Source organism: Drosophila sechellia, chromosome X (assembly GCF_004382195.2).
Source record: "Drosophila sechellia strain sech25 chromosome X, ASM438219v1, whole genome shotgun sequence".
Taxonomy (NCBI): Eukaryota; Metazoa; Arthropoda; class Insecta; order Diptera; family Drosophilidae; genus Drosophila; species Drosophila sechellia.
This window is the reverse complement of record NC_045954.1, coordinates 17,381,501-17,525,679: the sequence shown is the minus strand read 5'-3', so window position 1 is coordinate 17,525,679 and position 144,179 is coordinate 17,381,501. Positions and strand designations below refer to the sequence as shown.

Here is a 144,179-nt window from a genome sequence, read left to right as displayed (position 1 = left end):
ATAAAAAACAAACGCAGGTCGGCAAGCCAGCTGCCGAAGTCGATTCCAGATGCCCAGCGAAAGGAGATGAGATGCCCGTCTTCATTAATAACTCGTGCATTGATCATTAATTTCCCCGCGTTTCATTAATCGTCGCCCAGCAGTCGCACCACTGTGCCATGTTCTTGGCCAAAGAAGTCAAGAGTTAAGGCCAACAGTTAAGGCCAGTAGCAGTCGATGGTACAAAATGCAATTGGACGGTGGCGGAGGGCAAGAGCTGATCCCGCCCAGAGATTGCGCTCAATTAATGGCGGGGAAATTATGAAAAAGATTTTCTAAACATACCTAAAATCTATTTTGTCGAAATTCGCCAAAAATTGATGCAGATGATTAGTACTGACAATAGACAATCTATGATAAAAAATACGAACTAAGTTAACTAATTAACTATTCAAAATCGTTACTTCCTCTATTTTTACCGAAGTTGTGAAAAAAAAACTTCTAATTAACAATACAAAAATCTCTCAATATAAATGTTTTTGAAGAATAGTTTGTTAGAACACCCAAATCCCTTTCATCCTTAGCTCAATTAAAAACAGCAGTGGAAAATTCATGTCACCCCTGGATTTGCATTCGCAACCTATCAAAACCCAATTAGCGGTCGACATGGCCGATTCTGATTGTATTTTGCAGCCGCATAATTGCATGAGGCCCCACTCAAAGGTGGTCTATGTAGGGGGAATGGGTGCTGTGGGTATTGGAGCCATATCCACCGAAGTCCGGAGGAGGCCCCGCATATTCCGTGGATATTCCTTTATGCAAATGGCCAGCGCCATCGTCTCCGGTGCCGACAGTAACGGTGCTGAACATGCAAACTACCAGCCGTGAAAAATCTCGTTTTCAAATATTTTACACAGCATTTTTTGTGTCTGCCTAAACATGGACCAGTCCTCCACCACATACCCATCCTTGTCGTCCTTCTACCCAAAATCGGGCCTATGTAGCCAGCAGCACGTGTTTGTTATGGGATGAAAAGGAGGATGAGTGGGGGCTCCAGGGTATCCAGTCGGTCACAAGCCACTAAACAGCGCCCAACCAATGCCAACTGCCAATTCCCCATGGGCAAAACCATTTGAAAATTTCGTTTAGCGTCGCCAGGACAAACAAGGAAAATAACAAAACGGCAAACACAAAAAAAAAGGAAAATAAAACGAAATCAAAGCGAAATCGAAACAGGATAAATAAATGTGCACATTTCCGCTTGGCGCGCATATCCTGTCCACGCTTCCTCAACTCATCCCATCCTCCCCCGATGCGCTATCTTTTATATATATTATTGATCTGCCGCGCATAAAAAGCCCATTTAAAAGCGGCAAAAAGAGGGAAACACCCAAAAATAAAAAGAGCCAGCACGAAAATGAAACGGAATCGCCCAACCCCCCAAATGTCCTCGAAAAATAGAGCAGGATTGTGTAGAAAAACTGTCATCGGCGAGACTTGAAATTGTAAAATTGGCCATTTTAGCTTTTTGGTTACGCTGGGCAATGGCTGGTGTTTTTCTTTTTTTTTTGTCGTTTTTGCAGAAGGCAGGGGGATGTCCTGGCATATCCTGCCGATTGGCTAGACAATTTTTGGGAGGCACAAGGATAAGGGAAAGGGGACTCTCTCTCTATAACAGAATTTGACTGCATTGAAGCAGAACGTAGCCGCTGAGCGGCTGGAAAAAATCGTTGGCAAATGAACGAATCGAAGGAGTCGCTTGTTGGCGATACCCTGTAAAAAGAAAAGGAAATGGGAAGATATAGACTTAAGTAAGGTATTTTATTAGTAATCAAAGAAAATACAATATATAAAAGAATGGTGTAAAGGTGTATTTACGATTTTAAAGATTGTTTTTATTGTGCCATAGCATTTTTAATCATAGTTACAAATATGTGATACTATTAATAGATAAGTGATGTAAACAAAACAATATTAATAAGAAATAAAATTGCGTACTAGTAAAGCTTTATGATTAATGTTACCAATATTAAATATTTAATACCATTCCTGGTATCTAAAATTCGTTTTAGCCTCATTGACCCCCAGCAAAGCACCAATTTAGACAAATTCACGAGCCGTTGCACTTTTAAAAACCGTTTGCTCATTGCCATTTTCGTTTTAATTTCACGTACAATTTTCCCTTTTTTCCAACAGTTTTCCCCCCACTATTTTCCCACAGCATCTTTAATGCCTTTTTTTTCGCTGGATTTTCTTTTTACAGCATTTTAGTCTCTTTTATTCCTCGTCGATTTCCATTAAAATTCAATTGATGTGCCACACAGATATAGGTTGTGGAAAATTCGGGGGAAGTTGGATCGGAAGTGCCCAGTCAACTATTCCTGTGTGTGTGTGTGAGTTTGCATTGCTTGTGATTTATCGAACATTAGAGTAACATTCAAAATAAAATCTCTGGTTAAGTGCTTGGCAAAGCATAGAGAGTCGGGCATTTTGGCAGCAATTCGTGTGGGATTTTGTCAATTTCCAAAAAGAGGGTGGCGAAAGCACGTCGAAACTTTGTCACAGTAGCAAACAGAGAGAGAAATGCCTTTTCAAACATATTATAGAATATTTTAAAGATATTGAAATCCTTTTACTTATAAAAGCCTGTAGATATTTACTTTGTTTTTCAACAACTGCTCGCCTTTGGTTTGTATGATTCAACATAGATGTTGAAAAAGACAAACCAGATACCGATGCACTGTCAAGTTAATAGAATACTTTCTTTCTATTGGAGTTTCTATATTTTGGTTTTGTGTTCTAATAATACAGTCGCAAATTATGTTTCTACTTCTTTCTGTGCTCACATGTGATCACAAAGTCTCCCAGAAAACGGAACTGTAGTTGAGCGCGACTTTATAAAGCCATTAATATGCGATTAACCCATGCTCCGCATCTTTACTATATATGCCCTGTGATATTTCCGATCCGCGGGTTATTACACGATTTCCGCTTTCTGGCTGCCGTCGCCCCGAAATTAAAACAAAAGTCGAACCTAAACGGAAGTCATTTTCGGGCCGTGTATAATGAAATCATTTTTTTCGTAAGTAGTGTAACACGATAATTTCCAAACTAATTTGCTTTCGAAATGGAAAAAACGAAAAATAATACAAAAATCAGATGAAACGGGAAGGGGAAGCGTTTTCGTTTGCGTTGCCAGCATCTGCATCACAATGGGAATTAAGGTAGCGCACAAACTAATTAAAGCAGATAAAGAGTCGCATTAAAACAATAGATAAAATAAGACTAGGGGTGCATGCATAATTGAGTCTGGGTTTCAGTTTGAGTAGAGTTGACTGGAGTCTCGGTTTGGAATCGTCCAACTCAATTAGATTCATGCACCACCCCCAGCCGCCAACCCCTTTTTATATTCCTCCTTTGTCTCTCTCGAACGCCCGACGCTTTTCACAAATTAATTGGCAAACTCTACAGATACAGATACTTTTTGTATCTGTATCTGCCGCTTATAATTACAGCTCGGCGAGCAACAAATACAACAATGGGCATTTGTGAAATTGTCACTGTTTAGCATATTTGGTCACGAAAAGCTTTTGGCTCCGGTTTTTGTATTCTTTATGAGGCATAACAATTTATGCGTTGGACCGATTTTTAGTTGCCACTTTTCGGGGTTGATTCGTATGTGTGGCCGATCTGCAGACACCACTTGTTTCATATAGTCTCTCATAGACCAACAAAGCTAACAGAAATTAAATGGAAATTTCAACATGGATTTCCGCTTCTGATCATGACATTAAAATCGCCAATCCTTTGTGCGTGTTCAGTCTCATGGGCCAATTTTCGAAATAACAAAATAACCACCGACCAAAAGCGACGTAATCACTTCGGGCGTAATTATGCGCGGCACACATGGCGTATGCGTAATAATATATGGTCTGCCCAATGGATTACAAAAATGGTTGCAAACTACTTCTGCAAATGGTTATTTTGGTAAGTAATTACAGATCCGGCATTAGCTAAAGTCTTCTGAAGAATTTAGTAATGATTTTTTGAAGGCAACAAAAGGCAAGGCAAGTTATATTGCTTGCATCTTAAATTCATAATTAAAACAGGATCGCTAATAACTTGATCACCCAAGAATTTGGAGCACATGGCATAGGGAAGCTTTAGAAATGTTTAAGATACTCGCCCCATAACTTTCTACAAAGCCGGTTGTGCGAAGGTTAGATCCCACAAGTACTGACCTAATGAATGCCAACTATTATTTATTTGGAAGACTCACTCACTTGCCAATTAGCATAGGAATTCACTATCTGCTCGTTTCTTCTGTGCTCTGACGGCAGTAATTAGGCAAGAAAATTTGCGCTGAGATTTGTGCCAGTTTCTGACCCTAATCTTGCCCAGCAAACTGGATGTGATGCGATGGGTTGGGTGCATTTTCCACTCTTTTCATTTTACCATTTTTCCATTTTCCATTGCAATTAAGTGTCGCATGCGAGAAGCGTTGGAGGCGTTGGCATCGTGGCCATAACTATGCACATAATAACCCAATTTGGCGGGGCCCCTTCGGGCCCTGACTTTCGCTGGGATCTGGGATCGGTTGGGATTCCATGGGAAAATCTGTTGCAATTAGCTGCTCGCTTTACAAACAAGAAGTTGGCCAGTTGAATGGCAAAACACGCAGCGAAAACAATTTCTAAACGCGCTCAAAACGACTTAATTATGAGTGAGAAATATGCGCGGCGAGCAACTGCCAGATACACAGTACGTGCATCTGTATCTGTCGCAAATGCATCCACATCCCCATACCCATACTCATACTCATAGCACTACCCATACCCATACCCGTCTTAATTGCACCCACTCAATCAAAGCGGGCCAACTTCATTAGACATTTGCGGTAAAAAGCTTCGGAAAAAATGGAAAAAATACATTATAAAAACGAACAACTTATAACAAAAACCTACAAACCGAGTTCACACGATGTGATGAACCCGATGAATAATTAGCAGGGCCCAAGTAGATCTACGTGTATATACACTGATATCGGGCATAGTTATAGCGCCAACAGTGACTCGCCATTAATCACTGCGATCACGGGAGATGGCTGTGAAAACTGTGACTGGGAAAGTTCTACGGGGCTTAAAAACATCGAATCCTTGAGGTTTTGATTTGGGATGCTTGTTCAAAAAATCATAATAAGTAGTGTAGTCAAATGTTAATACTACTACTCTTTTCACACATTTCTCCCCCTGAAACTTGTGCATTTTTCAAGCTGTTCTGCGCTTTTTTGGCCGCCCTATTGAATTTCATATTCGGAATTTTCGTTCTCCACTTTTCGTACATTCGTGAAACCATAGAAATATGTGTATTTCGTATGAGAAATTAGTAAGCAATGTAAATAACTGTTAGTAGATACTTAAGTGTTGCTTCTCTGGACAGGGGAAATTAAAGAAAGCCAATTAGAGATGAACAAAAGTCTCGCCTTGTGAATATCGTATCGAAAAGCGCGTTTAGAAATTGTTTTCGATAATCTTATATTTACTATATGTCATATTATATCATATGAAACTATACTTTAGCTTAATACTATTTTATTAATCTGCGTTTAAGTAATTCATTTTTTGTTTTCTTTAGTCTTAAGCTACATATTTGATGTACTTGTATGCATTTTGCAGCTTTCATAAAAATAATGCTTCTTTTTGAAACATGCACATCTCTAAAGCGGCAAGAGAGGGCTCAAAGTTTTACCGCATGCCCATGGTATTCGTATTGGTGTTGGTAGGGCTACCTCTCACAGATACGCACACACACTGACGCAGAACATCGCTTGCGGTCAACCGCCACACTTCACCTCTAACCCCTCGCCCCAATCGACCCCTCCCCGTCCTCATGCCAGCGACAACTTCTCTTGGACTTTGTTAAACCTTAAAATTAGTTTATGTATTTAGTTACCAATTTAGTGAGGATCAGGGTCGAAATGGAGGGAAAGCGGGACCGGGGGCTAACTGGCCACTGTCCGAGCGTTGATGTCGATGATGTGTGCGGTTTTTGTGGTGACGACAACACTGAGCTTTGCAAACGAGGGTTTTCAAAGAAGCGTACTTATAGAGGGGGTAGTGCAAAATATCAAACCCTAAGAGGGGGACCACTCCGGACCATTTGTCGGCTTATCATCATAACTTGGTCGAGAGAGCTACTGGATAAAGGTTTTATTTATTGTGTAATTATAAATAAATAAATGCATTATTTTATTTTTGGGTTGATATAAAACCATAAAAACTAGGTAGCTCCCATATGTGTTTTTTTTAGCTATATTAAAAATCTTTAACACACATTTAAATATTTAAGTAATAGAGTAAGATAGGCATCGTATCTGCGAGTATTTTCAGATTGAGATCATCAACCTTACACTGAGTAGCTTATTAGTATGGCCGATATATCGAGCATATGCGCTATTGTGAGGCATTGATTGCAGCCACTTGGCAGCAATCTAGATACGTTCACCCCTTGGCTGGATATTGCTCAATTGGCGCATTGATTGACGGACAATACCTCGGGTGATCGGGTTTCCAAGCTGAATATCCATGGTGAATCCGAATCCGAATCGGAATCCGAGTACGAACCACCCTCAACCTGTTCCTCAACCACCCGCAGACGTGTCAGAAGATAGTCATCGGGTGTCGTTCAAAATGTATCTGCCAGATACAATAACTCGCAGTTAGTTACAAATTTTCGTTTCACATTTTTTTGCGCCCCACTGTTAAAAATAATTGATATAACCATAGTAATATTTTAAATTTTCATATTTATATTTAAAGTATAGATAATAGCATTACTCATCTTTTAGAGTTTTATATGCAATCAATTTTAAATGTAATAAAATCGAAATTTTTATAAAAAAAAATGTAAATTTTTTGCATATTTGCATATTTTGAAATAAATACGCATAAATTTCATGCTATTTTTTTCACCTTTCCATTTTTTCTTGAGTTTTGTTAATTTCTTCTTTGGTATTAAATTGTGCGGTTTTGCGGTGGTGCCGGACTTAAGTACCACGCATTTCTACAACATTTTCCACTTGACAAAGCCGAAGAAGGAGAGCAAAAGGAGCTGGCCAAGAACCTGGCCAAGAAGATGAAGCCACAAAAGCGAAGACGCTGGGCCATAAAACGGCAACAACTTCAACTATTATGGCCAGTGGTCAAGCATTTAGACGTGGCCGAAAAGGAGACGTCGCCAGTTGAAATTTCAAACCGCTGGAGCGCGGCTAAATGTGTTGAAAGCCGAAAGCCGAGCGATTCTTTGATTGATGATTGCAGCTCGGGGATGCAAAAAAGGAGAACAAAAAATACGAAAATACAAAATAAAAATACGAGTAAATACACAAATGAAATGCGGGGAAAAAATGAAATGAAATGAAATTGCCGGGCAGGTGAGAGATGAGCTCAGAGGATGGCCTCGTGATTAAGCGCCAAATGTATTCAAAAGATTGTAATTAAGGCCACAAAAGCTGGAGATCTGCACGGCCAGATAGCCGCTTGTTAACAATCGGGTGCTGAATCGGGGATATATATCCAGCCATATATACAACATCCATCTGCCGCTGACTCACGATGACGCACAATTGAATAATAATTTTTCAATGGTTTTGTCGCATGCAAAAATGCGAATTAGCAACGCCATAGAAGCCCAGCCGTATTTGTATCTGTATCAGTTTGTATCTGCATCTCGGCACTACATTGTATCTAAATCTAAAAGCCGCGCTTGGGTGGCATCCACCAAAATTATAAACTGTTTTTTATGACTTTCCCCACCGAAAGAGCTTAACAACTTCATCAGTCTGTTCGTAACGAATTGAACTGGATCGAATCGAGTGATTCGAATAAAAAGCGCTGGAAAGTAGTGCTGCTACATTAAGATTGTTTCACAAAAAATTTAGTTCCTTAAAAAGCTTAAGTCAAGCAAATATAATAGAGTCTGTCTTAATGTTGATTACAGGATTTGCCGTTTTATTAGTATTTATGCATGGTATATCGATAAACTCTTTATATGTTGAACGTATATAGCACATAATTGATTTTCTGAACAATGAAGTGCATTCGAAATTCGATTACTCGATATGATTCAGGCTTTATTCGACTCTCTGCTGTGAGTATTTATTCTTTATTCTTTATAGATTCATATTCATTTGCTGGAGTCGGCGTTTCATTTGGTTTTTGTTGTAGTCCAGCAAAGTTTACGTTTTCAGTTTTATGCGTCCTCTGTAATTTATGCAAAATCATTGGTCGATCGATCAATAGCCACCGCTTACCGTGCCAAAAAAAGAAATATATCTACACAAATCAAAAACAACGAAAAATCGGAGCCAAAAATCACCAGAGAAAATTAAAACCGAAGGCCGCACAGGTGCGAGCAGGAAGCGAGTTTGGGATGTTTTTTTTGTATCGGGGGAGTGGGCCTAGTGCCGTCCATTTAATTGGATTATAAGCCAAATCCTGTCACCGTTGTAGGCCCCCCTACCAATGAAACTAATGGCAATCGAATTAGTCAAGGAGCTAAGCGACTTTCCCCCCTCCCATTTTTGCCGCACTCGTATTATTTTTCGGTTTTTACACATTTTCCAACGCAATCGCTCTCGCTCCCGCTCGCCGCCCCTTCTCTTTCCATTTTCCTTGTGCCCTCTCTTTCTATTTCCGGACGGCGTCAGGGTGGCGCCTGCGCAAAGTCAGTTTCGGCCTTTGAAGAAGTGGGCGTGCCTGATGACTTAAAAGGTTTTTAAATGGGCGCCCTGGCATCGCCGGACTACTGAACAACACAAACCTCGGACCTCGTACTCCTCCTTCTTACCTTTTACTTTTTACTTTGCCGACAGCAACGCCTTGAGCCGCTCAGGTTCATTGATCCGTTCCCCCTACCCCTCTCTCTATGAGCCAGAATACCCCTGGGATGCGGATTTTGGACGTGTTAAACGGTTTTGCGATCTGTAGGTGGAATATGATCGAAGCAGGTCAAAGCTAAAAACCCTTCCACAAAATATAATAAACTATAGAATAAGTTTATCGGCTTTACCCTAATTATTAATTGTTGGGTTTGGGTTATTGGGTTTTAAAAGTATTATACATTTTCCTCGTTATATTTGATCATATTATATAGAATTCAAGCTGTATAAAACAAACTCAACTCATTGTATTTTATTAAATTATTTAATATTATATCTAGAACAGGTGCCTTGAACCTGCCCAATTTTCGCCCAGTGTAGCCAAAGTCGATGACTTTACGAAAAAGGCAGAAAGCATTTATAAACTGATTAATTATGTAAAGAGGCTCCCTGTCTTGAGCAAAATATTTCAAAGTTTTCTATTGTCTCGTTTTCCATAAATGCATATGTATTCGAGTATATCCAGCATTTCAGCTCGATTTCGGCCTGCTGGCGATTTCAAAGTCAAACGTCAAGATGCCTGAAGTCACGTCACGTTTTTCGAATTCTAGACATACATTTATTTATTTTTTATATATTGGAGGACAATGGTGGCCATTTGAGCGGTCGATCGGCGGCTATTATAAAATCGTTAATAAACGCTTGTCAATTTCCAGTAAAGTGTACAAAAAAACGTTTATAATCATTAATAATAGCAATTTCATAATTTCGTATAGAAATCCAAAGTTCCCCCGCGCCCAATATCCAATGTCCCTCCGTTTTGGAAGGGCCCTTCGGGCGATAGAGACAGATCTCGACTCATTTTGGGTCTTTTCGGTCGTTTCGGATTTCGTCTTTGAGTGCGTCAAACAGTAGCTAACCATTTTTAAAAGCTCATTTAAATATATCAGGCGCAGAAGGCAGAAATGTGCATGGAAAGGCAGATGTATAAATAACCAGGCAACAGATAATCACAGACTGTCTTCATAATATTTAAAGAGAAATTAAGATGGGATTTTTTAATGATTTTTGGAAGATTTCAATATGTTCTGATTGTTAGGAGCACAAATTTTCTAAAATGTTCTTCCTATATCAAATGAATAGTGACTAAGAACAATCCTTGGAGGCGTTTAAATGGATCTAATGCGACTTTAATTATTGATTTATGTTTTTAAAAGTGATCTGCCTTTTTAAAAGTTTGCATGGGAACGGATATAATTTTAGTTTAGTTTTTTTTTACAGCAGAGTTGTATTTTCCTGCCCTGAAATGCAACCTTTACCGTATATTTTCTGCATAACAAAATGTGTAATAAATAAGCCGAAGACGACACTTAACTGAAAACGCAGTGACGCATTGCGAAAACAATGAAAACGAGGGCCTAAGCTGCTTATTTAGCAAATTGCTTGGGATTGTCCCCGCTCAAAATGTCTACATTAGGGACATTCGCATTCGCATTCCGCCAACAGAAAGCGGGCGAAAAAAGGGGGAAAATCGGAGATGGAGTCTAAATTGTCCAGTTTAGGCATCAAAATTGCGCATTGCGTGCAATAAATGCCGGCAGAATGCGTGTGCGTAACTAAACGCATAATGTCAATGCACCGATTTCTACCCCTCCATTATGCACCACATCACATTACATGGTATCATATCATATCATATCGCCCAGAATGGACTTATAGACCCCTCGTAAAGCGCCCGGGAAATGTACGGTTTCGCATTCTTTTTAGCAAATTGCCAGTTTCCGTTTCGCTCTCGCAGGGTATAGAAAATAGTAGAAAAACACATATAAAAAATAAAAGAGCAATAGATCGGACTGCAAAAATTCACTGGAAAAATGCCTAAACATTTTCCAAAGTGCTGCAATTTCTGGGCACAGTGAAGCGTGGCAATGCACCCACCCACGGCATTGTGGTCGGTGGAACACTGTGCGTAGCAAATTATATGGTGATCGGAATGGGACAACTGACATACATTCAGAGTCGAAAGCCAGAGAATTCTGCGGTTTTCATCAGCGCAGGTGTCTATGGGAAGTCGGAGTGTAACTGTTAAATTCGCTGTGGTTTTCAGAGGACGATCTAGTAATTGCAACTCGTGGAAATAGTTCAACAACTTCATTAGTCTAGAAAATCCATAACAAAACGTTTGACATCGTATGTTGAACATCCCAGTTTGAAGAGGAATTTGTTATTTACATTATTAATTCACTGAGGTGGTGAAACATAACCCACCCAGAATCAAACAGCTGGCGGAACCTCATTATCTAAGATCTGTCTTATCCAAAATCACCAATCATTCGAGGGTCATTTGTGTAACTGCTGTTCTGTTTGATCTCTAAATGATCGATTATCGGCAAACTAGATTTCACACATTCCAGCTTACCATTTAGGCTAATGAACCGTTCCGCTACCAGAACCACAATCCCCAACTCATCATCATCTGATCTTTCGCTGATCTCTGCCCACTTTTGGCGATTGGACATTGTGCTGGACATATGCCCATGTCGGCTGCTGTCTCGCCGTCCACAAACGACTGCGTCATCGTCGTCATCATCGCAGTGGCCAAAATCCAGTGCGTCATTGTCGGTAGCAACTACCGATCTTGCCCCCGAATTCGATTCCCGATTCCCCATTTCGAGATTCCCCCATACCATCCATCCCACGAAAGCAACCTCCGGTAGGCGCACAATTTTCGCGCCTGATCAAAAGACAGCCGATCCTCGAGAGAAAGATCATCTATATGGTCGGTCGGTGGGGGCGCGGGGTCGATTATGAACAAAAATAAACAAAATCGCACGGCGTAGATCAAAGTGATCTCTCCACTTTGGTCAAGCTTCAATCTGTTCGCGGGCCGATTGGGGGCGTGGCATGACGGGATAAATGCACAGTTTGCCGCATTTTAATTTCCTCGATTTACACTTGGAGAAATTTAAGACCATATATTTATATTAATCAATGGGGGTGTGCATTTTAAGCATTATCAAAAAGGAGTATTGCTATTGTATTGTTTTCAAAGCTATCTGTTTTCAATAAAAATTTTTTTAAAGTACTTCAACTTGCTTTTCTAGTTGTGGTTTAACTATCTTTATAATAAAAATATAGGAAATAATACACAATCCTTTTTTGAAGTGTACTTACTCACCTCTGGTTGTAGTTCATTTTCCAACCATACACGCAGAGCGGTAAAGTCCATGCGGAAGCAGAGGCAGTAGCCCCCGAATCTGAATCTGAATCCAAATCCGAATTCGAGCTTGAAGATGGGGCTGGAAGAAGAGTGGCTTTGGATCTGAAGTGGGTCGAAACCACTTAACACAAATTACGCAGCAAAATGTCGAGACGAATTGAAACGTTTGTTCAATCGACGTTCCTATCAATGAAAACTCTCGGTTCATTCATGAAAAAGGCGATCAATGAAATGGCAAAATACCCGAACGCGACTATTAGACACATCCACAAAGTCAACAGATCGCTGGGGAACAATATATTCTAATGACAAGCGCCTGATCCCTGATCTCGAACCCTTGTAACAGATTAACGACACGTCTTGATATATATGTATATATATATATATACACACGTATAAATATACACGTATAAATAAATATCTTCGATAATTATAACACCTCGTTAGTTTCTTTTTTGTTGGAACATTTACCCATTGATGGATCTCTTCTGGTGAACTTCAAAAACCTTGCCGTAATGATGCGGATTGTTAATTGCGCCGAGCTTTTATTCGGCTGCCTATTATAAAGGTGCGAAAAGCGAACGATCGCCAATTCAATGGGAAGATAGATGGGCTGGTTGAGATGGAATGTCGAAAGGATCGAACCACAGTAATCAGCTGGCCAATCAATTGGCTGATTAACTTTCTTGTCAAGGAAAACTTTAGGAGGCGATCCCATGACTCACCACTTGGAATGAGCGTATTTGTATAAATGGTGTTAAAATCTTGTAGTGCAGATTATTAAATAAATGGAAATAAACCACTTAAGCTATTTCGAAAGGCATATAAATCTTGGAAACATTTGACAAGTGAATGCGTCAAAAAAATGTATAAAGTTATGTAAGTTTGTTCTCCCTTTCTGAAGAAATTATAAAATTTCTTTAGTTAAACATTTGTGACAGCTTGAATGCATGACAAGAGCTTCAGCTACTGGACACAGATCGATCTATCAAATCTTCTCAAATTGTTACCCATATTTAAATTATTTGTGATCAATGAACCCCCCGAAAAACGGAATAGTTATGGGGATACCGACACGCACAAAAAACAAGAGGGAAATACCAGTAGCCAGCACATTTAGCCATTAAGAAATAAATGTAAGCGAGAGAAAATGAGCCAGTGGCCAAAAGTGGTAACTATTTTTCGAAAGATTTTGCATAAATTTCCAGCCAGAGAAATCACAGAGTGAGAAAGAGGAACGAAGACGAAGACGTTTTCACAAACCAATAATCAGCGTGCCGCAGAATTGTCTACGAAAAAAAAAAGGAAAGCCCCAAAGATTTAATGAAGTTTAGCACGATCACTTCCCCCAAACAGATACTGGGCTGATCTTCGCCCTAATTGGATGCATTTGCCCCGATCCCATCCGATGCGATGCGATGCTATCTGCCAGATAAATGCTCAAAAACTGTGGAATAATGAGATAAACGCGAAAAATTAGCGATCGCAATGCCGAAGATCCAAGATTCAAGATCGAGGAATCGATGTGGGATTGAAATCGGTTCTGTTTTTCAGCTTCGTTTTCAGCTTTTAATCCAATCACAATCACGCAGCTGCATTTACTCACCAAAAGTCGTTAGCCTAATTATATAGTGTTTCGATCGCCTCGACTCGTTTCGTTTCGTTTGCATACTATATCTCGCAATTGTTATTGTAATTGGCCATGATGGCTGCCAAAGCTTGCCGTCTCTTTCTCCAGTAGCTACTGCGGTACACAGAGTACATTCCCGTCTCTTTCTGTAATGGAAGCCTTGTGTTTGAGCCACACATCATTTGGCCAACTCCTCTCGTAAACGAAAACGTTTTAAGGCTTTTCATAAGCAATCTTTGCGCCAGTTTTTAATGAAGTTTTTTTTTCTTCTTTTTTTTGCCTTTCCTGACTCTTTGTTCTTCATTTTGTTTGTTCACCTCCCAGAAAAATGGGTGGATTTCGATTTTTTTTAGTTGGGGATCTAAAGGGGTCTTAAGAGCGCCTATCACTTAAGTGGCCAACGTTTCCGGATTACAGGCCATTCGAAATGTCATGGGAATCACCCAGGCGAACCGTTGTCGCAGTTTCTCGTTTATGTATTCCACTAAAACTAAAAGTACTTAACAATGGTTATTACAAAAGTGTTAGAACATATATTTGATTTGATGAAAGCGAATTATTTTATTATCTGATATATTTGCTACCAAAAATACCCAAATAATAAGAAGGTAATCCTTCCTTTTAGTGATCTTTAGTAGCGTAAAAACCACACAATGGTCCCATTCTAAAGGTTTTCAAGATATTTTCCCCTTCAAATTACATCTCCTCACTCCTCTCTTACCACCCATTCATCATCGATTAACAGCTCTTATGAATGAAAAAGAAAGGTATTTTTGGAATGGGGGGCTGTGCTGGGGAACCATTACATCTATTTTCAGTTAATTTGGTTCTCTCCCTCACAGCTCCCCAATAAACTAGCCCATAAATAATTGAACTCGAACGGAAAAGAGTTGGCGTAATTACGCTACAGGCTCTAGGTCTTTTGTCTTTTGCCTTTTCCTCAAGATAGACACTGAAAAATATTAGTTACTTAATATGAGTTTCAAAATTTCAAAATACTTAAAAATATGTTTACCTTCTTTTAAATATGTTAAATATGTAAATTTGTATCAAATCGTTAAAAGAATTCTAGGAATAATATTATTGGCTATGATAGGAAATATAAAAGCTACTGTTAGGTTTCATAAAATATGTTGTACTAAAAAATATATAAGAAAAATTTGATTTAGATAATTGCGACATTCAAGTTGGCTTTTTTTCAAACTGAAACGAATTTATTTTGTTTTCAGTGTGGGATATACATTACCCGCTGAACTCTTTGTGGTTAGCCATTGTCTTGGCCCAAAGTGGAGCCAGCTTTTGTGGCGCGTTTAATGCGTTTTAAATGGTTTCAAAATTTGATATAATTATAATTACGCTACTACCGCGAACGGTCGAAAAAAAATAGACAAATAAATGAGTAAAAACCGAGAAGCGTTGTACCACAGACCGCAAAACGCGTCTAACAAGCTCCGGTGGCAATTACGGAGCGAATCAAAACGCCGGACCCTGAGATCTCTGAAAAGGCAGTTAATGCAACAATCGTAACCCCTTTTTGTTGCTCTTAATTAATTGCGAACAAATGAGGAGGGAAGATGTCGTTCTTGCTGCCGCTGACTTCCACTTCCACTCGAGTGCCCAGCGATTGGTTTTATGCGTTTTTTATGCAAATGCAGGTCCTGCCAGGATCATTAGCATGCTCTTTCGGTACTAATTCGATTCTGCGACTCAAAAGTCAGAGCACGAAAAAATGCATAAAAATTAAATGATAAATTATCCACTCCCCCAGTCACTCAGCCAGCCGGCCAATGTCAAATGTAAATGATTATTATAATTGCAATTGTATCTCCGCATCTGAATCCGTATCTGTATCTGTATCTGACGGACTTAACCATGCGTGAAATTTATTTAAATTCACTTTTAAGTGTGCACAAGTTGGAACTGTGTATAAATATTAAAATAGATTTATCACACGACCACTATCTTAACAAAGAATAAAAAAAGCAATCATTTCACATCGAAAGCAATTTTATTTGGAATTACTAATGCAAATAAATTGTTACAGAAGGGGGGTTGCTGACTATCTGACTTCTGATTTTACCTATGTATATATATAATTTTATGATGTGATAGTATTCTTGAAACAATGTTTATTCAATTAAATAGTGCGAATTCCGTGATGTCTGTTTGTAATCTGAGATGTAAGATCTTAGAATATTATAATCTTTTTGATTTCCATATTTGGTTATTGATTTCAGGATAGAATCAACAATTTGGTGGGCATTATATGTTCTCCTTAGTAAATGTATGTATTTTTATATATAAATGTCTCATATAGGACTTGATCGATGGCCACAATATTGCGTCTTTTGTTGCGGACGACCGTCCGCACTTCCTGCCCCATGAAGTGCCATTCAAAATGCGATTATGACAATTACAGTGTGCCTGAGTGTGTGTGGGAGTGTGTTTAGTGTGGCCAGGTAATTGCGTTGAACGTGCTGACAGAACGAGCGACACGAAAGCGAAGAGTCGAGAATCAGTGACAGGAAACGTGGAACTTGGCTGAACGATGATGATGATGATGACAGCGCTTTGTTGACAAAACAGCTCGAAAACAGTTAAATGCATTTTAGTTCATATTTTAACAGTTGGTTAAGTTCTGTTTAATGATTTAAATAATTGCAGGCAGCTGACGACGCACGCAAGCCGCATGATCGGGGGAAAATTCCGCGCGGAGGGCGGTAAAAGCGGGAAAATTTTGAGGGGAACTGACGTTTTCCCAGTGACCAGGAACCGAAATTCGCGCGACAGGAACAATTAAACGAGCAGCCGACCATGACACCCCACCCCAATTGTTCGGTTGTTCAGCTCTATATCCACATATATGTATATGTATTCTACAGATATGTTAATGCCTTGGGTAGGGAAATTGTCTCATTTATCAGGCGCGCAGGCGCACAAAATAAACGAATCCGGATTGAAACGAAATTGTTCTCGCACTCGACAAACGAAATTTAAATATTTTAATCGGTTTGTTTAGTAGCGGCACAAAAAATACATTAATGCAATTAAAAATGAGTCAGCGGAAAGGGCATTTAATGCGAAGAACAAATGCTCTAAGAATTTTATAAGGTCTCATAACATGTTTAATTTTTTTAATAAAATTAAGCTATTTTGTTTTAACTATATACTTCATAATACTTACAATTAAACAATTTATTCCTTGTATTATTATTAAGAAAAGCCTTAAATACCATTTAAGAGTAAGAATACATATGCCCTGCTAGTTTTCAAGATCAGACAATTACCTCACCTTGCTGATTAGATCACCGCACTGTGGTTTTTTATGCGTTTTTTTTGGCAGAAATTCGAAATGATGACCTATCTTCACCAAATTTGGTTTGTGTTACTCTTTTCTTCCCCCAAGATGATTCACAAAGTTTCAAGTGATTTGGTCAGCTTTCATATATCTGCCATATAAACGATCTGGCCGATATGCCATAAAAATATTTAGCTTACCAAAAAAAAAAAATTTTGTATCTATATTTAATTATATTATATTAGCATCATATTTAGCATCAAAAATATCTGAATTAAAATCATTCACATTCATTAAATGCGTTGACTTTGCTCCGCAAATCGGGCAACATTGGCAAGAGTTACATCCTGTTAATATGTTTAAGACTTTACCATCTATTAGTGCCATTTGACCGACATATTTTACAAATATTTTAATGTTGTTTATTTTATGCAAATATATGTGCAGATTACGAATCTGGGTATCCAAGTTTTCTTTTTCTGCTAATATAAGCTCTCGAGTTTCCTTAATAAATTCAATTTTTAAAGGACGACAAAACCGTATAGATTGTGGCGATCTGTTGATCCAAATTATTTTTTTTTCATTATCTACTAATTTTAATGGCACTAGCCTTTTCATAAACTAGTTTTGGACGACCAACTTTGTTTGCAGTTTTCCAATCAGCGATTATACTAATACTAGATGCCAGCCATTTGAAGTGTTTTTTCTTCAACCTGTTCAACGATCTATTGCAACCTGGCAAATATTTCCTTATGTAATCAAAGGACTTAACTTTTTTATTTATCAATGAAATACAACATTCATTTAAATTATTCTGACCAATTTTAACCACAAATGTTGCAAAATTATTTGCCGCCAATTTTGTCTTACGCATGCTATCGACAATCACCTGTCTTTGAGAGGTGGACAATAAGCCAGTGTTGCATAAAAAAGTAAAAATCGACTTTTTTTTATCTAATTAGACTATTCTAAATATAAAGAAACTATAAATTTTTTTATTCCGTAAAAAATTTTTTTTGACTTTCTGCCAAAAAAAACACATAAAAAACCAGTGTGCACCGGGGGGAAAGCCCAGTTACCCGTGGGTTTTTGGCAAATCCCGAGTGGTCTGCACTGGGAAAATGGTATACAAGCTATACATACGAGGTGGGGTTACGAGAAGCGGACTTGGCCGGGGAGAATGAGCCCGATAAGCATCGCTTCCGGTCTGGCGTTGGTGTTGCTCTTGTCCCGAACTCGAGCACAGTTTAAAAAGCCAACTAAAAGTGGCCCGCGGTTAGTCGGCTGTATCAAATGGGGTCTGTGGCACCTCCGACCCCGCCGAAAAGGGAACAGGGCCATAAAAATGCGTCGTCTATCCATCTCGCTGGCTAGATAGACACGATCCTCCCCCGATTGTAGAGCGCGATACTAATTTTTGGTACCTACACTTAATTTACCTCGGGCCAACCGACTAGACGACAACACACAACCCCGCTTAGGAAATGAAAATCTGTAAATTTGTTTTTATTGTCATTATAATTTGTAGTGCTGTGGTGCTGTGGATCTAGTTGGCTGATAGCGTTTAGCACCTGACATTTTTAGTGGCAATTATCGGGGGCCACTGAGCGAAGTCAACGAACTGCTGCCACCGAGTGGGAGACAAAATGCCTAACTGTTCTGTTCTCTATCTGCCATTTATGCTCGTTAGAGGAGCATTAAAAGGCACACACACAAAAAGCCACAAAACCCAAACGGCCCAACAAAAATCATAGAAAATCAGAAAATCAGCTGCGAACGTCATGTTGCATGTTGTCATGAGTCATAAAGCAGAGTTGCATGTCCGCGGGCAACAGCAACATCTACATCCACGGCTGCAAGTCTCCAAAGAGCCGGGCTTAAAACTAAATTAGAAATTTAAAAACAGAAACGAACGAACAAAAAAATAGTAATGGTAAATATAAGCACATAAAAGGCGGAAGTGGAGCACTTTTTGTGGATTGTTTTGTGGGTCGCAATAAATTGGGAATGTTAACATATACTCTACACTCGAATTTTATAACTATATTTTGGATAAGTCAACTTATTTGTTTTTAACAATATATGTAGCTGACTGCTTAGCTTCAAGTATTATTGTAAAATAAATCATATGTCATATATACAAATGCAGTGCATTTTGAGTGCGATTTATGCCACTCAATCCCAAACCCAAGCTCCACTGCACTTGGCTTCCCATTTATGAGTCCGAATGCATTCCTGCCGATGCACCCACCACCCACTTTAAGCACCACCTGCCACCCACCGAGTAGACCCCTCCACCACTCCCCCTTCACCATTCGATCCTTTTTCCTTTTCTGTTTCGAGGCCAACTATTATATTTTGTGTAGCGTTTTTTACGACCACGATTACGTTTACGATTACATAAGAATATAATATCGCAATTAATCGCATTTAACACAAAAGTGTTCGGACCGTCCAAGGTGGTATGCAATTCCCCGGCCACCCCCTCTACTCCACCTTGTCACGCCTCCCCGCCGCCCCCTTTGGCATGGCATGCGTGTTGTTGCTGTTTGCGGCTGGCGCAATCTCGACACGACATACAACAATTAAAAACTTTTTTAATCGCTCCGTTTTTTCTTGAATTTAATTTGATGGTCTGCGCTGAACTCCCTTTTTGTACCTCCCCCATTTTCGGATTTCATTGGCATGCGATTTTGGATTAGCGTTACGAATTCCAAGTCCCAATTCCAGTTTTTCTTTTGCCATTGGAAATGAAGTACTTCTTGTTTTCTTCCTAACCTACAGTTGTACTACCTGAGTGAGAGCTCGAAAAGAGTTGGAATTTCCAGTCAAACCGCAACAATGATCCCCAATTCCATCCATTAAGTCACATTACGATTTAAACCCATTTGAACCCAACCAAAAGGCATACAACTAATTTCCGAACGAATAAAAACTTTTCAACGCACTTCAAGTGGCCACATAAAACACCTCGCATCACATCACTTTCCACACCTGGCCAAGACCACGCCCACGATTCGGGCTGGGATTACGGCCAAGTATCTCCAGCCATCATCATCCAAACCACCTAGGCCATCGCAGCCATCTCAGCCATCTGAAGCTCCGAAATTGTATTTTATTTGGTGTTTAGATTAAAAGATTTATGGCTACAAATTATGGTACTTTGCTCCGGCGATAACATTTCCGTTCGCGGGGCGAGTCGCAGGCCTACTTAAACTCGACTCAATTTCTTAAGGCCAGCAATAAAAAATTAACAATTAATCTTGAATGAAAAATCTAACGGCCCTTAAGTTCAGAGAGAGAGAGAGATCTCTATACTCTATTCGTTTGCCTATCTCGTTTGCCGCGGGTTATCCTTGATTTTCAGTCCCTATTTAAAAGGCTTGAAAAACAATTGAGTGGCCATTATTAAAGCGAGAAGCGAGCGGCTCATAAAACTGAGAAATTTATTCTCACACCCAATTTGAGCCCAGGCAGCAGATAACAGCCCCCTCTCTTTCAATTCGAATATACCCCCCTTGTTCTCTTGCCCCACCACTTGAGGCTCATTAACGTGCCACGGATTCAAGACTGCAAAACACACACCTTAATTTGTCATTAATTTGCATACAACCAAGGAGCCGGGACCCACCCCCCAAAAAATGGAAATGGACCGAAGACGGGCTGTACACTGGGCGAAAAGTTATGGGGCACGATCGAATCTTACATTAAATAGAAAACGTACACTTGAAAATGCGGGTTACTTATTTGCAAGATACATATAAATCCTCACTATTCCTGTCATGGTGTGGTTAGATTGTACATACTTATATACCGCATTAAAATTTCTCCCAGTGAACGATTCACCCTCGCACTATTGAAACACTCAAAATAAAAGAATAGTCCGATCCGAGTGAATAAAATCGAGAATGGAAGAAGATTAGATTAAATGCAATGCTCGGCCGAAGCTCGGGTCTAGTGTGAACATAACTCTTAAACCAAATTACTATAAATCATTCGAAAATTCCACTTTTCACCTTCTCTGCGATGGACCTCCCATCTGGGCAGCGAACCAAGCAGCCCAACAACAACGGCCTAAAATTTAAATAATGCGGTAATAATAGACGCGCTTCAGTTGGTGTAATGACCGACTTGGACTGGGACTGGGACTTCAACTTTTCGGGTCTTGACTTTTCTCTACCGGGGGTAACACTTGTTCGCTGGGTCCGGGAACATCGCCATAAATTAGTCGGCCAGTTCGGTTCTGAGCTAACAAATGCCTCTCCTTTAGTTAGCCGAATTTTCCAAGCGTTTTCCGGTCCAGCGATTTGGCCTAGCTAATTAATCACACTGACCAAGTACGCATTATTAGATGATGAACAGCCATATATATTTTATATGCATATTAGGCTGAGGGGCTTATCTAAACGGAACCATGTCCTACGAGATCGGAGAGATATGGTAAATTGGGGTTCGGGGAGAGAGATCTTGTTCGTTCTTAGTGACCTTTTGAAGCCTTTAATAATATATTTTATATAATCTCAAACTTTGATGTGGTTATTTTTAATGTATATTATCAAAGATTCCTTGCTATTTGTTATATATCTCTCTCTAACTTCACCTATTCCGCCGTTTATGTTTAGGTACAAGTACTTTTTCGCCAGAAGACGGCGCAAATCTTCTGCTTTGCCTTTGGAACCACGTCCTCGCCAGGCTTTTAAGCTAACAAGACGTGAAAATGTCGCCGGATCGGCTGACTGAGCACCGACAACAAAGCAGGCGAAAAGCGGAGCATTGTTAAGCATTTTCCAGGCTGCGATGTCTGCGCATGCGCAGCTCCGACGACTTCCGCTCGGAAAGTTCGACTCCAACTGGGACCTAAAGCTGAGACTTAAGACGGGAAATTTATGCAGTTTTAAGTAAATTTGTTAAATGCGCGCTTTAATGCTTCGTTAACGCTTCGTAAACTTTTCACAAAAAAAAAATACCCAGACTAAGCTAAAACACAGAGCGAAACAACAGCAAAGTGACGAACAAAATAACTTGAGATCGCAGATCGGAGTGGAGAACTCCAGGGGCAGTTCGCTAGAACAGTGCGGCATTAAAGTCAACCACCTGTAATGAACTGACGCCACCGCAATTTAATTCACTCTCCGCTCGGCCTCCAACTGGAACTTGCAATGGGAATCCGAGTGGAGCGATGGAGATGGAGGTGGATGTGGTGGCCACGGGACGGGGCGGGTCGTGATCCGGAATCCCAGAGGAAGCCCATGACCATGGACTCTGGCAGCGATGCAAAACTGCGCAGCACCTCCGGGCAAAGCACTGGAAAAAGTAAGGGATTCTTAGGGGTAAATAATATACATATAACAGTTGGAAAACTGGAAATATGTACAAATGCAAGGGAAAGTAGAGTTCTATGAATTTTATTAGCTTGACTATTCATATATGTATAAAATATATTTGTCTAAGATAGTCTCAAATATTTGTGGTTCGTCTTTTTTTGCCCAGTGCAGCCCCAGTCTTCGCTCTTTTATCCCATTCTTCGCTCCTCGATCCTCCTTCTATCCGCGCTAATGAGCGTCGAATGCTTCTTGGACTAGCTCATAATTAGTCATAGTCATACTTAGTAGCAGCTGAGGCGGCCTTGCCGGCTACAAATCAGCTGGCGATGGTCACGTAACACTGTCCATTTCCAAGCGATTCAAAAAATATATGAAATTCCGATACCAATTCACTTCATTATATTTTATTAACTGCCTAAATAAATTAACGCATACTATATGTGATTTTTAAGGGCATTAAATATACGTCTAGTGGTTTATTTCTTTAGGTAGAATTTCCCTGGGCTATCATAATCAGAACTAACTAGCCAATATAACTATCATATTTTGTTTTCCAAATGTTCATAACCTTAGATTTAGGGTGGTTAATATAATTAACAACTATCGCAGCTATCGATCGTGCTGCCATCCCTGACTTAAAGCGAAGCTGCTGCGGTTGCAGATCTCCTTTGAAATTTAATCTATTGTAACTAATTAAGCTGGGAGTGGGAGAATGAGGTCGGGGTGGCGGGAAAAGAGCAGGAAAAGCGCTTAATTTGCAGTTTATTTTCAAGCTTGCGGTTTTCGCATCACTCGCTGAAATGTATTTACATATCGCTGCATTCAGTTGCTCCGCTTTGGGAATTGTTTGCATAACATTTTACACCAGCTTGCCTCCATGGGAGATGGAGAGTCATAATTATGCCTAATCTATAAATGGCAAAGGCAACTGTACTTTGATAAAATGATAAAAGACGGTAATCATAAGATACAATTGATCGATTTTAAAGATGCTTAACTTTCCAGAAAATGTTTTATAATTGATCATAATACTTTCAAATAACGCCACCTCCTTTATATATTTTATCGTTGGCAACTTATCGATTAATTACCGCTGCCGTGCTGGCCAATCGATTTTATCGATCGCATTAATTGAGGACTGGCATTAACACGCTAACACATTTTGTGTGCCCAATCTGACGATCATCGATCGCTTGATCACCTGATCACCCGTTCATGATCGCCTGCATCTCTCCTTAAGCCGCCTGATTGCAATTTATCCCTGCCAAGCCCCCCTCAACGATTTCGCTTCCATATGCCCGACAAATGGCGAACTTTTAGGCTGGCTGTCAATATTCGTTAAGCTCGTCCGCCGGCTAAAGTGTCAAGCCTGACAACAGCCGGGACATTTGCTTAATGATCTTATCCAGAAGTCGTGAAAATTGCGCCGAGATTGCCAGTGCCGATGCGCTAAATGAGTTGTGCACGGCGGGATAATAAGATGTAAGTTTGGGAACTGGTAATCTTATATAGTACTTACGCATAATTTTCGTTTCGAGAATTTCAATGTCTTGATAGGGTTGTTAGGTACTTGGAATGGAGTTACGGTGTATTTTAGGAATCTATTTAAAGGTATAATTCGCTGAATGTCTCTTTATTAAGAACTCACAAAAATTCCGAACAGTGGACCCACTTCGGTTAAGAATCCGCATTGCCATACATAAATCATCAATACGCAAATCAATTTGACATTTTCTCTCTTTTTCAATTAACAGCATTATGTTTTTGCTAAAGTTGGCTTAGTCCCGATGAATTTCGAATCTCGAATCCGGGGACGTGGGGCCTGGACACTCGCAGTCTTCGGGATCAGGCCCCAAAAGTGCTTAATAAACTTGTTGCCAAAGCCACACGGCAACGGTGAGCGACAGAAATTATAAATCGTTTCTGACATTTCAATTGACAGACACCAATGAGCGAGTTAATTTTCCAGCACCACAGTTCCAGCCTCACATCTCCAAAGCCAAAAGTAAATAATCCATTGCGTTACAGTGCCTACAAAAATTATTGCTCGTGCGTCAAGTTATAATTTTTTCATATTTTATTCGATTAAATTAGTTCACATATATATATTATTATATTTTTAATAGATCAGATATTTAATATATAAAACTAATCTAAATTTTTGATATTCTTAAATTTCCTCTGAGTAACTTGTTCTTCTGGTGTGATAAACCTGCAGTACCAGCCACCGTTTATGGAGCCAAAGAGTCACTCAACGTCGATCGCCTATTCTCATTCCCGCACCGATCCGACCCCTTCCCTGCAGAAATCTATACCCCTACCCAATCGACACTGTGGCTACTGTGTTAGCTGTCGCTCAAACTGGCGATCAAATGTGGCGTGATCACGGGCAGAGCAAAATCCAAAATGTGATTAATTTCTTGCATATTAGAAATCATTTTTCAATTACCAAGACGACGGGCTACTTATGATTTTCTGACAACTTATCAAATTAAAACGACAAAAATTAAAAGTGATATCAATGAAGAGATCAGACCAGACCAGACCAAGCCAGACCAGAAGTAGCACCAACAAAACCCGAAAAACAGTTGGGAGAAAGCCAGAAGAAAGGCCTGAAAAAGCGCAGAGGTGATGTGTACGGCGAACCGATGAATGAACGTGTGTAAGTCCCGTAGTCAATGGAGAAAATGAAAACCCATAAATATATGTACACATATGTGTATATGTATGCGGATGTATAACCAATATATCGAACTCTCGTCCGGTCAAGCGACGGGGCTAGCATACCGCTCTTGCAAACACACATCAACGATCCGGGGCCCTTAAGACGCAACGCATCGCGATCTTTAAGCTGCTTAGGGGATTAGTGTTTTCAGACATTTGACACGTTAACGTTACGAAGGGAACGGTGGAGGTAGACGAAGGGGCGGAGAGGCGGCAGGGGCAGGGACAGTGGTCTATATAAATAAACATTTGAGTGAGGTAAACTTGCCCCACTAAATACTCGCCACTGCAGAGGAAGTGCGTTCCATGGGTGAACAGACCGAAAAAAAAAACAGATGCTAAAACTGAGGCGGGGAATACCCTTTTCGTTTAAGATCCCTTGCACCTATCACAAGCTTACCAAACCTGTTATGATCGCCTAAAGCAGTATCATATACTGATATTCAAAGTTTAATATCTATAGTTTTAAAAACAAGAGAGTTATGAATAAGGTATCTATGAGGTGGGTAAAAGACTCTTGGTTTTTAGTCCTACCAATTCTGAGTAGGAATCAAATAGAGTTCTAGCCTATATCGTTTCATTCATTTGAATGTAATTAGGGCAAAAAAGTTTATAACAGCTGATGAATGTTACAAAATGTACAGAATATTAGTCATATTGCTTGCTTACAATAGGTGCATCTACCCATTTTGCAGCTCCTCGTTGGCCATTCGCTTTCATTTGCATTTAAGCGCAAGTATCTTTACCTGTCCAGGATTCCCCTTCCCCACCACGTCAAAGAGCGGGAAACGTTTAAGACACCTTTTTGGTTACGCATCGCTGCGCTGCGATCGCTGCAGTCGCCAGGTGCTGCTGCAGCAGCAGATAAAAATGAAGAAAAAACCCAGCACTTCCTTATCTTAATCATGGCAAATTTAATTTAAACTCAATACGCAATTTACGCAAAAAGCATTTTAGATAAAGGACGAAAAACCAAAGCGAAACGGGCAACAAAGAGCGGGTAAAGTGAGCAGCCGAGCGGCTTATTGTTGCCCTTTTCCTTGCCATTTGTTTCTCCTGCTGCTGCACATGCGCAGCGCACGGAAAAGTTGACAAATGCCAAAATGCAAGCGGATTGTGTGTGACACTTCTGAAAAGCGGCTAAAAAGGCGAAATGCCCGGCGAGAGGGGGTTAAAAGGGTTACGTTTGCACGGGGGGTTAGGGTTAAGGTTCTGAGGTGCGTCCCATCGCATCTCCCGATGCATTCAATCGTTCAAATTGTTTTGCGCTAAAACTCACGTGACGAGTGCAACAACGAGGACGCTGGGAAAGGTTTGCGATATCTTACACTTAGAAAAACAAGGTGACACGACTTCATCGCACCGCAGAATAAGCAACTATTATATTTCGACTAATAAATACACCATCTAAAACATGCTATATTGTAGTCCCCTGGTGGGCTTCGTCACTATGTGATACTGTACTGTATTTATTTGTATACAAATTGTATTTAAAATAGCTTAATTATATCTGTGTGGTATAACCCGATCTTGCAATCAAAATGTTGTTCATTTGAACAAAATGTTCATTGCTCTCTTGAAAAGAGCATGAATTTTCTCTCAGTGTTCGGGCTGCTTCTGCTGCTTTTGCGCCGCTCTTCATTTTATCAGATTTCTTAAGTGCAAAGCGAACTTGTTGGCTTTTTGTCGTCTTTAATGTTGAGTCCGAGGTTTAAATGTGACACTCGTGACTCTTGATGGGATTGCCAAAGACAGAGTAGAGCGGAGAAAGAGACGGCCTGCTGGCTGGGAAAGAGACAGGTACAGGGGGCTGCGACTTTCGTGGGAATGGCGGATTAATTTGCACACTTAATTATTTTCAAACTCATAAACTAGAGCGACCGGCGGACACTGGAGCGTTCGACAAATGAATAGAGCCGTAAAAAGTTATGCTCGAAAATTGAAAAACCATGTTAATCCACGCAAAGGCAACAACAACATTTATTTTGATTGCTGATTGAGACAAATGAAACGTTCTATAAACAGACAAATAACGAGGCCCCAACAACTTTGGCCACACGCCGCCGACAACTAAAAACAAAAAAAAAAAAAGTAAGTGGGGGAAAAAACTAAAAGCGACACCGAAGCCTTGTCAAAATGCATAAAAATTCAAATCAGAATCGGGCGAAAGAGAGGGGGCGATCCAAAGGGAAAGAGACAGTAGACGGGGCAAGATCAAAAGCGGGATCACAGGGAGTGGGCTGGGTTTGGGTTTGGGTTCGGAATCGGAATCGGATCGTATTTGGGATCGCTACGATCGCTACGAAAACTGTGAGATTTAATGCTTATTTGCGCAGAGTCAAAACAGATTTCGTTGCGCCCATAATCATGACATAAAAAAGCAGAACAAAAACGATTTTCAATTCGATTTCAATGCGCACAGCAATTTAATTAAAGTTTTTCGATCACCCTTCCTTGCCCCGCAAAGTTATCGCTGCCTTCAAATATGTATGTATAGTTTTACCCACGAGTCTTGGTCGTTTGTCGGCGCTGTGCTCAGAGTCATTAAATCGGACATGCGATTAATATTATATCATTCTTAGTGACTTTAAATGCGTTCGCCTTGGCAGTGGGATTTAATTCGCATATGTACACCACATACGCAATGTGGGAAAGTCCTTCTGAAAGATAATGTAAGCCCCAAATAATATTAGCTAAAAGTTGGTAGAGTTGCTATTAATTTCGAATGACTTAAACTTAGTAGGACTGCACTATGTTTTGCAATTTCCCCATTGCCATTGGAAAAGAAAGACAATGTGCTGCGACCTTGATTTCTATCCCATAATGCAGGCACTCTCCCCCCTGGGACGACCCAATCAATTTGCAATTCGATGCGGTGATCGCTGTATTAACCCCACCAGAACCCCTCCGAATATTGTTAGTCGTGTGGGGAACACAAATTTCCAATATAATTTGCAATTTATGTATTGTATTGCGAATGCATTTCATTTCCCTTGATTACCCATCGCGGGGGGGGGTGCGAATGTAGGCGGAGGGGGTAGTTTGAGTGGGCCACACACACGCGACAACGACCTGCACTGAGACAAAATAATGGTATTGTAACGCATATGTCTCTCATGGTTAAAGTTAAAACTTCAAAAGGCATGTGCACAGTTCGTACAAGTGAAAAATGCAATGAATATCATTAATCAATAATAGTATCTATCAGTTATTTAATTATTCATAGATTAAACAATTCACAACAATTTAACAAATTATTTAGGTATTTAAACTATTTAGGTATTCAGTTAGCTAACTAATTATAAATCATTAAGAATAGCAATAGTATTTAGGCAATGACCAATTCCTTAGTAAACTGTGTTATGTCTTGGTTATTCCAGAACTACCTATCCATTTTCCAAAACATTTTCTCCCTGTGTTGTTCAGTCGGCAAACTATACAAATATGTATATATTTTTTCATATCTCGCTGGCCGCCGTGTGCAATTAAAACTAGGGATTGGGTGAGAATGAGTTGGCCGAGGAGATGGAAGCGAGCAAAACAAAAGGAAATGTTTAAACAAATTATTTCGAATTAAACCGCAGGTATTTATTAATGTTTTGTGCTTGGCCGAGCGTGTCTCTGTCTGCAGCGCTCAGTCTAAGTGCATTTTGCGAGCGATTGCGAGCGTTTGCAATTTTACAATTTTACAATTAACAGCAAGTGAGTGGCGATGACGGTGGGCACGGGAGCAGTGGGGTGTGGGTGGGTTGTGGCGAGGGGCGAGGGGGCTAAGCGGTGGGTACAAAGCGGCGTATGCGTAATTTGTAATCGCTGCCAGCTGCTCTCGTGCCTCAGTGCCTGCAAAAACGTTTCAATTTCGAATTCGCGGAAGTTTTCTTTGCCTTTTGGCAGCACTGCTTTACTTTTCGGTTCCTATTTATATGGGTTTTTTGAGTTGTTTTTTTTTTGTTTTTGTTTTATTTATCGTTTCGGAGTTTTTCGGTTTTTGCGGGCAGTTTAATAACTGCATCTTAATTGGCCCCGCAATTCCGTGAGGCATGCAACCCGGTTGGGGCAATTAAAAGCACCCGCGGGCCTTATGCAATCGATTTTGGGGTACAGTCGCACCTCGTGCTTGACAAACTGACAAATCCCCGCCGACGGCCCACTTACCCACTTGGCCATTCGAGTGCTAAATTTGCTAACCGATCCAATCTGATCCGATACGATACGATACCATACTATACCACCAACTGACGCAAAGTCGCTTTAGTCGCTTTAGCCGCAATCGCCGGGCGGATTAAGTATTAAATCACCGCTAAATGGCCATGCGATAATTTCTGGGTCCGTCATAATCCCATAAACGAGAAATGGTGGCAGGATCGATGCATCGCAATTTGACTACAGTCCGATGTAAACAAAACCTGAAATTGCACACTTATTTAATGGAATTGCTTTCCTAAATCACTTTTTATTTGCTCTTAAAATAAACATTTTTCAAATACGGCGTTCAAGAACCTTTTGTTTTTTGACGGAAACTCAACTCAATACTTTTTAAAGACAATTTAATTGTTATCAACAATATTTTAGCGGATTTAGGAAAAAAAAATTGTTTGGGTAAATTTTTTAATTTTTTTTCTAAATTTGTAAATAAAAGAATTCCTCTTTTCAAATACAGTGTTATTCACGAGCCTAACTAGAAATAGTATTCAATATTTAAAACATTTTCGTTTTTTAACTTTTGCCAAAAAACGGATTGGTTTTTGACCGAAATTCGAAAAACCGGGTTTTGTCAAAATTTCAATATTTTTGTATGGTAATTTTAATCATAACTTGGTTAAAAATTATTACAAAAGTGAAAAAATAAATGTTTTTAGCAGCTAATTACCAATGCTAACGTTTCCTATCACTTTTTGAAGGAACTAAGAAAATTAATTTTTGCGTCAATTTTTGCCTTTTATGTAAGGGTCAAAAAATGGTCAAAAAATAGAATTCCCATTTGTGGAGACAGTTCGATTGGGAATTTAAATACGAGCACAACGAGATATGGCATTCCAAATTCAGACAATTATTCTTTAAGTTGTGGGCAAACAACTGATTATTTGATGACCGAAATTCGGTTTCTCGCAAAATTCGATTTTTGCAAACAGATTTTTTTTATAACTGGCTAAAAATTGTCATTTAGATGAGAGAATAGCTGTTTTGAGCTGCTATTTACCAGTGCTAACGATCCCATTCAGTTTTTGAAGGATTCAGGGAAATTAATTTTTGCATAAATTTTCGCATTTTTTGTAACATAACATCGTCAAAATTGGCAAAAAATGGTCAAAAAATAGAATTCCATTTGTGGATACAGTTCGATTGGGAATTTAAATACGAGCTCAACAAGGTATGACATTCTATATTTGGACCAATATTTTTAAAGTTTTGGACAAAACACGGATTATTTTATGATGCAAATTCGAAACAATGGCTCCGACCTTAAATTTTAATATTAATTAAAAAAACATTAAATTTCTTCAACTGTGATATGCGAATTCAGTTGTAGGCTTTAATATGTCACCATATAAGCTCTCATTATACAAATTGTCAATCGCAATTTAAGCAGCTAAAAACGGCAATCGTTGACCTCCGCCCAGTTGTCCATTCAAAAGGCCGATCCCAAACTAACCCAGATTTCAATTTCGCGCAGACCAAAAGCAAACAGAGAGGACAAAGCGATATATATATAGATATAAATATAGATATACGCGTATATTTTAACAATAATCGAGGCAATTATTTAACACATTTTGTAACCAATTGTCGAGTGGAGATGACAGACAAGACAAAGTCGTGAGATGGTGAATGAAACCAACATGCTTATGGAGGTTTTTTCGGGGGAATGATGGAGGTAAGGCAATAAGCGCGGCTAAACAACCAACAAAAAACATGAAGAAAAGGTCTATGTAACTGTCATAATTAAAGTAATTTGGTAGAAAATTTTTAGCCAATTAACCAAAAAACCAAGCAGAAAATACGACAAGAAAAAAGTTTGGATGTCTGACAGTCCAAAGGGGGCGCAGATTAAAAGGGGCAGCGATGCTGCTTAATTTAATACTATAAAATGCCATCATATTGAGACGATGACGAGGGCAAAAATTTAAAAATAAACTTCCAACGATCAAAAAAGCAAGAGAAACACGTGAAGTAAGTGTAATAAAAGCCAGTTTTCACTTGGAGTATTGTAACGCACTTTAGACAACGCGGTTAACTAGCGATGGCAAATAGTGCACGACAACTTTATTGAAAACTAAAAATATTATTTATTGTATTTCATCATATTTATATACGGAGTAATTGCAGTAACCACTCTGTAAGATATCTGTGCTGAAATGACAGCTGTGAAATTCAAACGAGACCCGGCGGCGGCAATCCCAAAAACCGCAAAAGTTTTGACGCTTAATCAAATCGGCAAAGCGTTAATAATCCGATGTGTCGAAGGTGCCAGTCAAGTGTCACCAGGAATTCTGTCAGAACCAATCGAATCATCATCATGGTTGAGTATTCCTGGTGATGGGCTTAAAAGCACGCCGCAAAACTCGCAGGGAATACGCTAGAACCTAACTCGAGTGGTGGATTAGCATAGGCTACAAATGTATATTTCGCTTGAATGATAAATTACTAAAATAATTACACCTTACATAAAACAGATGAAACGACAAAAGTTTCCTATATATCGACGGTAATTCTTGAGATATACCCACAAAACTTGTCCAATACTTTGGCTTCAACGCGTGGGACTTCCAACGCGGTGTGAATACGAAATATTTGTAACACTGTTGCCTCACCCCCGAAAATTTCTCTTTCCAAACCGAAGCCATTCAATTCAATTCAAATCCATTTCATTCATACGGTGCCCCGATTTTGCTGCCTCATTGTTGTTGCCTGACACAGCTGTGACCTTAGGCTGGTTTAAAAAAAAAAAAGTTGGAAAAAATAGAAAACTGGGGGAAAAAACTAGAAAAAAACCAAAACCACGTAGTAACAATCAGAGACAAAACTCTGATTTCGATTCCGTTTGGTCAGTGCTAATTATGTGCGGGGAGAGCGAGTGAGAGGGCGAGTTCAAGAGAGAGAACGAGAGAACTCATAGAGGTGCCATAAAAATCTGTCAAAACTCACCACACCGACCAGACGACTAACTGCGCAGCCGTGGTGAGTGGTAACCCGAGCCTCCCTTTAAACTCCGCCTTTTATTTTCTAATTGATTTAAAGTGTGTTAACTTCCGCTGTCGATAATTTTGGTCCAGCCAGTCGGTCGGGCCTCTCTGTCGCACCTCGGCAGAGCCCGTTGCCCCGCACATATGGCCATCTCTCTCGCTTCTTTCGCACCAATAAACAGCGACATCAGAAGAGTGCCAAAAAACGTACAGAAGAACAAATTTAAATAAATACGATGGGAAGGGGTTGGGTGAAGAGCAGCAGAGAAAGAACTTGGCAAATTGTTAATTAATCTTCGTGGACCCGGGCACATGCCATCTCGCTCCCTCCCCTGCCGACTGCGCTGCCGGCGTCGACGTCAAGCAGGATGTTAAGTAAAAAGCATTTTAAAAGTTATTTTATGGCATTTAATGCAGTTTTGGATACAGAAAAACTGTGCGTTTAGATACTTTGACTCAAAGTTTGCCACTCCTGTTCTGCCACCCCCTCTTCATCTCTTACGCTTCCTGACCCGCCACACCCCCTTGCCCACCAACCGACCCCTTGTGCGAAAATGGCGAACGTAACGGAAACGCTTTTATACAATTAGATGGCAAGTACGTGGCATGTGGCAAGTACTGGAAATGAGCAAAAAAGGACCAAAGTACTCGGGGGTTGAGCTTAGTTTGCCACTCGAAAGAAAAGCACACATGACGCCAATTCTTCGGATCGAGAATCGCCCAAAAATTGTCAAGGTTGGCTAGGGCCTTTTATGAAGGTCTTGAATAAGTAGAGTATAACTCTATAAGTCTGCTAACTAAAAAACTGATACTTTACACAATGTTTTATGGAGCTCATACCTACATGTTTCTTAAGTTTCACGAAAATCTATAGTGATTCAAGGGATATTTAGCCCATTTGGTAAGGAATTATAAATGAACATGATATAATTTCAATAAAAACAAAAAAAGATGGTTTTTTTACGCTGACTTACGTTTTGTTTGTTTATTTTTTTTATGGCATAGTCGCATCAGTTGCATTCATCGGGAAAATCCTTCGAAAGTAGAGGGCTTTCCATTAACGAACATCGTACGAACTGCGATTTCCATGTACCACATACATTGTTGACTGCCAAATGTTTCATGTTAACATGGCCAGTGCAATAATAATGAAAAAATCGATAGCGGCGAATAGTTTTATATAAACACACAACGTAACACAACACAGCACACAAAATTGCTTACAAAATCAACAAACAAGGCGGCCGATGTTGGCGATGGCCATGCAAAATGACCCATTACCATTAATTAGTTGCATTTAAACAGCGCCAGCAACAACAACAAAAACAGCTAATGAAATGACTGCCGTCGATTAAAAACGATAAGCAAACACCGTACAGCAACAAAGTTGTTGCAATGGCCAGTGACAATTTAAGTGCAATTAATTTTTGCGGCCATGCAACAAGGTGGGCGGCAACGGAGGGAGGGGGCGTGGCCGTCGAGGGTCTACTGTCACTCTATTTCTATTACATTTTTGCAATACTCTTGACAGGGCACTTTCAACAAACTAGGAACAATAAAAACATCCTATATATTGTAAAAATGCACAAGATGATAAAGTGTCTAAATATTGTTACCTATTCAAAAAGATAAATATTATAATTTTAAGTTATGTTAGCGTATTAAGATCTTCTTATAAGCAATACTTAATATTTCCAATGCAACTTCTGCTTGACCACGGTAATTTTTTAAAGGGGAGATTTTTGGGGGCAAATAAATATTATGACGGTATTATTAAATATGATTTGCTGTCACGCCATCTCGCACACGTAATGCTGATTATTTTTTAATTAATTTTTCTACTTTAATGCTTTAATAATTCCATTTTCACTTTGCACCCCGCTACTATTTTGTTTTCCAGCTTTGTTTCGCTTTGCAGATCAACACAGTACAGAATATCCATCGATTTGGTAGGAAGAATAGAAAGTTTAGTAAGTTTAATTGCAGGTACGGAAATATCATCCTCTAAAGATTTTTAAATTATAAAAAATATATTTGAATCTAACCAAATATTGGAAAAGGAATTCACATAATAGAACTAAGGGAGTTCTATCACCAAGATTTGTAGTCTCCATTCAATTAAAATTAGAGACTCAATTTATGAATATATGTATAATAAATATACTCAGACGTTTCACACATAGTTCATCCATGTTAACCAGTAACCAGCTGGGAAGGTGGAAATCTGACCATAAGGATATGCTCTTCAAGCTCTGTTACGTGTAACTGTAATTAAACGAGTCAGCGATACATGATTTTAACGCCTGTCGCGCAGCCCCAGGAAAAAAAGGACGACGGACTTGGAAAAGCCAAACAAATAACACCTGAAAAAAGGAGCCAGTAAGTTCTGAAGGGGTGAGCTGTTGGCTATGGCCGTTCCGGATCCCCCAACTCCCTTTTGTCCACCGCCCCTGCTGCCGAACAAGTTCACATTACCAACGATCCAGGACCGCTGAGTGCGCTAAGCGGCTTTTAAGGACATGTCGCTGTGTTTATCTAGTCACAAGGACAATGACGCCACAAAAATGCCTCAGGTGCACTGAAAAAATGGTATAGGGAAATAAGAAACAATTCAACTAATTGTTTAAAATTTGAGGTCTTAACTCAGTTATTCAAAAATAATCGAGAAATTTAAAATGAACACCATGAATATATTTCAATAAATAATAAAACAACCATTGGGTTAATAAATAATACATTGAAATCCTATTAAGGGCAAACATGGCACAATAGGTAAAATCAAACATTGTTTTCTAAAGCTAATACGTATTTATATTTCATGGCAATTAAATATAAATATTTAAATAAATAAACAGAAAATCTCTAGCATTTTGCTAAGTGTCAGTCGCACAACATGTGCAGTTCTTGTGTGTGTGTGTGCTGGCGAGTCCTGCCTGTCATGTCCTGGCCAGTTTTGTTTTCATTTGCGGCCAACATAAGTGACCAATTTTATGTGTCATTAAAATTGGACGCGCTACCTTCGCCTACCTTCGCTTGCCTCTCGTTTGCTTCTGCTGCACTTTGTTTAATGAACACGCCAACAAAAACAGCTCTGGAAACAGGACCGCTCCCCCTGCCACTCCCCACCCCTCCCCTTCGACACGATGGCTACTTTCTATGCTCGCTGGCTTGCATAATTAAATTACACCTGTCCCAGTGGCCGCTTGTCCTTTATCCTTTGTCCTGGCTGTACAAGCGTTGCTCTCTTTTTGGCTTATTGAGTGTCCCAGAGTTCTAGACGCTACACTGTGAAAAAAAGCTTTCCTAGATTCCTTAAATATAAATTAAAGATTTCTTAGTACATAATTCTTAGTCATAATCATAATAATATATAATATTCCCAAAAATTGTTGAAAAATGGGAAAAATTACCCAATATGTATATATCCGTTTAAAATGGAATTAAATACAATTAAGAATTAATTTTCTTCCGTGTATTACCTTGTTCCTGCCACCGCTTAAAAGTTCATTAACGCGCCTGCGAAGCCCAGCTACCGGAAATGTCCGAACTCAGAGCCAAAAGAGTCTATTCCGATCCGATTCGACTAAACGAGTCCAGCCCAGGCCCACCAGAGCAGTGCGTTTTGGACTTGGTGTGTTGATAATTAGCCTGGCCAACGGGCACAAAGGAGGGAATTTACAGTAGCACTGCCACATCGAGACATAGAAGCCCGAGGCGCCCCACAGTGTCCGTTTCTCGGGTATTTCATTCATGGAAACTCACGTCAAATGCCGGCTGAACCAAAACTCTCCGGGGTTAATCAGAAGTTCAGATACGCTATCTTGAAAGAAACGAAAACTGGTGAAATGTATCGGGTTTCCAGCTGACTTTGATCTTGAGAAAGTATGATATAAGAAAGGTATCTGGTTACCAAAATCAAACCCCTATTGCGGTGCCTTTATGACGAGTTCTGAGGGAACTGTTATGCTGGTGAACTTTGAAAGTGTGTGAAGGTTCCATAAATGCGAAGTTATAGGTTAGTTCCACCTATGAACTTTCTATGATGGATAGTATCTTGTTTTTATAGTGACAAACTACCAACGTAGTGCTTTCCATCTCTGAACTTCTCTATATCCAAACAATTTCCTATTCTCTTATGCCGCATCCGTTCTCAAGTTAAGGTATCACTAAATAAAAGTGTTACGGTTCGATTTGATTTCGTTTCGTATAATATTACTGCTGGACCGTCTTTCAATTTAAAACCAATTTCGGAGATAGGGAGACCGATACCTAAACGCCGATCATTAAAGGATCATTAGGGCTCATAATCTGATTATAATGCGCTCAGTTTGACTCTGTTTTAGTTGATCTTTGTTTTTTTGTGATTTTTTTTTTATTTTGGCTTAGCATTTTATTAAGAAACTTTTACCTGAGAGTTTTTTATGGTCTTGGCGGTGCACAATTAATGGAGCACATCCCGTTGGCCAGTCTCCAGTTCCACATCCAATTCCACACCCGTCTATCGTATGGGATTGCGTGTCAGCGACAAATCTTGGGTCTTTCGTCTGTCTGCTGGGGTCATGTGAATCCGGGGAGCTAATGGTGCCGGAAATAGAATTATGAATACGTTGGCGTGCGTAATTTATGCCATTGGAAATGCTTTCCACCACGATCCCCAGTTCGAACCTCTTGCCTCTGGCCAGGGCTTTTAGATTTATCTATGGCCTAGCACTAAATAAACCACAGGATGGATCTCTGATCTCTCCTGGCTTGTTGCTTTTTGTCTTTTCCTCTCCTCAAATTTTTTTTTTTTTTGGTTTCTGCAGTCTCAGCGTGTGCGTATAATTTACACTTGAGCTAAAATATTGATACTTGAAAAGCAATTTAGATAAGGCCCGCAGCGAGCAGACTGGAAATTCCGCTTCACACCTACCAAAAAACAAAAAAAAAAAAAAAAACAAGGAAAAAACAGGAGAAGAAGGTGTGAAAGGTATGCAGGATGGACATTAAGTGCCGGGCCCACAATGCACTGGCAGCTGTCACCAGGCACCAGAAAAATACAGAAAACTACGTGTGCATATATGAAGGTAATGGTATAGGTATAGGTGTAGGGATGGGTATGGGCAGGAAGAACTGGCGACGACCTTCGCTCGAGGACCTCGTTAGAAGTGCTACCAGCTGTCAGCGGACTTATAGGCCAACTCACACCTCAACGCCCCAAACGCTCCGCTTAATGAGTGAGCGATAACATCAAAAGGCCAGACAAGATTTGTCCGAGACATGTGTATATATAGTATATAGTATATAGCATGGCCTTGCCTTACAAGTGCCGGATGTCCAGCCGTGCAATTAACGTTCATATATTTTCGAATTAACATTTGATCATCGCAAGTCAAGGCGTTGCCGGTATCATTAGCAAGTTGTTCTCGACCACCTTCATCCCTATTTAACGCCATTTTTAGCTGGCCAAACAGGAAACTGATCCTATCAGTCGAATTAAGGCGGCTTTCGGTCTCATTCGGTCAAGTCAGCTGTTTATAATAATTTTAACAGAAAAAACAGCCGTTTGCCCAAAGAAAAAGAAGTAAGAGTAGTGTAAATGAACACACGTTTCAAAATGTGTGTTTGAAATCTGTTTTACTGTCAAACATATTGAATAAACTGAAACTTCAAGTAATTACTGCCTAAAAGCGTTACTCAACAATGGCCCTCTCCGCGATTGCTTCGATTCCATCCTTGATTACCTTCGCAGCACTTTTGAGTGGACTAATGCAAAAGTTACAAAACACAAACTTGACCATGCTTAAGAACAAAGTTGTCGTGAGGAAATTTCCAGCTAATTTTCCACAGCTAGCATAAGAACAACTTGGCCACGGGCACACAAAAAAATAAAAATAAAGTGAAAAAGAGGCGAGAAAAAATGCAAAATGTTTTTAATGCGAACACTTTTAGCACTAATGGTGCCGGAATATTTAATTTGAGGACGCCAAAAGCGGAGCGACGATGGAGATGAAGGGCCCGAAAAGCGAATTCACATTAAGGACCAACCACCCGCCGCAGAGCATGTCAAATGTGAAGCCACCCCCACGGCGCACCACCCACTTTTCACCCACTTTCCACCCACTCCAACCACCAGAACCCCCTCGGAGCTTTTGAGCTGGAGATGTAAATTTGTTAATTTGGCACCGATGACAACCAACCCAAAACAGCCCAAAGCCGGCAGTCACCACCACGTACCAGTCGAGATGGGTGGTGCAGTGGGTGGTGAGTGGGTGGAGAGTGGGTGGTAGGTGGGCGTGAGCTGGTAACATGGTAACATGGTAACGGTAACAGCAACAGGCATCCCCCGCCCACCCCGCATTTGGGTGGGTGTTGTTCAGGTTTCAAGGACCTGCTCCAAAATGGGTATGTTGTTTATAGTATTTATACTGAAAAATGCTCTTCGACGTATTGAAAAATATTTATGAAAATTCACTTTATTGGTTTAAGCTTAGAATTTTATAACATTCGCTCGAAGAATAATCCCCTGTTCATTACAATAAGTTACAATTTAAATAAAAACGCTAGCCAATGTTTATCGCATTATAAAACGTCCAATTGATTGGCATTCCCATTTTGGGATAAAAAACCTTTGACAGTTATTACTATTACAATTATTACTTCATTCTTGAACTATAAATCACCCTAAGGGGTATCGATGTGTCTTCTTCCCTTAAGATTCCTTGTTTTTTTGGCATCTTCTTTTTTCCACGCCTGTTGGTGTTGCGAGTTAAAATTGTTTTAATGTCGAGCGAACGAGAGAGAGGCAAAAATTTATGCAAATTGCGCTCTTTTTGCATATTTAAAAAGCGAATACACGAGCACTTTGCCAAAGTAATTTGTTACATAATGGTGGGCAGAAGAGCCAGGAGTCCGGAGACGGGAGACGGAAGCACCACCAGCGCAACCCGGGACCACAGAGAAGCTGCAGCATCCCGGCATCCAGCGATATCATTCCCACGTTGGGCGCCATTTTTGTTAAAAAGTTTAATTTGGCATAAGTGCGCGCCATTTTGGAGCATTTTCTTCAAATTTTTTGGGGTCATTTTTCGACGAAAATGGGGCACCTACAAAATAGTGAGCACGAAAGGGGATGCAAATTATGCAAATGCCGTTTGGCTTTTAAAATATGTTAATTTTAGTCGCACTCGTTGCTCTTCTTTTTAGCAAATGAGTGGAAGGCCTAAAAGGGACATGTTCATATCATAATCCATTCGTTGGTCTGGGTACCAAGTTTAAGTGTTAAAATCATCAAATTGTTTTTTCTTATGAGATCCAAGACTGCCAAATATACCTGGCATTAATGCGTAAAGTGCACATCTTCTAATGGGTAATTTTTGCCTTGGTATACAATTATTTATTCTTTATTTTATTTCATTTTTATAATTTTCATCTATTTCATGCATATATTATTCTAGTATCTTTTGAAAGTACATTGAAATTGACAAACAATTTGACCTCTCTCCTACTTTCATGTGTGCCTCATGAGCATAAATCATTTCCGTTGACTGAATGCAGATTACATAAGTCGCCTCATTGTTGGTCAACCAATTTCAATGAAACCCGCATTTTGAGTTCGCCATAAAAAGCGATTACAGCTCACTTTCGAAATGCAGCCAACACCTAAGCAGATCCAGTATATAGTATACGAGTATATGAAGGGGATATAGCTTTGGGGTGGGGAAGTGCCATAAATCGCCAGACACGCCCCACACATCCCCCAGATGTCTGGAGGAGAGAGAGAGCGAGACGGCGACAGCACTCAATATCACCATTAAGAGCTGGCTAACAAAACCGGCAACAAAAAAATACTTGTCAACCTCTAACGATAATTGAGTCATAAACTTTATCTAATGACAATTTATGCCATTCAAAACAATGCATTGAAATGGAAATAAATTTTATTCGTGCGACGTTAAATCATAATTTCGAAAAACAATGCCATAAAATAAGAAAAAGAGAGACCCCGGTCTCATTAGCACGCTTAACTGGTAACTGGCAACAGGTAACCCCTACAGATGCCAGATCCCAGATCCTTCTTCAAGCGTAAAAGGCCGAGAGACGCGCACTAATTAACTAAAAAATTTCAATTAAAATGTCTTTTGTTCGTGTGATTTTCGCCGTTTGGCCATTAGTTCATAGCCGTGGCCAACCGGAAACTTTTGTCACCCGAAAAGTGGAAACCTGCCAGCTAATGAATGCACACAGGTCCGCCGGTTCGGTTTGGACATTTCCCCCATTTTAGTTTCATTTCCATACCATTTTTCAATCCCAATTCCACGATCTATGCACTCATTTCATTTTGGCTCGGTGTTCCCCTGTTTATTTGTTAATTTTCGGTTGTTGTCTTTATGAAAATTTCTTCATTAGCGCATAAATTAGGTTTAATTACATTTTAGTTGGCTTTATTAAAAATCACATGGCTGTGGAAGAGATCGTTGTGTCGAAAGGAAATGTCCCATAATGAGTCCCCAAATATATTTTATTATGTTTAGAATTAGCAGAAGCAGTCTAAAAGATTTATACGGTGGAATAAGATATATAGTATGACACATTATCTTGAACTACATTTTACATAAAAAAAATGAAATATTTTATAATTACCTGTATATTTTGATGATCTATTAACGTATTTATATTATACCTGATTTGTCGCCCAATCTCGATTTTCTAAGCCTTTTCCACTTACCCTGCCTTTCATTAATCACGTACCATTAACCATCAAGTCGGGCCAATTGATTGTCAAGTGCTCAGCGAAAAAAGAAAGAGAGAACAATTATATTTATTTACTTTTATCGTTGCGTATTTATCTTAATTACTTTTGGTCTATTGAGTGATCCGCGTCCTGCGTGTTGTACAATTCAATTTGATTCGACGAGCAGCTGAAATAAAGACAATAACAGGGAAAAAGGGGGAAAACATGCGACAACAAACCAAAAACATAAAGAGTCAACGACAACGGCGACAGAGACAATTCAATCAATTTTAGCCATATCGCCTATCGATATCCTTTTTAATGATACGAGTGGAGCGGAGTGACCAAACCTTTTTCCATATCATCCCAGTGCCTTACCTTTTGCCTTAGAGGGGCCAAGGTCTGGGCCATATCATCGACCTCATCTCAATTTACCTTCGGCTTTTCGGAGCGCTAGTGCCGAGTATGCCATCAAATAGGGCGAGGGCTGATGGAAAATGGTGTCGTTTTGATTCACCGCAAAACAAAATAATTCATCAATCATGCACACTTGACCGAATCACCAAGCGGGCAATCCAGCGGACGGACAGAGGAGCGGACGGACGACGTGTCCGGTTGTTTGGAGCTGGAAGTGGATTCCAATTTGACCATGGCACAGTGGGCTGGCGAATTCGATTACCAATCGAAAACTGCTTTTTAAGTACGACGTCCTCCGCGCTTCTCACTTTTGAATACCTTTCAATAAAACGGGCCTATCTATGCGCTTCTCAAAATGCTAACTTTGAAAAAGGTCCTAATGTGTGTAATAAACGGGTGCTTTTTAAAACTTCATTTTTGGGTTTCACCGGTTGGTTAAGTGCCATCCCACTGTCCGGTCCACGCCCATGCCAATGCCTAAACCTAAGCATTCTCATACCTGGCACACTCACTCGAATTAATGTGTGACCCTGCTGTTACCCCTTCCAACTGACCCGCCCGTTTTCTCTGGACCACGTTAGTGCCTTTTTGAACGGCGTTAGATTGCCGTCGCCGCAGTTGACAGCGTCGCATCCTTTTTGGCCGTAATTGATAGTCTACCGTGTGACAAATTATCATCAATCAATTTGAGCGTTACGTGGGCCGCCTTTGAATGCCACGCCCACGTTAATTTTATTTTAGTACATAGTTAACAGCATAATTATGTGGGAAACAGTATATGCTTTTAGTCACTACACTGAATCATAAGTACAACTTATTAAAATAGCACAACATTATATCGCAGTGGGCAATGGCCAGCATGGTAACGAAGCGCACTAAAAGGCTATGCAAAGGCTACTGTATGTAAACGAAAAAATAGAAATGTTGTGATGGACCCATAACACCTAGTGGCATTAACCCAAGGTAAATCCGTTTTGCGACCATCTAGCGATCTTTTGAGGGAAACCCCTGTGGAGTGGCTTGTCTCAACTATTTCTTCAGATTTATCGATCGCCAATCAACGGCTTTCGCACGCTTAACGACTGAATAATTTTAAGCAATTTAGCAGGGGATTCAGTGAAGTGAAGGGTCGCAGGGTGAGGTGTTCAGAGTGAATGGTGAGCAAATTGACAAACCTTCAAAATGTAATCAATGCGAGATGCGTAAAACGAAACCGACACCATACCAATAACCCATACCATACAGTACCATACCTGCTGAGACTCTGCGATCGGGTGGATATATTGAATGAATCGGGTATGTGGAGCAGGCCACTTTTGACCAAGTTAAGTGCTCATTAATGCGTAACACGGAGATTGGCTTCAAAAGCCATGCACCGAATGCCTTTTAATTGTTATTAAATTACCTTTTGCCAGAGCGAGTTCACATGCCTGGACTGACTGGACTGGAGTGAAGTGAATGTGAGGACCACACGGGAGTCACTCAATCGAATACACCCCACTCTACACTGGGAAAATAAATGTCTAAGTAATTTTTGGAACTTGCGGTGCTCAACTTGTAGATCAGACACTTCATAACATAAGTACCAACTTGAAAAAAATCAAATTAAAATTGTGTGGTAATCTTTAAAATAAAACAAATATATCATTGAAATGGTTTAATTTATATATTCTCGAAAATGGAGGTGAACTTTATGTACTAGAGGATCCTTTAATTTTCCACAGTGCCTCCTATCCGCGTATGTGTGCACAAATGATATTTAGCGATCTATTGTTGCGACGGGCTTTCGCCAAAGAAGACGATGATTTTGCATATTGTCGGGGGTTAGTGGCAAGTTCAATCAACTATAATGCGAAACCCAAGCCCGAGGCCCAGAATCCCAAGCCGAGAAGCCCGCGGCCATTTCGCCAGCTACTGATGGAGTAAAAAATAAAAATAAACCAAGCGAATACATATATCGGAAAGTTAGGGTTACGTCCACTTGTAATGGGTTAAAAATCGAAATCGAAAACCCAAATTATTGACACTTGAGGAGAGAAGGTCAACGCCTGTCTTCAACTCTTTTTCGTGCCCGAGCTACCGAAAAGTGTTCGTTAATGAAACTTAATTGATTCAATTCATTATTCATTAACCACGGCCCCCAGACAGCCAGAGGATGTGTTTACCCCTCTCTCTCTCTCTCTCTCTATCTAGCGCAGTAGCCCCGTCTCTTTCACCGTTTTCCATCCAGAGGGCGGGCATTACTTCCGGTTGGCGTTAAGGGTTAAGCCCTTCAGATGACGCAGCTTGAAACAATTTTAAGATTATCCAGACTCCTCTGAGACTTTCACTTAATGTTGGGGAAAAATGGGGGAGTAGTTGGGAAATAATCATCGATTCAAATGGAGAATCCGAGAAGCGGGCTGTTGGTCTCGGGTTACTAAGTCGTAAACTACAAACTATTCATATATCATCTTCCTAAAAGGCCAAATATTAAATAATGGTTAATATTACAAAAAGCCACTTCATAAACACCCTTTAAAAAGAAAAAAATGTTGTACAATAATTCTGATATTTAGAATATAATAACTTTATTTTTAAGAACCTAACTAATTTTATTGGTTTTAACTCCACTTAATAATTACATGACCTACTTAGAGACCAGAGGTGCTCAATCTCCCATAGATAGTGTATTCAATTATGCATTTTTGATTTAAAATGTGCGCAGGCGCAGCTCGAAGAATGGAAAAGTGACAAATTTATGGATCGGCTTGGGCTTTCCACCTCTCTTTTTTTATTTTTTTGTTTTGACAATGAAAACTCTTCTCCTCCACTTTGATGTGCCAGCGATTGGCTTACCCACTCGAAAATAGGTGTTAGTCGAGGAGCGGGCATTGTTTGTGGTTGTTAAATTTATGTTTGGCTCTTAGCTAAATTCAAATTCTATCGCTCAATTATGTTGAGATAAAAGGAAATTGCTGCGACATTAACACTTTCTTAATCTGATGTTCTGAATTTATGTGCGGCCATGGAATTTTGAGGCGGCGTCTGGTCTCGTACCGCCGAAAAATCAGGAGGGAAACAGGGGAAAAGCAGAGCTCGGATGAATCTCAAGACCCGGCGACTTGTTCGATGTCGCTGCATTAATGCCACGCGCACACTAAGCGGGCCAAAGTCAAAGAAAATCAGAGGACCACGCTCTGTGTGTTGTGTGTGCTTGGGCTGTTTATTTTAAAATTTATTACCAAAATTATCGACTAAACGATGCAAGCAAAAACAATCGATAAAAGTGAATTCTTCGCTTGGGACCCCGAAAAAGGCGAGGATGGGGGAAAAACCTTTTAATTTGCTTGTAACAAAAATTTGTTATCTCCTAAACTGTGCCATAAAAAACGAGAACGAAAAAGGCCGCGGCCGCAGTGCCGAACCCAGATCCATTTTAATATATCACACACAGGGACAGGGAGGCTGAAAACCAAAAAAATAAAGCGAACAAAAATGAAGAAAACTGAGTCCGAACTGAAAACTGGACGAGGCCATGGGCCACCAGACACTTAGTCTGGAATTGGGTTCGGTTTTCAGGCCTCAGCTCTTCGGTGGTTTTGGGCTCTTGGGTTTTGGGCCTGGCTTTTCGTTTCAGGCTCTTAAAAGGTGTTGATGTTTAAGTTTAACATTGTTTCTCGTTATCGTTATAGTTTAGTGGCATCGACAACAAAAGCGGTCCAAATAAAACCGAACAAACCAAAGGCCTAAAAAAAACACACACACATCCAGCTAACACCGAAAAGTAACCGAACTTGGCTAATTGATGCAACTTTTATGACGGGCGGCTCCAGTGTTTCGGATTGGGATTGGGATTCGGATTCGGGATGGTATTTTTAGCTCACACGTTTACAACCCGCCGATAAGCATCAGCAATGCTTCAGATAACAGCAACAACGACTGGGACACACTATATACACATATAGCTACGTGTATGTATGTGTGGATGTGGATATACATATGTGCACTCGTATATAGTCCCCGGATCTCTGGACCGTGTGTTTGTATCTGGAGCAATCGCGTACAACTTTTACATTATGCACTTTTGAATACATCTTGTGCAGATAAGGCTCAAGTTCTGGACCTGGAGCTAAAGTCGCTGTGACTCACGGGGTATCGCTGGGGCATGTCCATTTGTTGCCCATAATTGAGTAGAATATGAATATTACCTTCAAATTGGACTATTCAAAATGTGGTGTATATAATATTCTTCTCTATTAATATTTTATATAAATATTGATGCTTTAAGAATCGATGTTATTGCAACTATTAACATTTAGAGTTATCCCAATTGAATTCAGTTCCTGTATATATTTTCAAGGCGCCTTATGATTTTATGATGGGTATTCAGTCGACCCGAAGTCATGGGTCGTCCAGTTCCTGGGGTTCCTGGGTTCTCGTCTCCGCTAAAATATATTCATCACCGAGGAACTGATAGGAGGGCAGAGCTTTAATGAATGGCCACATGGAGAGTCCAGTTCCGCACCTGAGTCGAGATGAAATGAGTTGAGCTGAGTCGAAGGTAGGTAGGTGTGCTAATTGATGTGCCATCTCCCCATCGCCATCTGCATCTGCTCGAGGAAAGAGTGTTGGGGACGGAGAAGGTGGAAGATGGAGATGGAGATCGTCGTTTGAGGATGGTGGATGGAGGACTGATGACGGAGGACTGCAGCCTGAGGACGAAGGAGGACTTTGGCGCACGTCATTCTGGTGGACGCGTGGGCTTATCGCGGTCCAAACTTTTCGGGGCGTCATAAAGTTGCACGTTGTCAAGAGCCCGAGAGTCGGGAGAGCGTTGCCTTCGCTTTTTGAGCCTCTTTGAGCCATGTTAATGCATCAATCTGGCCAGGAAGAAAGGCAGAGAGGCCAGGAACTATTTGATTTATGTAGATGCCTGTAACCGAGGTTGAATGTGAGCTGAGGAATGCTGGATGTGTAACAAAGAGAGTGCCAGACATCGAAGGGGGAAAGGGGAAGTTTGTTTAAAGGAATATCAATCGCATTTGTTTGCTACATTAAAACAAAGGGTCCCATACTTTCAATTCCATTCAACATAGAAGAGAAATCGTTTAATTCAGACAGTTTTTTTATGTTTCTCAACGTTTAGTATGTCTGTGTCCATTGTTGTTCTAAACTAAAATCAAATATTTATAAGAGCTGTAACCCGGCTAAATATAAAATTGAATCAAACAAATCATCCCACTCTACGAATAAAAAACCCTAAACTTGGCTTATAATCCAACTGCAGATACCAAAAAAACGAAGCCATTCAAAAGTCGCTTAGTATATAGTATATGTTACCATGACAAAGAAGAAATCGTAAGAAAAATTGATTCGAACAATGCGCACACGAAATCTATAACCATAACCATATAAAATAACCGACAGACATGAGCACACAAAATATTTATGCAGCGAATACCGTACGAATGGCGAATATCGAATAATGAGATTCGAAAATAAATAATTTAGCACTTATCTTTAAGCAAAATGTTAACTTAATTAGATAATTACTTTAATGTCATTTTAAACAAAAACAAATGCGCTGTCGTCGCACTCCGTTTCGATATTCCAAAATCCGAGATTGGATCGGGGCATTAACGCACACACTCACCGTTTTTTGACTGAATGAACGCTGGAACAAAAGGAAGTGGAGGGGACAAGGAGGAGGAGATGGAACTGAATCGAATCGAATCGAATCGCATTCGAATCGAGTTGAAAACAAAACGTGTCGCCATCATCATCATCGCCGTCGTCGTCGTCGCCGTTGTCTCCCCGAAACTTAATTAATGCACAATCTTTTATATTGTTGGAAATTGACTTAAATTATTTATTAGCGAATAAAATTAAAAACTTAACGCCATAAAAGTGTTAAAACCACTTAGCAAGCCATTTGCCAAAGCCACATCACATCCCCCTGCTGGGCATCCGAATCCCCACAACCACAACCACATCCAAATCCACATCCAATTCCGATTCCGATTCCACATCCACAATGCCCCCGAGTCGAGGGCAAAATCATTTATATGCGTAAAGCCTTTGTCAGAAATCGCTTCATTTGACAAAAATAAAACCCAAATAGAATTGACAGTGCGTGCCGTTGGCATAAGGACTCCATTTTTTTGAGTAGAAATCTCAAACCAAACCATTCCTTGTATTTGTATATCATCTTCTAAATACTGAGATATATCACTTGATAATAATACAAGTTTTCGCCACTAAGTTATCTGCCGTGTACTGTAATGGTACAAGATCATATTGTTACCAGAGTGTGTTTTTAAAAATAACTTCTAATAACTGAACATAAAAATATAAAAACCAAAAATTAATTTTTCCTAAACAGTGCCCATTCTAAACTATAGCTCAAACCTTGAGTGCATCAAATTCTTTCCAATGTCTATTAAGATAGTCCTGTCTTTATTGCCACGTAACGCACTGTCCATCTATTAGTACGTGCTGCTTTAGAAGTCTTCGATTTGAAGCGCAACTTGGCTGTGTTTTAATAAATTAACCCTCGAGAGCAGTTCGGATCTTCGGATCTTTGGATCTGCGATATTGGGCCACTTGACAAGTCAGCGCCCGACTGCTTCACCTTTAACGTTTTGCGTTTTGATTTTGTCATTTTTCTTGTTGATATGCCTGCGATTAGCATAAAAAAGCAGTTAACAATTTGTACAACATTTATCTAGTTTTTCATTTAGCTCTCTCGCCCCGCTCAATCGCGTATGGATTTTAAGTGGTCTTTTGTATAATGTGTAGGATATGAATGGCAGACCGTATATGTCTCTGTCTCCAAAGTCTGGGGTCTGGTCATGGGGCCAAGTTGGCTTTTTGGCCCGGATTAAGCCTGGTTCATTCATGCTTTGCAGGTGGAGAGGTGGAATGTGCCGCTGACGGCCATAAACTTTCATTATTAAGACCGTTTTTGATCGCAACCGACTACGGGAACTTGACTTGTGCCCAAGGTTCGGTCTTGGAACTTGGTATGTGCATAGTGTTGACGAAAGGGAGAGCGAGCGCTTAATAGGGCTTAAGTGGTGCAAATTAGAAATTGGCTCATAATAGATCGAGTTTGCAGAGATCGGAGACAGTGGGGCTCAATACGCACTTAAACTTAACTTACTTACCACCTTAAGCACCGCGAAATGAATATGTTTTAAGACGAATTCCGCCACACAACCGAAAAATGCTCATATGAAACATTAATTGTCATCGTCTGCTTGTAATCAAATACGGGAATTGCTCCACAAGCATCGTTCTGAAATTCATTTGGTAATTCGAAACGCTTACAAAGTTACGGGAGGCACAGTGGGAATTCTTTGCGGCAAATGAAAAGTACATCAAAATAGTAATCAAAAGTAATTTGCAACAGCAACAGCAAACAGAAATGGGCGACAGGCGGCCACTTGAGTCCTTTTTTGAACAGGGGTCCTGAACACACCATATACCATACCATACCATAGCGTAGAGACCGTATGCCACAGAACGACGGGGTGCTCGTCCTTCCAATTCCACTTCCACTTGGTTTACCGCGCGCATCAACACCCTCGGCTAATTGATGACAAATTATTATGAGCTGCCGCCTCGCACCCAAAGCCAATTTTGATGAATGGAAATGGAAATGAAAATGGAAATGGATGTGCATGGGGAAATCGACAGGCAAATGGAAATGGAAAATGAAAAGTCCGTATGCCAACTGACGCGCCTGACAACTGTCAAATTAGCAAATGAGCAAAGCGAGCTGCCTCACAACAATGGCAAATTAAGGCCAGGAATTACCATTTTGCATACATACAATACAAAGCCAAGGACGAACAAAGGACAAGCGGGGGTTGATCGAGGGGTTCTCGAGTGCCAACAACGGTAATTCAGGGGGATTAGGGGGCACTTTTGTTCGATTTGGCAACGAAATCCACTTAACTCAAGCTGACACCCAGTTGCTTTACTACGCATTTGTATGTTAATTGAAATTAAATTTATCAGAGAATTAACAAGTAAAGTTTATTTATTTATTTATTATGATAGATAGAATAGTTTATAAAACTAGACTAACTTAAATAGTATAGCATTGGCTACGGGGCCTACATAGCTTTACAATGCTATTATATCTTAATTTAGTTAATATATAATTTGCTAACTAATTGCTGGCTTGCTACAAATAAAGTTATTATTAATGTACGTAGTTCTTTTGTTTAAAATATATAGATGCATTTCTTATACGACTTCAGACTGGTCAATTCCTTTTAATAACAAAATGGTTCATTAAATACTTCTTGCCATATTTTTTTCTATAAACTTTTAAACATTTTTTAAACATACCGATAAATACATTATATTTAAAACTAATTTGTGAAATCCCATCTATTATACAAACAAAATTGAGAATTAAAATAACATGAAAGGCTCTGCACCGTTTTCCATTCGCCCCTTCCCGCCGATCGATCAACCCTCGGCGGTCCTTTTCGCCTTTGGCCTTCTGCGTGCCGACTTATTGGGCCTGCTGTTGCCTTTTCTGTTGTAGTTGTGTTGTATTTTTATTCCTGGGCCTTGACTTGGCACAATTGTATCCGTAAATTGGCTCAACTCGAGTCGAAGTCGAAGCCGTAATTGGATACCGATGTGGCAACTGTTTGCTTTCCGCGGCCTTTGTTTTCCGCACAGCTTGAGGTCCATTCAGGACTCTTTTTGACCGACTGACTGAGTGAATGACAGGCGGCAGGACTTGCTTTTAGTTTTGTGCACCATTTACCATTTACGATTTACGATTTACGATTTACATGACCGCGGGCGCAGTTTAGTCACACTTCAGTTGCCCCCCAAAAAAGTAGTGAAAGCCAAATACAAAAGTAGGTACTCGCATTCTTTTTTGGCCACGTGCCGCACTCTCGACCTGGCCAAACAAAAGCTTGACTTTTGGCGCCTTTGGAGCGTGTATTACCCAATATACACACACATATCCTGGGACCACACACAAGCTCGGCTAACGGCACTTGGCCACAAAAAAGTGCACAGCACACAATATCGAAGCTCCGGAAAAGTATCGGCTTACTGCCATATCACATCGCCACGTATGGGATCGCCTTTTCAGCCATCATCATCGCATCATCATCATCGTCGCCGCCGCTCGGCTGTGAGAACCTTTTGACATTGGCGTGTGCCCCACGAAGGCGAGGGAATCAAGTTTTGGTTTTGGATACCCTATTGAGGGGTATGTTAAGCCGGGGATTGCAGAGATGATAATCCAATCGTAAGAGACCTTATTTATATGGACAAACTGAGAAGTTAATGCTTTATACAACCTCAACTTGAGTTCGAAAGACAAATGATTTTCATGGAAGTGGATTTTCATGAAGTATGTATGTTATCTTTAGGCAAATGATTTTCCAGGATAGCCACCTGGTTTGGCTGATCCTGGATCTAGGCTTCGTGAATTTCATGCACAGACTGATGATTGCCTTTTGCAGTTTGCACAGTTAGAATTGATTGAAAAACCGAAAACCGAAAACCGCAAATGCAATTGCAGAGCGAATTGCAAATCGAACGCATGCAAATTGGGCCGGCGGCTTCAGTTGGCATCGGTTTTTCAGTGGCAGGTTCAAAACCAGTAGCCGCCAGTGGGTCCATGTTCGTATTTGAGGTCCAGATTCCAGATGCCCCGTCCATTCGAAGAACTTTTAGAGCAACTACAGAGGGCAGTGCGGCAGATTGGCAGCGTTTAACTGGCGGCGACGACCGACAAATCGATTTTTCTGATCCCTGGCGCCACATAGCCCATTCACAGTAATTTAAAGGCATCGGGATCCGCTGGAGGAATATATATTCTCGTATCTCGGCATTGACATAACCTTGCATCGCCTGACTTGCCCCTTTGACCAAACATAAATCTCCGTTGACTTCCTGACCTCCGCCATCTAATTCGATAAACACACGCATTTAAACGCACAAATTTATTGATAACGGAAGCTCCCAAAATCTCATTCCCTTCAACCCCCTGGTGACTCCATGTGGGTACATGCAGAGAAATACTTGGTATACTATTTTTCTTACAGGGTTACAGAGCCTAAAACTATATAAATTGTAAAATAGGATGGAACACAAATAATATTATACGTTTTAAAATATGTTAATGATATTCAATGACAGCGTGTGCTTAAGGTAACAGATAAACTATTTTACTTTACTTTTTAATTATATTACAAGTTTAAAAATATTAAAATAAGATTTTATCAAATCGAATAACACAATAATGATAATAAGGAATCAAATGCTTGATTTATTTAATAATTTAATTGTTTGTATATTTTTTAGCTGACTGTGGGCATTACGTACCATTTTCTCATCGATTCGATGTTCGCTTTGTGCACAACAAATCGCCTGTGTAATAAAGCAGCATCGCCTGCTCCATCCTGAATCCCAACATCCTGGCATCCTCACATCCTGACATCATCCTGGCATCCTGTGACAAATTAGCCTCACAAAGAAGTCGTTGGAGAATGGCATGGGATAAAAAGCGGGCGAACTTAAGGCGCATCCTGGCCAGAAAGTTGTCAATTAACTGGGGAAGAATGGGGTGGTGCAGAGTGGGTGATTGGGTGGTTCAGTGGTGCGGTGGCAAGGACGACGGCAAACGCATTGCAATTGCTTCCGGTGCGAAAGCACTTTGTTAGCTCGGATGCACAAAAGACACAAATTTGCCAAACTCGCCTGAATGCGACAAATGGCATTGCACAATGGAGGCAATCGTGGAAAAGAGTGATAAAATCAAACAGAGTCATTTAAATTCATGATATTCCGATATCCTCTTGATATTGTATCGACTACATTAGCCCTAAATATAAAAAAATACCCAACGAATTGGATAAGCACTTAAATTAATGTTATTGTGATTTCCACAACTATATTGTTGTGAGGAAATGGGGCGAAAATCTGAGAGCCATAAAAACGTAATTTTTGCCATACATAAACATTTATAATTTTCAATCTTCTAATATTATTCTAATCTAATAGTTCACCACCGAATATACTATAGTTAGTTTACTAGCCCATAAGGCTTTATTTTAATATTTTATAATGCTATAACAAAACCCAAATATACCCCTATTAGTTACCCCAAGTGATACTATCAATAGCGAATTTTCAACCGAGTCAACTTTATTTGCGGGATTAGCTTGGGAAAGTTTGGAGCCGCTTTGTTTGCCCAATCAACTGTGAGATGACAACAAAAATATGCAAATAACCACCACCATTAGATTGTGTACATAGGTATAGCCTCCCACTGGCCCAAAAGTCCTGGCCCCGCGTTCCCAGTGAATACTTTCGCACGGTCTGACGATTTGACGGGCCACTCATAAATTTATAAGTACTCGCACTCGAACTCGAACTCGTATCGTCGCTCTCGGGGCACTCATAAAATTTTTAAATCGATGCGAAAAAACCAAATTGTATTCAAACCGCAGCGGCGTATAATCAATTTGTTACAGAGGCGTTATGCAGACGTTTCTACGCACAAATCCAAAACACGAAATCAAAAAAATACCCCATCGACACTTGACTTGGATGACGACGCAGCCACTTCACGCAGAGTTCCAAAGTCGAAATTGATGCCAGTTTGCTTGAGAATCCGGATCCGCATCCGGATCAGTATCCGGATGAGGATGAGGGCTCAGCTTCGGACTTGGGAAGGAGCAGGGATACTTGGCCAGGGGTTGTGTGTGTGCCACTCGAAGGCAGCGCAAATTGAATTCGCTTAGCCACAACCCCATAAATTAAAACATTAACCAAGGCGGCGCTGTGCAGAAATTGAAATTGTCATAAAAGTAGCGAAAATGGCAAGCGGCATGTAAACAGCCAAAACAAACAGCAACGGGGTAGGTCCTTGCACCAGCTAGAGATAGCAGTTTGATCGGACTATCAAGGATATCGGTTGATTTGGGTTTTTTAAATTTAATGGGTTATGCAAATATATAGAACATGCTAAGAGGTAGCTTGTAGATTTACAATTGTTAATTAAAAAGGCTAGATTGTTTTCTGTAATATGAAACTTGGCACTTAATTATTTTCTCCAATAGCTTGTAAACATATTTTCAACATTTATTAAAAACTTAATAAATATATTCATTTTGTAGCTAGTCATATTTGTTCCCTTGCCATGTATAACCAAAAAGTGAACTATCCATGAACTCGAAAAAATCTAGTAAAACAAACTCCTTAACCCACTTAGTCAGCAGTTAACCCAAGAGCGCCGCACGTTGCCATCTCTATGGTGCTGATTTCCATGCAGGGTGGAAATCCCTTCCGTTCCCGGCAAGTCAATTAGAAACGTTTCGACACTCGAGCGGCGAGCGGCGTCTTTGCGGAATCGGAAGCGCAATTGCGATTGGCGATGGGGTGGGGCTCACTTCTTGGCAGGATGAGGACCAGGACCCTTGGCAAATGTTAACAATTTCTAAGTGAGCAGTTTAGTGGCCGCTTCCCAGGCCAAAATGCAACAGTTCCTCGAGTGGCCCTATCGAGTTGCGATTTGCGCTCGAACCCTTGAGATTTCGACTGCGACTTTGCGGCTTGTGTGTCAGCTCGCATTAGGCTCAGGATCGCAGAAAGGTCCTTCAGCCGTCGACAAGTCCTTCAGTCCTGTGCAAGACAAAGGCCAGTTCTGGATTGCTCTTTTTTTTCTTCGCTTTATTATTACTACACACAATAGACGTCTTAGGACTAGGCACAAAAAAAAGTTGTAAAAAAAATACTATATTGTTTGGAAAAAAATCGTGTTGCTTATGTTGTTGATCTGCTGCGTATGTACAAAAATCATTTACAAAAATGTACAAAATTGCATCTATAGCTAGGTTTAATTAAATATAGAAAAAAAAGATTTATATATAGGTTTGTTCACAATTACTGAGGGTTTATTCTTCGAAACAGATGAACATGGGGAGTGTCTAATACTGTTACTTTTTGGGTAATTCTATGTTAATCTTTTCGTGGAATTTATACAAATTTTATTTAGTTTACCACAAACATATTTTCAAATACATTTTTAGTGGCAGTACAGACATGATTTTTAATGTTTTTTAGCAAGCAAGTCTTATCTACAGCTGTGTCAAAAATAGTGGTAACTATAGTGGAACTTTTCACAAGTAATGAATTTATGATTGGTCGTTAAAACTCCTGCTGACATTTTGAAATGTTTGACATAATATCTAAAAAGGTTTGCAATTCTTGGGAATCCACATATATATATTTTAAAACCTTTATATTCAACGCAGCTGTATATGTTTAAAAATCGTATCTATGTCTATGTGTATTTAAATTTTATGTTGCACTTTAAAATTAAAAAAAAATGTGTTCCAAATTTTATCGAAAAGATGTTCACCATATTTCATAGTTCTCAAATATACACCACCCACTTGCTTATTTCTTTAGACATTTTTGTGAGATCGAACTATGAGGAGGGATGAATTCTCCCGGAGATTCTCAGACCTCCAGGGCCAGTTCCTCCTCATCATCCTCGTCCCGCTCTCGTTCCCTTTCGCGCTCCCGCTCGATGTCTCGCTCCTCGTCCCGCTCCCTGTCCTCCTCCTCGTTGATGCGCTCCCGATGCGGCGGGCTACCCGGATTTAGGGGCGGACTGGGCGTGATCAGGCGCTGGCGACTGCTGCTGCTGGTCCGCTCGCAGTCTGCTTCGCTATTGGCGCTCTGGCTGGTCGCTGGGGAGCGGGACGCTGCTGGCGGCTGTTGCTGCTGCTGTTGGGCACCGGCTGATGCGGCCGCTGCCGCTGCAGCGGCATAGTAGCCGCTGAGCATGGGTGCTGCGCCAGGTGGCGGGGGAGCGGGCATGCCCGGTAGCGCCATACCCGGCGGTATACTTGATGGATACATGCGGTAGGAAGTGGGGAGCGAGGGCTTTTGCATGGCTGCTGCAGCGGCTGCCTGGCGGTAATAGATATCGATCGCGGAGGGCGTGGCCCCGTGGGGCGATTGGGCAGCAGCGGCGGCCGCGTATGGCCAGGCGCTCAAATAGGGCGTGGCACCGCCGTACAGCCGCTGAAAGGCCGCATAGTTGCCCGCCTCGGCCAGCAGTTCCAAGCCAACCGCTGTTTGACGCTTCCATTTGGTTCTGCAATTGAAACAAAAAAAGAGATCTAAATTAAACATTTAAAATATTATATAATTCTTCAATTAATCTTGATGAACATGAACTAGAATTTATTTAGTAAAATATCATTTCCTAAATCTGTAAAGGCCCATTTATTTTTTAAACATTTTCTGAAAACGAATTCAATATGCAGTGAAACCCATCGAGTCCTCATCTTCACCTCGTCCTCTCGATTAATCATGGCATAGTAATGCCTAGTCATTCGAGGCCTCTTAACCCAAAATATCCCGCCGTGCGGCCTGGAGGATTCCGCCCCGACTGTTTATATTTCGCACTTAATTGTTTTGTCATTAATCTTGTGCCAGCCCACTAAAAAAAAAAGGAAATTGGAAATACAGCTAGTCGAAAACTGAAAACCGAAAACTCAGGCCTAATTGGCAGCGACCCTCCCTTCTTTTTTGGCAAATCCTTTAATTGTTCAAGGCGCCAGAACTTCGACCAAAACTAGAACTAGAGCCAGGTCGGGATCGTTTATTTTTTTACAATTTTTGCCCATTCATCGTAATATCCTTACGAACAGCAGCTGTGAAGTGTTTTGGCCTAATGGGATATATCATGACTTGACTTTGGGCGAGGTTATGACAGCCTAGAGTTTTTGTTTGTTTTTCCGAATGCTCATTGAATTTCTGACTACCTTTCGGAAGGGAAATTGGATTAGGAAATATAAGATAAATTCTTATCTTCGTTGTTTAACCAAGGCGAAATTAGGTAGTTAGATCCCCTTCAATGTGTAAGTGCAAATTCGACTTGCATAAATATTTTTACGAAATATCAGATAAGCGCAGTAAATTATAAATACACTATACGATTGCACAAAATCAGCTTATTGACTAAATTATGCCCTCAGATATATATATATCTACAAGCCGTGCTACACTATTTTCACATCTAAAAATACATCAACATGGAAAATGTATAAAAAATAAAATAAAGCCCGCAACCCCCTTGGATAATTCACACAGCCATCCAGCCAGTTATATCCGGTTGCGTTTTGCGCCGTCAGCTACGCAAGTTGTTGGTCTGCTGCTCCTCATCTCCCATCTCCCAGTCCACAATTCCCAATTGTTGTGGTAAGCATTCTGTGCTCGAAATTGTGACAAGTCATTGGGCAATAATTAAAAACGAAAATAAAACGCGATCGAACGTAATAATGCGGCAATCGAAACGAAAGACTTAGGCAACAAACTTGCACTGAGAAAAATACGCAAAAACCAGACGCCTCATTTGCCGAAGAGAATTTTTCGTTTAACGACTCGCAACGCAAAATGAAGCAAATTAAGCAATCAGCATAAAAAAAACACTGCCAACGATAAGGTGATGAATGCTGAAGAGCAAAAAAAAAAGAGGAAAAGCAGCCGTTAAGAGGAATTTTATTGGAAAACTGCGCGAAGAAATGGGCGCAACGCATTAAAGGCGCTGATTACCGAACACTCAGAGAGCCCCCGTAAAAACCCCCTCTGCAGTCCCCATTAAACCACAAAGCGTGCCGCTCACCTGCGATTCTGGTACCAGGTCTTCACCTGGCAGTCGCTCAGCTCCAGCTTGTTGGCCAGCTCCATGCGATCCTGCACGCTGAGGTACTTCTGCCGCTCAAAGGACTTCTCCAGAGTCTGCAGCTGGTGATCCGTGAAGGCGGTGCGCGCCTTGCGCTGCTTCTTGCTGAGGCTCAGGCTTAAATGCGACGAGGAGTCGCCGTTCGCAGAGCTGCCGTTTTTCATACTGTCATCGCCATCGTCGTCCTTGCCACCTGCGAATATATGAAATAAGGATACAAATTAAGAAATATTTAACCAAGATAATAGACTAAACCTTTAGAAATATCCATATTTAAGTACAATTTCAGTTTCCCGTTCTAATTCGAATGTTGAATGTTTTTGCTTAGTGGACTTCGTTTGAAGAAACGACAAGATATCTATTGTTCCGAGACCCCCTTTTTTTTTAGACGTATCCCCCTGACATTACTCATATATTTGCAATTTTCTGCAACATTTACGCGCTTTTTCGCTCATTTATGGCCGGCCAACATGCAACAAGACCAACTGCAGCAACAGCAGCAACAGTTGCAACTTTGCAGCAGAACCAGCAACAGCAGCAACTGCTGCATGTGCATGTTCCTGGTGCAACATTGTTGTTGGTTCTGCCGCTGCTGCTGTCTTCTGCTAATTTGCAATTAAACAGTTTATGAGCACAAATTACAACAACAACAAACAATTATCAGCATTACTTTGATGGATATGCACAGTGAAGCTCGCCGCTAAGGGACGGCGATCAGAGTGCGACCCCGACCTGCACTTACGTACATGTAAGTCGCTTAATGAAGTGGCAAGCCTGTAAAATTTTTATTTTCTCTAAATTGTTTTTCCACTTATCGTTGCTAACAATCATTTTTAGTAAGAATGTTAATTTCGCAACAGGAAATAATATAAACAAATATTTAAAAATATTACGGCGCACTTTGTTACCTTTTAATTAAACAGTAGAAGAACAATTTTTGTAAATTGTTTAAGTTAATGCAAAAATATATACAGTTTGCAAATTTTATTATTTTTGAGTGTTTGACTTCGTGTGCTTAGCCAAAAAATTCTTTCCGTGCTGTTGAAAATCACTTGAGCTCGAAGATCTATCAGAAATCTGTTTTACTTTGTTGAATGCTTCACTAATAACGAAGGCACTTTCTGTAGCCGACCACGCCCCCATCTTCCGCCTTCTGGCTTCCTCTTTCTCCCGTGGCAACTCCCACTCCCCGCATCACCTCCCCCCTTGTTTAATGCATTAACAACCGTTCCCCGAAGAAGTTTGACTTTCGAAGCATTTCCGCAATTTCTGTTCCACACTTGCAGAGCTTGTAGTTCCCCCTCTTTCTGCCGCAACTCGCCCCCTCTCTTTCACTCAGTCTTTCTGCCCCTGTTTTCAGATGGTGCGCCCCCCTTGCAGTTTTTACATTCGCATTTGTAATTAAGTGCTTGTGGCTAAACTGTATTAAACATGCTTAAGTGTGCAGCTCCTATTGCCCCCTCTCTTTTGCTCCAATGCTGCCCGGTCTTCTTCTTTTCTCATTTTTTCGTAGTGGCTGCTTTTTGTGTTTGCATTATAATTGCGCAAGAGGCAGTAACCATGGGAAGAAGAAGCAGCCGTAACACATTTGCAATTGGCCTTTTTGCATTTTAATTAAAGAATATAAGCAATGTTCTTCTTCCAGACCTTCTTACTCCATTCAACTTCCACACCACCCCCCTACAGACCCCTTTCGCCCTCTGTTTTAGCTAAACGTTTATCAACATTTTGATAATGTTGGCGTTTAGTGCAGTCTAGTAACAACAGCAACAAAAGAAAACGTTGCAAGTGCAGCAGCACATGAGAAGCGAGTGGGCTTACATAACGGTGGTTGGCTTTTCGTGTTACCTGCATTATAATTTGTAATTATTATTGTGGCTGTTGGGTCTGCGATTTAACATTTCCTTCACGGAAAACGGCTGGAAAATGATGTTGGAAAATCAACAACGAAGCCTTTACTGCTCTACAATTAACTATGAGAACCTTGTACTTAAAGCCGTTCGTACTAGTACGAATAATAATCATAGCCCGTTCTTAAAAGCTGTTTTTCTAATTTCACCAAGCCATCAAACGTTAAAGCTCTCATTATTTACCCATGAAACACGTGGGTAAGGGCATACGCCATATCAATCAAGAGTTAAATAATATATATAAGAAGCAGTGCCGAAAAGAAGCCGAAGCAGACTGCAAAATAGAAACAAAAGACTTGGGCAACGAACTTGATTCGCTTTTGCGCTTTTTGTGGCGCACGTGAATTTTTCGTGGATTAATTTTGCAATTTCGTGGACATTTTGCGGATTAAGTGGATGAGCTTCGTCTGCCCTGTTTTGAGCCATATACACCGCATATGAATACGTGATCTTGGAAGCCAAAGCAAAAGTCTGGCATTCCTGAAATGCCAAAATATGTGAAAGACGATGCCCGAAAATATCAATTTCAATATTGAAACTCTTTTCGTATTTTCTTTTTTTAGCACTCGATGGAGGCATTGAAGTGGCAGGAGTTACCCCGGCCACCATCCTGACCCACCGATAATTTTTCGAAATCCCCTCTTTTTTTCGATCAGTGTACGGTTCGATGGGCAGCGAACAAGCTTTTGGGTCAATTTCAAACGCGGTGCGAAGAACGGATCGACGTTTGAGCCTCGTAAAAAACGCCAAGGTGGGTAAAAAAGGATCAAAGAAGAAGAAGATCAAGAAAGAGGTGAGCAAAGACGAGGAGAAGGAGGGAGCGCAAGAATGAGCAACAACTGTCGATCGCACGCGTCTCAAGTGACACGAGAGTACTGATACATTAGCATATCCCTCTCTTTCGCTGCACATCGAGCTATTTCTTTCTATTCCATTTTTAAACGTAAGTCTTGAGACAAAGCACAGACTTAGTTAACTTTCTTGAAAACTTTTTAATTTCGAGGTAAATATGTCCACCGTTAACCTAATATTTTGTATGTTTTCTGATTTTTAAATAACGTCATCGAAATTTTATATTTTCCTTGTCTCGTAGTATATGTAGCTCTTTTTTATTTTTCTCAGCGTGGGTTCTTCATAAGAGAGCGAGAGAGAAAGCGAGAATGCCAATGGGTGTTTATTTTCTTTTGGAGTAGACTGTGTGTGGGTTGTCCGACTGCCCAGCCAGCAGATTAAATTTAATTTTGATTTTGATTTGTTCAGTTTCATTTGTGTTTTTATTTATCTGCGTGTGTGTGGCACGGCCTGGCTTGTGGCTCAAGTCAAGGCAATTTCGGTTGGAAAAATGACAGCGGGAAGTCAAAACAGAAGGGGGTCACTTGGAGGGAGAAATCTCCGCTCTTGGTTATAGTTTAATTTGTTAATTGATTTTGGCACAAGTCAAAAATCACACATAAATGTGAAAATTGTCCATGAAATTGGGAAAGCTTTGATTGAAACAAAATTGCTTGGGGGCTTATAATTTATCGTTAAAAAAAAAACTAAATTAAGACCGGGCAATTATTAAAATAACTAAAATTACTCGGCTTTTTAGTCATCCAAAAATAGGGAAAACTCCATTTTATCATCCTTTGGGATTTAATAAAAAATTTAGTCTCTATAATAAAAACACACACATCTTTTGACCATAATATTCTAGCGAAATCAACATTCTGACCTTTTGTTCTGATTTCCATGCTCTTTCAAATAAATATATATTTGCGCACGTTCTCGGCCTTTCTAAATTATATTACTGCAAATCAATTGCAAACGCACGATTACGGCTATTTAATAGTAATTTGTTATAATTTGCATATCGTTTAAAAGCACTTAACGAGAGGAAAAAAGCAAAACTAAAGCTAGGCAACAAAATCAATTAGATTGTTGCATGCAAAACAAGGTTGATGGCGCGCGGGGGGCGTGGCAATCAAGGGTATTCTGTTGACAGTTTTGACTGTGAAATAAGCTGGAAATAAGCGAACACTTGGCTAATCTGGCCAAGAAGTTGGGGGGGATTGAATACGAAAAAAAACAGAAAGAGAGACATATACAGGGAGCGGAAGAAAAGGAGAGTGAGAGACAGAGAGACAAAACCTAAGACACCTGCCTCAGACTCGAGCTCACCTGTATTTTTCGAGACTTCGCCTATCTAGCCAGCATTTTCCCCGTTTGAGCCTCACAATTTACGGTGGTTGTTGTTGGCCGTTATCTATTAGCCAACAGCCACACCAAAAACGACAAAAACAACAGGAAAAACAACCACGCTTAGCACTCAATATATGATATATCCCGGTCGCGGGGAAAATCGTAAATTTAAAGTGGTGCGAACTCAGGGGTCAGATAGATAGGTGTAAATTGCTTTCGAGATCCCCTTCAATGTATAAACAAAAGTCCACCGTTTGGGTTCCAAATTAATACCAACCGAATCAAATTTCTCTGCTAACATCTAAAAATACCTTAATTGTTATTTAAAACATATTCATATATTTTTTTTATATTTTCTTTCTATTTTCTTGCTATTTCGAATATTTTAAATCAGTTATTCTTTAGATTCCACTTTCCCATCCAGTCTAGTCCTTCAAATATCACTAATATGATATTGCTATATAATATATGCCGTATTGCTATATGTACATATATATTCCGCACCTAGTGCTTTTCTTCAAGATCCATCTATATCTGTATATCAACTATTCTCATCCTTTAGCCTTCACCTTAAGTCATTCTGCTATATATATATATATATATATATATACTATATATATCCCCGATGCAGCCTTATCCTTCAAATACAGCTTAAACCATATTGCTATAGAGATTCATTGTATGTATATGATATATGATCAGCGACTTACCGCAATCATCGCTGTCGCTGTCGTCGATTGTGCTGGCTTGATCGCCGCTGATGCTGCTGCCGGCTCCACCGAGCAACATGTTGCCATTGCCACTGCCATTGTTGTTGTTGCTGCTGCCGCTGTTTCCGCTGATAATGTTGCTGTTGGCACTAGCACTGTTGTTGTTATTGTTGTTACTGGCACTGCTGCTGTTGTTGTTGTTATTGTTGTTGTTATTGCCACCGACTCCGCCCAATTGTTGCAGCATCAGCGGTGACCGGGATCGCTCATCGTGCATGGGATGATGCAGATGCGGATGGTGCTGCTGGTGGCTCAGGTGGCTTAAGTGGCTCAAGTGCTGGGCAGGATCGCCGGGCAGCCCATGGCCATGCCGATGCAGTGCCTCCAATCGTTCCCTCTCCAGCTGCAGGTGATGCGGGTGGGGATGTTGCTGTTGCTGCTGCTGCTGTTGCTGCTGCTGCAGCACGGCGTAGTGGGCGGGCGGAAAGTGGGCGAGCAGGTGGGGCGGCATCGGGTGGTGGGCATAGGGATTGTTGCCAGGTGGCGAATGCCTTTCCCTATAGTGTTCCCGCTCCCGCTCCCTCTCCCTTTCCCGTTCAAAGCGCAGCAACTGCTGCTGTTGCACGATGTACTGTTGCAGGGCAGCCTGCTGATGTTGCTGCTGCTGGTGATGATGGTGTTGCTGCTGCTGCTGGTGATGGTGGTGATGCTGGGCGACCAGCGATTGCTCCCGCTCCGAGTCCGTCGGACTGCCACGCCCACTGCCGGAAGAGGCGGCTGCCAGGGCGGCCGCCGCTGCTGCTGCCGCCGCCGATGCGGCCGCGGCTCCTGCCAGAATATCGGTGATCATGAAGCGGGATCGCGTCGCCGTTGTGGCCGTGGCTGTCGTCGTGTTGCTGCCGACGGCCGGGGAAGCTGGACGCGGCATACCGCCGCCGACGGCAGCGGGATGATGAGCGGTGGCACTCGGTGCACTGCCAACGGGAGCTGCCGTTGTTGCGGACATTTCCGGTGGCATTGTGGTCATGTGTGGTTAGCCGACGACTCCGCTGCTGCACCTGCACTTTGCACCGAAAAAAAACAAACAGCTATGTATGTATGGGTGACGCGAGTTTTTAGCACTTCTTCAGTTAATTGTTGGTAGCTGCTCGCACTTATTTCATAAACTTGACAAGTTCTTGAACTCCGCTTTCGATTGCTCTTGCGTTGGTAAATGTTTTCTTGGCCCAACTGGGTTTTTAACGCAAATCTCGCTGAGGTGCGCACACTTTGTGATGTTCAATAGCGGAGCAACAACCGCTCGCCTTTGGCTTTCGACCGAAACTGAAACTTGCTGCCAGCAACAGCAACTGCCAGCAGCAGCAGCAACAACAGCAGCAGCGGCAACAGCAGCAAAAACCAGTTGAGCCACCGCTTCCCATCAGCTGCCACCTGTCGTCGTCTCTTTTTCGCACATTGACCAGGCCAAGTGGCGGTGTGGTGAGTTTCCCTCTCTGTCGCCCCGCCACTGCCTCTCGCTCGCACCCACGGCTGCCCACATTTATTGCCCGCACTTATTGGTCGTAATTGGCAGCAATTGACATTCATTAGGCTTCAATCAGCGGGACTCAAGTTGGCGGGTGTGGTGACTTTCCGCCGGCAATGGCCGCACGTCTAACGGTTATTTTTATGGCACGTGGTGGAGTTGGCTGTTTCGAATTACAACCGCACAAAAAGTATTGCAATTAACTTCATATTCTTAAATAATAAGTTATTTGTTCTTATTTAATTTCTATAAATATGATTAAAAACATGTTCGTTATCTCTGAGGGTTAAATAAAGTCTTAGGGGTGAGTTGGTTATTTCATTTTATTTTAACTGCTTTCAAAAAATTTAATAGTTTTAAGGGTTCGCTTTCACTTTTAATATAATAGCGAGAATTATTAAAAAATATGTAGCCATGCATCTTTAATATACTAGTAACTTGTTATCTAACTTTCTAACTAACTATAGTTTTTACAGGAATGACAAAACATTTATGCAATATGCCTCCAGCAGTAACAAAATCATACTGATTTAGAAGGTTTCCCTGTTCAAAACGAGTTCCCATAAACTTTTTATGGCATCTTGAAACTCAACACGATTATGGCAGCAGGGCAGCTGCCGCCTTTGCTTCTGCCTTTAATTTTGCTTTTGCTGTTGTATCTGATGGACAGATATTCGGATGGCAAGATGGATGGATGGGATGCTGTCAACCCTGTTTTGTGGCCAGGCCACGCCTCCTTAAACTGGTTTGTGCGAGCGAGAGGCAGGCGGCACGACATCTGTCTGTCTCGCTTTGGCCCAAGGCCTGGCCGCCTGTGGCTCGCCTCGGGCCCTCTCGCTCTGCGTACTTTGTTGTTGGTGTCTTTTGTTATTTTTGCGCTTGTTAACACTTTTTGTTTGGCATTTAAACAGTAAATTGGCAGCAGTTAAATGCTGCACGCTGTCCTCTCTGTCGCACGCGATAGTGCCCTCTCTTTCCACTCACTTCTGGTTTACTTCTTGTATCGATGTCAATTTGCTGCCTAATGTGCAAGTGAATGGGTCTCAGGGGGGGGTGGTTTTCCAAGAGGGGGCAGTATACCACTGAGGGTTCCTACCCCCTCATTCCCCTGGACTAACAAGCGTGCTCCGGTGGGCAGGAGCTACTCGAGGAGGCCGTCTTTGGCGCCTGGAGGCGGATGCTCCCGCTGCCACATGGTTATTGTATAGTTAGCTTTTCAAAATGGCCTCACGGCAGCAATTGTCGGGTATTACTGGCCATTGGTATGTATCCGAGTTCCTGTCGCCAAACGCTTCCAGGAATAGAGTAGCCTAATCATAGATATATCCCAAGCATTTACGACCTGACAAACGATCGGGCTGGAGCAGGAAAACGAAGACGTGACCGGGATCATTGGGTGCAATTTGTATTGCCTCTGAATGAACCATGAGATTGATTTTCCTGTAATATAAATTATAGCATTAATAAATATGAACATGACTACAAATTTATAATTTCGTTTTTTATATAACGAAAAGAAATCAATTATCAATAAGTAAAAATAAGGTCAGACCAATGTTATACACCGTTTACATTTATTTAAAAAAATATATTTAAATTGTAAGTGGTACTGAAAGGAATGAGCTCCGGAAATCCTAAGAAATTGAGTAAAATTCGGCACTTGCTGCACGTGTTCTAATTTTAATTGGAATTCCCCCAAGCCTATCCATCTAAAAGTAACTTCCCCATCTGACACTGCTCTCTCTCTCTCTCGATGTCGAAACACCACCACCCCATTAATGAGGTTTCCGTAAAAATGTGACAATAATTTATCTTTCAGCATTTCCTTTGCCTGCTAATGAGGTAACTTGACTTTCGCCACTCTCCCGCACTCGCAATCTCCAAAAATCCCAGGGATATTCGACGTATTTTCATTTTCCAGCTGCGTCCGCCATTTTGTCGGGGTCTAACTAACGGCACTTGCCGCTCGTTCAGCGGGTACAGAGCGAAATATAATACACAGCAGCGAAATAAGTTAATTAAAGATGAACTCGGTGTAAATGGCCAAAGTTGAAGTACGACAGCGATATACTCTAACCGAGGGAAAGCAGTTGTGATTTTTTGGCTTTACCAGAAATTTACTAACAAAATAAATACTATATGTGCATTTTCTTAGGTTAATAATATCCAAGTAACAATATTGGAATGAAGATTGGATTCAAAAAAAGTGTGTATATTTCCTGAAAATCTCAATACGCATGAACGGAACCATAAGATATTGGAGATTATGAGTACCAAACCACAAGTACCAATTTTCAGAACCATAAAACCATTATATATCTTCCTCCTTTCAAAAAATAAACATATCATCTCTACAGGTCTTACCAAAAACAAATGTATTCTCAACCATTGGAGTAATTAACAGCGAGTACCAACTATCAGAACCCTATCATTGGTGAAAGCTCAGTTCGGATAGGATAGTCAAAGAGACCGTTACAGAGCAAGAGTGGAACCACTTTCCACGCTTTCGCGTGGTTTAAAAAGACATTACAAATGACAAATACGCAGTTGGCGGTGCGAGAAGGTCTCGTTCCCAAGCAAATGACTGGGGACGCTCATTAAGAGTGGCTGCAAACTGACCAGCTGACCATTAACGTGGCCCCCAACGCCGCTTTTCCTCCTCCTCCCCCGTCCACCTCGCTAGTAAATTTCCGAGTGTCGCACTGGAAAGTAATTTTAATTAGCCAGTGCCACTCACCACCCACAGATTGCGATGGCGGGTGGAAAGCGGTGGAAAGTGGCTGAAAAGTGGGTGGAACAACCCCCCGGGGATGCGCTTAAGTGCCTTGAGGATGAGTATCCTCCGTTCCCGCCGCCCTTTCGCATCCTGGGCCGTTGGCTTTTTGAAGGTGTCGTAATTGCACTCAGCTCACTTGATTCCCGATAAAAGCGGAACACAGGGAATTCGGATTTCGAATGCAAACAAATTAAAAAGCACTTAACAGGGGTCCAAAGTAAGGGGGAATTTCAAGCAGGGCCATTCAGAAAGTCACACACACACACACGAAATACATACATATGTACATATGTACCTTCTAGGCGCCATTCGTCGTCGCCTGTGTGAGATCATTTAGCAGTTCGGATGCGGATTCGTATTCGGATCGTAAATCCGCTGAGCTGACCCTGGCGTGTGGCGTCAGTCAAAGCGAATTCAAATTGCCCGCAAGAGTTTAACATCCTGTTGGCGTACCCTGTCTACCTGGTTGAGATACCCCGACTCCTCGGTTCCCCCCTCGCGAGATATACAGATATCCAGATACCCATAGCCCCATCCCAATCCCCATCCCCTCCGTTGGATCTTAATTGAGGTTTAACACAACATTTACCGCTTTTCGCTAATCGCCTTGATGCTGCCGACATTGGTTCAAAGGGGTCTTACCGAGATGCACAGTGGTAAGGATCTACTTTGATTGGGTGATCATTATGAAAGCTATCTATAAGATATGGATTTTTGGTTAGGTCGAATATGTAGTGCCCCAAAAACATAGAACGTTAGACTTTGTGGCAAATATCCAAAGGAAATCATTTTAAATATTAAAAGATAAGATTATAATTAGATTACATTAAGATTAAAATGTATGTTCCTTAACATTTTTATTTTTATCTTTGTGTTCCAACAAAAGGGATTCCCCGTTACCAATCTATAACTTTATAAATATATGTAAATAATTATTTGTTGCTAACAAAAAATCAGTAGAGAGTAATTAGCATTTGTTAAGTGAATTAGAAACAATCTTAAGGAGCTGTTCGTTAGCAATCCCAAGATTTTACCACTGTTCTTCTCGGTCGAGGGAGTGGCCTTTCGGACCTTAAATTCCTGATTCGACTCTAGTAGGCCAGCCAGGCCAAAACTCTTTGCTCATTCATAAAAGTTCGGGCTTTATTATACCCGTTACTCGTGAAAGGGTATACTATTTGGTTGAGACGAATGTTACACGTAGAAGAAAGCGTTTCCGACCCTATAAAGACTATATATTTTTGATCAGGATCACTAGCCGAGTTCATCTCGCCATGTTCGTTTGTCCGTCAGTCTGTCCGTTTGTCCGTATGAACGCTGTGTAATGGGTAGCTGGTAGTCGAGGAACTCGCCTATAGCGTTCTCTCCTGTTTTTGTTTTGATTATGCGGCTTAATAACAACACGTCATGTCATTTCATTTCGGTTTTCAGTTTTCGACTTTCGGTGGAATCCCCTTCGCCATAGAACCATTTCGTTGATCCCATTGAGAAATGCTCGACGTTTGTTCATCACGCAATGTCGCGTCCGGATTTAAAACACACGGCAAATAATAAAAAAAATAAATAAATACAAGTTAAAAAAGCAGCCAGCGCGGCTCTTTTCATCAGTCATCTTCGGGAACTGTGTTGTTATTCTCGTTGCATTTATATTTAATAATATTGATATTTTATAATAATAATCGACCCTCGTTAGTTGCCCCCCGATGAAATTTATAAACATTTTTCGAGAATTCATTCAGCAGATAAATTAGGGAAATATTTCGGGGCCCTCAATTGGGCAGTTTGAGGAGTTGATATCTTGGCCAGACTAATTGGTTTAGATTGTACAGCACCCAAAAAGGAAGTTGCAGCAGAAAGCATCGAGATATCTATTAAATCGTCACTTTCTTAATTGGTTTGTACTCGGTTATTTGCTTGATGGTTACTTTGATTTTAATATTCCATTTGGAATAAATACACAAATAATAAAAAAGTTAATGGATAGATAAATACAAAAAAGTATTAAGCAATTTAAATCTGATTTTTAAAATCAGAAAATACCCCCACAAGCCAAACATCGAAGTTGTATGAAAAATGTGTATGTGTTTACTTAGATGACACCGCTATAATAATAAAAACCCCTTCGCAGGCAAATGATATATGCTCGCATTGGGCCGATTAGGCGTTATCGCCTGTTATATATCATGATGGCCGAAACAAAGGCCCACTGACAAAATCGTACAAAAAGAGCCACAAATAAAGGCGAGAAATGAGATTGGACTGAGGCGGAAAGAGTTTTCCCCGGGCGGGATAATTTGAAGTTTTATGCTAATTCCCATAGACCATAGCCTATGGACGATAGACGGACTAACCACCAACCGGGCAATATGCATAAAAAAACCAATCGAAAGGCGAGTCCGAGAGCATCAAATTAAATCAGTTTAAATATGGCATAAAATAAAAGTACAAAATCATGTTTGTTTAAAAGGCCAACGGCCAAACGATCGCCAACGGGTTAGAGTTAGTATCTGAATTCGAATTTATCGCCGCACAATTTGTGAAATTAATTTACTCGGCCCGACTTCGATACGATACGATTCGATTCGATATTTCCCCCACTCCATGTGTATTTTCTGAGTTGGACTTTGGTGATTCGAGTGAGGTAATTATGAGTGCCCCTAATGCCGTGGCAGGCGATACGTTGTTTGATTGTCAGCTCTGGCCGATAAGTAAAAAGTCCTGGCTGGCTGCCTCGCATAAATCGGGGCCCCTATCAAAATCTTATCGCCTCGCCACATCAGCGGTCAGAAAGTTTTCCTTAGCTTACCTTAACTTAACTTACCTTTCCACAACCCACAATCCAAAACAACGGTCGGGAATATCGCCATTTGGCGTTGACAATATTTTTCATGCTAAGAGACTTTTAAGCTGTCAACGCGCGGCGCTCATAAAAATCGACCACCACCAAGCGGGACAGAACGGACGGAATCGAATCGGATCGGATCGAATCGAATCGGAATGGATCGAGGCGGGTTGAATCGAATCAAAACTGGGCCTAAATCGACACCGAAAGAAAAGATCTACAGCCGTTTGGGGAATTATGCTTAATATCTGAAAGGGATAGTTTAATACTAAAAATTATATTATATATACATATGTACTTTAGTTCCTCTTGATAATATGACCTTGAACTTTTTAGCTAGTAAAGAGTTATTTTCTTAAGTTTATCCTTCATATTTTAAGCACAGAAAATCAAAACGGAATTTGTAACCTTTTTATTAGCTGCTTTAAGCTTGCCTTCTTTAGTTAAAATTAGTACGTATTCGTTATGTTTTTCTCAGTGCATTCGAAGCTGTGAGCTGGGCACGAAATTGCATTTCGAGGTTTCCCAACAGCGTCAAACTGTCTGGCAATTGTTTTATGCATTTAATGGGCTCCAACTTGTGGGAGGCGGAGACATCGGCGGGGGCTTAACTCGATTGGAATGTGACTTTAGAAAATAAATCAAAGGCTCCACGAAAATAACCTGATTTTGAAGGAACTCGAGAGAAAAAATATATGTGAGTAACACTCACTGACCAATATCGCAACATATATTGTAGGTCATTTTAAAAATTGATTTATTATTGATGGATTTTTTTCATTTTGCTCGTAAGCCAACTGTATAAAGTTTAAAATGTTCTTTTCATTCTAAAATGAGTTTACAGTGAAACTTAAACACTAGTTTAGGCCACCAACGGCTTGGCTTCCTGAAAGGGGATATACATATGTATGTATATATATGTTTTACACCTTATTGCAGGCCTATGACTAGTTGGCCCACTTCCCTCAAACCCCAGCGGGGAATACCGGGTTGTTTTCATCTTTATTTGCTTTTCCAATTGACACGCCCCCGCCCCACCGAACTTTTCCTGCGATGAAAATCCGGCGAGGGCAAAAACAAATGAAACGAAACGAAAATGAACAAACAAATTGCCGGCGTTGTAACAACTTGACATCAGCACGTGCCCTTGTGTGAGTGTCAATGGGATAGGCAGTGGCGCGCGAAGGGGGTTAAGATACTCCAAAAAAGAATTTAAGATATTCCAAATAATATAATTATCAAAATCGTCGGCGGACATTTATTTCTACACGTAATTATATATTCAAAGTTAATGTCATCCTAAGTATAGAGTATTGAACACTTGGTTCTTCAACTTTTTATGATATCTTATTCAATACCAGCCTTGAATTGCAATAGACTCGGAGGAATTTGCAACTATTTGTATGTAATAGTATGGTAATGTGTAACAAAACTTTTATCAAAATCAAATTCTAATTCTTTTTGTGGATGCTGCACTTAAACTAGCAATTCAAGTCAGTTGCAGAGATCTACCAGTTAGTCACCCCGAAGTCCACGCACCCCTTCCTGTTTCGACGCCTCTGGCTGGATGTGTAAAAGATTGTTGACAATTGCCAATGGCTGCTTGTAATTCCCAATCTATGAATATCAAATAGGCCGGGGTCTCGCGTCCAGGACCCAAAGTCCCCAGCCCTTGTTTGCCAATCAAATCATAATCTGAATTTGCGAACAACAAGTAGATAGGGAGGGACACGAGGATGGGGGCCAGTAGATAGGGACAAATGCGCAAATGCAATTTTACAATGTTACATGAAACGAGAAAACGCGCAATTTGTGCAAGAGCGAGATGGTAAATCTAAAGGGAAGGGGGCGAGGGGAATGAGCGAGACGGCGGCGGAGGACTTGTGCTTTGACGCCTTTTTGATTTGATTGTCCATGACATGACGGCTTCCCAATCCGCTCATCCTCCCCTTTGTACCACTCACCCCGGAGCCCCTGCCCCTGCCCCTATAACCCCGTAGAACACACATATTCGCATATTCCTAGAACCCACTCCACTCGTTGCTCGTTGCTCGTTGCTCGTTGCATGGGCGCCATTTGTAATTCAAGTCAAAAGGCAACAGTCGGTGCTGTTGCTGTCGACGTGATACCCTGCGAGATAGGGTATTCGGAATCTGTATAATCATTTTTGGGTTTTAAAACTATAGAGAAGTGGCACTTTATTTCGGTTGCTTCGTCTCCAAGTTCCTGATTTATTTCAAATGCTCTAATCAAATCTTAGTATTAAGATGCCATAATTCGAGTAGAATCCATTACCGATTTATTCGATTTGTAATAGGATTTAAACTCTTAACATTAAAATTGTTCATGGATTTCCAAGTTTTGGACGACTTACAAAAGGTGAGCTTAAAATGACATCACGTAGTTATGTCTGAAGAAAACGAACTATATTTTAGTAGGGTATTTAAAAATGGCACTCGAAGTTCTCTCTTCACACCCGGGTCCTTGCTGTTGTAGCTACTGTTATTCCTCGACGGATTATAATTTTCTTTTCTGTTTCAATGCATTTCATTTCCGTGCCAACGCACGAACGACCCTTGATCCCATCTGTATGCCAATGTGTGTGTGTAATTGTGTTCTTTGTATTTTTGCATTTTTGACTCAATTACAATTTTCATGCAAAACCAGCAGCCAAAAGGAGAAAATAGCAGGGCCTGGAAATAGTAGCAATCATAAGTAATATTCCCGGTAATCGGATTAAATAATGTGATCAGAATAAGACATCAAACAAGCAACTGTCTAAACTATGTATATTATTTTTTTTTCTTTGAAATTCTCAAATTTTCTGATTTGCATTCAAATTTGGATTATTTCCTTGAATTCTTAGTTTTCAAATATTCCAATTTGATTGCGTTTTTGCTTCGATAAACACATTGGGCGGTAAGTTTCAAAACTTGTGCTTTTGTGGGAATGGCCTTTCTTGAAGAGCGGTGCCAGATCTATAAAAATATATAAACGTAGTGCTGCCAGTGAAGATTCCAAAACAGAACAATGCTGCCCATAAATTCAGTTAATGAACTACAATTTAAATTACTAAACGCAATGGTAGTTATTTGGCAAAAAAAGTTAAAATTATTTAACAATTGAGCTTTTAACATAAGCTTTTTCTCCACCGCCCAAAAATAAAAGACAACCAACTTTCTTAATCCTTCTGCTTCATTCTTATTTTTTCTCAATAAAACACTTACGTCTAATTTTGTTACATTTTTCTTAGCTTTTATAATTCTTGATTACTCAAAACATAGGAATTTAAATTACAGAAAAAAAAAAAGTTCAATTATGATTTAAACAATCGCACGCACACAAAACAGTACCGCCTAAAACTATCAGAAGAACTTAATGTGCCCACACGATTCCTATTCTCACTTTCACTTAATTTATTTCAATTTATTTCTGCCTATTGCCTCACACTCTTCGCTCCGTTCACGACATATCGATATATATAAAGCTGATCTGTCTGACACCGAAATTAAGGAGTGGGAAAAGTGGGAGGAGTAACGAAGGGTCCTGCAATCGAACTAAAACTTTAGTTAAACATGGAGTTGAGTAGTATATGTATGGCGTTGGCTACTACATAATAATGTGTATAAACGTTTTTCCTGTATACAAATCAACTACTGAGAACAACAGTATGTCCATTTGAAAAAAGGGGGAGAAGGGAAAATCTAGTCATATCGCGCAGGTTTATGAAATGCTATCGATGAGTTTTGGGACCGAAGACCCCGCTCGAAAGCGGAGGAGGATGCCGAATGCTAGATGCTGGACGCCGCGCTCATTGGGTGTGCGCGGTTATCACGATGTTGATTTGCGGATAGATATCCGGCTTGACCTCCGACGTGATCAGCTGCACCATCCGCTGCTGCAGTTCGTCCTGGCTGGCCTGCGTACCGGGCGGTATCATCCAAATGGCATCTGTTCGAACGAAATGCATTGAAATGGGACATTAGTTGCGGGTTCTTAAACTTAATATTCTAAATATAGTTTGCGTCCATAAAATAAAGTTAGTCGTTATGAATTATTTACAGAATAAATACATAAGAGGTATTGCCAATTTTTGATTCCCATGCTCATAAGTTTCGTTTTTTACTTTGAGAATTCAGAATACTTCTATAAACTAAATTACTTGCAACACTTCTGGTTTTGTTAGGTCAGCGGTTGATTCTAGTTCTAAGATCGATTGCTGTCTGTTGCTCACCGCCAAAGTACCAGCCATTTGAAGTGCACAGTCGCCACATGGTCGGCGGCTGCGTGGGCATCATGTCGGCCAGGATATCACAAGTTTCGCCCGGACGCAGAGCGGGCACATTGATGCGCTGCGTCTGGATGGGCGAGGTCAGATAGCAGTTGTTCGGCCAGCGCTCGGTGCCATCGTTCTGCAGCTGAAACGCTTGCTGCCGAGCATTCACTTGCTTCTCCTGGACGATCTTCATCGAGGGCAGCGACTGTAAACTGCAGAAGTCCAGATAGCAGCCCACCGCCGTCTGAAGGCTCCTGTAAATGTGAAAAATGTGGATTAATAACACGAAATTCAACTGGTTTATTAACAATTTGTCTCTACATGTGCATATTTGTTCAATTCATATCATATCATTTTAAATAGAACTGAACTACAGACCAATTACTTACAGAAATCAATATTCCACCTATTACACGGAACTACTTGGGAGCTAGATTTAATTTACAAAGAGATATCTTTAACTTTATAGCGCTTCTTTAAGTTCTGGAAAAGTTAGGGTCGCTCTTGAGATAAGGCGCTTTAATTTTCCAGTTTATAGTTTATAAAATGTTATTTATCACCATGACAAACTGAAAAACCTTCGTTTGTGTATAAATGTGTATTTATCAAACTGGAGGAAATGTAAAATTATTCGCAACTTTTGCTTTGCTTATTATTCAATAATTAAGCATTGTTTTAAATTTTATATGTTAAGAAATAAAAGAAAAAGGCCTCGCATCAAACATCACCTATGATGATCGTACCATGGGGATTTCTGAGTACATATATCATTACTAGTAAACCCATCTTTAAGTGAAATAGAGTTTATAAAGACTGTAACATGTCCAGAACGCAGGGAAGAAGCTTAAATTCAATGGATTATGAAACATTCTGTGATCTAACTCCATTTGGAATATTAGAGCACAATGGATTTGAGATCTTTTACATATAGCTATATCCTTACCAGTTACTCATCTCGAGGTAAAACCTGGCTGATTCCCGATTCATCTGGTTATTCATTAGGCTCTGAAACTGGCTGATGAGGTCTTCGTGGTCCGTGGTGCCCATACAGCTGAACTGTTGCAGCAGCAGGGAGTCGATATCGAAGTCGTTCGTCGGTAGACACTTGATCGTGGATGCGGATGCGTTAGCGGTTGTTGCGGATGGACTGGGACTCAGATTAGAGTTGGGATTCGCATTCGAATTTGGACTGATGTTCGGAGCGGAGTGCGACCCGGTGGGCGCGGGCAGGGGAATGGCCATCATGGGATTTGTGGTTGTTGTTGTATTGGTTGTGAGCCCGAATAACGGTTCACATTGCATCTGTTGTTGCTGCTGCTGCTGGCTGTCCGAATTTGGATTCGGATTCGGATTTAGATTCAGATTCATGTTCATGTTCTGCATCTCGGCGGCGTTCTCGTAGTTCTCCTCCACATCCATCTCGCTCACTGTCTTGATCTCGCTCTGTCTCTCTCTCTCAGTTAGTCTCCTTTGTTTGCTTTCTCCCCCTTTCTTTCTGTAATTAATATATCAAATCAAAATCGCAATCAAATGAAAATGCGTTTTACGCTTATGTTGTTGTTTGAGCACTTGTACACGCACGCACACCGACGCACGCTCGGTTGGAAATACTCGCAAGCACGCGCGCACACACAGATGCAGCAGCTGGTTTTAAAGGGCGACAAAAACAACAACAGCGACGGTCACCATGGCCAAGGGGGCGAGGCAGGGGGCGTTTCGGCTTCCAGCGTCCGCTGGCGTGACCTGTGACCTCGAAGAAAGCCGAAAAGCGATCACTTCGAAGCGAAGAAATGCGGCAATAAAATAAAAAGGCAACAATACTGGACCCTCCGGTGTGACCAGGCGGTTCTATTCTTTTATTCCAAACAAAAGGAACCGTAGCAAGCCGACTTCGAAATACCACCCGATAGCGGAAAAATACTAAACGCTAATGTTTGTTAACAGACGTTTGTTTGTGGAGACGTTTTTTATTTATTTATTTGGAGCTGAATTCCAAAAAAGTAAATTCAATTACGTTAGCGATATGAAAAATCTTTTTTAAATTTACCTCCTAATAAAGAAAAAATAACTAAATAGAAAAAGTCCCATGATTCAAATTCCACCATTCTTCCATAACTAACTCACCGACGAAAATTTGTCGCACATGTAGGATGTAAAAAAGGAACTTGCGCACACATCTTATCACAAACAGCTTTAAGCTTTTTTCAAATTCTCTACCCGACTTAAATTTACTTAATTTAAACTTGAATATAAACAATATGATGTCTACTATGAGAATTGCATTAAAAGGTATTTATATTTTAGCGAAAATTTAAGTTCAAATAGAATACTGTGCCCAGTTTTGGAACTATCGCGGTGAGTACTACCGTATATTTGTAGGATTTCAAATCCAAAAACGGGCACACTGTTTTCGCTCCGTTGTCTTCTTTCATTTCTCACAATACAACCCCTGCAATTTAGTTTTCTGTTTGTTGTTAAACATCTAACAAAAGCGCTTCGCACGCACAGCAAACCGGTCGATTCCGAACTCAGACGTGCTATATAACGTTTGAAAACAAAATTTGCTCGGTTGAAGTTGTAAATAACAACACGGAGGCTTTAAATCTGGATTCATCTTTTTTTTTTTTGGTAAAAACCAGTAACAAACAAAACCAGCAACGAAAGTGTGTGGGTGAAAAGTTAAGAAAAAAGTAAAAGAAGTTTAAGAATATTAGCACAGAAACGCACAAATACATAGATACGTATAGGAAAAGGAGCGCGCGGTAAAACAAAAAAGAAGAGGAGCAAAAAGAAGAAAAACGCCGACAGCGAAAACGGCGACAAAGTGAAATTGATTATAAACGGAAATTTATTTAAAATAATTACCAATCAGCGGCGTCAGTTATAAATAATTAAGAAAGTCAAGAAGAAAAGCAGCAGCAGCACACCACACACACATAGGCAGCGAAAATGGCAACACTTAACAAATTCACAAAAACGCTGTCCATTGATGAAAAGGCGGAGATCAAGGAGAAATTCATAGAGGTGAGATGACAAAAAGAGCAACAAAACGAAATGGTTGTTAGCAATGGCAACAGCAAACGGCAGCAGCAACATTCAATCAATAAGAGTAATAGGTGGCAAATTGTTGAAATTCAAATTGAATGACTCACACACACACGCACGCATGAGGCGCAGGAAGAAAACCGTTAAGCGGTGCATGTGGGCGTCGGCGTTGACAATGGGGAGCAGCGACGCTGACGCCGACGACGACGCCGACTGAGCAGCCGTCAGCGCGGCTGGCCTTCAACAGTGCAAAGCAACCCCCCATGAAGTGGACTTAAGCGAAGAAGAAGCAGTGGCGGGGGAAGCAGGAGCAGGAGAAGAACAGAGGCGGACCTTGAAGGGGTCTTAGTTAAATTGGGAATTGTAAAACGAATGCCAGATCATAAAAGCGTGGGCCCTAAACATAATCAGCTGACTTCATGAATTTGTGTTTATGTGGCTGCTGACAAGAAAGTTTTGCAAGAGAAGAGGAAATCGTAAAAGAACAGAGTTCATATTTTGCATTACACTTAAGAAAGTAACTGAGTCCTTTAACCCTTTAAAATCCCACCTCGATCCGCCACTGGAAAAGACCGTGAAAAGAAGCAGAGACAAGCATCGCTAGCTAACGGTTAATGCGCTGCGCCCGCTGCTGCATGTGCCAGTGCGAGGGAGAGGGGCGCGTGCGTGGATGTGGGTGGGAGGGGGCAGCAGATGAGCAAACAAGTTTCCCTTTCCCGCATCTCTTATCTCTCGCTCTTCGCACAGTGGAGAGTCGTTATCAAGAATACGAGAAACAAGAGGAAAAACAACTTACTTTAATTCGTACTATAGAGAGAATTTTGTTTTTGATTTCTATATGTGTATTGTGTAAACTGGAATGCAAAAGCTTTTGACGAATATTGCACTTTTCAAACTGTCCATGTACCATATAAATGAAAATAGATAAACCTCAGCATCACTAAATTCCACTGTAGACACATTACTTTGTCCTGTCACCGCCTTGATAAAGTATGCAAATATTTCTTATCGTGCATCGAGAATTTCCCTTGAATGTTTACAGAAGAAAACAAATTCCACCAAATTTTGGGTGGAGCCCTCTGCAACTGCGAAACCCAAAACGAAATCATTACGAGTATAAGAGCAGCGCATGCGTGGAGAAACGCAAGTTCAATGCCGCAGTCGGCGGCGCTGCCCATCCCCCATAGTGACTAATGCTAAAAGCAAACTAAAAAATAACAACAATGTTGACACCGACCAACCAACCATCATCTTTCACTTGACGAACGAATCTTTCTTGCGAATTTCGCGAGAATAATATTTGGGCAAGGCCAGCGGTATAAAGTTAGCGTATACCGTGCATTTATTTCCATACCATGACACCACGTAAAAGTCGCTGTGCTGCCACCCCTTTTTTTGGTGGGGTTCGCAGGGGGGCGGGGTGGAATAGCATGGAAAACCAGTTTCTGCTTAAACTAAAAATAAATATAAAAATCACAGGCCAGGGCACATATATACAAGCCCCGTCACCGGGAGAGCGTGAAAAACTACGTCTCAGCTCGGTCGCAGCTTCAATTCAGATTCAGATATCTGCTCTCAAACGCAAGACATGTCGCACAGTGGGCCGCAAGCGGTTGGCCCACGAAATGAATTCAAAAATCTTACATCGGTATTTCCAGTCTTTGAAACTCGACAAATAGCACGGCTTTATTTGGTGTTATTCAACATCTTTCACTGGTCAGTCTTATTATTACTTTGTTACATTTATAGTTTTGAGCATTGCTATTCATTATAGATATAGACTGTCACAAGCAACATTCTATACCCACAATTCGCAGTTTTCGGCAAACTGTGCATTCGTCACCTTGGTTCAGGGGGCAACAGGAGTCGAGTAATTTTCGTTCAATTTTATGCACACACTTAATAGTTTACAATTATTTCTTGCTGATTTTCGCTCGCCCGACTGTTTGAATCCCGCTCTGCATTTGGCATTTGGCTTTTCGCTGAGCTCGTAATTCCCGGCAATTCCGAAACTAAAAATAAGGAATATAATAAACGCCCACGCTGCAATTGCTTCGAGTGCAGGCCATAAAATCCGTATATGCTGGAAGGCATTAAAAAACCTTGCTTGATTGTAACTGCCAACGAAAACGGACTGCAGGCAAAAAAAAAGTATCTAATCATGTTTTAAAAATCCCCCTTAAATATATTGAATCTCATTGAACAATTCGCATTACTAAAGAACACCACATTTTATCTCAGTGTACCATTTAAGTCGACTACCGTCGCACGCGTCTTTGGCCGTTAATCGGTCGAACAATGTGGGTCCATTGTGCTCGGAATAGATCTGCGTGGCCAACAGAACGATTTGCAAGAAGCTGATTCCAAACAAGATCAGGATAAACACTACTGAACCAGGCACATACATACAATGGGTGGGAGTTATGTGGGCAGGGAACAATCGCTGCACTGATTGACACTTGAAAGCTGAAATCTGTTTTCGTTGTTCCACTATTGTTGTTGGATGCTGCGATGACTAATACCGAATGCCTCATATCATGAAAAAAATTGTACAATTCAAAATGAACAATTCCGAGCTCTTTTTATTCACTCAATGAAGGCTGATATTAAAACTATGGTAAACAAACTTGTCTATCCCACGGGGACTCTATTTAATATTGTTAAAATTGCTAGCGGGTGACTAATTACAAATTAGGCAATACAGCGGTTTCCCCTTCCATATTAGGATGATAAACTAATCGTTATTGTTCAGTAGCTATATGGCGATTAAAATTTGAATTAAATATAAGCTATATTATATTATATAAACGTAACAGTATAATGGTTCAGAGTATTGAGGATCCGGATTCAGGATGATTGCCTATCGCATCTGAGTGGCACATTGTTGCCATTTGCTCTTGTCAAGCAGCAAGACAGTGTTGCCACACCCACATACAAAGCGCTGCTTTTGTTTGTCTTTCGTTTTCGTCTCTGGTTTCTGTGTTTCTTTCCCATTCTTCCAGTGTTTTTGTTTCTGTTTCGGTTTCTGCTTCTGCGTGGGAGTGTCAGTGTTAATTGCCGCAAAGCCCCGCAATTTGAGTGCCCCGATGTGAAGGAGATATGCAATGTGTTTTTATGGTTTATATCGAGCTTGCATACTTGATAAACAATGACGGTAAAAATTAAAGCATTTCGATGAATACATTAGTACGCTATTTTTAGCAGATTTATGAGTAAGCCGCATTGAGAGTCCAAATCTTTTGGCATTAAACTGCAGTTATGTTCGATTTTACACCTTTCCTATTCCACGATTTATGGCTCTATGGATGCTATTATCTTGGGCGGAAGTGTGTGCCGCCTTTGTTGCATTGCATGTTGCTGTTTTCAAAAGTTGATGGGCAGGCACATAATTCATTTGGCTGCGTTTATTAGGTCTTTCGGCTGCTGCTGTTTTTCTCTCCCGGCATTTTTTTCCTGCTTTTACTGGTGTGCTCCCATTCACACAAAAAACAACACTTATTATTGTCTTTTCCGAATATATTATTCTTGGGGATGTTGCTGCAGCTTGGCTTTTATCAATATTGTTTGGGGCCCTCAAGTGCATTTTGAGTGCAGGCTACTCCGGGCACTTAGCGCTAAAAACGCTTTCTTTATTTATTTCGTTTTTAATTTCTTTGTCATTTTAATGCACATGCCAAAGAGTTTTGAATACCCGAACATACAACCGGCACACAGTGTCCATCAAAAGTCGTGCCGCACAGTGGGTCGTGATCAAACAGCGATGATATCATTCGATCCGAAGATTGTGTGCTTATAAAGTCCATGGAACACGTAAGTGTTACGTGATTGGGAAGCAAACAAATCGAATGTTGGGAATTATTTGAGAGCCATTTAAAATGTCGTTTTCAGAATTTGCGTATTAACTCAACACAAATTGCTCACCAAACTGTGAAAAGACACTTGTGTAAAATGACAGTATTATATCATTTGTTTTGGAAATCCGCATAGTTACAGTGTGCATGGCTATCAAGAGTGAAAGTGTTCGTAATGCGTTGATTGCATTTTATGTGCGATAAGTTGCAGCTGCATCAAGACAACCTCTCCCTCACTTTACAACTTTTTCTCTAGCTTATTTGGTTGTCCTTTTTCTCCAGTTGACGCACTGCATTTCCTTTCGTTTTAATACCCTTGCTTGGAGTAATTTTATTTATACAACTTGTTTGCTATGTGTAATAACTAACATAAAATAAGACTTAATCCACAAGGTACAATTTGTCAATCGATGCAGAGATATGATGTACAAAATTTCGAATAGATGACCAATTCTAATGGAATTCTCTCCTTAAGGGTATTCAAATCCCGGATACCATTTTTGGGCGCCTTCCCTCGTTGTTTTCGAATTGTTTTTTTGCGTGCCGGGTTTGTTGAATTCTGGCCGGTTACCTTTTGGGGGCAGCGTCGGATTGTTTGTCATTTCTTTTTATCAGTTTTTGCCATTTTCGGTTTTCACTTGGCACTTGTCAGAAAGAAAGAGGCAGGAAGCGGGAAAGGGAAAAACGGGGGATATGGATATGAATACGGGTATTGTAAATACAGACACGGATGATTTAGTGGCTCATTTCCAATATTTACCGGAGTGTTACTACTTGCCTTTCCCCTTTTTCCACATATTCCCACTGCCCATTTTCCACAGTGCTTTTTGTGTCGCTGATTAACTGTAAATTTGTCATAATGAAGTGCAGCGTTGACTTTCACAGATCGCTCGTAGTGGTAGTCGCGTGCTCTATACACTTGACGAAACACTGTTTTGTTTGTTTTCATTGGGGCGCGGCCAATACAATTAACACCCACAACAGAGCGCGGGGAACTAGTTCATTAGCCGAACTAAACGCTTCTTTAGCGGCACAATTGAGTGGCCACAATGCGATGCACTTCAATAAGCAGGGCACTGAAAAAAATTATCTCTTATGTTGGAAAAATTCAGAAAAGAACATTAATTCAAGGAAGATCTATTTGGGAAGGAACATAGAATAGTTAAAATATTATATTTGCAAGAATCTCTTTAATCGTCTGTAGTGTTTTATTCCAGTTTTTGAGTGACATTTAAATAAGTCCTCTAATTTTTGTTAGGGCAAGAAACCTTTAAAAGAAAGCGAAACTTAAATTCAAGCCCACTTAATTTATCAATGACTGTTTCATACGATATGCTGTGGCGTCTGTTTCAATCCATTGAGGGTGTTCGCTCGCCTAATTGGCGAGTGGCTTTTATGACTCAGCCCTGGTAATTTATCCTCGCCCCTGACTAATACCCATATTATATATCACTCGCGAAAGTGTAATCAGTCGGCAGGGCGGGTCTCTGGGGCAAAAGGAAGCGGATCTGACATTTTTACGTACATATAGTGGAGGATAATAAAATAGTAACAAAAAAAAAAAAATTACTCTCAGGTCAGATAATAAAGTTATTCTAAAAACTTTTATAAAAACGTATTCTGTTCCTCATTTTTGGGAAATTCGAACTATATTTAGATATAGTAAATAAGGTGTATATCGGATAAAATGTATTGTTTGGTAAGAAACTCATATCATGCATCATGATTTCGTATTTGTTTTATTAGCTAATATATATTATTTGTGATGACTTTAGAAGACTTCAAGTTTATTTGATGACGCTTTACATGCGACCATCTAATAAAGCCCTCGACCTCAACCAGGATTACTATTATTTTACCAGCTAACTGTCTTCTCCGGTCGACGCCCACAACTTGGCGAGGGACTCTCCGTCTAGCTGGCGGATATGTGTCACTGCTGATTATACAAATTACTTAACAGCTTTTTTTTTGTGCGTGCGCTGGCTGGACACACTGCAATTTCTACATAAATATATACTACACTCAACGTTGCGAGTAATCGCAGACAAGCGAAGACTCAAAGATACTACGTGTTACAAATTTGAATTGACTGCGACAACGTCGAAACAAAAGTATTAAAAACGACAACGAAGACCAAGTTGAATGCGAACAACGACCGGCAAACAACCAGAAAAACAGCAACAGATACGAAAAAAAAAACCACAACAACGTCAAGAGAAACGAAAAGTAACGCACTGACACCGATTGACACGCCAGGCGACAAAAGTTTTGAACAGTGTTTCTTTTTTGGGGTTATTCTTATTCGAAGTATATTCGAACTTTGATGCAGCGTGGTGCAATGAGTCATTACAATGGGTATGTTTTTTTAAGCTTGAGCATGCGTTTTGTATGATTTGCAACCTTCAGTAATGGGTATGATATAATTTTCAATCTTCAGAAATCGGTAGTGACCGTAAAAATGGGATATGGAATGATTTTAAAGATTTCAGAAGGCTGAAAAGTTGTTTAGTATTCTTTCAATAAAAGGATAACTACATAAGATCGACTATCTAGTATAATCAAAAGATTTGAACTTAATTCATGAAAGAAATGCAAAATGATAATATTTGGGTAAATATTTATATTATAGCATCATCACAGAGTTCAACATTATTTAGTATATCAGTGGTATTTTGCTTTGTTAAAGTCGTTATTGCTTTAATTGTATCTCAAAAATGCACTGGATAAGCACGTATGTTTTTGTGCTGAAATAAATATAATATAGAATATGTTCCACTTTTGTGGGGTGTGCGCTCGTAAAGTATCTATTGGTGGTCTTTTTTACGGCCGTGCAACGGTAAACAACTATCTAGCATATCATCATTATTATCGCCAACATCGGCATAGGCATGGGCGCATTATTAATTTTTGTTCAATTGATTTCCCTTGCCTGTGTATTCGATTCGATTCGAACAGCCACTTCTTATAGCCCACTTCGACCTCCATGGCAGCAGCGGGGTCAAAGGAGGGGGCACTTGGGTACTTTGTGGATACTTTTGGGGGTCTTATGCATAAAGCGGTATGAGTATCTATCGAACAATGCTGATTAACATGTTTCGAATGCTGAACGTTGACTCACGTTTAATCAGCGCGCGTTGTATTGTTGCTGTTTATTTGTGTATATGCTTTTTATTGTTGCTGCTGATGTTGATGTAATGCTGCCTTTGTTGTCGAGGTCGCGACACACTGAAAAAGTGGGTGGAATGGGTTGGATGGGGGGGATTAAAAAACCGTAGTTGCACTATCGCACGGCATTACTTGATATGCAAAAGCTAGGCTAATTCCACTTGTCGTGCCGGGCATACGAAATGACAGTTTTTGGACTCGAAAACCGGTTCAACGAAAGCGAAAAAACTGGCACAAATACTTGATGTTTTCCGTTTTCTCGACCAGGTGACATCTACAATTACGTCACTCAAACAATTTCCCCCTAAAAGCCGCGGCAAACAAAACTTTAAAAACTATAAAGACCGCATAGCATATTGTTATTGCTTCTTTCTCGAATTTTTTGCCGCTGCTAATGAACTTCATTTGCTGTAAATTGCCTTTAAATGACAGTGACTAAGCTCCGAGTAGCGGCGCAAACATTAACGCTCGAAAAAAATAAAAACAACAAACTGAAAAAATAAACAAAAATATACAAGGAAAAACGTTCATTAACAAAAATTTCGCGCGTTGTTTGTCATAATTATGATTGCCGCCTAGGTTCTCTTCTGGGTTAAAAAAAAAAAAGAAATCTTACACTTGGACAAATAAAACTAGCTATTAGATAAAAACGTTTTTAATATATGACTTTTTTTCAGGATCTCAAGCATATCTATAATAACATAATCTTTTTAGGAAAACTACATATAAGTATATGAAATATAAACAACTTGCTGTTTAATGGCCTTTTCTTCGAGTGTACATACATAGGTGAAGGGTTGGCAAACATCGGTGACACCAAAAGTGAACCCGTAGAAAGTTGCTTGGGGTCAGGCGTGTGCGGTTCTGGTGTTTGATTTCTTACTGCCACTAAAGAAGATACTTCAAAGTGGCTTTTAACAAATTCAAATATGTAAATGAACGCGTTCAATTCAATGAAATGGAGGGCGTACTACAGGTGCTAATTAAGTGCAATATATTTTTGAATTGAAGTACAATAAACTCATCTTATGAGGTAAATATTTGTTAAGTTATTGCAGTCAATTTGGAATAATTATCGAGGGGAAACACTAAACTATTTAAAAAGGTTAACGACCGATAGATTTACATACATATATCAAATAGAGCTATTATAAATATATATGTACTTATTACAACATTTTCGAAGAATGCATTTCAACCAATCTGATAGCATTAACTATATGACTAAGCCGAGCTGCTCTTGCTCAAAGTTGTGGATAGTATTATGTAACAAAAACGGTTTCATGATAAAAGATGCGTTTGCTCAGCTGCGTTTATTCTCGTTGATCCGATATATCGGTCGATCGAGGAGTGGCGACACTTACAAGGTAACAAAAAAAGCCTTTGTATGTCCAGCGATTAGTCATCGCGAGTAACTGATCTGGCCACTACTGTGCATAACTACACTGGAGAAAAATGTGCTCTCAGACTATTCGATTTTTATTATCTTCAAAGAATATTTTGGCAGTAGCGAAAAGAAGTCATCTGTACACAAGATCCTTAAAAGTTTTACGTTAACCCCCTTGTTTTTTATGTTCAAAGGAAGTCCTAAACGTTTATTGTCGCATTTCCTTGTCGAGCTTTTATTATCTTGGCTGGAATTAGATTTATGTTGTACAAGTTATAACCTAACCGAAATGACAATTGCCACATAATTCCCTCGCTGATACAATGGCTATTAAAAAACCAATTACGTTTAAATACCGTGTTCCTCTCTCAGGTACTTTTTACTCTCATTTTTCCCATTATCTCTCTATAAGTTCACCCGCCAAGTGGTATTGCATTTAATCGAAAACTTTTCGATGCGTAAGCAATTTGTTGAAAGCGATTTCGGACTTTTGAGACTGTTGCGAATAGGGTTGCCACGTCACGGCAGAGACCGGAAATTGACAAGTGAATCAATGGAAATATAAACTATAAGTGTTTACATTCATTTATACCAGCCAAGGATTCATACAGCTTGCCCAATTCCTTACAAGCTGAATCACTTGTTCTACGACACGTTTGTACATTCATGGTTTAATGATATATTCAAATGTAAAAAATTATAAACAAATAAGAGATTAGGAAAAGTATTTTAAATTATGCTGCGATAAACAATGGTATGTTATAATCAACCTGCATTCTAAGGCGATTTGGCAACCCTGCTGTCTTGTTGAACCTGAGAAAGAGCGAAAGAGAGTGGCTAGTATCATTAAAAGAAATAAAGTAAGGAGGAGACTGGATCTTATCCATTCCAGGAGAAAATTAAATTTAGTACCTAACAACGTTTCTTTATAGATGATTTCTGCACATTTACTGAACCTTTTACTTTGCAGTTTTTGAAACTAAGTAACTTTTTATCGTAGCTTTTTTAGCGATATAGGATGACGCGTTTTCTAAAGGTGTTATTCTGCCTCTCTTTTCACGGCTTCTCCCCTCTTTTACTCTCTCATTTACTGATAAGGGTTCGTTCGATTGGAGTGCTGTTTTTTGCCTCTGTTTTTTTTTTTTTTTTTTTTTTTTTTTTTTTTTTTTTTATAAAAGAAAAAGCATAAATAGTCCGTTCCACTGAACCACTCAATTAGTACTCAACAATAGCTCGTGGAAAGCGAATCAGCCAAAAAAAGAAAGAAGAACGAAGAACGAGAAAGAAAGCAGGAGTAGTTACAAGAATTATTTAATTAAAGCTCGCATCCTTGGCTCTCTCTTCCGCTCTCTCGCGCCGACTTTCTTTCGCTCTCTCTCGATCAATTGGAGATCTCTTCCGCTCGGTGGTGCGCTCTTTCTGCCGCGTTTGTGCGTGTGTTGTGTACTTACTGTGTGCAAATCAATTAATTTTTTGTTGTTTGTTTGTTTTCGCAACGAAAACCAGAAGGAATATCGTAAATAATAAAATTAATTCCGCGTGCAAATATACATTGGAATAATGGCCGATATTCTCAACGTGGAGCAGCACCAAACGGTTCAGGAGTTCAAGCAGAATCTCGAGGAGCTCATTCCCAACGTAGGTGGCGCCACGATGTCGACTACAGTGGATAACCGCTAAAGCAAACAACTATACCATACAAGAATAAGAAATTGGGAACGCATAATAGGAAGATACCGCATTAAAGCATCTTTGAAAAATTTAATACGTATTTTAATTATCAAATTGCTCACAATTTAAAACATCGTTTATTAATTGAGAGTCTTGAGTTGAACAGCCTTTAAAACATCAAATTTGAATTTTTTATTACCCACAATTCACGTAATCATTCCCTCTCGATTTTGGTGTGTCGGTGTTTTTTTTTTCGCCCTCGTTATTTTTCTTCCCTATCAATTTTTCTCGGAGCACTTTATGGCTTTTTAATCGATAACACCGACAGGTGACACGCATACCAATGCCCAATGCCCATAAGAGGGGCCTTTACAGTGAACACCTCCGATAAAGAGCACGCGCTCCCAACTGACCCACTGCAGAACACCCCCCGAAAATATGGCGAAAATCAGAATCACTTCCGTTCGATGTCAGTCAAATGTTGGCCAAAAGAATATCCCAGCTATCAGTCCGCTTGACTCTCTCTTTTGGCCAAGGACAACACCCTCGTTGGCTTAACGGCTTTCCCCCCTAGAAAACCCGAGAACCACCTATCATATCATTACCATACACGTAATCGTGTGCTGCTTTCGATTTTTTATGTTCTCTTTTTGGCGCACAGAAATTTATCTTATCGACAAACAGCAAAAGCGGAGCAATCAACGCACCACTACTAAACCGAGTTACCAACCAGTGAGCCATAAATTCCACAGTCCAGTATATCAGCCGATCCAACTGGCCCTCTTCCCCTTGGATTTGTCCTATTTCGCACACCGAATATGGCGAAAATGTCGAACCTTTTATTATACCGTCCGGCTGAATACTTGGGTTTTCACCAATTTCGATATTTGGAAATCGGAACAATTTGGAGCAAAACTAACTTTGAGCATATTAAACTGGCTTAGTTGAGGACTGGGCTACAATATGATTTTATGTGAAAGATCAAACATATAAACTGGGAATATTTTCAAAACAAATTCCAAAAGTATTATATTTTATTCAAAAAAAGTACTGATACGACATTATTACAGATTAAAGTGTTATGTTTCCAAACAATTTAACATTAATAGTATTGAGTTATGTTAGTTTGTCAGTAGGTTTAAAAAGATATTATACACTGCAACATAGATCAGCCAACGTTTTTCAATGCTATAATAGTTTTAAACAAACGGGTTCGCAATTAGTTAATTTTTCATTTTGTAACAACTTAAACCATAAACATAAATATTTGCCTTCGATGCCAACAATAAAAGCTTATCTAATCTAAAATATTTCAAGCATATTGACCAAAAATCGCGTTTAACCATTAAATATGACTAATAAATTTAAGTCAAGTTGTGAAACCCATATAATGATATATCGAATTGCCTGGTCTGTTTAATTATATAGCTCTTATATGTAAATCTGTTAAAGGAATCCCAGCTGAATTAAAATCAGTATTTAATGTGGCCACCTCTTAGTCATTGAATTTTGCAAGAAATAATCAAGTAGTGTCCGAATCTCAAGTGTTTACATACTGATTCATTTTTTCAGGATTTCACTTCTTAAGTTTTTTTTTTTTTGTATATTTTCTGTTATTTTCTGTGGCGCCCACTCACGCTTTTGAACTGCCTAAATTGAAGCGAACAATTTTTCAATAATCAGCGAATATGTCAGTCAGGTGGAAGATAGGACCCCTCGAACTGGAAACTGAAAAATGGAAATTAAATTCGATAAGGCTGGTACACAGACAATATAGCGATAAGGTTGCTGGAGATGGAATATAGCATTTTGCATACCGAATTCCGCAGATAAAACAGGTGGAGGCACTGGAATGCGGCTGTGTGTTTGGCTTTCGAATTTGATTGATGACTCACAGATCGATCGTGGCAATAGGCGGCGGACAACTTACTCATGACCGGGGATTACTCATGGATATTTCCTCTACTCAATTTGTATTGGTGTGCCCCTTATTCATTTTGAGTTCCGAGAAGGCCAGAAATTGGGTTTATGCCTAAGAAAGGTCAATAATGTTTATGCCAATGTTAATGAAAACTGTCTAGATCTAATAGTTTTTGCACAATTGTTTTGAACCAATAGTAAGTAAAATCCCTTTCCTTCTTGCAGTTGGATGCCAACAAGGATGGCTTCATCGATCTGCACGAGCTAAAGGATGCCCTCAACCAGGTGGGCTTCAAGCTGGCCGGCTACCAGGTGCGCGAAATGATCGACGAGTACAAGGGCAAACAGCTGACTGCCTTCCAGGGCAAATTGAATCTGGAGGAGTTCGAGGCACTGTGCCTGGACCTGAAGAGCAAGGATGTGGCCAGCACATTCAAGACGGTCGTCTCCAAGAAGGAGAACTTGGAGACCCTGGGCGGCATGTCGAGCATTTCGTCGGAGGGCACCACCCATTCGGTGCGCCTCGAGGAGCAGCTGGCCTTCTCCGACTGGATCAACTCGAATCTGGGCCACGACAAGGATCTGCAGCATCTGCTGCCCATCGATAGCGAGGGCAAACGCTTGTATCTGAGCATCAAGGATGGTATTCTGCTGTGCAAAATCATCAACCACTCCTGCCCGGACACAATCGATGAGCGTGCGATCAACAAGAAGAACCTCACCGTCTACCGGGAGTTTGAGAACTTGACCCTGGCCTTGGTTTCCTCCCAGGCGATTGGATGCAACATCGTAAACATCGATGCCCACGATCTGGCCAAGGGCAAGCCACATCTGGTGCTGGGTCTTCTCTGGCAGATCATCCGCATCGGCCTGTTCAGCCACATCACCCTGGACAGCTGTCCGGGATTGGCTGGCCTACTCTTTGACAACGAACGTCTCGAGGATCTGATGAAGATGTCGCCAGAGGCCATCCTCCTGCGCTGGGTCAACCATCATTTGGAGCGCGCCGGCATCTCGAGGCGGTGCACCAACTTCCAGTCGGACATCGTCGATTCCGAGATTTATTCTCATTTGCTGAAGCAAATTGCCGGCAATGATGCGGATGTCAATCTGGATGCCCTGCGGGAATCCGATCTGCAGTCGCGCGCAGAGATCATGTTGCAGCAAGCCGCCAAGCTCAACTGCCGCAGCTTCCTCACGCCACAGGATGTCGTGAACGGCGTTTACAAACTCAATCTGGCCTTCGTGGCTAATCTGTTCAACAACCATCCGGGATTGGACAAGCCCGAACAGATCGAGGGACTGGAGTCCATTGAGGAGACGCGCGAAGAAAAGAGTAAGTACTTAATATTTAGCCATACCTTAGATCATTACAAAATACCGCTGAAAGGCTTTTATTTAATTGAAAATTAAACACAAGAAATCAAAGTTGACTGCCATTTATAGCATAATTAAAGCAATTATAAATATATATGCTTATCAATCAGCTTTGCACAGGAAGTACACGCCATAAAAATAGAATTTTTAACTCTTAAGACCATTTATCACAAGAATATATATAAGAATATAATATGTAAACTTATGAGAATACGATTACTTAGAATACTTAGGTGTGATATACATATTCTGAATATATTTAACTTACTCCAATCATTTCTATTTTTTCTAGCCTACCGCAACTGGATGAACTCGATGGGCGTGGCACCGCACGTGAACTGGCTGTACTCCGATTTGGCCGATGGTCTGGTCATATTCCAGCTGTTCGACGTCATCAAGCCGGGTATTGTCAACTGGAGCCGTGTGCACAAGCGTTTCAGCCCGCTACGCAAGTTCATGGAGAAGCTGGAGAACTGTAACTATGCGGTGGATCTGGGCAAGCAGCTAAAATTCTCGCTGGTCGGAATCGCAGGCCAGGATCTAAACGATGGCAATGCAACGCTGACGTTGGGTAAGCATTGCTATTCTAATTGTATTTTTGGATGTTACTAATTCTGAACTACCTCATTGTTACAGCTCTCATCTGGCAGCTTATGCGCGCCTACACCCTGTCCATTCTGTCCCGCTTGGCCAACACTGGCAACCCCATCATCGAGAAGGAGATCGTCCAGTGGGTGAACAACCGACTGTCGGAGGCTGGCAAACAGTCGCAGCTGCGTAACTTCAACGACCCGGCCATCGCCGATGGCAAGATAGTGATCGATCTGATCGATGCCATCAAGGAGGGCAGCATTAACTACGAGTTGGTGCGCACTAGCGGAACACAGGAGGTGAGTCCTGACTATGTCATGAAATGTGGCAGGCTGAACTAACGCTTATTGATTCCGCAGGATAACCTGGCCAATGCCAAGTATGCCATCTCCATGGCTCGCAAGATCGGCGCCCGTGTCTACGCCCTGCCCGAGGACATCACCGAGGTGAAGCCGAAGATGGTGATGACCGTTTTCGCCTGCATGATGGCCCTCGACTATGTGCCCAACATGGACAGTGTGGACCAGAACAACCACAACAGCTCCGCCAGCAACAGCAATTAGGCGCCATAGCCACAACTCATTTATACATAAACAAAAGGATGGGATTTTGAAAGGGAAAAACAAAGTGGGAACTACGTAAATTTGTCGTATTCGCTAATTACTAATAACTCTATTCGATTGCGTTCCTTCCTGCGCTACCAATACATTTTTGTGTTTTTTTTATTTCAATTACTTTTTGTAATTTTTTTATTATATATTTATATATTATATAATTGAGTATGAGTTTCCCCCTATTGTAATTAAGCAAACAGATTTTAGAGTGTCGCACATCTGTTTTCGAGCCCGGCGAGGTTTTTCTTTATTAGTTTTGTTTAACAATTGTTTAATTATACAACTGTAACCTTATTTTATAAATAGAGGTTTAGCTTTTTCCGCTTAAAATCCTTAAAAGAGAAGAATGGTGAAACAAGAGAAAGAAAAAAAGCGACTTGTGCAGGATTAAGAAAGAATTATAATATTAACATTGCGACGAAAACAATTAACTCTGTAATATATATACATATATATTTATATACGATTACGATATGCGTCTATATACATAACATATAAATTTACATAAATCGATATATTTTTCCATAAACGCGTTGCCTAAAATAAGATAACGAACGAAGATCAGGAATGGGGAATATTCAGAAACAAAAGAAGTCGAGGAAAACAGAGGAAACAATTTTATATTTACTATACATTTTTTTGCAAGTAATCGTAAGCTGCCTTTGTTTATGTGTTTTTCCAACATGCGTGTTTGTTCAATTTCTTTTTACATATTTGTATAATTTTGCGTTTAAGTGCATTAGAGCGAGGTGGCAATAGGTATCGCCAACACGGCGTAGAAAGAGAGGGCAACAAACATTTTTAGTGCAATGAGGCGACATACAAATCCAAGAGAAAAAAACGAATTAAGAAGAAGATGAAGTAATATTATATGCAGAATAAAAGTAAAACAATAAAGAAAATGAAAATACCAATATAAAAGACGTTTCACTTAATAAATCATAATTCTGTGAAGTTATTAACAGTAAGTCTTAGGAGTTATTTTCATGGCCCAGCACATTAATAGTTATTGTTCTGTCAACAATAACTACATACACTTTGTGTCATAAACATTTACCGAAACGTTGACAGGTCACCGGTTGTATCAACTTTGTTTTTTTTTTTTTGTAATATGAGATCAATGAGAACATTTGTGACTAATGCCTTATCCTTATGTTTCCCAATGAAATTATCGTTTCCTGGAAGCAATCAAAGGCATATATGAAAGGCGAATAAGTTACTGGCTAAGCGTGTATAAATCCTTATCGATACGGTCCCCTCTATGAGACGATTTTCGTATTTCGAACCTGCCATCTAATCGGCCAGCTTATTAGATATGGCGCTTCTCACGTGGCTAGCAAAGCAAATCGTAGGGCACTTCAAGTCAACTGACTTTTGTCCAGCGATGATGACGACGTAAGACTTGCTGCTTCACTGCCATGTCATTCATGGGAATCCGTATGTAAAATTTGAATCGAATGGCCGGCGATTGCAATTGAAACTTGTGAAAATGGTGTGACTGCACGGTGGCCTTTAATCTGCAAATCGCCCTAAGGCAGAAAAGTATTAACAATTTGGCTTTAGTTAGAAGATGTGTTAAAACGGATTTAAATTTAAATATTTTCAATTGTTTTATGTTTTCCATCATTTCATAAGTAATAAACTTAAGCCCAAAAGTAGGCAAATACAGTTTAATATGTGAAACTAATGCTGTGTGTATGCAGGAAAGTCAGCCCAAGAGTATGACTTAAAATCGAACTGAAATCCAATTATTTGTTTTAAGTCTTTCGAGCCTAGCCGTTATCAATTGGGTTTTTTGTATTTTATAGATAAATTCGGCGTCCAATTGATCGATTGGCTTAATGCGTTATCAGAGCCCCAATGTGACTGGCTCACGTTCAATATAGTCTTAACCGCTTTTCTTAACACAAAAAATGTATGCAAAAAACTTGGATATATGTACATCATCAGTACGTATACTATAAATATAATATAATATCCGTGCAATGCTAATATTTAGTTATAATAATAGAGTTATGAACCTATATGTTGGTAAGGTAACTAGAATTTCTGTATCTACAAGTCCTACGTGACAAGTAGAGGGTTAAAAATCCAAGCGATATAAAAGGGCCCAATTGGAAACGGTTTTTCATAGTTGCCTATAAACAACGACAACATGAAGTATACCATTCTTATTTTGGCTTTGGGCCTGTTCTGCGTAAGTTTTGCAATGGAAAATATAAATTACTTGTGCATTGGTAGTACACTTTTAAATTCCAGGTAAATGCATTGGTGGCTCCTGTTCCCAGCGCCCTGGACTCCTCGCCAGAACTGGACGATGTGACCGATGGCAGCTTGGAGGTGGAGGACATAAGCCTGCTGAGTACGACCTACAAGTCCCTGAAGATCGCCCTGCGCAGCATTAAGGGACTCAATTGCATCCTCAAGTGGGTGGCGGGTATCAAGGACAGTGCGACCCAATTTAACACGGACGTGGTTGTGTGCGGCGTCACCGCCAGCAAGGATGTGACCAAACTGATCAACGCCAACAAGAAGATCCTCAGCACTTGCAACGACCTCATCAATCTGAGGTCCAACACTTGCCCCCAAACGGACGACGAGGAGACGAAGGTCTCCGGCAGCTGCTTTGTTAAGACCCTGCGCAAGGTGTGGTCCCTTAAGAAGCAAGTGAACGATGCCATCGAGCTGGCCAAGAAGATCCCGCAAACTGGTCCTAATGCCGTCGTCTGTGTCTCCGATGCCGTCGCCACCCTGACCACCTACTACACCGCCTTTCCCCAGAACATCATCAGCTGCTCCAAGCTGACTTCTTAGGGGCCTATTGCCCGCAATCGATTCGAGCATGCAATAAAAAACCGTGTTATCACAGTTTTTGGTAGTTTTTTAATTTTCTTAGAGGAGAGGAAGCCTTTTTAATACTATACATAACTATATTTTTATACCCGTTACTTGTAAAGTAAAAAGAAGCGTTTATATAATGTATATACATACATATATTCTTGATCAGGATCACTAAACAAGTCGATCTGGCCATGTCTGTCTGTCCGTATGAACGTCGGATCTCAGGTACAATGAGAGCTAGAAGGTTGATATTCAGCATACAGATTTTAGAGACATATACGCATCGCAAATGTGTTGACCCATGTTGCCACGCCCACTCTAACACTCTAAAGCCGCCCAAAACTGCCAGGCCCACACTTTTGAAAAATGTTTCGATTTTTCTTTGTTATATTGTTTGTCCTGCCAATTTTTACCTGTATACCAAAAACGCTGTGGCCACACCCATCCTTTTACTTTTAAAACGACCAAAACGTCCAGACCTTTAAACATTTTTAAATTTTGTTTCTCATTTTATTCCCCAATATCTATCTATATCCCAAAAAATGATTAAATTTCGCGTTTGCGTTTAAACTAGCTGAATAACGGGCATCGGATAGTCGGGGAACTCGACTATAACATTCACTTTTGTCTTTTATAATTTTATATGAAATATCTGACCACTCTATTAAGTGGAATATAACAAGTTGCTCTATAACATAACTATATTGATTTGTACAATTTATACAATTTTCAGATCAGAGTAAATCAAATGTAATTCAATTGTAAAATAAAAGTATATTTTATAGTATACAGAATAGTTAGTTAATTGTTTAGTTACCGTTAACCAAAAGTCTGTGCCGAAAATCGAAAACCAGTGCGAGTGTACTTTCTATCACAATTGCAAATTGATAAAAATGAAAGTGTGACAAAAACAACATTTCTCAACAGATATGATCACCTTAACCTAGGGCCATGAGACAGGTTTGAAGATAAAAGGTTATCATTTTTAGTATAATTAGTTTTATAATATACTTGATACTTTTTCTACTGTAATAATCGTGCTTATTTCTAATTTAGATTTAAGCCACTTAAAAAACTGTCACTCGGACGTTGACAACGTAGATAGGCGACTTTTCCAAGGGTTTTGTTTTGTTATTAAAATAAAATACCCATTGTTTGTTGGGAGCAACAGTCCACCTGCGATTATGCAGGTGCAGCGTCGATATATGGGAACGCCTATCTAGATGATCTTCCAGTGCTTGCGGTGGGTGGTGTCGGATCCACCTAAGCCCTGTCCAATCTGGACAATCTGGCTATATGACTATCTGGCTATCTTCTTTGTGTGTCCATGCATAGATAATACCAAATTAGTTTCGGACTTTGTGTGGTGGCTTAATTAAAGCATACATATCGCCGGCACATTGGTTTACCAAAGTGTATGTGCGAATCGAACCTCCGGATCGCCACTTAACTGATATGGCCCCAATCGATCGTCTATATAAACAAGCCCCGCGGATCGGTCAGCAAACAATCGCCAGTGAAACCATCCACCAGTAACATGAAAGTACTCAACGTCTGCCTCCTGGTCGTGGCCTCCGCCAGCTTCCTCCTGGCCACAGCCAACGTAAGTCAGACAACATCATGAAGAACTACTATTCCTAAATCTAATCTTATTGCCAACTTGTTTTAGGCCAATGCCGTAGGTGCCTTCGAAGACTTCGAGGCCTACACCGATGCCGAGCTTGAGGATCTCTATGCCGCCGAGTTGATGGCAATGGAGGATGAGTTCATGGGCGTCGAGCAGTTCGGCTTCATTGGATCGTGCCGCAAGATTCTGTTGGCCGGATACAAGGGCATCAACGGCACCAAGTGCATCGTCGAGGAAGTGGCCAATGTGCTGCTCACCTGTACCAACTACGTGGACGACTTGACCACCTGCACCGGCAATATTCCAAAGGATGTCCAGGCCATGCTGAACAATGCCAAGCAAATGATCGTCACCAGCAACAAGATCATCAACATGAAGTCCGAGCTGTGCAGCTCCACCTCCAGGGGCGTCGTCTCCTCCACCAAGAGCGTCATGCGTTGCACCCTGAAGGCCTTCTGTGCCACCATGTCTCTTGTCCGCCGCATGAACACGATGATCAAGCAGGGCGCCGCCCTGCCTTTCAACACCTCCTCCTGCTACGTCAATGCTACCAAGAAGGTAGTCGACGGCTGCAACGCCTTCGTGCCCAACATCAATACCTGCATCGCCAGCATGACATAAGCGCTTCCAAAAAATGGTAATAAAACCATGAAATTATAAGCAAAGCAGATGCTGTTTTCCTTATTTGGGAGTTATTCGGATCGGGGTGTGGCAACCTTATCTTATAGCTTTCTAGCCTGTAGTGTCCCTCAGATCCCGAGATACGGACGGACAGACAAACATGGCTTATTTTTAGCTGTTTCAAACTTTTAAACAAATGTGACACATACAAAGCTTTGGAAATCGATATGCTTATTATTACTTACTGACTTATTTGACTTCATCCACTTTCAGCCTTCAGTTCAATACCCATAAAAAAGGATGTTATATTGTCCAAAATCTTAATTATATTGCCAGATGATAGGCGGCAGCAGTATCAATGGGGCTGGACTCCAAAAAAACCAAAAAGTAGAATCTGAAGTGCAAGGATTACAGAGGGATCACTGCAACCAACACCCATTTTGTCCAAGTTAGAAGGTCACAACACGTAGATAAACACGTTACTCGTAGAGTAAAAGGTTATACTAGATTCGTTGAAAATGATGTAACTTAGTCTCCGACCATATAAAGTGTACAACACGTCGATACGATTCGACCAAAATTTCTTAGCCACACCGAGTTAATTAGCGCGGCGGCTAGAAATTTAAATAAGCTGAATATTAATATTTAATTTAATATGATGAACTTACCACACCGTCAACGGCAAAGGAAAACATGGTGGCGTACCCACCTAACAGAAGGATGTTTCCCAGGATGCGAATCCGCCGGCGTCGTTTTGATCAAATCTAACTTTTTTCGATCTAGTTGGCGTGGGGTTTGCCGTACAAGTATACAGCTAGCAATTCCGTTTTTCGAACCTCAGTCGTAACTTGGGACAGTCGGAACACACATCAGACAAAATATTATTCAAAATTCTTACAAATAATAAATAAATAAATAAAATTACAGTTCTAATAAAACGTTAACGTTAAAACGTGTATTCGTGTGGACCAAAATTTCAATTTTTTCGACCTGCCAATCAGTTTCGATAAAATTCATTTTCAATCATTTTACGCTTAAAATTCTCTGGGTAAGAATCTTTTTTTGAAATTCAGTTCTGTTAAATTCATTGTGAGTTGCGATTAAAGTGTTGCAAGTCGAAGCGGAAAGTCGGCGGTTACGGCTTTTTGGCGGCCCGCGTGTTTGTCTATATGTCGAATGGATGTGGCCCTCCTATCTGGCGTTAAACTAATGCCGGGGGCAGCCTGTCGACAGCCAACCACCTTGCCACGCCCCACACCCCACGCCTTGTAATGACGTCATTCAAGCGCTGACAATTAAATAAATCATAGCGCACGCGGTTCGGCGATTGAAAGATCGAGTTAATGTGAAGAGGAACTCCTGGTTTTTTGTTTCGTTGCCAGAGTGAAATTGTAAATGAATTACACGTCCTGGTTGATACATTTTTTGCTCGTTGACAACCATAAAATGACAATAGGCAAGGGACTGTAGATTGTTGCCACCGTTCCTTTACGTGTGCAGCCTAATGGTGCAATGAGTGGGGTTGTGGGCTAATGGGTGGTGAGTAGGGACTTGTGTTCCAACTGGGTGTTCAGTGGGATATTAATTACGGGCTTTTTTGCAGTTCCATCCTGGTTGCATAGCAGGTCTTGGGATTTCCTTTTGGTTTTAGACTCGGGTTCCAAACTTATTAGGTGACTTCTCTAGAACGCAACTCTGCGGCTTCTGGGGCCAACACTCACATGCGGGAAAACATTCTGCATCACAGTTAATAGTACACATAGTGACATCGTACACAACAAATAAATACTATATTGAACTCCCCTCTCCTTTTCTTTTCAGAATTTGTGAAAATATTCTATAACATTGCAGCACGACGACAAGGTCCCCGCGACCAGCTTGTGTCAAGCCAAGCCAAGCCTGATGTAAAGAACCGATTTTTTCTATTTTTGCTCGCTACTAAGTGCAACGGCTAGCTCAACGGCTAGAGTTTGTGCGTTCGTCCCACCAAATTTATGATTTGTATGATTGTCTGACCAAGGAAAAGGAGTGGGTTTTTATCATAATCGATGTATTCTACTGTTCTATGGATGACTCCTCCAACAGCTCTTGGATTATGATGTCCGTTAGATCTGCTTTAGCCTGCTTCTCGCGCTTAGCTGCTTTCCTTATTTCTTGATCCCGCTGACGGTTGTGCTGCTGCTGCTGGCAATAATCCGGCTGCCAATACTCTGGCTGTGTTTGGCAATAACGGCGGACCTGCTTCTGCTGATTTGGATCCATATTCTGTGCTTGGTTGTGGTACTTATTGCAGTAAGTAAATCTCTAGAAAATGTTCGTGGGCTTGCGTACCATACGCAAGTATAACGCTAGCACAGAACACTTAGTGATTCCATATCGGCAATCAGGCGTTCATCACAGTATATTGTCGCTATCCAACAAGCTGACAATTTACAAACAGATCTTAGCACCAAACTGGAAGTATGGGTGCCGAATCTGGGGCTTGGCATGCGTACCATACGCAAGTTTTTATTATTAATTTATTTATTAAGGTATACGGGGAAGTCTTGAAGCCCCTTTGTGTCCTTCTTATCTATTAATTCAGCCCATTTGGGCTCGCCGGCTAACTATAGTTAGCTTTTTTAAATTTACAGTAATTTTACTACAATTACATAACAATCACATATAACAAATAGGATTTAAGATAAGCGTCAGCTTCTGCTGACCCTTGTCAAAGGAGATCGGGTAATGAGATCCCGTGGTTGCCTTCTATTGAGCCTCCTTGGTGGGCGAGATCTGTTTAGAGCGCTGGCCAGCCGATTTCTGTGGCGCTCCAGCCTGTCATGGTATCTGCTCGAGGGCTGGTTTATTTCGTCAAATACCGTTGCGAGTTTCAGGTCTCGAACAAACCACTCGCAGCCGGTGATAAGTCTTGCTACCTTATTTTGAATAGCCTGGATCCTTTTGATTTGGCTGTCGCATGCCAAGCCCCAGATTTGGCACCCATACTTCCAGTTTGGTGCTAAGATCTGTTTGTAAATTGTCAGCTTGTTGGATAGTGACAATATACTGTGATGAACGCCTGATTGCCGATATGGAATCACAAAGTGTTCTGTGCTGGCGTTATACTTGCGTATGGTACGCAGCCCACGAACATTTTCTAGAGATTTACTTACTGCAATTAGTACCACAACCAACCACAGAATAAGGATCCAAATCATCAGAAGCCGGACCGCCGTCATTGTCAAACACCGCCAGAGTTGAACTGATTCGTATCCTTAAGCAGCTCTTGGTCATTCGAGTGGCCCAGCCTGCGAAAGGGTATCGTCTCACCCTCGATCTCCATGTAATCTTCGACGATGGACCGCAGCTCGACCGGCGGCTTAGCTGATGGGATCAGGGCCCTGACCACCTTGGCCAAGTGTCCCAGGACCTCCTGCTTTTCCATTGCGCTCATTCAACGATTCAAATTATTAATCGCGCTCGCATTCACACTAGCTGACTAAAGTATTCGCTCTTGTTTTAAATTATATATATGTATTTATTGATTCATTCGTTCGCTTTTTCATTCATATATGTTGTATGTATTCGTGTATTTATATAATTAAAAGTAATATTGTTTGAGCCGCGTATATAAAAACAAATAACAATTAAAAATGCTTAACCGATCAATTAAATTAATTCCAGTACAAAATAAATTCAAGCCAAGTCACAAAAAATAGTCAAAAAATTGAGAGTATAAATGATTAAAATACAAAACCGAAATAGAACTTAAGCACAGCAGCTAAGGTTAGATATATACGTTTGATTCGCCTTGCGATACTGTACTGCACACTAGAAATAACAATATTCGTTTTGGCGAAAAAAAAAACATGGAGTAAAATTAAGTGCAAAAACACGGGTTATGATTATGCATATAGTACAATCTAAGTAGCTAGACCTTAGGCTTAGGTTTTATGCTTTATATTTAGGGTTTTTCTCATTATAATTGCACATGCTTTAAGTTAATCCACAAAAAAAAAAAAAAAAAATGCACCGCTTAGGGTCGATTGAAGAATGGATTTAATTTTTCGGGTATGTGTACGTGGATGCATCAGATCAGGCTGAGACGGCTGTTGGTCTTGCGCAGCTGGGCGCGCCAGGGGATGATGTTATCCTCCTCCTCCTCGGCGTGTCCCTGGCTGCCTTCCGATGGTTCGATAAGCTCCTGCCCTCCACTGACGCCAGAGTTAGCGTTACCAACGCCACTTCCACCGCCACCGCCACCGCCACCACCGTGCTCCTGATCCTGTTCAGCTCCCTTGGGATCGCCATGGTTCTCCTTGTTGCCCATCTGGTGGTGCTGCTGCTGGAACTGGATCTGCTGGTAGTGCTGCTCCATACCGGCCAGATTGATGTTGATGTTGTCGATGGACATGGCGCGGTTCTTCAGCCGCCAGGTGTCTGCCACCCGGTTGTTCTCCTCCACCTTGGGCGTGTAGATGGCCGCCCTAGAAGAAGGTCAGACAATTGAGGCCAGGGGTCAGGAGACTCCCCACTAGCCACTACACCCACTTACTTCAGCTTGTTCTCCGTCTCCTCGCGTCGCGCCAGTAGATCCCGCTTCCACTGGGGAATCTGGGAGAGGCGGCGTGACTCTGCCTCTTGGGCCATGCGCTCCTCGAAGTCCTTCTTGGCCCGCTCGGCCGCCTTCTTGGCCATCATCTGGCGCTTCCAATCGGGTATGGCGTTGCCGGCCTGGTCCCGTTCCGGTATCTGCAAGTAGATCTTTGACCCGCCTCTTAGCCACGGTTCGGTTGTGTTTCGGCTGGCACCAGTTGGCCAGAACTCACCTGGTCCACATAGTTGTTGCCCGAGAACTGCTTGGTGATCTCCATGTAGTGCTCCGAGTCCATCCGGCTGGCCATCTGCTGCTCCACTTTCATCTTCTTGATGCCCGGTATGTCCTTGGAGATCTTTAGCTCGGCAATTAGGTCGGACTTCAGATAGGTTTCCGTGCTGGAGGTCAGACACTGCATGCTCAGACTGCGAGCTGGCATCTGATAGGGCTTCGGTACCTTCTGTGTGTCAGTGCGGCGCAGCTGGAGGAGAATTGGTCCAGGAATGGTAGTAAGTTAAGCACAATTCTTTCTTATGAGCCATCTTAATAATATGTGTTCCTGACCACAGTGGAGTGGCAATTGCTCACCTGCACGCTGTTCAGATCCTGGATAGAGATGGCCGAGAGTGGCTGGTGCTGCTTCCTGGTGGCCGTGTCCTGGCTATTGGGTGCCGATCCGTGCGGCTTCTTGGGCTTGTGTGATTTGCCAGACATGGTTGCATCCTGGCCACCGGCTACACCCATCGGTGGACCAATAAGTGGCTGCGGGGGCAACATTCCGTGGGGCAGAGGCGGCGGTGGTGGCGGCAACGGCGGCTGCTCGCCCATTCCATGCAGCTGGTGGGGATGGTGCGGATGTGGATGCGGATGGGGGTGGTGCTGGTGCGGATGCGACTGCGGATGCTGCGAGTGGAGCTGCGAGTGGTGCACCTGCTGCTGCTGGGCGATCTGTATCTGCATGTAGTCCTCCGTATCCGTGGAGCTGTTGGTGGAACAAATGGGGAAAAGTGTTGGATTAAGTAGAGATCTCGGCTACTTTCACTGGAAAATGGCAATTGGCAGAGGGCAGTTGGGAGATGGGGGTGGGTTGTGGGCAGTGGGCGAATAGCGGACCTGCGCCAGGTGTGGCGTGTGCGCAGTATCATCTTCGGATTGCAACTGAGTTGCAGTGGCGGCTGCAACATCGCATCTGTCTTAAGAAAAGTGGCAGGCCGCAAAATGGTACGCATAAAATTTCATGCACTCTTGATCGGCAGAGGAAGTCGCGAATATCTCGGCTACAGTGCTGCGCATCTGCCTTTTTCTTCAAGCCGATCTATTTTGTTACCAAGAAACTTCAATACCATTACTGATGAGTCGCACATTAAGCATCAACTTATCAGCAGCTACGCTTTCCTCAAATTGAGTTGTCTCAAATTGTATCTTGTAAGAAAAACTCTTGTTGGGTATAGAAAATCTAGCTATATTTTCTTTAGCCATTTTTCCGCTGCAAATTGGCGCAGCACAGAGATCTAGCCATCTGCTAGCTGCTAATTGCCCAGCGGCAGCCAAGCGTCTTTGAAGCCATGTATGTATCTTATTTTATATATTTTTTTTTGGATTTTGGCTAATTGAGGCGAGGCAACTGTACCGCCGATACTAATTATAAAAATCCGTTGCACGAGATGTTCAGCCAAATTAAATCGGCTGCCATGTGCTAATTGAAAGTCGGAGGATGGAGGATATATACGAGTAGGTACATACATACATATATGCTGCGATACATGGGGGTAATTGGGGGATAGCCACTACTCACCGGGTGGAGGATGGACACGAACGCTTGTCGATGCTGATGCTCTTGAGATACTCGGACGGCTTGATGAGATGCGTGACGCCGTCTTGTGATTTATTGGGAAAACTGGGCGGCACAAAAGGCAGCACCAGCTGCTTGTTGACCAGATTGGGTCCGCCCGTCCTCTGTCCGCCGGCCAAGTGGGTTTCTCCGTAGATCTGCTGCTGCTGCTGTGTAAGTTCGTAGTGATCCTCGGCGGAGGAGCCTCCTCCGTACAGGCTGGGCGTGTACTGATGCGGCTGGCCAGTCGCGTAGTGTGGCTGATTGGGATGGCTGGGATAATTGCCGCCACCTCCGTTGCCATTGCCATTGCCATTGCTCCCCTGGTTTTTGTTGCCCTCCGAGTAGCCATAGAAGTGGGCATTGGCCGCAGAACCATTGGCAGCATGTACAGATCCTCCGAATCGGGACTGAGAGTCCTCCGAGCTGGCGGCAATGGAGCTACCATTTGTGCTGCCGGCATTGAGCAGCTTGGCTTTCTTGTTCGCTGGAATTGAACCAATTTATTTATGAGTTTTGTGGGTTAGCAGTTATCAGCCAGCAGTCTGACTCTGGTCATGCTTACTTGAGCAGCCAGCAAATAAACTACAGCAAATGTACTGAAGAAAATACGAAACTATGAAGCTACGAAGCTACGAAAAGCCCAAACCACAATGGATCGCTGCGTAGGCGCCTTTCACCAGACGGAGATTTGCGAGGAGACGGAGACGGAGCTGCAGCCCAGTTGCATATAAAAATACGAGCACTCGAACAAGTGAATCAAATAAATTACTTTTGTGTGGAAGTCTAACGGAGAGAAATGGGAAATGAGTGCTGCATATTGGAATGCAAATAATTTGAAATTATAGCTCATTTTGGAAACTGTAATAATCATTTATATATCCATTTAAAAAATGATATATTTCTAATATTTACTTGGTTTCCAAATCAAGTTTCAGTTGGCTTCACTTTTACTGCAGTTTATTTAAAATATTTATATTTCAATTAATTATAGGCATACATATTAATTGGTAACCAAACTTCAGAATCTCAAGTTGATAAATGATAACTAATTGGTGGTTAAAGGTATATGTAATCGAGAGATACTCAATACCCCAATTTAACCAAGGAACGGAGCTATGTAAATATCTGCCGATAAGTGGCCAACAAATGCGGCTAAAAGAACATGATTTAGATATTGGCTTGCCGGAAACATCTTCAAGTGCCCCAATTCCATGCCTTTCCTTATGGTTTCCCTGGAAGCAGCTCAGATTGGATGGAAAGCTCGCTCCGCTTCCTGGGAAATCTCATATATAAAATATAGTTGGATTAATATCTCCAGACACGGAAGAATAAGTTCACCGCCGACATCTTCGTGGGAGTATACCCATAAAAATTGAATTAGCCGTTTCCATGGAAGTCGCCTCTCTGCATTCAATTTCCAGACAGCCGGTTGATTGGACAAACACCATCTAAACCCGATCGCATCGGGTCCCCAACTTTCACGGCCTTTGGTAACCCGTTTCCACGGCGATCATTACGTGGTTTGGACGAGACCATAGAGGTGGTGGTGCAGATTCATGGCTGCACTCTTATGGCCAAAACCACTCGCAATCGAGTCCAGCCAGTTTGTATTGAATTTATTCATTCGATTTGAAAAAACAACTCCAGCGAGCTAACGAAAAGCAAATTTTTCATTTTTCCACATGTCCTCACACATTTTATCTTTTAATTTGTGCGGAGCAAAAAGCGGCTTGTACTTGTCAAGTTCGCGGTGAAATTCGAAATTGGAGTTGATGTCCAGTTTGGTTTCGTTTGAGGTTTTACGAGTGCAATGCCTGATCTTCATGGTATCAGTTTTTAAATTGACTTAATTTGCTTGGCTTGCAAGTCACGTTTGTTTTAAAGCTGTCCACTCTCGATAAAATATTAAGCATTTCAATAATAATATTAAGCAATAAATGTTCAATTTAATTAGTTAGAAAACTGTAACCTTTAAGTTACTTATTTAGAAAACATTTTAAACGGGATATGCTTAAAAGTAAAAATAAATATTACTTTAATATGAAAAACAAAATTTATATAAACAAATTGTAAGTTAGCTAGAAAAGGTACAAGTTGCGCAACACACAATTTAAATAAATTACTCGTTTGTAATCTATCATCAAATGTAGCCGTACTTATTTAAAGCCATCAAAGAATTATGTAGCTTTAAAAACAATTAACAAAACCACAAACGCACACAAAAACCTAAAATAAATACACTTCACGAGCTGTAACCCTTTGAGATTATCGACAACAACGATTTCAGTTGGGAGCACTTACACCGAAAAATATCGAACCGATGGAAGCTGAGCGTGAAATAGTTTCGGCGCGAATTCTTGTGCATCTTAACCGAGCCCAGCATATTCATTCTGTTATCTATTGTCAATCAAAGCACATTATCAGAATATTCAACGCGATACGGACGGCCGGAAAAGTCGGGGTGGAGGCTTGGAAAAGTCGCGGCTCTCAACTCCGGGTGACGATGTTGCCTGGGCGAGCTCCGTTGGCAGCCTGAACTGGGTTCAAGCCATCGCCAAAGTTATTCACCCAAGACCATGACGACGGATCGCATTGGAGACACGAGAGAGGCCGCTTCGCAGAAACACGTTCACTTTCGTGGGTAAGACTTTCGCAGCTGGCAGATGCGAAGTTCCCCACGAGCCGATTGCCAGAAGGCGGAGGAGGCAGTGGGCGTGGCCCATGTGAGCGGTGGTGCGGGTGGTGGCTCGACGGTGGCCAATTGTTATGATCAAGTGTGTGCATGTGTGTGTGTGGGACATTCGCGAGTTGTGGCTGGCAAATTGCTTCCTCATCGCGAATCGGGGATCCCAAATGTCCACTGTGGGTACTTGGTATACACATACGTCTTTTGAAGGCCTCTAACCCAACGACAATCGACTATGTTGTAGGTTGATGCACTCGAAATAATTCACATCGACCGAATTTATCTATTGGTAAAAACTCTTTATCAAAATGATGTTAAAACAATTGGGTTATAAGCCAGAGATGTACAGATGTACAGAGATTAGACAGTTCCGAGGATTTTAGATTTCTCTCAAGATTTTTACAATTAGTATGGAACTAAATATATTATATGATCCTTAGCGTGTGCGTATCTTTAAAAGAAAGCCCCATCATATTGTTCTTCAGTGTGAGAGGAGCATATGAGCTACGACTTTTCGCTGAGTGTAGCTTATATTGAATGACTTGTATCTTATACGGCAGTCAAGTAGCTGGTATTGTTTCATCGCTGGCACTTCCACTTTTTCACTTTTCCAGCACAAGGCCCGACTTCCATTTCTTTGTTTTGGCCACATTTTCCACGGATCTTTGCCGCCTTATCGTGTGAACGTTGGCTCAATTAAAGCCTCTATCCATTTCTCCTGCCCCATCGGACATAATGGGCAATTAACAAATGGAAAATCGGAGCCAACACATGTCAAACATGGCAGTTATTATTCGCATTTTTCAATTGTTTTTTGCATGCGTAGTTACGCCTATTTTTGCAATTAAGTAAATACCCAATATTTATTGTGTGATAATGAGGGTTATTGTCTTCGGGCTTCAGCAAATCGGCTAGGAAAACGACCATTTGGATTTTTTACTAATTAGCAAATACATCCTGAAAGGTGATGGAAAATAGTGGAAGGAAAATTGCCAAACTGCAAACTGCATTTGTTGAAATAAGGAGAAATTGTTGCCATTTGGCTACACACAAATCAATCATAATAATTTCCAAACTGACGACATTATTTGTATCGCTTTGTTCGCACAGGCACTTGCTAACACTGCTTGAAAGCCAACACTTCAATGAAGATGTAACCATTATCCCATCCAATCGACAGCCTTAGATTGCCGCTCAGAGATCAGGTTCTCCTCGAGCAACTCGTTTCTATCTCTTTCCACTGCAGGGCACTTCACAGCCATTTTCCCCCCATCAGCCGAACATGACTGGCGAATTTCCCCTAATTGATCAATCAAGCCGGACAAGTGGACAGTGGTCACAAGCCATCGACGATGCGAAACCCCCCACAAAAATCATGGGGTTCAAAGACCTGGCAAACGGTTGGGGAACTTTAATCAATCAGTCAATCAATGATTATAGCGGATGGATATCTTGGTGTGATGATGGTTCTGCGGTCCTAGGATAACTCGAACCAGTGCACAATTTTGAAATAAATTATGTACATTAATCATTCGAGATTTTCCAATTTAACGCCTTTGATTAGTGAAAGATCCCAATATTATATATTTTCAATATTTTAGAATTTAGAACTCACCCGATATGGTGGACATGGTACGATTGTGATTGCCGCGCACCAGTTCCGATGGCCTCAAGCTCGGCTCCTCAACCACTTCAAGTCCTGAATCCGAGTCCACTGCTTCGGTGGCCACGGGATTGGGTGCTGGTACTGGCGGAGGAGCTGCACCGCCTGTTCCATTCGCATTGGTTGGACCCTGATTCGGTCCGAAGACATTCTTCTTGTAGATGCCATTGTTGCCGGTCATGCTGTTCGATTGATCGACGCTCAAGTTATTGCGTTGCTGCTGAACTGGTGTCCTCAATGGTGGAGGTAGTGGTGGTGGAGGTGGTCCATTCACTAAAGGATTAGAAGAGAATTTTTCAAGAGTTTTAAGTCAACACTTTCAACAAAGAATTGCTTAAGAAACAGGCGCAGTATAATTCCAGAAAGTTTATTTATTGCCATCATATATTCTGTACTCACCCACGGCCAGATTTTGCATTGGTGGCGCCGAGGAGACCCGCTTGAGATTCCTGCTGCTCTGATTGCCGCCGTTCATGTTGCTCATATTGCTGATGTTGTTGATGCTGCCGCTGGTGTTGTTGTTGCTGGAGACATCCGCCAGATTGTTGCGGATCATGGAGTTCTTGTGCGTCTGCTTGGTCCGCTCGGCCACATCCTCCGGCGGACAGACACTTTCGTAGGTATCGCTCTTGATGCCGCCGTTGAGGAGCTGGTTCTTCAGATTGACGTTCTTTGCGCTGTAGTTGTCCTTCAGCGAGGAGTCGTATTTGCTGCTGTGCAGTCCAATAATCGAATGTGATTTATTGCGGTTCAGCAGACTATTGTTGTTGTTGTTGTTGCTGCTGCTCAGTGCGATGTTGCTGCTGCTGTTGTTCATGTTGCTGTTGTTGTTCATGTTGCGCTTGTTGTTCAAATGCTGCAGGATCGAAAGGACTTGTTATAATGAAATTCTAAAACATAATTTAGTTAATAAGCACATTGAGAGGTGTCTTTAAGTAGCAAGTGCATATCAGATTGTTCTGTAGACAATTTCAAATACTTTGTTGCATACTTTTAAACCTCTATGTTGCAACACCAAATGATCCTTACGTGATTGCTGTACTGCAGCACAATGTCCGTGCTCCTGGTGGAACTGGCGCTGGCCGATCGCGAATGGGAGCCACTGTCCCGCGACCGGGATCGTCCTACGTTGTATTTGTGTTGCAGCTGCTGCTGCTGCTGCTGTTGCTGTTGCTGCTGCTGCTGCTGGGTGGCCTGGTGCTGCAGCTGCTGTTGCTGCTGCAACTGGTGTTGCTGTTGCTGCTGGTGCTGCTTGCGCGACTCCTCGCGCACCAGGTAGATGTCCTCGTAGTCGTGATCCCCACCGCCATTCTGATTGCTGGGCTTGCCCTTATGCGGCTTGTAGTTATTGTTCTTTATGTTGCCGCTGGCGCTGATGTTGCTGCTGCTGCCGTGGCGATTGAAACTCTGGCTGCGCAGCTGCTGCTGCTGCTTCGGCGAGTTGAAGCTGGACGAGATGGAGACGGACTCGTCAGAGCCGCTGCCCGCTCCGCTGGAGCTGGAATGGACGTCCGCCTGAATGGTCATAGCGTTACCCGCTTTCGACTGCAGCAGTTGGTGGGCGTGACTCTTGCCATGCTGCTTCACACTGCTGCTGCAATCGGAGTCCACGAACAGATCCCGCACCCGATTGTAGATGATGTCCTGCGGATCGTGGAGGAAGAACGACTCCCCAGAGATGCTGCCATTCGGCGATGGGGTGTTGTACATGCCGCCATTCCGCATGGGGTTCACATACAAACCATCGTTGGGCAGCAGGGCTCCACCGCCTCCACTTCCTCCTCCGACGCCTCCGCCTCCCGAAGAACTGTTGCCACCCGGATTGCCGCTCAAGGAGGACGAACCGTTGTACAACTTCTCGGAGGAACTCCTCGATTGTTGCGAGTACAAGGCATCGCTGTTCTTCCTCGAGATTCCCAGGCCCATACTCATGCCCATGCCCATGCCCATTCCCATGGCCAAGCCCATTCCCGATCCTCCCGATCCGCCTGCTAAGGCCGGTGGATGCAAGTAAAATGGCTCCACGTCGGAGCTCAAAGTCGAGGAGGACTTGGACTTGATCGTATTGCTGCGACTCGTCTGCTTCGAGGAATTCGAGTTCGAGTTGCAGCTGCTGCTCAGGTGCTGCTGCTGCTGTTGCTGGTGCTGCTGGTGCAGTTGCTGCTGCGACTTGTGCCGCTGTGAGCTACTTTTGCCATTGTAATCCACCGAAGTGCCGTGCTGAACCAAGACGTTCAGGCACTTAACAAGAAAATATGGTAAAATATGTTATTAAGTATGTTAATTTCAATTTTTCTATGATCAACACTCACCTCAACCTGCTGATTTTCTGCCGCATCGTTAATGGGCGACTTGCCATATTTATCCAGTGACAATTTGGCTCCGTGATTGAGCAGCCAACGGACTACGGATAGATGTCCACGGGAGGCTGCAAAGTGCAGGGGCGTGGCTCCATCGCCATCCCTCAAATTGGGATCCACACCTTGATCCTGGACCTTTGATGTGATAAGGGGGAAATCAAATATAATATGTGTGCAATAAAATGATTTACTATGTGTACTAACTGACTATATATAAATAATAAGGATTATGTGTTAAAACCACCCCGAACCGAACGATCCATTAATGTCTTTTTAGTTCGAAGCACAACTGTCATTTTGGCCATGTTTATTACAGCTTATCCAACTAAAAGAACGATGTCTTGACGAGATGTTGAGGTTTTCATTCCGCGCTGTCCATCGAAATGACGACTCCTTGTCCACTAAATCAAGTCAATGTCTTTCGGCGGTTAAGTATCCCACAGACTGCGTATGTGGAAAGTGGTTTGCCAGCCGGCAGGCGTTGCGGCTATAATGGAAACTATTTAGTTCAATTTAGAAAGGCGGCTTTCCACTGCCGATGGCGATGATCTTGAAATTGCATTCTGGTTATTGGGAGGCCATTGTCAGCACTGGAAGATGTGGCTTTGCATAAGCCACTCTCTCCGCTCCTCAGTCACTTGTCCACTTCGCTACTTGGCTACTTGGCAACTTGCTTCCTCCTCCATCGGGCGCATTCCCCGATTGATAAATGGCACTGGCCTGGCGACAAGCTGGTCGGGAATCCCACTCGAGAACCCCGTTAAAACTATTGAAAAACAGGACCCACAGATATCAGCAAAAAGAAACGGGTTCACAGCCGCACTGCGAAAAATGAATAATAATAATAATAGACTAGTATTCTGCATCAACGAAAGAAGACCATTAGGATGTACAAGCTTGATGCATTTTCAATTGTATGCATTGTAAATGGATATTAATGCCGCCATTTGCTTATTTTAGATTACTAATCATCTATTAAACCCACCATTAAGATCGGATTATATTATAATAATATTAAATATTTATAAGCCGCAAAAACCCTTTCTATTTTTGCTCGCTTCTGTCCAATCCTAATGCAACATGCATTTTTAGCCAATGCACTTAACGCAGCAATTGACCCGTATTGCCTGCTGCAAGTTGGCCAAGATGGCCAGCCAAGTTGGCAGTTAGCGGCTTGCAGATCGGATTAAAAGGCCGAATTCGAGGCATTTGGAGCACCATCTACTCACCATCCATTTGAGGCAATCCAAGCAGCCCATTTGTGAAGCGGCATGGATCGGTGCCATTCCGTCGCGTGCACGGACGTACAAAGAGCCGCCGGCCTCGAGCACCAGAAACTTGAGCACCTCCAAGTGACCCTCCTGCGCCGCCAGGTAAACGGGCGTGACATCGTTGTCCATTTGCGTATTGGCGCTGCAACGCGGCGAAAAAAAAGGCTCATTAAGTGTCATCCAATTATGTGGTATAATATACTCGTACAAATGGGGGGACTTAATGAACAAAAAGTTGCACCGAAATAGCTAAAAGTGCTCTCATTTCGAACGCACCTATTCCTATAGTAGATTTGGCATATAGACTGTCTATAGCATATAACTGCAGTTAATCGATAGAAACGCACTGGGTCACTGGAAAATCTCTACTCAGCATTTTCCTCTTCTTTGACCGGTTTTCCACTCGTTTTTATTGCGGAATATCATTGATCGATCGATAACAAAGAGATGGTGGACGGTAGGCAGAGATTAATCAACTCCACCGCCAATGGAAATGGTAGTCTTTGGAGAATGTGTGGGAAAAGTCATGCACCGATTTGTCACGGTGTTCAGCCGACTATAATCCCATCAAATGTGGTCTGCCATTGATCGGAATTGGGTAACAAGTTTAAAGTTTAGGTCGAAATCTATAGGCCTGTTTTAAATGATAAGTTTAAAATTTTAATCGAATTAATCCAATTAATCGCCTTGTGAGACACAATATTTAATGTAAATATTTTAATAATATAAATGAGTCATTCAAACTAAAGAATAGAAGAAAATGTAATTCGAAAGTAAGTGCAAGCGCACGATCGTTAATGAAAACTTTCTTAACGGCTTAAAAACTATTATTGATCTTAACCATTATCTTTTTTAAACCAAGGCAAAAAGGCAATCATTTCCAGCAACGAGATGGAATTAATTATTATTATTTAGCCCCAGACATATACTGCGTAACCTGTATTATTTATTGCGAATGTATATGTAGGTAAAAAGTTTTGTGCTCTAAAGAATCCCTCCATTGGGTAAGAGAATCACCCAAGATCATCAGTAATCTTTTAGTGATATCCCACCTAACGACGCTGCGCCGGTTGTTTTGCTCCTTGCGCCCGACGCCGCTCATCATGGGCATGGTCTCGTCGTCATCGTTGGAGTCCTGATCCCCGTCGTCGTCCATCTGCTGGCGCACCACCTCCACGGCGGACTTGCGCTGGTGGTGCGAGTGCGGGTGATGGTTCATTTCCGTTTGCGCTGGTGGATCCTTGGCGTGCTGATGCTGGTAATCCTGCTCCTCGCTGCTGTGATCCTGGGCAGCTGCCTCCTCGATAAGGCCGGTGTTGCCCTGTCCGCCGTCCTCGAGTTCCGATCCTGTGCTGCTGCTGTGGACACTGCTGCTGAGAATGGCCGCCGTCACCACCTCGGTGGCGATGATGGTGTGGATGTCATTGTTGGACTTGGACTTCTGCTTGCTGCGACGGTAGGAGGTCAGACTTGTGGTCATGCGGCCCAGGAGGCCCTTCTTAACGTTGATCGTGGAGAAGTAGCTGGCGGAGGAGGATGGTGACGATGAGGAAGTGGACTGGATTTGGTGGTCAGGTGACTTGGGTGGTGTGTGTTTGAGTGGGTTCTTTGCTTCTAACAGATATATGTTTATATTGATTTATATTTTATTGGGTTCGAATTGGCAGTGCTCTTGGTGCGCTGGTGTTTTTATTAAACTTATTGGGTGAACTTTAATTTATTCGCCTGGGCTTACCATTCACGTTCGAAATTTCGAATTTTAAATTCGTTTGACACTGGACTTTATATATTTTCCGGTTTTTGTGTAGCTTTGATTTTCCTTGTACCGTTGTACACAAACACACTTATATGCACACTCACAGGCACGAGAAAAAAAATGAGTTCGATTTATGGAACTGGTTTAGGAAAAATCACTTAAATGCCTTGATTTGCATAGCGAGTTTTCAGCTGCAGTCTTTTGTTTTTCACTTTATTTGTACAATTTCTTTATGGATCACATATGTATACACCTGCTGAAACCGAAAGTCGGCATTATTCCGACAGCTCGCTGCGATGTCTGGGCTGTGATTAAACCCTCGATGCTCGATCTGCTCGACAAACTTATGCTTCTTGCCTCACATCTATATACATTTTTAGGTGAAATTAACGCCTAAAAGCGAAACAAACACAGAAACCGTCAAGGGGGAGGAGGTTTCTCTCCACGAGTAGTTACGCCTGACTCCCAGTCTAAAGTCTGCACTTGTCTTGGCGTCTGCCACTCGTGTAGATCTTGCTGGAGTTGCTTGTGTTACCGTTTAGTTGGCTTGGCCTGGCTTTCCTCATGCCACAGTGGGGCAAGAGTGGGAGTGCCCCCATCCAACGGGAGAATTATAATGGCCACTGATCACTGTGATCACGCCAATTTGGCTAGCGCCAAAATTACAGGCCAGCAAAACGCCATGAATTTGGTCAGGCTTTTCCAACTCTCAATTGCCTAACAGGCCGCTGAGCAGAGTTAGGAAAATCGTTTGCCAACTTGGGCACCATTTAATTGTTATCACTATCCGAAGCAGAACTCCATGGATTCAAAAGAGAGGTCCAACGAATTCTGAGACAAAAGTACATACTTATTTTGATCATTCCTAAAGCTTTTTACTGTTTAAACCTTTTTATAACTTTCCATTATGTTAATATTAAGCATATTCTATGAAAACATTAAACAGTATAATTTTCGACCTTACTAGCTTGTATTGAACAATCCCCTCTTACTTATCCCAAATATTGCCTACACCATTTTACTTTAGATCCGACCCTAAGCAATGGTCCCACTGTGCTTTCGCCCCTGAGCTCCAGAAGATTCGGGGCCGAACGGAGGCGTCGGAGGCGATGATGATGATGATGGTTATATGGGTACGGATACTAGTATCTGTTCACTTAGTCAACTGGCTTACGACTTCATGGATATTGCGCACGGCGGCGGAGTTAGCTTTCTTCGTCCGACTTCGGACTACTTGTTACATTTTCCAGCTTTTCTCGCTTAGAAATGAATTGTAAACCAATTAAAGTTGATTTTTCGTCTTCATCCACTTTATCCCGCCATTTATTTTCGTATGTTGTGGCTTCTTTAGTAGGTGAAAATACAGTACGAAACATATTTCTATATACATTGCCAATTTTTTCCTCTTTGCTGTTTTTTTTTCGTGTTTGCCCCCCCTTGTCTTCTTTCTCACTATTTGCAATTTAATAATTATTTTTTAATTTATTTAATGTGTCTGGGGGCCGAGGCAGCAAGTGGTATAAAAAAGTGAAATAATTGAGGCGAAGCAGGAGCCTCGTTAGAAATGCCAGTTGACAGTTATAGACTCGTTTATTTAATTGAACATTTGCGTGCTCGAATCCAATGATGGACGATCAACAATTGGCGATCCACAATCCAGACTCGTCGATTGCCCATCGCTGAGAGAATGCAGAATGAAAGACATGCGAGTGACACAAATAGACCCCAGGGAGATAAACAGATACGAAGATACAGATACAGATACAGAGATACAATAGCCGATGTTTGAATTACGCGGCAATTAGTGGATATATTCAAGTGATTTCCCCGGCAAATGTGGGCAGCAAGTGCCGCTTGAATTCTCTAACAATTATCAAATCTTTTCTGGGTTCTTTTAAGAGATTCTATAAGGGTATAATACAAATCATCCTAAAAAGCGGTATGCATACCGGCTCATAGCAAACAACTACAACCTGAAGAAGAAGATTTTCCCACTAAGAATTTTCCCACTATGAATATGAATATAACGAACAAAATCCTTATAAACATTATTAGACAAGTCAAGATGATTAATCACACTCCAGATCAATGCATTTAAAATGTTTCCACATCTAATTTGTTTAAAGTAAGTTATTTGCTCAAGTAGGCCTTCTATTTTTAATAAATTATAATTATTACTGCTTTTTCCATTTACTGATGTGCTGCATTTCTGAACATATTTATTGGTGTATTAAATGATCATTAAACTGTTTTTTTTCAGACCAAGCACAAGCACTCACAACTGAACACACATATATTTTAGAGCATTTAATTCCGCACTCAAACACACTGGCAAAAAAAAAAAAGCGTATTGGATTAGCTCGGCATCCTTGGTGTCCCGGTGGCCAATTGATTTACTCGCTGCCTTGGCCAATCGATTAGTGGCAACTGAATGTTGGCCAAAAGCAGCCGTTGCTACCTTTTCATGGTTGCGGTTGCTGCGGCTGCTGCTGCTGCGGATGTTGCTGCTGGCTTGGGCATTAAGCCAAATGTTGTGGCTACTGTTTGCGGGGTGCAGACGGTGATGGTGATGGTGATGTTGCTTTTGCTTTTGCTTTAGCTGCCTTTGTGCCTTGCAGTTCTTTGGTACACTGAAACTGTTAATTAATTCGCGTTCCGATTCGTTAACTGCATTTGAGATACTTTGAAGCGCGAAATTTTGTCTGCTGTTGCTGCTGATGTTGTTGTTGCTGCTGCTGCTGCTGCCGCTGCTAGTGCTGCTGCTGCTGCTGCCGTTGCTAGTGCTGCTGCTGCTGCTGGCTGACCAACGGACAGTCGCGGGGGCGTGGTCGCGCTGATGCATCGAGCTTCACAACGAAACCGCACTAAATCCACCATTGAAATCAAAATTCAAATTCATTCCGTGGCCGCATGTTGCTGCTGCATAACGGTCGCTGGTAAACGGTAACAACTTTAACACCAACTATCACTCCATATATTTGTTTGAAATATATGTGCTATTATGCTGCACGAGACCGATACGAAGACCCACGAACGAAAGCACCGTTCGCCTCGACTAGCCAAACGCGAATAGCCAGCACCACCGAACGCCAAGCGCCATCGAGTGGCCACCGCGAACCACTGGTGGTGCTGGTGGTGCTGCTCCCTCCACTTCTTCTTTTTCTTCGGCCTGCTCTTCTTCTGGTGACGGAGGGGGCATGACGGGGGCAAACCAGGTAACTCGACACCGAGCTGTCGCCATACGCATTATTATCAAATGGCCAGTGGCGAGGGCGGATTGACAGTTCAACACAAGTCACCCGGAAGTAGGTGCCATTTAATTGTGACACTCTAAATAATTAAAACAAAAATTTGAAATCCTCAATTTCTGAAGACTTCAAAATTAATGTGCTTGCCAATTAAATTTCTTATTTAGGGGAAGTTTTTTAAAATACTATTTACAATAGCATCGAGGCAAGTTCATGAGATAAAAAAGCATACATAAACAATACTCTAAAATGTTCACATATTTTCGCTTCTAGGCATTAAACGCATTTCATTGTAACAGAACTTCAAGTATTTTTCTTTATAAGAAGTCATGAAACTTCCCTCGTCTTATTCTTTGCAGTTAATACAAGAAGCACCAGTTGTTCGCATCGTGGTGTCTCTGTACGCAAAACTATTACACGGATTGTGACGAGGGTCGGTTGAAAAGATTGTAAGGCGAATAACTTTAGGTCACAATTAAGCCAAATGAATTGTGATGTAATAATTTTAATAGAATGATGATGATGATAGAAATAGTACCTCGTGATAAAATAGTCAGTAGTCGATACCCTTTGTTTTTTAGCTTAAATAATTAAATAATAAAATAATACCTTAGAAATCTCTATTATTAGCGTTTAAAAGTGACGAGTACTTGTACGTTTTATATACAGAGCCGCCCTCGTTCTCATCTCTCGCTCTTTTCTGTGTCGCCATGTCAGTTGTCTTTTCAATTGATCTGCCTTGGCGCTTTGAAAATATGAATTTAGCTGGGGACGATCGAGGGAAGTGGGGATCAGGCAGTGGCACTGATTCTGATTCCGATTCGGACTGTGATTCTGAGTCCAATTCTGATTCCTTGGCCAGTCAGTGCGGAGTTGCTCCACTTCGTGGCGAGTGAGGAAAACTTGTTGCAACGGTGCTTTGTGCCGCTGTGAGTTTTCCAGTTTGACTCCAATTGAAAATAGCACACGATAGAACCAAACCTGGCCTGGACTCGATGGGATGGCATGGGATCGTAGGCGATTCAGGGGGCCAAGGAGGGCAGAAGTTGGAGTGCATCTCGCTTGGCTGGCTCGCCTTGGCCAGTTGGATTCCCATTCCCATTTCCAATTAAATGAATCAGCTTTGGACGCGTGCTGCTGTTGGAGCACAGGAATTTAGGTGAATCAAACACTGGTCACGGATCGGTAACCCACTTAGCGGATAGATTTTCCAAGTTTTCCAAGATATTCGCCAGGTTTTCCTTGCCTTTTTCCTAGTTTTTTCCCACTTGCCTTCATTTCTTCTACTTTGTTGGATGGGCTAATACGTTTTAATTAGTGCATTTAATGACTACTACCAGCTCACCAGGTAGATAAGTTCTCAAATCGACATCATCGTTGATTCAGTTTATGATAATCAGATCGTTACGAAGACTTAATACAGTTGAATGCTTTCATTTGAATGAATATTACATCTAGGAAAAATGGAGTACATGAATCGAACAATAAAATATATTTAATAATAAATTTCTACGGAATTGCTACTTGGAAGTCTCTATATATCTGTCAAATATCATATTAGCTTAAGAAAACAGTATTCTCAAATAATGATTACCAATTCTTCAATTTTTCAAAAATATATATGCAAAAATTGGTTTTTCTCTCTAAATCTTGTTTTTAAAGAATTTAAATAATCACCACCATCCGTTTCGGAATGGATTTTATAACCTAGTCTAAATTTAGTTAGATTTCCACAGCTAATAATCCACTTGTTTCGGCTCTTATACTAATCGAATCTGATAAGAAACACCTAATGTCGCAAGTAAATGGAAAGAAACCGCATCGAATGGAAATGCAGACAGATGGGTGAAAAATAAAACACAAAGTGGAGCCATCGATCGTCGATCGTCGATTTCCCCGACACATAAAAACAATGAACGGCTGGTGCAAGAGCTTTCACCCCGCACTCAAATCGCGATGCAACTTTTCATCATCATATACTCAACTCCTTTGGGACAGGAACTCATCCACTTACCAAATATCCACGGATGCGGCGACCAGCAGTTGGACACAATCAAGGCAACCACGTGCGGCGGCATAGTGAAGGGCCAGAGCTCCTCCGTTGGGTCTTTCGCTGCCGGAAACGCTCCCCGGATGGTGCATCTGGCCAACTTGACCCATGCCGCCCAGATTCATCATACCGCCCACTCCACCCAGGTAGGAATCCAGCTGGTGGGAGTGCATCCTTGTGCTCGGATTGATGCTGCTGCTGTGGCTTTGGTTGCTGTGGAGGAGCTTGTTGCTGTGCAGATTGTTTAGTTTGGTGTTGTGGCTTAGGTGCAGATTCGAGTTGAGCGCATAATCGTTTATGGTTCTGCAGGATGGAAAAGAATAAGGAATAGAATAATTAACAATTTGTAAGAAAGTGGCTTAATCGTCACCCTTGACGAGAGCCAGGAGGTGATGATCTCATAATGGTTATGTAGTTAATTGTTATTTATATCATTGTTATTGTTATAGATAACCTTCTTATCCGGCGCGCCCGCAAGGGCTGAATTAATAGGGACCAAGGTCACAAAGGGGTTCTCATGCCTTAATAACATTATTGAAAAAAAATTACAAAACTCTCTGTGTGAAGAATATATTGCATACTTTTCAGCTTGCTTAGTATCTCCAATTGCAGTCTACTTTTTTGCACCCCAAACAAATGACTTAAGACACAAACTTACACACTAAGCTAAAGACTTAAGACAAAAACTTGCCAAGAAAGTGCAACACAATTTGAAAACCAAATATTTAAAATATTATTAAAATTTATTTTACACTTTCCTTTTTACTAACATCAAGGAACACTAAATAATTTATAAGTTTACTTTTGTTGCGAAGCAAATTAGTTACAAATTTCCTTGAAATTCACTTTTATCTCATTTTTTTTTACTAATAGCTAGGCAATTGTTTGTTTACTCTTGCTGCGAATCTAGTCGCATGTTCAATATAGCCCACGAAAATTGTTCATTGTTACAACACAACTTTTAATTAATTAATTGGCCGAGGGAAGTGATGGTAATTAATTTTGATGGCATCTGTGTGCGCATCTTGGGCTGCACTTGGATTCACTGGGTGCCCTTTTCCGAATCACTAAACCAGGTCAAGTCTGCTGCTGACTCACCTGATTGCCGTTTCCGCGGCACAAATAAACAATAACAATCATAATAATAATGTTATGAAAAACAATACACACGGCGACATATTAATTGAAAGCTGAGAAGCAGCGCCGCCAGCATTAAAATGCGAAAATACCGGGCATTTGTGGATGGATCTCGTTTGTCTTTGCTCGTTTGTCGCTGCTTTCCTCTTGTGGCAACAAAAAGAAACAGAAAGCCGCGAAGACGACACTTTCTTCCAGTTTATTGCATCAACGCTGCCATCGCCGAACACCAAATGGCAAATGGAAAATGGAAGCGGGCCGGTAGCAGGTGTCAACAAAACAGGGCAGGTGCCACCAAGCCCATGAAACCCACGAAAACCACAAAGCCAACATAGCCAACAAAGCTAACAATCTGACAAAACTCACAAACATTTAGCTGAGAAAGAAAAAAGTGAAATAAGCTATTTGGCAATAGCATTGCAGGCCAGTTGGTCAACTGAAGTGGCAAAAGGGGGTTAAGAAAATTATGATCTTTAAGGGTGTTAAGAGGTGCCCACTGTTTTTTGGCTTCATTTGATCGCTGGTTTGTGATATAATTCAAGTAAGCAGAAAGTTAATACTTATTTTAAAAATGAAAAAACTATATTTTACATTTCCAATTAGCTGTTCTCAATAAAATTATTGATTCGTGCAGCTATTTGAAAAATGTATTTGCTCAATGGTTGCTATATATAAAAAATATTTTTGGCTAAGATACTAATGAGCATAGCAAACGCATCCATGCGGTTAATACTGTAATTCAAAAAGCAAAATTATAAACCTTTCAAGGTAAGCTGCTCTAAGTGAGTATTAAACAATACAAATAGTTTAATAATCTATAGACTTTGGAGCTTGTTTCTATTAACCTTTCGTTCACAGCATCAAAACAAAAACACAAATAGTTAAATAAATATGTATTGGAGAGGAAGGGAATGGTCAAAGCTCGGAAAAAGTGAAAGAACAGAGAACGGAAGAAAATAATCATTTAAGAAATTATACTCATAGAGATCTGTGGGTTTTTATGGAATGGGAAAGCAGGCGAGTTGGTGGGAAATCTGCTAGCTGCTTTCGATCCAAAAGTTCGCACATAATCCGATTTGTAAAAACTATAAATCCCGTATTTTGTCGATTCAACAGACTCATTAAACAATAATACGAATTTCCAAACCTTTTTTAAAGGTAGCTCTCATATCAAATATTTGGGATAGCACTTAAAAAAATATAGCACAAAATACAGCACCAAAGTCAATAAATTGATATTTCTTGCACTCCCATATTATTATAGAATTATTTTTGCACTTGTTTGTAGTCTTTATCGACTAGTTACTGTAACTAATTGATTTTGGCGCTCGTCTATTTTTGCGGCTAATTTGTGTTCTGGTTTGCCGTTTTTGTTTATTTTTTCTGGCGATTTCTTTTACCTCAATTTGATGGCAATATCGCGGCACTTGACGCATGGCACCTGGCCGGATTCCGTGCCGGGCACTGCTGCACTGCCTCCTTTTTCCGCTGGAGCTATTGTGGCATATTGGGCCTCCTCCTTTTGCAACTGCTCATCGGCCTTCTCATCCGCCTCCGTTTCGCTTGCAAAATCCACCACCAACTCCTCCTTGGATTCCCGCTTGGATGTAACCACTTGCCGCTTGCTGAAATAGCCCACGTGTTGGTCCACTTCCGCATTGGCATTCAGCAAGATGCGCTCGTAGGCGGCGCTCTCGTTTTCGGAGAGGGCAAAGCGCTGCTCGAAAACCCGCACGGGCAGCGCACTTTTCCGGAGCACCTCCATCCGCTTGTGCCGCAGCTCGATGGAGAAGATCAGGCGTACACGCACCAATCGCCGGAGACCCTGATGCGTGGACCTAGCGCGCTGTAACCTCCTGCGCTGCTGTCTCAGCTCCAATTTCTCCAGACTCTTCAGCGATTTGGGATCAACCAGGCCGTGATTGTAATCCTCCACTGCTGTCAAATCCAAAGCGGATCGCGTGCGACGCCAGGGCACCAAGTCGAAGTGGGCACCCGCCCAGGGATGGAAGTTCACCTGGCTAACGTTGGTGCTGCGATCCTGCTTGAGGATCCAATCCGATTGCTGCTCCTTGGTCACACGAACGTGATCATTCCGTGCCGCTGCCTGCGGCTTGTGGCGTTTGTATCGCGGCACCAGTGTCGCCTCCAACATCCGAGCATCCAGACCGTAATCCCGACGCAGCTGCTCCAGCTCCCTGCTGCTGGCCGTAAACTGAGCACCGTTCCACACGATCACCGGAGCACAACTGGCCATTGGATTCGTTTTGTGGCTTGTTCCTCTTCTGGTTTTGGTTCTATATACGTATTTGTACGTTCGTTCCCACCCCGAAAATACGTTCCCCCCGACTTCCCGAACTAGTTGACTTTATGTCACTGATTGCGTTCTGTTTCTGATTTTCCGAAAACCCGCTCGTTTTCCGGTTTCCGCTCGGCAATGTCGCGTTTGTTGCGTCCGCGCTCCGTGAAGCCGGCGACGCAAATGTTCGCTAGCCAAAAAAGATACAAACTCAAAATCCGCAGTCGGATTCCTATGCAAAAACGTTGCGCCAGCTGCGCTGCCAGCCAAACGCCACTCATGATTAAGAGTTTTCTGTTGCTGCTCTTTTCTGTTATTGTTATTGTTGATGTAAATGTTTTTGTTATTGTAATTGTGATTATGGGCTGTTTTGTTGGAGCTGCTGGTGTTGTTGGTGCCGCTTTGTTTGCCGATATTGCCGCGCATTGCTGCCACTGCTGCCGCAGGTACACGCAGCTACAAATTTTGCAAATGCCCATCTAATATCTACTTCAATTTTTTTAAATAATTTTAACACACTTAACTATAATGAATACTCTTATTAATAATAATAATTGTAATTTTGCAAATAAAAAAATTAAAGACAATATTTACAATTTAAATTCTATATTTTTCAAAACAAAATTAAAATAAATTTACCTTTAAAACATTTTACCTGTTTAAATAGGAACTTATGTGACTTCTGCGTCTTTTATTGCCTATTACTTTAGTTATTTATTTCAAGTGTGACAGGATCGACAACTTGTAAAACTGTTCAATTATTCACTAACGGTCTACTGTTAAAACTTAGATTTATTGTATGACTTTACTGCTTTTTATTTCTTCGTATCTTCTTATTTAAACATTTTAATTTTCATCTTACTTCGCACTCATTTTAAATCACTTTCTAGCAGTTTAAGACTAAAGCTTTAAAAGGTGACTTACATCCACTTTGCCCGGACTCAGGCTAACATTTTCTCTCAGTGCACGTTCAACGTTTGCTCAACATTGAAGAGTCGCGAGCTTAGCTGCCCCTCTGATTGTATTGTTTAATTATTTTTCACGCTCACTGCCATGTCAACTCTGCTCTGGGGCAACCCTCTGCCGGCGTCGACGTCGGCGTCGCTTCACTCCGCTGAGCACGCGTCAGCAACAACAGAAACAAAAACACTGGCATTCATAGTAATATTAACTAAAGCCCATAGTTGTTGGAATTATCGCCGCTGTTGCTGGGCATTCTGCAATTCGAGTTCAAAATTCTATTCTCGGGTAATTGACAGCATCGGGCCATTGGCATTGTATTGGCCAAATTAACTAACAATTGCGACAGTGAAATAGGCCCTTTTATAGTCCAGATATATAGTACAACTATATGTTCATAAAACAATACTTAATGAAACGATTTAATCATATCTCTTAACTATAATTTCACATTGGTCTATTTCACATTGTTATTTATTTACTTAGACTTTAAAATTATATTTGTAAGTATTTGTAAATATTTTTTGTAAAACATATTTGGGATACTACATAATAGTCTTCATAATTTTTTCAGCTTTACATCAATTTCAGCTAGTTAAGGCCAATTTCATCATCGTTTTCCATTTGCCTCGATCGAAGTTTAGCTAATTTCCATAGAAAATATGCAATTAAGTTGCAAAATATCCGCCTAGTGTTTATAGTTCTCATTGCCTTCTAAATCATTTGCCACACGAAGTGCTCTTTGTACTCGAGGCATGCCAAATATCAATTATGCTATATACTTTATAGTATGTAACTATATAGAGTTTGTGCCCCTAGAATGGGCTCAACTCAGGCGTGGCGAATGTAAATGAATTGGGGCTGGCTTGCAGCTTCTTGAGTGGCCATTGAGCAACTCCACCTGCGCCCCCGTACTTTTCCACCAGGCTTTTCCAGCTGTGTGATTCATGAAAAGCGTGTGCAGATGGCGTAAAGAGTTGCCTCGATTTCTGGTTCAATGGCGCTCAGGCTGCGGGTGTCATACGAATATTACGTGACTTTCAGCTGCTGAAAAATTAAAAACTTGTAGCTAAAGTGCTCAGCCTCAACCTCGAACTCAAACTCTGCGTAATATCTTTCCCTCTGGGCCATGTGACCCAAAAAGGGCAATGAAAATGAAAACGCCAGAGATGAGAGCCATTAGGTGGCTTAGAAAGGCCGCCATTGAGTCGTAGTTAAAATGCAAATATAACAGAGCACATTATAAAGGAGGTCCATCCATACCATCCATCCGCATTTCACGTATTTGTCGCTTGCCATTCAAATTCAAATTCACATCTGGCCGAAGGCTGTCCAAATCGCATCCATTCAGTCCATCAAAGTGGTGTGACATACATCCCAAGTCATATCGATAATATATTTATTGTATTTACATTGCCTGTGGGCATTCGCCGCTAAAATTGCGCAAGGAGTGTGTATTTTGATTTGTGTTTTTAATTTGTAATTAGCATAAATATAATAAGGCCAGAACCGTTATAATTTGTTGGCTGTAAATCTATCTCTATAAGAATTGTTAACATTTCGTTAATCTCCAGAGGAAATTAAATAATATTGTTTAACAGATTTCTCCCAGGATAAAAGATTTCATTATTATATTACACCAGAATTTAAGCAGATGTAAAAAATTTTGTTTTATTCATATTATTATTTCACTTCCGAGGGCAATAGATATCAGATATCAGATAGATATAAATAGATAGCTAGATACCATTGGATTATATATCAAAATCAATATAACAGGAAATACTTATCCATTGCTTATTGTCCCAAAATCAACAGAAATCCTTGCAAATGTTTCCCAAGAAAATTTCCATTTAATATGCTATTAATTTTTCTGACCCACTCAGCTTTTCTTAACGGCTGGTGGACTATTAATCTGCGAAGTATTCGAAGTACGAAAATTAACAATTTGAAAACAGCTGAAATCATCAGCCAACAAATGCTTCAGTGATTTTGAAGGGTAAAGCCATAAAAAGGAAAATAATTTCTTTTGGGCGCGCTGGGAAACAGTTTGTTCGGTGGGTAACTGTGTGCCCCACTCGGCGGATGGGAAATAAACATAAAACATTAAAAAGCACCATTCGCAGCAGGAAAAAAAATTTTTTTAATAGCACTGTGGTGGGGTAATAAAAACGAACGAAGAAAATAAAACTGCTATACGGATTTACGAATATTTGGGTAATTGCGCAATATGAAAAATCGGGGAGAATACTTAAACGCATCGAAACTAGGTTAATTATTAATGATTTTGACTTAGTTTAAGTGAAATATATGCAATACATTTCAACTCTATATATATTTTATATTATAACAATTATTATACAAATATTTAGATTTAATTTACTTCCGATATTCGAACTTCTGCGACCACATCTTGCATACTTTTACTTTTCGCTCTCTTGTATTATTTCTCGGGTTTTGCCAATCAAAACCAGAACAGTCTACTAGACTTGGATCGAACGGTAAACGCTTCGTTTTCATCCATTCGTCGAAGCGGTTTAGATCATCAAAGATCTCACATGGCACCTAAATATATCTAGCCCCAACCGTCAATTCAAATTCAAATTTTCGAACGGCCGAGAATCGAAACACGGCAAGTTTTCACTTTCGTGTGTGTGATTTTGGCAGAGAAAAATGGAAGAGGAAAAGTAGAAAGCAAAAGTCAATGTGATAAACTATTGAACTTTTGATGAGCGATAATCTAAAAAGAATTTTTCGGCATCTTCGGCGATCAGTGTTTAAAAAGTCTCACGAAAAAGCAGGTTTGTCTAAGTAAATCAAAGACATTTATGTGATATAAATTCATTCTAGTTTAAAATATTTAAGCAAGTTGTAAAATAATTATGAGCAATCTTTGATTTAAATATTTCTTTGGGGAGGTTTCCTTCGCATTTTTCGATAGCCCAAAAAAGTTCTCTGTGAACTTCTCGTTTCCTATCAACATATGCCCGTCTCTTTCTGCGAATCTCCCGTGTCATTCATATGCAAATCTGAGTTTATTCAATCACTCATTTATGCGATTCAAATGAAGTTCGTCCGTGAAAGTAAGCCATGGCAAAAGTCCGAGAAACAAACATTTGTCCAACAATCAGCCGTCAACAAATGTTCAAAATGTTCAAACAAGACGCTTATGTGTCCGTCCGCTCACCTGAAGACTCACCGAAGTTGTGACAGGTCGTGGTCCATTCCATTACGCCTCTTGCCTGCCCTCCTGCCACGCCCCCTAACACCTGGCCGCCCCTTGGTAAACAAAAACTAAACGAATTTCCAAGAGGAGAAGCTCGGTGAATGCCCTGTCTTCGAGTGGAGACTGAAATGAGTCGACTGCCTGGCAAACATGAATGCAAATATGAATATGCAGAATACCCTTCACTTTGAACTGAACCACGCACTCAAGAGCTTTGAGTTGAACCTGAGGAAATCTGATGAAAAAGTTGTATGCCATTAGGCCGTATGTTATTTCACCTATTGCGCGCTTCAAATATTGAAAATGGAATGTGTACTGTAGCAATGCTGAATAGCAATATAATTCTTTAACAACTATCAAAAAATATTCTTAATATACATTAGATCTTAGCCTAAAAATTAATATAACTTTTAAAACTACCAATCTTCCAGATGTCCTTCGCGGACAATCATTAAATTTGAGGACTAAACTTAACGGTAGAGAATTAATGGATTACATAATTTGTCGTGAAAACTTTACAATAACTGTCGATATTGTATGTATGATGTATATAATCATGTATGTATATAATTTAATTTGAATATTTAATTTTCCAGACACTTAACACTGAAAATAATTAATAATTTAATTTTTGTTGCCCATTTGCCTGCCACATTAACTAAAAGCCTGTAATGAACCTTGTGCGTACGGATTAACGAGATTTTCCCAGCCGCCAAACGCCAAACATCAATGAACTTGGTGGATTTATAGCTCTCCATCGGCGGCTTTAGCTTTCTGCGCTCTGCTAATGACCAAATGCGTGCAGGTCTTGGCCAAATCGATCGGGGGCTGGGAGCACTTGGACAAATGGCCAATTACGATTCGCGACAAGCACACAACACACGACACACAACACCGATGGGTGGGAAACCCGTTCGAGGCGATGGAAAACATGGAAAAGATGAAAATGCAGCGAAAAATGTCGTATGTAAACGGTTGCCTTAATAATCGACATTGGTGGAAAGTTGCAACCGCCACTCGGTTGTTGACCGCATCGCTACATACTATATACATATATAAATATTTCTTTTTTTTTAAGTATATACGAAGAGTCTGGAGTCTGGGCAAACGAAAGCAAAAGCACAAGGATGGGACGCGCCTCTCTGGAGCAAACAAGTTCCCCCAGAAATTTCACTTTCTTTCTTTTGGCGTTTCTTGGTTTTTGGCTTGGACTTAGCTCTGTTTTAGACAACCTCCTTTGGAAATGAGCAAAAGCGTTGCTAATTAAAGCAATCGCTAATTGCACAAATAAATGATACCACAAATAATGAGCCTCTGGCAATCAATGCGATTGACTTGCGTTATATGTTTATATATGTATGCAAGTAACCTGAGTTGAACGAACGGAAATGAAACGAAACTCGCAGGGAAAATCAAACATCATCCCGTCCAGAAGATAATCTCAATTTGATTGGCTGTGGCAGCGGAATTAGTCACAGAATTATTAGCCAAATTGAAATCGAATTAACCGAAAATGTGCCAGCAACAAAACAATCAAAAATAATAGTGAATAAAGTGTGGAACAAATAGGAAAGAAAGTTAAAACTAGTCGAATATTATACTATCCTATGATATTAAAAAAAGAATTATAAATTGGAAACTATAGATGGATATGAAATCCATCAAAATTATTATGTTTTATAATTCCAAGCTACTTATTAGATTGCAGTATGCAGTATGTTATGTAAAAATATGAATGTATAGGAGGCACCATATTAGAATAACCTCCACGCAGAGTATCATATATAATGCAAGAAATATTACTAATCTCTGCGATTGCCATGCAACAGTGAGCGAGTTTTCCGAAGGGGAAATCGCGGTGTGTGTGCAACTCCGAAACAAAACAAAATTTTATGCGGTTTTATTATTACCCATTTTTTTTTTTTGTTTTTCTTTCCAGATTCTACGCCTCTCACGTCAGTGGATATGGTTATGGATATGGATAGGGGCATAGATATGGCCAGGCTGGTCCGCTCATTTATCATGGCACACGCTCTGAAACCGAATGGCATGTGGCATGTGGCACGGCGGTACGTTGCACATAAACGCATTCGGCACTTGGTGGTTACAAAACCAGCACCGTCGTAATTATCACAGCAAGTCGTATAATCTGAGCCCAAACTCGAAGGGTTGTATAACTTAGGCAAATCAAGGCGAATGATACATCGTACAGCGCTTCGCGGAGAAAGTCATCAACTATCCGTGAATCGACTATTTTAAGACCGTTCCCCATGGCCCACGGCGCGGAAGATTTTTATATCCCAGTAAATTCTGCTAGGCTTTGTGCAAGAATGTAGTCGTGCTATATAAAACATGCAGGTATCATATTAAAAAAAAAAATCGAATAATAAGTTAATACAATTGCATTGAATACAAACGCTTCAAACTTTAAATAGTGAAGGTTTTGGCATACATTACATTCAATGCTTGAGTCTTGCATACCTATGTAAGCTTGCCATTTTCGAAGTAATGTATTAAAGTTCTTCAACTACTAAAGAATTTTATTCAATTCATTCTCCATTTTCAATGAGCAAAATTACATTAAAATTATTGCACACTGAGTGAACATAACATATTGTTTAATATCAACTCATATCCATTGCGGTAGTTGCTTATCTTTTAAAAATAGCTAAATATTCTTTAATAAAAGAATTTTCTCACAAATGCCTCAAAATTATCATCTAGTAATTAAGATACAATTGTAATATGTGTTATTACAAGTTCGCTCTCGTGCTCAGAACTTACCGCAAAGCATTTCCTCCAGAGAACTGCAACAACCAGATTTGCAGCACTGATTGATAGATTGATTGATTGATTGCACTCACACACGCACACTCACAACGCAAAGTATATGTTTCTCAGAAGGCAGTGTTTCATGTTCTGTTTCAATAATAAACTTCCAAATTGTTGAAAAAAAAAATGTGTGCTTAAAGTTGCAGCTGCATTTGTGCAAGGAAAGGCAAGTTCGTTGCCTAAGTCTTTTGTTTTGCTAGCGGTAAACGGTTGAAGAAAACGTCTACTTTTTTTGTGGAGCGCGGCACGTGCTGAGCGAACAATGGTCGCGGCTTGTTTGAGTCGCAGGTCTCAGCGCGGCGATCGGCGAAAAAGATGCCGTTGCAGGCAGCGAAAGAGATGGAGGAAAGGCCGGAGAAAGAGACGGCGAGAGAGCAGATACCGCGCAGATTTGGACCAGCTCGGCCAGCGGTCGTCGAAGAAATGTAAAAGCCGAAAACAGCAGACCCCAAAGAAGTGCCGAGCGTGAAAGCTCTCGTCCAAGCCTTCTTGTTGTTCCCGCTGATGTTTATATGTTTACATCTACACTATCTGCGGGTATTTCCCATCATCTCTGAGTTATGTGTGCCTTGTGGAGGAAAGCTTTTTTCAATTTAAGAAGTACTATTTTAATATACCTTTTGGAAAATATAATTGCATGGAGTATAAACGGTACTAGTTCTAACTTCTTTCTTTGAATATCTTATATTTTAACTATTTACTATTAACTATTGCTAATTTACAATTTTATTATTTTCTAATAACTTATAATTACTGCTTGAGTAAACCTACCAAACATTTTATTATTAGAACATCATGCACAGATTTTTTTTACTGATTAAAATCGTTTCAAAAATCATGTTAAAACCACTATAGAAAGAGCATTTGAAACTCGTGGCACACATATCGCGGCATGGCCGCTGTTGATGTAAACATTACTCATTCGAGTAATGCGCTTGTGCTTAGTTGATTTTCGATGCGCTTTTTGCACACTGCTAGACTTTTTCTCGCTCGCCTTTTTGTTGTATTAGTATGCTGGAATTTTTCTTCATATCATTTGCTCTTGCTCCTGCTGTTGTTGTTGCTGTGCCTTTGCGTAGCTGTGGTGGGTATAATTTTATTCAATAGAATTTATGCTTTTTTATGGTCAAGCTGGCGGCGCGTCATGCGCGGAAACCTCATCGCTAACGGTGGTTTATGGCCAGTTTAAGGTTTTGTGCATAATTGTTTGGCTTGAGTCGTTCGTTGCTCTGGCTTTATGGCATTTCATCTCTTAACTCTTTGTTGTACGTACCGCGGCAGAAAGAAGCCCATTTAAATGCAATCAATCAATGACTTACGGCTAATTAGCCTATGCAATTTAATTGAAATGCGAAAACACTTCATTAGCGCCACCACTAATGAGGCAACATCGGTTTACGACGTGTTTACTTTGTCGCCCGGCTTCCACTTCAACTTTAAGTTCAAAATTCGAACTCTGCCGTGGTGCAAAGTGCATCGAATTGCAGTCGATAGCATAATTGCGTGATTACATCAGTGAAATCAAAGATTAGGCATCGCAAATTGCCACAAACCGATTGCCCAATTGCTTAATTTCTTAATGGATTTCATTATGGCTAACCCACAAATCCAAATTGAAAAAAAATCTTCCATTTAATGGAAGACATATATCAAGATCTTAAGTTTAAAAATATAACAGATAATTTATAAGCACAAAAAAGCGAACCCATTCACTTAAAATAAAAGATTTTAAACTAACCTGATGGCCGCCGACTGATGGTGGGCCAGCATGCGCATGCTGCCCCCGAATCGGTGCGGCTGCAGCTGGTGCGAATCGAGGTCCGGATCGGGCGGATAGCCGCCGTCCAGGTTCCTGCTAATCTGGCTGATGCGGCTCATCCGGCTGGCGTGCGAACCGCGCTCCGAGTTGCACTTGGAGCCGCAGAGCGAGTTCTCGCAGAAGCGGCAGCACTTGTTGTAGCTGAAGGTCGAGGTGCAGAGCGTGCAGAACGAGTCCAGCTGCGACTCGGCCTGCTCGTCCTCCAGGTCGGCGTCCTCGTTGACGGACGGCTCCATCAGATCGAGGCCATGATGACCATGGTGGCCATTTTGATGGCGTCGCAACTTGATGGTTTGCGTGTGACTGCTATGATCCTCGTCGGAACAGAAGTGATAGGGCTCGCTCTCCGTGTCCTCCTCCTCGCCCAAACTGCTGCCGGCACTGCCTTCCGGGCGTCCGGATCCCGGCGAGAGTCCGAAGCTGCTCAAAGGACACGAGGGATAACGGGCGAGTGGGAAGGGTCGCACATTGTACTTGCTGGCCATCGACAGGTTCTCATTGAAGTAGATCACATTGGGCGACTGCACCTGACCAGGTCCAGCCCTCTCCCGCTCTCGATCCCGCTCCCTGTCCATTTCCCGATCCCTGCTGATGCTGAGGTCGTGGTATTTCCGCAGAAATGCCGCATTGCAATCGGCGGCCGTGTACTCGTGCAGTTTCTTCGGCTTTTGGGCGGGAGTCGCGTGTGTTTGATTGTTCGACTTGTTCTGATGCGAATTGCAGCTGTTGTTCGTGTTGCTGTTGGAGCCGTTGCTGCCGCTGTTGTTATTGCTGCTGCTGTTGTTGTTGCCGCCGGAGCGCAGCAGATCGAAGAGGCGCTGTTTGAGGTCGCGCATGGCCACATGGGGTTCTGCAAATGAAAATGCGTTTTAAAGTTAATAATAAGATTCAATATCAAATCAAATATCAAATAATATAAAATATATTAATATCAAAATATCTGCATATTCTATAGATGTCTTTTATTTCCAATATAATGATTAAAAAAAACACATAAGTTTTTAATGCACAGCTTATAAGAATAAGAAATCTAAATTAAAACTTGAAAATTCAAAACTGAATATCCGTTACAGTTTTAGTTGCATTGATGGTTTGAGTCACCGCTTAGCCCCTTCAGAGCCACTGTGTCTGGAACCATGCCAGAGCTTACAATGTTTTCGCAGCAACAAGAAACGGCCACACTGATCAAAATAAAATAAAAATCGCACGCAAAATAAGTGGCAAGCAACAGTCTGTGATCGAATTAGTCCAAGTTAAGCAGGTAAATTGAGAAAAACAGGTGACTAACTCAATGTTGAGCTAATGCCCCATGTATCTGCAGCGCAAACCAGCCGGAGGAGCCAAAGATGAGCAGCCAGCGCGGCAATGTAAGTCGCACACGTGCGCAGAAGCACAAAAATCGTCATGTTTTTAAAAACGATCTGCACGACAAGACGCCGCAGCAGCTGCGCCTGAATGCGATGCACGTGTCCACGGTGTGCCAGCGGTGCAAGGAGCAGATCGAGTGGAAGATCAAGTACAAGAAGTACAAGCCGCTGACGCAGGCCAAGGTCTGCGCCCACTGCAAGGAGCGGTCGGTGAAGAAGGCCTACCATGTGGTATGCAGGGACTGCGCCATCAAGGCGAATGCATGCGCCAAGTGCCTGAAGAGCGCTACTGAGGTGGCCATCGAGGAGCCGCAGCCGACGCCGCGCGAGGAGCAGCAGCTGCAGTCAGAGATGGACCGGCTGGTCAAGTCGTTCTCGGAGCGCAAGCGACGCGCCTTCCTGCGCTACATGCGGAAGGGTAAGAAGCAGGAGAAGGACCCCAGCGAGGAGCAGCTGGACGAGCGGGAGCTAGAAAGCCAGGAGAAGGCCAAACGGGTGGCGCACACACGCGACGAGCTGCTGGACAAGATCAAGCAGTTGAATCTCGCCGGCGATGGTGACGAGGACGAGGATGACTCGGACTTCGATTCCGAGGAGGACGACGAAGACTCTGAGTTCGACTCCGATGCGGAGGACGACGACAGCGAGGAGGAGCCACAGAAACCTGCTGCCAAGGCGAAATAAATATACTTTTTTTCACTTAGTCCTAATTAGTTTAGCTACTTGGTAGAGCAGGATAAAGTGAACCTGGAGCACCGATTCCAGGCTAAACGAAGCTTGTTAAGCGGATGGGCACAGGAGGAAGGTATCCTGCCCACATAGCGTTTTCGTGGAGTTGTAACTTTCCGAGAGTCATCGCAAATCTGTTGAAGAGCAGCCCACCAGGCTAAATAAACCAATTTTTTTCAAGAACGTCAATTTGTTGAATTTGATGGATTTATCCCAATACGACTAGAAAAATGTGTTAAAAACGCAGTTACTGCAGGATGTGGTGATTTTACATCGAATAAGAGGACCAGCTGCTGGCAGACAGGGAATCCAGTGGAGGAAGTGAGCCCAATAGCTCTGTTTTAGCTGCTGGCGGTCAAATTTAAGGAGAGTATGAAGCTTGCTTTGTTTCAATATTGTTGAAATGTCTTCAAAAGCTGGTAGAGAATTGTTTTATGGTTATGGTTTTTTATGGCGTAGAGAAATCTACTAATTTGTGCAACTATTAACGGTATCGTTATATTTTAAAATATCCCATATTTGTCTGGTTATAAAGAAACCAGACTAAACCAGACAATATTCTTTAACAAAATCAACGAAGGCTACAATTCGATGTTCGCATTTCATATTTGTTGTTATACCCTTTACTCGTAGAGTAAAAGGGTATACTAGATTCGTTGAAAAGTATGTAACAGGCAGAAGGATGCGTTTCCGAGTATATAAAGTACATATATATATTCTTGATCAGGAGCAATAGCCGAGTCGATCTATAAAAGCTAGAAGGTTGAGATTCAGCATACAGATTCTGGAGACAAAGACGCAGCGCAAGTTTGTTTACTCATGTGGCCATTTTATTCCCCAATATCTATCGATATCCTAGAAAAATGATAAAAATTCGCGTTCGCATTCACACTAGCTGAGTAACGGGTATCTGAGGATCGGGGAACTCGAATATAGCATTCTCTCTTGTTTTTATTTTTTTTCGAAGTAGTTCGAAAATTTCAAAAGGCGTTGCACCAGGAAGGCGCCTCTAGTCGATAGCAACGGGACATGGTGTCGGACCGACTTGGGACAAACGGAGGTATTCGCTGCGCACCTCGCCGAGCGATTTCAACCATTCAAGCTTGCCAGCCTGCAACAGGTTGAAGAAACTCAGGACCAGCTGAACCAAGCGCTTCAAATGGATCTGCCAATCACGCCGTTTGAACCCTGCGAGGTAGCCGAAGTCATTGTGCGCCAGAGTAACAACAAAGGACCAGGACATGACGTCATCTGCAACGCCACATTGAAGGCCCTGCCCAGACAAGCGATCCTCTACATAACGTTGGTTTTCAACGCTATTGTGAGGTTGCAATACTTCCCTTATCAGTGGAAGCTCGGGATAATCTCTATGATCCACAAACGTGGCAAGCCGGAAAGGGAGCCCGCCTCCTACCGGCCGATCAGTCTCCTCCCTTCAATTTCGAAGGTGTTTGAGAGACTGATTGCTGTCCGGATTGTAAGGATTATGGAAGCCCAGGGGATTACCCATGAGCACCAGTTCGGTTCGGCTCCATCGAGTCGTCGAGCAAATTCTGACTGCCTACGACAGTAAGGAATATTGTAACAGCCTCTTCTTGGACATTCGAGAAGCGTTTGATCGAGTGTGGCACATTGGACTCCAACTGAAAATCAAGCAGACGCTGCCTGCTCCATATTTTGGGTTGCTAAAATCGTACCTGGAAGGAAGGAGGTTCGCTATGCGCTTTCATTCAGCAATTTCCACCGAGCACAACGTGGCAGCTGGTGTTCCACAAGGTAGTGTCCTCGGCCCCCTGCTGTTCTGCCAGTATAGCCACGACATGCCGCAGCCGGATGTAAGCCTTTACGGGAAATCAATGTTGGCCACATTTGCCGATGACGTGTGCGTCACCTACAGGTCCCGATGCGAGCACGACGCAGCCGATGGTATCCAGGACTTTGCATACCGGTTCTCGGAATGGGCAAGACGTTGGAACATTGGCATCAATAGCAGTAAATCCAACAACGGCTGCTTTACTTTAAAGCGGAGAACGCCACCGCCCGTCTACATCGAGGAAGCCCCCGTACCACAGCCGAACGCAGCAAAGTACCTTGGAGTGCTTCTGAATCGCAGACTCACATTTTCCAAGCATGTGACCGACATCAGAACGCGCCTACGTGCTAAGGTGGCTAATTTGTTCGCGCAGTATATTGTCGCTATCCAACAAGCTGACAATTTACAAACAGATCTTAGCACCAAACTGGAAGTATGGGTGCCAAATCTGGGGCTTGGCATGCGACAGCCAAATCAAAAGGATCCAGGCTATTTAAAATAAGGTAGCAAGACTTATTACCGGCTGCGAGTGGTTTGTTCGAAACACCACCCTGCACAGAGACCTGAAACTCGCAACGGTATTTGACGAAATAAACCAGCACTCGAGCAGATACCATGACAGGCTGGAGCGCCACAGAAATCGGCTGGCCAGCGCTCTAAACAGATCTCAACAGATCTCGCCCACCAAGGAGGCTCAATAGAAGGCAACCGAGGGATCTCATTACCCGATCTCCTTTGACAAGGGTCAGCAGAAGCTGACGCTTATCTTAAATCCTATTTGTTATATGTGATTGTTATGTAATTGTAGTAAAATTACTGTAAATTTGAAAAAGCTAACTATAGTTAGCCGGCGAGCCCAAATGGGCTGAATTAATAGATAAGAAGGACACAAAGGGGCTTCAAGACTTCCCCGTATGCCTTAATAAATAAATTAATAAAAAAAAAAAAAAAAAAACCTCTTCACTGACCTAAGGGAAGCCTAGGACCTCGTGGATGGTGGCTTTGTCGTGCAGCAGGTGGGCGGTGCGTAGCTCCTTGTTTTCAAGCCTTTTTAATATTCCGATATCAGACTACTGGCCATTTCCCAGATCGGCCTGACGATCGGATTATAAATAAGGAGATTGGAGGATGTCGGCAACTTGGATTCCTTCCTATAAGCCAGTAGAATAATTTCAGTCTCTATTTTCTCAATTGGTACGGCTTGCAGGTGAGACTCCTGTCGACGGTGATACCAAAGACACTAGAATAACAAGATGCGTAAAGCCATACATTCGTTTGGCACTATGCAGCCACTTTTTTGGTGAAGGCCAAATTTGCTCTCTTTCCGCTCGCTCACGCTGAGAGCGTAAGAAATGTAAAAATAGAATTTGCTTGCTTGTGTGAGTAAAAACAAGAGACGAGAACGCGTATATGTGTGCGTGTTGTGCTAGAAGACGATTTTCGGGCCGAAATCAATTCTGATCGAAGAAACGAATTTACATATTTGGAGTTGTGGCCAATTTCGTAGCAATATGATGAAATAAAATAAAAATTCCCTGACTATTATAATTTTAAAGTTTTTTAAATTCGTTTGTTAAAATCGCCGCTCGAATACCGCTTACATATTTATAATTATGTTGAAAATTTATGTTGAAAAAAATACTTTTATTTGTGCACTAATTCTCAACAATTTCATTATTTATTATTATTTCATTTAATTTCATAAAAAAATAATAATTTTATTAATAAATAATAAAAATAATAATATTTCATAATAATATTTCATAAAAAATAATAATACGTATTAAAAAATAAAAATTAATAAAATAAATAAAAATATGAAAACAGTTCGTTGCAAAAGTCATATCGTCAGGCACGAAGTGCGGACACAAGCACTCAACAACAATCATTGCCTTATTAATTTTTCTCACGCCGCAAGCTGAATACCCTAATGACAAGTATTCTAATATAAAGTCATTTTCGAAATTTATTTTGTGATGTAAATAGATTCGTCTATTACTATTTGTAAGCTTTATTTAAATAATAATAACGTTGAGGCAATGCAAAACAAGAATTTTTCGCATGGTGCCAATTGATAAAAAATAATATAGATTTACAGTCAACGAACTTCTAAGGTGAAGGGCATATTTTGTCAAATTTACAATACATGAGCATACGTGTGCACACATACAGTTGTATGCTATCACTGTATGCGTAGAAAAGAGCTGTTTGCTGTAGCGCTCTCTGCTCTTTCTCTCTCGAACAAAAACTCAAGAGAGCCTGGAGCCACCTCTAGAGCCACGGCCAAAAAATCGCGTGCCAAAAATTTGTATGGCCGTTACGCATCTTGTTATTCTAGTGTCTACAATTATTCTAGTTTCTTTGGTTTGGCACTATGCAGCCACTTTTTTGGTGAAGGCCAAATTTGCTCTCTCTCCGCTCGCTTACGCTGAGAGCATAAGAAATCTAAAAATAGAATTTGCTTGCTTGTGTGAGTAAAAACAAAAGACGAGAACGTGTATATGTGTGCCTACTTGTGCTAGAAGACGATTTTCGGGCCGAAATCAATTCTGATCGAAGAAACGAATTTTCATGTTTGGAGTTTTGGCCAATTTCGTAGCAATATGATGAACTAAAATAATAATTAATATAGATCAAAAAAAATTAAACTGAAAGCTGAATATAATGCGCATTTTAAATAATAAAAATGGTTCATTTACATACATCATATTAAGTCAAATGACTTAATAAGTATACTAAATAATTAAAGCAAATACAAAGAAAATTATTATAACTACTGTAATTTGAAACATAAATTTTCCAAAGAGAAGACATTACATTGAGAAATAAATATTTCATAAGAATAATACGTAGTAGAAAATAAAAATTAATAAAATAAATAAAAATATGAAAACACTTTATTGCAAAAGTCATATCTGAAGGCACGAAGTGCGGACACAAGCACTCAACAATCACTGCCTTATTAATTTTTCTTACGTTGCAAGCTGAAAACCCTAATGATCTAATATAAAGTCATTTTCGAAATTTATTTTGTGATGTACATAGATTCGGCTATTACTATTTCTAAGCTTTATTTAAATAATAATAACAATTGTTAAAAAATAATATAGATTTAAAGTCATCGAACTTCATTTGGCATATTCTGCCAAATTTACAATGCATGAGCATACGTGTGCACACATACAGTTGTCTGCTATCACTGCATGCGTAGAAAAGAGCTGTTTGCTGTAGCGCTCTCCGCTCTTTCTCTCTCGAACAAAAACTCGAGAGAGCCTGGAGCCACCTCTAGAGCCACGGCCAAAAAATCGGGTGCCAAAAAATCGTATGGCATTACGCATCTTGTTATTCTAGTGTCTTTGGTGATACCGAGGTAATTTGGAGTGGCTTCTTCTGGCATTGTGGCGTCGCCCAGGCTGACGAAGGGACAGTGACCGGGTCGAAATGAAAATGTGGAAGCCGTTGACATATCACTGTAGCCCGCTAAGTTCCACCTTTTCTGCCAGGAGTTGAGCAGGCCAGCTGTGACTGTATTAGCGCGGAGGCCTCGATTGTTGTGTCGCAGGAAGACTGTGCCGTCTGCGTTTGCAGCTGCCATTAAGGATGGGCTCTGCTACACATGAAGATTTGCAGGGAACGCGCTTCATTATACTTAATCATCACTAAACGCGCATCATCATACTACATCATCACTAAGCAACAGGAGCTCAAAATATGACTGGTGTTAACTTAAGTTAAGTTCAAGCACTAGCTCAGGAACATTTTCATTTTCAACCATTCCCAGATAAACATTAAACACATCATAATTAACTGTCCTCCCCTTTCCCTACTTAGAACGGTTGCTCTTCATACAACCTGAACAATTAACAATTCAACAAAACTCCAACCATGTCCATAAAATATAAAGCTTCATATGCATTAGCTGTCATACACTGTAAAAATCATTGTCATTGACCTTATATTTGCTTAATATAAATAAATAAGTAAATATATGTACATAAATATGTATGTATGTAGCAGGCAGAAATGCACAAATTGGTTTCAAAATCTAAATATAAATACATATAAGTTTGCTTTGGTAGCGTAAAATTCAGAGTACGAATCGCCGTTAGAGTAAAAAACATTGATAAATAAATCATATCGAGAACAGTAAAAGTTATTTTATTATTATTATTATTTGGGCACACTGCCATCCGGCTCGATAGGCAGCAACGCCGCCTGATATCGCATTAGGGTCCGATAACTTCTACAATTCATTGTTATCGAGGTATTTTAGAAATACAGCTGATTGAAAAGCGAATAGAATTGCAAAAGCGCACAGAGATTGAACACAGTTGAATGACGGACAGTGAAAAAGTTGTGAAACGCGGCCGACGCCAGGGCAGGAAGAAGGCACCACCGGATCCTGGACAGGCGGCAGTGTTGGTGGTCGATGGCCGGGTAACCGGAGGGAAGAAGGGCACTGGCAAACAGAAGACTCGACCGGGCAACGCGAAAGCCGACGGGGGCGACAAGCTGAATTCCGAGGACGAAAAGATGCTGCGCCAACTGGTCAACGACTTCCTGCAAAGCTGCGAGCCGAAGAAACAGCTCCCCGGACTTACCAAAGCCCAGCGCAGCCACGTTCACCGATTGGCCCAGAATCGCGGGCTTAAGACGGTGAGCAAGGGTTCAGAGGAGGACCGCGTCCTTTTTATAAGTCGCCTGCAGTCGAATGGCCAACAGCAGTACCTCCTTTGCAACACAAAGCTGCACATTTGTAAACCGCTCCTAGACGTTCTGGGACAAATGGCCGGCAATGTGGAACGAAGATTGATAAACTCCGTTGAAGGCTTTAAGCGCAAGAAAGAGCAGTATCAGGATAAACGGCGTCCTTCCAACTTCGGCCTAGTCGGGCAGAGGCTTATTCCGCCGCCGCAGAGCAACTGGAACAGGAACATTCAGCACGAGCGCCGGAGCCTGCCCATCTACAAGCAGCGAGAGAGCATCCTCAACGTTCTGCAGCGTGATCAGGTGACCAAATGCTTCCTTCTGATATTATGTACCTGCACCATTTTCTATTAATATTAAGTCAAACACTGAATTGCTACTAATAATACCTGAGGTTCCACCTTACAGGTTTTGATCATTAAAGGAGCCACTGGCTCTGGCAAGTCCACCCAACTTCCTCAGTACATCCTTGAGTGGGCCGCAGAGCATCGATCTCCAGTCAGGATCGTGGTAAGTCAGCCTCGACGCTTAGCAGCTATCAGTGTCTCGGAGCGCATTTCCAAGGAGCGCGGAGAGGCGCCTGGCACCACAGTGGGCTATCAGATTCGCATGAATAGTGAGTAGCAGTTGGCCGCAAAGTACTTATAACTATAAGCTATATTCCGCCTCTGCCAGAACAATGCAGCAGCAACACGGTTCTAATGCTGACCACCAGTGGTTGCCTTTTGAGGGCTCTCGCCATGGATAAGGAGTCTTTCTTCAAAAACACCACCCACTTAATCATTGATGAAGCCCACGAGCGTGATTTGGACACAGACTTCCTGCTGCTGGCCACCAAGCTGGAGCTGCAAAAGAATCCGCACCTCCGCCTCGTGCTTATGTCAGCCACCATGGATCTTGAAGCATTGTCCAACTATTTTGGTGGGGGCACTGTGATGGATGTAGAGGGGCGCAACTTCGGGGTGGCGATCTATCATCTAGAAGACATTCTTAGTAATACTGGATACATGCACCCGAGAATGGAGCAGTTTTTGGGCAAGCCGACAGGCGAAGAAACTCCTAGCGAACTGCTAGCCGCCTATTATGGAGGTCGCACAATCATAGATCCGGATATCGACAATGACTTGATAGTTTCGCTATTGGAATTATTACTGCGCCAAGGTGACGCTGGAGCGGTGATTGTGTACCTGCCAGGCTATAGCGATATGACCTCGCTACTGGCCCGCTTGGAATCGTCTATACCGCAGGACCAGATTACTATTATACTGCTTCATAGCCAGGTGGACAACAACGAGCATCGCAAGGTCTTCCGCGTTTACCCTGGCGTGCGTTTAAAGATTATTCTTAGTACCAACATAGGACAAACTTCGATCACCATTCCGGATCTACTTTATGTCATCGACACGGGCCGCGCCAAGATGAAGACCTATGACATGACCATAGATGCATCGCAGTTAACCATTACGTGGATCTCGCAGGCGGACGCCAAACAGCGTGCGGGAAGAGCTGGACGCGTGTGCCATGGCAATTGCTATCGGCTGTATGACAACGACCGCCTGGCCAAAATGGATCTGTACACCGTCCCAGAGATCATGAGGCGTACCTTGGACGAGATATGTCTGCTGACCAAGTTGGCAGCTCCAGACAAGAAAATAGAAAATTTTCTAGATCTGGCTTTGGATACCCCACCAAAGGATGCCGTAATACAGTCCTGTTCTAGACTGAAGCTATTGGGCGTGCTCGACGAACGGGACGAGGTCACGCAACTGGGACATATCATTGCCGAACTGCCTTTAGGCGTTCAAATCGGCAAATGCCTGGTTTACTCCATTTACTTGCGCTGCCTGGACAGCATGACCATAATTGCGGCCTACCACTCGGTGAGGGATCCCTTTGTTCTAAACATAGAGCGTGGCAAGAAATCAGGCCAGCAGAACCGCAGAATTCTTTTCGCTGGCGACGGAATGAGTGATTCGCTGGCGGCCATTAAACTTTACAAGGAGTTCACCAACTTGAAGCGCATGGACATCGGCGATTTTTGCGAGCACAATTTTGTTTGCCGTAACGCAATGGAGATGTTCGTCTCGGCGGTGAGCACTCTACGCGACACCGTGTACCGTATCTTCCGCTTTAGCGAGGCCAGTGCTCGTTTGGCCTCGTCTTTCAACGATGATACGAATATGATCCGCCTGGCCCTAACTGCAGGACTGTATCCCAAGTTGGCGTACATGGACCGCGAGAAAAAAAACCAGCTGGTGGCTGAAGGAGATCCATTTGTTCAGGTTTCGAGATCCTCTTGCCTTTTGGGCAAAAAGAAGCAAAAGAATTTGGCCAGCGAGTGGATCCTGTTTCTTGAGAAGACCCGCACTGCAGACCAAATTTCCTCGCTAGAGTATACCACCTTGGTAAGCGGCTTGATGGTGGCTCTGGCAGGCGGAAAGCAGTTCGTAACCGAGGCGCATGGGTTCGAAGTGCTGCTGTGCCTGGACTCCTGGATCCGTCTGAAATGCCCAGCTGAATTTGGACTCCAGCTCCATAAAGTGCGAATGCTAATGGAGCGTGAATTCGCCGAGTTGGTGGCGACGCGGAAGCTTAGTCTAGTGAGCGATTTCATAGGGCCGGAAACAGTTCGGCGATTGTTGAAGGCGGATATGCCCTCGACCAGCCTGGCAGAGGGCAAAAGCCTTCTGGACTGAGGGAACTGTGATAACGACGTTTGAATTCTACGCATAAAAAATAATTTCATAGCATATACTAAGGAACTGCTCACAGTATTTGCGACCCGTATAGACCTATATGCAGTGTGCGATTCATAAGCCTCGTACCCGATTTAGGGAGCTAATTTCACACAAAGAGGCAAACGAATTTCCAATTTTCAAAATACCATTATTGTTAACCACTATGAATTACTCCAAAGCACTTCTTACATATTTAGGTATATCTAAGGTAGCACACACGATATCTTAACTATATTCCTTACATGTTGTGATACAAGAAGGCGCAAAAGCGGCTTTCTTTAGCTGTTAAATCCAAGAATACTTAGAATACTTATTCGAATATTTAACCAGATCTCTGAATTGTGTCGGGTAAGAACGGACCATAGGTTTGATTTATATACGCTCATTTTTGTAAAGTATACTCGCTATATACTCAGCTAACTGAAAATTTAATTTTTGTATTTCATATCGAAGAGGTCAAATAAATCATAAACTTTTGGCGTCTTGTATCTGCAAGAAATCAATAGAAACTGAGAAGACAAATAATATATGTATTGTTTATCCATTAATGTAACTATCTGAAGCGCTGAGTAGCACTGTAGCCACATTGGAAACACAGGGAATTAAAAATGTAAGCCAAAAATATGACTTTTGAGACTGCAATTTCAGGCACTCCCTAATTGCCGGGTTAAAATATGTGGGCCACAAGTGCCACGAGATGCCAGGGAGATCGTAACTCGGAGTCGGTGTCGGTATCAGTGTCAGTGCCAGTGCCAGCGAGCCCAGTTGGTGGGCGTGGCTGTTCCCTGCGGTGCATTGGGCCATGGCAGTCATGGAGCTGACGTTTATGCTCCACCTGCCCCACCAGCCTCCCACTGGCCATTGAGGCGCAAGCAAGAGCGGGCAAACGGAGAAAAAAACACAGAGTTAATTGCACAGACGACGCAGTCAATAAACTTGAAGTCGAGCTTGTCGCTGGTGGAGCAACAATGGCCACAGGGACACCGGAGCAACTGCAACAAAAGACAGCAGCTTACTCACAAAGAAAGTGAAATTAATTTGCTATTTTTCGCTCGATTGTGGCTCTTTGAGCGAAAAGCCTTTGAAAACCGAGAGAGAGCATGTCCAATCTTCACTGTCGGCCCTACAAATTCGATGTCTTTTGCTGCATGTCATATACTTGTATATGTATTACATTTTGTCGCTTCCAAAGAATGTATAAAATTATTAAGGTAAAGAAACACACATGTCTTGGAAAATCATTTAAACCTAAATATGTATATTAATGACTAAAAAAGAAACATGAACTGAAGCATAAAATGTTTGAAAACGACCTGAAAAGATTTTTTATGAACCTAGAAATAGTAGTAGTTTAAACTATATTTAGGCTACATATTGGCAACATATTTTCGATGATCTGAATAATAAAGTTTGATTTAGATGTCTGGAGTTCGATTGTCTGCCAATGGAAGTGACCCCAAGGAACTGCACCGCATAGTGGCCACCCAATATTCCGCAACTCATCGGTGGGAATTGCGGGAAATCACAGTGGCCCAACCTCGAATTTTCCACAATTTGCACAGAGGTAATTCCGCAAGAAGTCGATGAGAAATGGGGGCCACCGAACAGCAAAGCCGAAGATCAATTTTCCCAGATGACTCCTCCATTGCGGCTCCATTGTGGATGGCTGCCACTGAACTCTGGCGAGGATGAGGACGGGGCTGCGGAGGAGGTGACCGTGTCGGTGAAGTGCCAAATGAATGGCAATCGCCAATTGGCATCTGGCATCTGCTCTCGAAATCAAATGAAGTCAAATGGCCCGGTGCGCAGGCAGCGCTAATAGATCGACCATAAACCTGGCCAACTAGTGGCCCGACTTCCAGGGGGAAGCGGCCGGTTGAACGGACTCGCCATCGCCATCAACTCCGATTTAAATTGGACGCGAATTGAATCCCCGTTGCCAGCCAGCTCGGCAGGTGTCTCTTTGCCTTGGTCACTTGTCGCGGAAGGCGGAGATTATGCAACGGAATCGGCGATGCCAGTGATTCCACCAGTAATATTTGTCATCCACGCCACAACAGGGCTTAGGATAAAGTTAATTATTATTTAAATAGTTATTATGAGTCCTATTGCTCAATCTGGGTAATGCAAAAATTGTAACAAATCAATTTAATAACATATTGAGCATTTGCTACCTGAATCTTCTAAACGTGTCTTTCCAACGGAGGAGTAAGCCATAACACCACTTCATTTTTAAAGCCGCTTACAGTTGCTAACCCGATCTCACTGTCGCAGTTGGTCGATGAAATGTGAGCTAATGACGGTCCCTCGACTGATTGATGATGGGTTGAAGGTTTTGTTTTTTGGGGGCTGCCAGTTACAGTTACATAATTACAGCAAATTGATTTCGGCAGAAGATGCCGCCAGATGTGCGCTGCTTCCAATGCTCCATGCTCCGTGCTCTACGATGATACCATGGCCCAGGGCTCCCAGGGATGACATCATCTCACATAATCGCACATCTGCAATAATCCCAGACATTTGATTTGTGCAGCACGGAATGCATTTCGGTAATTCCAAATTCCAAATTCCGAATTCCAGACGGGTGGTATTATCATAAATATGTACATACATACATGTAAGATTGTTTATTATTATTAATTTAATTATTAGTTTAATTCTAAATGCGGTAATTATATAAAGTATTCTTAGTTTGTGACCGAACGACTGCTGCTGAGAACTCGACTGACTGCTACGCTGACTTCCACCCAACTCCACTGCTGCCTTGCGATCGTTCCTTCGATGACTGATTGTCGATAACTTCGATTTCCGACAATCATGTTGCTGCTCAACAGCGCTGCCAACCGGGTTGTTGCCAGCCTTCAGCCTTACTCCATGTTACATTCGGCCCTCCTGATCATCATCATCCGACCCGGATGACAATAGGTCTGCATTTTCGGCTATGTACTTCCACAACTTCATGTTGTCACAGCTGGTGGATGTGACATTGGGTCCTTCGACGTTTGCTGCTTTTTTAACGTCATATCTGCCATTGTCTTTGACTCCTGTGACTTCGTATGGACCTAAATACCCGCTTGCCAT

At 41.4% G+C, this 144,179-nt stretch overlaps 8 protein-coding genes and 1 long non-coding RNA gene across 20 annotated transcripts; 5 read left to right on the top strand and 4 right to left on the bottom strand.

Annotated features, from left to right (window-relative positions):
• Window positions 1–54,038: 54,038 nt before the first annotated feature.
• Window positions 54,039–63,235, bottom strand: LOC6618076 (homeobox protein B-H2). Its single transcript, XM_002042338.2, has 3 exons — window positions 61,896–63,235; window positions 57,035–57,287; window positions 54,039–55,501 (listed from the first exon to the last, which is right to left on the bottom strand). Exons 1-3 carry the CDS (start codon window positions 62,920–62,922, stop codon window positions 54,859–54,861), a joined length of 1,923 nt encoding a protein of 640 aa, XP_002042374.1. The 5' UTR covers window positions 62,923–63,235; the 3' UTR covers window positions 54,039–54,858.
• An 8,980-nt stretch (window positions 63,236–72,215) lies between these two features.
• On the bottom strand, window positions 72,216–75,155 carry LOC6618075 (protein ILRUN). 4 transcript variants are annotated; one of them, XM_032725483.1, is made up of 4 exons: window positions 75,141–75,155; window positions 74,258–74,809; window positions 73,273–73,568; window positions 72,850–72,989 (listed from the first exon to the last, which is right to left on the bottom strand). In XM_032725483.1, exons 2-4 carry the CDS (start codon window positions 74,731–74,733, stop codon window positions 72,850–72,852), a joined length of 912 nt encoding a protein of 303 aa, XP_032581374.1. In that variant the 5' UTR covers window positions 74,734–74,809; window positions 75,141–75,155. The 4 variants fall into 4 exon arrangements, with proteins under 4 accessions (XP_002042373.1, XP_032581374.1, XP_032581373.1 ...); XM_032725482.1 differs by lacking the exon at window positions 75,141–75,155 and adding an exon at window positions 74,862–75,129; XM_032725484.1 differs by lacking the exon at window positions 75,141–75,155 and adding an exon at window positions 74,896–75,129.
• Window positions 75,156–75,738: 583 nt separating this feature from the next.
• Window positions 75,739–91,849, top strand: LOC6618074 (plastin-1). 2 transcript variants are annotated; one of them, XM_032724554.1, is made up of 5 exons: window positions 75,739–76,338; window positions 88,579–89,689; window positions 90,023–90,301; window positions 90,367–90,620; window positions 90,681–91,849. In XM_032724554.1, exons 1-5 carry the CDS (start codon window positions 76,264–76,266, stop codon window positions 90,882–90,884), a joined length of 1,923 nt encoding a protein of 640 aa, XP_032580445.1. In that variant the 5' UTR covers window positions 75,739–76,263; the 3' UTR covers window positions 90,885–91,849. The 2 variants fall into 2 exon arrangements, with proteins under 2 accessions (XP_032580445.1, XP_002042372.1); XM_002042336.2 differs by lacking the exon at window positions 75,739–76,338 and adding an exon at window positions 86,001–86,400.
• Window positions 91,850–93,032: 1,183 nt separating this feature from the next.
• Window positions 93,033–93,806, top strand: LOC6618073. Its single transcript, XM_002042335.2, has 2 exons — window positions 93,033–93,132; window positions 93,195–93,806. The coding sequence occupies exons 1-2, from the start codon at window positions 93,091–93,093 to the stop codon at window positions 93,747–93,749; spliced, it is 597 nt and encodes a 198-aa protein (XP_002042371.1). The 5' UTR covers window positions 93,033–93,090; the 3' UTR covers window positions 93,750–93,806.
• A 1,464-nt stretch (window positions 93,807–95,270) lies between these two features.
• Window positions 95,271–96,071, top strand: LOC6618072. The gene is made up of 2 exons (XM_002042334.2): window positions 95,271–95,379; window positions 95,446–96,071. The coding sequence occupies exons 1-2, from the start codon at window positions 95,314–95,316 to the stop codon at window positions 96,022–96,024; spliced, it is 645 nt and encodes a 214-aa protein (XP_002042370.1). The 5' UTR covers window positions 95,271–95,313; the 3' UTR covers window positions 96,025–96,071.
• Window positions 96,072–99,969: 3,898 nt separating this feature from the next.
• On the bottom strand, window positions 99,970–130,589 carry LOC6618070 (probable serine/threonine-protein kinase DDB_G0267686). Of its 8 annotated transcripts, XM_032725631.1 has the most exons (13): window positions 120,009–120,903; window positions 117,436–117,774; window positions 111,470–111,940; window positions 110,376–110,559; window positions 109,099–109,281; window positions 107,816–109,027; window positions 107,186–107,642; window positions 106,739–107,059; window positions 102,399–102,921; window positions 101,192–101,585; window positions 100,836–101,084; window positions 100,562–100,758; window positions 99,970–100,493 (listed from the first exon to the last, which is right to left on the bottom strand). In XM_032725631.1, exons 1-13 carry the CDS (start codon window positions 120,863–120,865, stop codon window positions 100,097–100,099), a joined length of 5,784 nt encoding a protein of 1,927 aa, XP_032581522.1. In that variant the 5' UTR covers window positions 120,866–120,903; the 3' UTR covers window positions 99,970–100,096. The 8 variants fall into 8 exon arrangements, with proteins under 8 accessions (XP_032581522.1, XP_032581516.1, XP_032581515.1 ...); XM_032725625.1 differs by lacking the exons at window positions 111,470–111,940; window positions 120,009–120,903 and adding an exon at window positions 129,664–130,589; XM_032725624.1 differs by lacking the exons at window positions 111,470–111,940; window positions 120,009–120,903 and adding an exon at window positions 129,664–130,580 and having other exon boundaries at window positions 100,562–100,770.
• A 320-nt stretch (window positions 130,590–130,909) lies between these two features.
• LOC6618067 (uncharacterized protein C9orf85 homolog) lies at window positions 130,910–132,023 on the top strand. The gene is made up of 2 exons (XM_002042329.2): window positions 130,910–131,005; window positions 131,066–132,023. The coding sequence occupies exon 2, from the start codon at window positions 131,091–131,093 to the stop codon at window positions 131,793–131,795; it is 705 nt and encodes a 234-aa protein (XP_002042365.1). The 5' UTR covers window positions 130,910–131,005; window positions 131,066–131,090; the 3' UTR covers window positions 131,796–132,023.
• A 5,869-nt stretch (window positions 132,024–137,892) lies between these two features.
• On the top strand, window positions 137,893–141,623 carry LOC6618066 (3'-5' RNA helicase YTHDC2). The gene is made up of 3 exons (XM_002042328.2): window positions 137,893–138,663; window positions 138,769–138,976; window positions 139,036–141,623. The coding sequence occupies exons 1-3, from the start codon at window positions 137,989–137,991 to the stop codon at window positions 141,054–141,056; spliced, it is 2,904 nt and encodes a 967-aa protein (XP_002042364.1). The 5' UTR covers window positions 137,893–137,988; the 3' UTR covers window positions 141,057–141,623.
• Window positions 141,624–142,335: 712 nt separating this feature from the next.
• On the bottom strand, window positions 142,336–143,745 carry LOC116802116. The gene is made up of 3 exons (XR_004362488.1): window positions 143,714–143,745; window positions 143,273–143,599; window positions 142,336–143,215 (listed from the first exon to the last, which is right to left on the bottom strand). It is a non-coding gene; the product is annotated as an uncharacterized LOC116802116 (long non-coding RNA).
• Window positions 143,746–144,179: the final 434 nt, after the last annotated feature.

Excerpts from the sequence above, each read along its gene's own strand:
- LOC6618074 (XM_002042336.2), top strand. The coding sequence starts at position 86,323 with ATGGCCGATATTCTCAACGTGGAGCAGCACCAAACGGTTCAGGAGTTC. Across the intron at positions 86,401-88,578 it reads TCGAGGAGCTCATTCCCAAC|TTGGATGCCAACAAGGATGG; the intron begins GTAGGTGGCGCC and ends TCCTTCTTGCAG. Across the intron at positions 89,690-90,022 it reads GGAGACGCGCGAAGAAAAGA|CCTACCGCAACTGGATGAAC; the intron begins GTAAGTACTTAA and ends TATTTTTTCTAG.
- LOC6618070 (XM_032725631.1), bottom strand. The coding sequence starts at position 120,865 with ATGGCCAGTTGTGCTCCGGTGATCGTGTGGAACGGTGCTCAGTTTACG. Across the intron at positions 107,060-107,185 it reads AATGCAAAATCTGGCCGTGG|TGAATGGACCACCTCCACCA; the intron begins GTGAGTACAGAA and ends CTAATCCTTTAG. Across the intron at positions 101,085-101,191 it reads AGGATCTGAACAGCGTGCAG|CTGCGCCGCACTGACACACA; the intron begins GTGAGCAATTGC and ends ATTCTCCTCCAG.
- LOC6618075 (XM_032725483.1), bottom strand. The coding sequence starts at position 74,733 with ATGGATGTGGAGGAGAACTACGAGAACGCCGCCGAGATGCAGAACATG. Across the intron at positions 73,569-74,257 it reads TACCTCGAGATGAGTAACTG|GAGCCTTCAGACGGCGGTGG; the intron begins GTAAGGATATAG and ends TCACATTTACAG. Across the intron at positions 72,990-73,272 it reads AAATGGCTGGTACTTTGGCG|ATGCCATTTGGATGATACCG; the intron begins GTGAGCAACAGA and ends TCGTTCGAACAG.
- LOC6618076 (XM_002042338.2), bottom strand. The coding sequence starts at position 62,922 with ATGACCACAATGCCACCGGAAATGTCCGCAACAACGGCAGCTCCCGTT. Across the intron at positions 57,288-61,895 it reads CAGCGACAGCGATGATTGCG|GTGGCAAGGACGACGATGGC; the intron begins GTAAGTCGCTGA and ends ATATATTCGCAG. Across the intron at positions 55,502-57,034 it reads ACCTGGTACCAGAATCGCAG|AACCAAATGGAAGCGTCAAA; the intron begins GTGAGCGGCACG and ends TTTCAATTGCAG.
- LOC6618067 (XM_002042329.2), top strand. The coding sequence starts at position 131,091 with ATGAGCAGCCAGCGCGGCAATGTAAGTCGCACACGTGCGCAGAAGCAC.
- LOC6618072 (XM_002042334.2), top strand. The coding sequence starts at position 95,314 with ATGAAAGTACTCAACGTCTGCCTCCTGGTCGTGGCCTCCGCCAGCTTC. Across the intron at positions 95,380-95,445 it reads TCCTCCTGGCCACAGCCAAC|GCCAATGCCGTAGGTGCCTT; the intron begins GTAAGTCAGACA and ends AACTTGTTTTAG.
- LOC6618066 (XM_002042328.2), top strand. The coding sequence starts at position 137,989 with ATGACGGACAGTGAAAAAGTTGTGAAACGCGGCCGACGCCAGGGCAGG. Across the intron at positions 138,664-138,768 it reads ACGTTCTGCAGCGTGATCAG|GTTTTGATCATTAAAGGAGC; the intron begins GTGACCAAATGC and ends TCCACCTTACAG. Across the intron at positions 138,977-139,035 it reads CTATCAGATTCGCATGAATA|AACAATGCAGCAGCAACACG; the intron begins GTGAGTAGCAGT and ends CGCCTCTGCCAG.
- LOC6618073 (XM_002042335.2), top strand. The coding sequence starts at position 93,091 with ATGAAGTATACCATTCTTATTTTGGCTTTGGGCCTGTTCTGC. Across the intron at positions 93,133-93,194 it reads TGGCTTTGGGCCTGTTCTGC|GTAAATGCATTGGTGGCTCC; the intron begins GTAAGTTTTGCA and ends TTTAAATTCCAG.